Source organism: Antedon mediterranea, chromosome 7, assembly GCF_964355755.1.
Source record: "Antedon mediterranea chromosome 7, ecAntMedi1.1, whole genome shotgun sequence".
NCBI lineage: Eukaryota > Metazoa > Echinodermata > Crinoidea > Comatulida > Antedonidae > Antedon > Antedon mediterranea.
Window position 1 is genome coordinate 11,463,962 of NC_092676.1, and position 144,179 is coordinate 11,608,140.

The 144,179-nt window shown below is 34.8% G+C and overlaps 2 protein-coding genes and 2 long non-coding RNA genes across 7 annotated transcripts; 3 read left to right on the plus strand and 1 right to left on the minus strand.

The window, feature by feature from the left end:
• The first annotated feature begins 4,778 nt into the window (after positions 1–4,778).
• Positions 4,779–89,362, plus strand: LOC140054168 (uncharacterized). 3 transcript variants are annotated; one of them, XM_072099060.1, is made up of 7 exons: positions 4,779–4,964; positions 77,128–77,358; positions 78,770–78,889; positions 79,307–79,588; positions 80,014–80,075; positions 80,673–80,692; positions 88,432–88,577. In XM_072099060.1, the coding sequence occupies exons 1-7, from the start codon at positions 4,903–4,905 to the stop codon at positions 88,441–88,443; spliced, it is 789 nt and encodes a 262-aa protein (XP_071955161.1). In that variant the 5' UTR covers positions 4,779–4,902; the 3' UTR covers positions 88,444–88,577. The 3 variants fall into 3 exon arrangements, with proteins under 3 accessions (XP_071955161.1, XP_071955159.1, XP_071955160.1); XM_072099058.1 differs by having other exon boundaries at positions 4,782–4,964; positions 80,673–80,828; positions 88,432–89,362; XM_072099059.1 differs by lacking the exon at positions 77,128–77,358 and having other exon boundaries at positions 4,782–4,964; positions 80,673–80,828; positions 88,432–89,362.
• A 22,321-nt stretch (positions 89,363–111,683) lies between these two features.
• Positions 111,684–134,864, plus strand: LOC140054622 (uncharacterized). Of its 2 annotated transcripts, none has more exons than XR_011846539.1 (6): positions 111,684–111,766; positions 111,916–112,005; positions 112,344–112,437; positions 113,128–113,203; positions 134,272–134,360; positions 134,709–134,864. It is a non-coding gene; the product is annotated as an uncharacterized lncRNA (long non-coding RNA). The 2 variants fall into 2 exon arrangements; XR_011846538.1 differs by having other exon boundaries at positions 111,687–111,761; positions 134,709–134,863.
• Positions 125,691–127,289, minus strand: LOC140054815 (uncharacterized). Its single transcript, XM_072099911.1, has one exon. It carries the CDS (start codon positions 127,287–127,289, stop codon positions 125,691–125,693), a length of 1,599 nt encoding a protein of 532 aa, XP_071956012.1.
• A 3,612-nt stretch (positions 134,865–138,476) lies between the features above and the next one.
• Positions 138,477–139,339, plus strand: LOC140054843 (uncharacterized). Its single transcript, XR_011846580.1, has 2 exons — positions 138,477–138,583; positions 138,994–139,339. It is a non-coding gene; the product is annotated as an uncharacterized lncRNA (long non-coding RNA).
• The last annotated feature ends 4,840 nt before the right edge of the window (positions 139,340–144,179 follow it).

Here is a 144,179-nt window from a genome sequence, read left to right on the forward strand (position 1 = left end):
ATAGATAGAGCTAGCAAATAGCATTTGCCTTCGCCCAGTTTGCTTTTTTCGGGGCTGCTCCTAGATATATTCAAATATTTAGTGTCCGAACCCCCCCTTGACAGATCCTGGCTACGCCCCTATGATGGTACATACATTGGTTTGTGGCTGCCTATACAGTATTATATTATTAAAATTCTAGGCCTATTATTATTATTACAATGACGTTCAGTACTACTATTTTTACAGTGAGTATAGTATTAGCCTCTACAGGCCCGTATGCAGCATTTATAATGGGGGGGTGCGAGCGAAGCGAGCAACAATGGCTGGGGGCCAGGGGGCCGCCAAGGGCCCCCGGTCAGGGTCCAGGGGCCGAAGGCCCTGAAAAAATTTGCGTTATTTGACGTTCTAAAGACTGATGTAAGACTGTCTGTTGTGGCTTGGGCTAGTTGAACGATGGACACCAGAACTTAACGCTTTCATGATGAGGCCAACTCAGCAGGGGTGGCGCCAGGATCTTCCCGACGCGGGGGCTACATTCCCCGATGAGGGGGCTATGCGAGCGAAGCGAGCATCACTAGGCTGAGGGCCAGGGGCCGCCAAGAGCCCCCGGTGGGGTCCAGGGGGTCGAAGCCCCCGGAAGCAACGCGTTCTAGCGTCATTTGAGGTCTTTTTAATCAGATTTAGGGTAGCCATTTTTTCCATTTTTTATAATGCATAAATAAAATACTGCGTGCAAAAAAACGATGCGCGATGACTGTTTCAATCCATATTTTTCAATTTAAAAAATAAAAGTTCAAAGAAAATTTAGAAAAATAGAGTTGGAGGTCCCGGAAATTGGACTTATTATACTTCAAAACATGAAAAAAAATATATAAGTCCCTATCATGGGTTGTGACTGAGCTAAGAAATGTTTGAAAAATAGAGATGCTAGGTCTCGGAAAATGTACTTCTTGTTCTTCGAAATATGACCAGCTTTATTGTTGGGGCTGAGCTAAGAAAATGTTTAAAACTAGAGCTGCAGGTCTTCAAAAAATTGCATTTTATACTTTGGAAACATCAGGCCTAGAGGCTTAAAAAACGCAAGCGTAGACCTTTTTCAGTCGGGGAAAAAAGTTTATTCCTCCCAGGTGTATGCATGCGTACCATCTGGACTTCCGAGTGGTGAGAAATTCATGACATACAGGATATTGAAAATGTAATAAGTATAGCTATAATGTTGGCTAAGCGAAAATGGCATGTTTTTTTGTTTAGTAATAGATGAAAAATTTATTTTAGGTGCCCCACGGTACAGAAGGTTACTTGTAAATTAAAAAATTGGTGAACAAACGAACAATTAACATAATTCGTTTTTGCTGTAGTGTAGCGTACGTCGACGCAGTACACGACGTAACCGTCGGTAAACTTCGCCTGGAAAATAACACATTACACATTTTGGTCCCTGGATGAAACTTGATATCACGCGTCTCGACCCAACGTTGAACGATTCGTACAAAGGGATACCGCCAGACAAGTGCGTACCTAGCTATTGTTTAGTAGTAAGTTAGATCGCTGGCAATAATGAATGCATATAAAGTGCATATTATCACTCTGACGTACTCTCACGGTCAATGAAACGTCGCGGTTTTCTAGGCGCTGAAGCTAGCTACGAAGTGAACGCGAACGCTTTTTACTGTATATTATATTCCCCGACAAAAAGTACACGTGTTCCCTTCGGTAACCGTCGGTAAACTTCGCCTGGAAAATAACTACATTACACATTTTGGTCCCTGGATGAAACTTGATATCACGCGTCTCGACCCAACGTTGAACGATTCGTACAAAAGGATACCGCCAGACAAGTGCGTACCTAGCTAATGTTTATTAGTAAGTTAGATCGCTGGCAATAATGAATGCATAAAAGTGCATATTAGCCCTCTGACATACTCTCACGGTCAATGGAACATCGTGGTTTTCTAGGCGCTGAAGCTATATGAAGTGAACGCGAACGTTTTTACTGTATATTATACCGCGTACCGCGTACATGAAGCGCTAAGCTATTGCTTGTCGTCACATGATCGACTGCGCATGTTTTACATCGAGTTTGTAGTCAGTTCAGATTCCGTAATTTAATTACCGGTATTTTTTCATTTTATATTAGCATATTTTTGTTTGTATACCATTGATAATGTAAATTTTGTATATATATAATGATATTGTCTTTAGTTAAACAAGACAAGAAAAAATACCAACCGAGGAAATAGTGGACCTTTTGGGACTTGGGGGGGGGGGGGGGGTGCGTCTGCACCCAACGCACCCCCCCTGGATACGGGCCTGCTCTAGTATGTATAAATCTGTCACTCGTGCAAAAAACTGCTCACGTTTTGTCTTGTGGTTGCTGTCACGCATCAGTGAGCATCGGTGGCTTACCGAAGAGTCGATTGAGTCCGAAACGAACCGATGGAGGAACTCTCGTACGGAAAAAAAAATCGCGTCCAGGGGGCGAAGCCCCCTGGAAGCTTTGGCGGTCTAGGGCAATCTAGATCATTTGAATCGGTTTACGCACAAACAAATATGACAATGTTAACACTAATAAACTGAAACAAAGAAAACAAAAAACAACATTTTTTATATTCCAGGCTGCCACAGACAAACACTTTTTTTCTTGCTTGTTTGTTGATTTGTGTAGAGAGGCTGTAAACTCAGGAGGAATTATTTGAATTCCTCCCTTTTCACCAATACAAAAGTTGCATGAAATGAACGTAGAGATGCAAAAGTTTGAAAAAAGATATTAAAATGATAGCATGGAGTGATATTATTGAGAACCGTAAGGTTATAGAGTTCATACACTGTGCAAGTCCAAGAAGCTATCTTGGCTCCATGTGTATGTGAGACGCTTAATATCATACCCAGAACATATACAATATTTTGTTTAAAAATATACCTATTTTGTTCGAATGTATAGTATAGGTGATAGCTTATACATAATTGTAATAACTAACTTCTAAATTATTATCATACATTTTACGTTAGTTACTATAACGGCGCTCTAGACATCGCGTGATGCATCTTTAAACATAAGTTTGGAACATTCTTCTCTTGGCTTGGAGACAGAATTCGCGAATGACATTCTCTGTATTAATGTTCATGTTAAAGTGTATGTTCATGAGGCACAATCCCGAAAGCTGCTCATAAGACATGTGATTTTGTAAACAGGTTTTCGTTCTCCATAAAGTCGAAAAACTCCGCTCAGCTTCAGCAGACGTTACGGGCATAGGGCCTACGCGATTAGAAGAAGTGCACGCACATTCGGGAACACATCTGGATCCGCTAATTTTACACAGTCGCTTCCATCACTGAAGCTCGGAATGAAGATGTTCGTGTCTTGGCAGATCATCGTACCAAATTCAAGTTCCTTGAAGACTTCTTCAACATTACACTTCGATAGACTTGGGTGCTACGCCAAATATGTTAGAGCATGGCCTGTTATCGGCAGAAAAACGTGTTTTTAACTCGGTTTGTTGATTTGGTAATACTGCTCGGTAGTAATCGTCCACAGTATCTCCAGGATGATTTGATCTGTATTGTTGTCTCATGTTTTTATTTATTTTTTCTAAAAAAAAGGGGGGGGGGGGGGTCAGGACCCCCGTGACCCCCCCACTGGCTGCGCCCCTGGGTGGTCACTTATGAGAGGTGGTCTATTATGAGAAGCTGTCCCCTAAGAGAGACATAAAACATTGAAGGATAAACAGACAAACGTTTAATCTAGTTAAATGTAACACCATTATTTATCTAGTTAAAAAACACTTATATCCTTCAAATATTAACTTTGTCTAGAAACGATGCATGAGAAATATAGTTAGTTCTTAGCTGGGATGATGTTTTTGGCACATTTGCCTTATCTAGTTCAGTTTCGTCACTAAACGAAAACGTTTGGTAAAGACTTTCCTTAGGTGCCAAGCTTGTGATGACCATAGTACCATCTCGTTGTCGTTTTTAAACGATAACATAACGTTTTAATAAATGTTGAAGTATTCTGCATAAGTTCTTTTGATACGTTCTATTCATCACCTACATTATGTACACGTAATTCACGTAAAAAATATACATCGCACGCTTGTTCGATGTTCGAATAAACCATCCGCCGAATGGACAGATTCACAAAGTTGTATACTTCATATATTGGGGTCATGTTAACTGTAGCTTAATGAATGAAAGATTAATCTCATGTGGTGGTTATATCATCCCCTTTTGCACACGACTCCGTGCCGGGTTAGTTTCCATTAGGAAAAAATATTGTGCAACCAATCAAAACAGATGATTTTTCGATTCGGGCGAATATATTCTATACTTTGTCTTACACATTGTCTCGCGTTCGTTGTACCTGTATATTGTTTTGATTGGTTGAACAACTTTTCACCTATTGGTGGAAACAACAACCTGGCTCGAACTCGATGTGCTGCGCAAGTTTGAGCAAGTTCGACTAGGCTTCATGCAGCAGTCAAATGTTTTCATTTGACCCGATGTCAAGGGTCATATTTGTTGAGACGTGAAAAGGCCGAAAGGTAAAAGCACTGAACGATGACAGCACCGAACGTAATGGTAAAATGGCCAAATAGAAAAGCACCGAACGATTAGATGAAATGATGAAATAGCCGTATAAAATGATGAAAGTGCCGTATGAAATGGTAAATGTGCCGAACGTAATGGTAAAAGTGCCGTATAAAATGGTGAAAGTGCAGAATGGTAAAAGAGCCGAAGAAGGCAGTAACGGCGTTCCATACTATGATGTGTGTGTAAAATTGGGATAGGAGCTGTGTGTGTTAGGCGATCACACGAGGTACACGACGGTATATCGACGAGGTAGATGTCATCTGGGCATGCCATGCGATGCTGCTGCGTAGAAGCAAATAAAAGATAGTTTGGTAGAAGAAAAGAAGCATCATGATGGATAAAATGTCACGAACAAGATTTCTAGGTTGCTATTTACATTGTTACACTATAAGGTATAGAGAATAATACTTACTTGATAAGAATTATATATCATTATCTAGCCTATCTACTACTAGGCCTACTAGGCCTAGGAGGGCTAGGCTAGGCTATAGATAGTAGGTAGGCCTAGCTCAGGGCTGCAAATTAACTTTTTTACTTGGTAGCACTATCAAATTTGTATGATGGCTCATAATAATTTTAGGTAGCACCACCACTCAAACCCCATCCGCGCAGATCCGTTTTTAGTTTAGTGGGGGGGGGGGGGGGGGGAGGGAGGGTAGGGGTGTATAAAAATGAAATACAACTTTAGGCTGGTCAGGCCAGGGTGGGGGGGGGGGGGGGTCAATGACCCCGCTTGGGGGGGGGGGGGGGAGGATTTTTGAGTAATTATATAGGTTGTTTCAATCGATTTCTGAGCACATAAAAATTCCGCACTGAAGAATTCAATTAATTTGGGTTATGCACATTTAGGCACTGGTCCTGATGCGCCACTTATATTCACGCAAGATCTATTCTTTTTACGGTAGAGAAAGAAATTACTGCTTTGTATATACGCGTAACCTTTCATAGCCTACGCGTAAATAGATCAGGTCATTGTTCGCTAAACATATCCTGTAATTTCCAAAGTATTGTTCGTTGCCATGCCTACGATGTATTGTTTATGATAATATCTACGCGTCGATCGTAGGGTGGTTCGTAGGGTTAGTAATTTGTAAAAACACCAATGTCATCGCCTTTAGGAGCATGAACAATGGAAACAAACATGTATTGTTGGCTAATTAAAATCCTAGACGTTAATTTTTGTAGCCACCCTACACATCGGTTGTCCTAATTTGGCAGGACATCCGCCGACGAGACGACATCGGGCCCGAGGCCCTCAGCTCGCGCAGAGAGAGTTTCGGCGGCCTACATGATTCAATCCTACCTTGGTTTAGCGAATTATAAAAACAACAACACCTTGACTAGGACACCAACAAAATATATGCAAAATAAATATATTCCATGTTAAGATTTAACATAGGCCTTTGTAAATTATTATTACGACAAAAGACCCGACCAGAATTTGGAGGGGAAAACGTTCGAATCGTGGGAACAGTTTAGAGCTGTATTACGTTTCATGTGACGCAAAATTCAGGTACTGTACACTGCATGTTTTGTACCGAGTAAAAAAAAACATGCGAGAGGTTTGCGGTGGTAAAACAGAGTATCGCGTTTCATGACATGTGACCAAAAAACTAGCTAGGTCTGTATTAATTATGGTCTTCTGTCGGCAGTCTTTTTGAGCGACCGATTTTTCTGATACTATATTTAGAATGAATTGTTTACGATCTTTTTGTTTGCATGTTTCTGGATCGACTGGACGTTCGCTATATTATTTTTATTAGTTGGCATAGTTCATTGTGTTGGATCGTGTCTCTACGTTTTATTGTGGGAAATTTATATTCGCCGTTGAGAGTAAAAAAACACTACACGAATGAAACATTTACGAATAAAAACTATTATATTATATATTTCTTAGTAATGTACAAATTGGTCCTCCTCCGCCAGTCAAAAATAACACATTAAGTAATAATTTTCACACCTTGTTACTTACTAAGAACATCGTGGGGTTGTTTATTGAGGTTACTAACGAAGCCAAACAATGTAACCTACAAAGCCAACAACGTAGCCTGTTTTATCTACGAAGCTACTTCGTAGGAAAAGTTGCTGTATTTTGGATATATAATTTTCGATAATCAGAATCTGGAATAAAGTATTAAATCTACTGATAAACAATAGGCTACTGCTGTTTAATCTATATAATGAATAGATATTATTATATATATCATTAATTACATTATTTAGTAATCATGATATAACCATTATACTGCCTAAAAAATACTAATGACTGCACGGCGACAATCCTTTGTATCTACCGCGCCCGCCCTGGCTAACTTCTGTGTACGGCGGTACAATTGTTTTTATATTATTCCTTCTTTAAAACGGAGGTGATTTTCCACGAGGTTTGTGTCGTCCGCGCGTCACACTGTGCTGTGTGTTTGGTGTCCTTTTGTGTGATTGGGTAAGGCAGCATGCAATAAATGGACGAACTTCCAATCACAACGAGTGTAAAATGTTTAGGGGCTTTGTACGCTTGAATGAACCTGACTCCTTTGCGGCGACGGTGACTAGTGGAAACTCCTGAGCCTTCCGTAGTAGAGAGATTAAATTACAACACAGTGTTTGAAATAGGGAAAACACACCTGACTTCAATTTTAAACAACTCGCACAAGCAGACGATCTTGTCGCGCTATGCACGACCTATTCTGTTTCTTTAGTCGCAAACAGAAAAATTAGGTCGCAAATGCGACCAAATACCCCTTAATTTGCAGCCCTGTAGCTACTAGGCCTAGTACTAGCCTAGGCTAGGCCTACACTTCACTATAATACTGGTGTCAGATGAAATGGGTCGCGCTGTCGTGTTTTATTTTGGCCGCATTAATTTGTATATGATGGCGCATTAGATACATTTTTAATGAAAACGCTCATTATGTTTTAATTAATTTTGAATATTAGAATTTCTAATAGTAGGCCTACTATTTGACATTTTTTTTAACCTCGATCGTTATTTTTTAAGTGCAGTAATAGGGATAACGATGTAAAATTAAAAGTTAATATTTTTCAAACAAATTATACATTGTCTGTTAGTATTTTGTATCAATATTACAATAAAGAAAGAATTATGAAAATATGACTTGTAGTTTTCGAAATATAGGGTTTAAAACATCGCCGAAAATGATCGTTTTTTAGCCACGAACGATGTAAACAAATTGTAATTGTATGAACTCGTAATTTTTCGTTAAAATAATTATATAAAATCACGATTTTAAAGATGTATTGTCCCCCAAAATCATGAAAAATAAAGATTTTTAAAATCGGACTTTGAATAGGCAGTTTTGCAGTTTTAATGAAGTTGTTCACTTCCATAAGAAAAAAAACGTGGGAAAAAAATTATTTCACCTTTAAAAAGACAAAATAAACAGTTAAATTACCCAAAAACAAACAATTTGACCATTTTTTGCTTTAAATTACATTTTTCTCAGGTAAATAAAATTTTTTCAGACCCAATTTTTTGTGAGAGTGTTCAATAACTATAATGTGACATTAAAATAACATATTAAAAAAAAAAATTAAAAAAAATATTTTTTTAGGGGGACAATATATCTTCAAGTAACATATTTTATATATCAACATTGTAAAATTCAATAAAATATGATATTACTTATTTATTATATAAAAAAGAGTGATATTTAACCTCATTTGAAGAATTTCAATGCATTATTTTCCCGTGTAATTGGACAGGCCTGACACCATGTGACTTCACGGCACTCGCGAGAAAATTATTCCGCTGTGTGTTGAATCGCGTCAACCAATCAAAGGGCGAGAATCCAAAATCGTTCAACCGTGAGACTTGCGGAGCGGTCGAATGCGGAGGTTTGATTGGCTTGCGATGACATCATACCATAAAATGGCGTTTTTGTAGTTGAGCCCCTCGGAATTTTTCAAAAATTATTAAAAAAATGGACAAAACGGATATTTTTTATGGTATATGGGTTGTTACTATGAAATATTCGAATCATAAAGGCCTCATATCGGGATAAAATTGTTTTTTTAGCAGTTAAAATTAATATTTTTCTTAGTAACAAGCACATGGTATGTGGAATTATATTATCTTGGTGTAGGAATAAAAAACATTTTGAGGTCATAAGAGGCTCAACTACAAAAATAAGGTTGAAATGGTAGGTCATTGAGCCTTCCGAGGGTTTCGTAGTAAACAAAAGCTCTACGCGCTAGGCGATAACAATCTTTTAACCACCAACCATTTTTGGTTGAATGAAATGGAAATAAAAAATACTTGATCTTATAGAATAATAGGTAAATAAATATATACTCAAAATGATATATTTATAATTAATTTATTTTCAGAACAATTACTGTACCTAATAAAAAGTGTTTACCAAAGTAAAAAAATACCGCGTCAATGACATTGCGCGCATTGTAACGTGCGCGCTGTTTAATCGTGGTAATGAAAATGGAGTCAGCTCTCGGTATCCCTAGCAGTAAATATTTATCTCATTATTTATAAATAGTTTGTGTTTTCATCTTACAGGTTTTAAGCCTGTTTTCCTGTCGATCGTTGAGTTGCGTTGAGTTGACATATTCAATGATTTGACAGGAAAAGGGAGTAAAAAGCCAATGTTGGAAATCGTTAAAATCTGAAATTGTTAAAGTTGAAACCAGTTCAACTTTAACGTTACGATCGTTAAAACTGACCAATCAAATGGTCCACAAATTACATCATTGCAGTTTTAAAAAAAATAGGTACGCGCTGACAATTCTTGAATTTTTACAACACGACGATGTTTTTCACCTTTTTTGTACACTTTTAAGGTCTGATATTTCAAAAGTAATAGTCCATGGGCTGGAGGGGAGTTACCGTGCACCCCCCCCCCCACAGTTAAACTTCTTTGGTATCATTTTCTTCCCACGGACATATAGAGTGAAAAAATCGATGTTAACAAGAAAAATATAGGGATGCATTGTATGTACTTGCGTCATTTGTAATGATCATCAGTGTTTTATCTTCAAATATTTTTTGGGGTAGGGGGTAACATTTATCCTAATAACCCAATAATCCAACATCTAATTAGTATTATCTTGGTACCATTGTGTAGCATACATCTTTTAAAATCTTATAAAATTTAAATAAAATTAATCGGACTATTAGTAGGGTCAGTAGAGGTCAAAAGGTCATTGACCTTTTACAAAAATGCACATTTTTGCCAAAATATAGATAAATTTCAACATAGTATCTATAATTTTCAATATGTTTTATCTTAATTGTGTTTTACTTGTGCTTACTGACATATTGAATAAGAAAATATATGTTAACAAGATTAAAATTGCAGTTCATTATACACAAATTATCATTTTTTATTCTTAAAAATTGCAATAAAAATACATTTTTTGGGGTAGGGTGTAACATTAATAGCAATAACCCAAGAATCAAACATCTAATTAGTATGATCTTGGTGTTGTTGTGTAGCATTCGTGTTTTTTAACCATATAGAATTTTAATAAAATTAATTGAACCATGTTTAAGGTCAGTAGAGGTCAAAAAGGTCACTGACCTTTTGCAAAATTACAAATATTTGCCATAATGAGATACATTTCAATATCAAATCTCCAATTTTTTCAATACTTTTCATTTTAATTGTGTTTTACTTGTGTTTACTGACATTGAATAACAAAATGTGTGTTAACATGAAAAAAAATTGCACTGCATTTAATACCAATTGTCATGTAATTTTGTTATTCTTCAAAATTACAATAAAAAGACATTTTTGGGGTAGGGGGTAGCATTAATACCAATAACCCAAGAATCAAACATCCATTGACCTTAATAATCGTTCGATTAATTTCATTTAAATTCAACATGATTACAAAAACATATACTGTATGCTACACATCGATACCAAGATCGTACTAATTAGATGTTAATAAAAAATAACAATTTATTTATTTATTTATTTATTTCGTTTTCTTTCAGTAGGGTAGCCCTCTCAGTAATAAAATAAAACTGCTCTTCCGAGGGGCCCTACGGCACATTTAAACAAAATTTGAAAACAACTTAAACTAAACTTAAACTAAAACTTAAACTAAAACTAAACTTCAATGCATGTTCTCATTATTATTATAACTTTTATACCATATTTAAATATATTTCACTGGAACCATCCTAGACCACCGGCAACAATAAATGAATCTTAACAAGTGATTTAAAACGGTTATAATTGTTTTGTTTTCTTAATTCATAAGGTAGGCCATTCCAGAGTGAACTTCCATAATAAACAAAACTACGTTTGTATATTTCGAGGTTACATCTGGGCAAATACAACAGATTATTTTCATAGTTTCTGGTTTGAATATTGTGTACACTACTAATATATTGCAAAACATCACATAAGTATGAAGGTACAGATTCTTGTAAACATCTAAATATTGTACAAATTGTATGATATTCAATTCTTGTCTTAATTGTTAGCCAACCTAAATCATAATGCATTTGTCTAACAGGAGTTCGAATATTAGCACCTAGTATTAATCGTGCAGCTCTATTTTGTACCCTTTGCAATTTTAAAATATGGGCATTTGAACCAGTACCCCAGACTGTTGAACAATAGTCAATATGTGATAAAAATAGAGCATTGTATAATCTTTTAATAATTTTAGGAGATGTAAAACTTTTCAATCTATAAAATAGATGTAGAATTTTTGATAGTTTTGCACATATAGAATCAATATGTACTTTCCATGAGAGTTGTTCATCAAATGTAAGTCCCAAGTATTTAAACGTTTCAACTTTCTCAATCGGAATGTTATCAAAAATTACTGTTTCATCTGTTGTTTTATTAACACGTGCATGAGTACCAAAAAGCATGTATTTGGTTTTATCAATGTTTAGAGTTAATTTATGTTTATCTAACCATTGTTTTACATTTTCCAACTGTTCAGTTAAAACTGTTGTAAGCTCTTCATTTGATTTACATGCATAAAAATAGGTATCCCAATGAAAAAATTCAGATTAATTGTTTTACTTTTTCTTTCAGTTAACCATAAAGGACTTAATGTAATTAGCATTTTGCAATTTAAATGATTGAAATCCGATTACCCGTTCTAAAGTTATGGTTATTTAAAGTGGTAAAAAATGTACGATTTTTTGCTTAAAAATGGTGTTTTTTGCAGTTAAAATTGGAAGCATTTTTAAAAGGTTATAACTTTTACAATAATGAGTTAAAAGTTTTGAATTTTGTTAAACCTATAGATATCACAGAGTTGTAAAACTCTATTTTTTTTGGAGCCTCAACGAAACCTATTTTAAAAATTATTGGTCCGCAAAGTTGGTCGGAAAGCATTTTGCGCCCATTTTTGTTGAATTTCCCTAAAAAATGAAAAAAAATGCAATTTTTTCAATGATCTATAACTTTTGAACTATTGTACTAATTCATTTAATTTTTGTTTTACTTGTTAGAATGTAGTGTATATTTCATTAATAAATATATCAGAGATATGTGTAATATGAAACAATAATGTTTTTTTAATGGTGAAATTTAAAATTATCCCCAAAAAAATGAAAAATTATGTTAAAAACGGTGTGTACTGTTTCCTTTCTTTCACACTAATTTTTGGTAAGTATGATTATTATAATTATTATTTTAATGTACTTTATATTCATAATTTCAATCATAAATACTATTATATATAACTTTTGAATACGTAAAACAAGATTTTAGGCCCGTATGATTATGACACCAAATCTAAGCCGGGCTAAGATATGCTCTTTTAGGCAAACACACAATTGGTCAAAATAAACTCATTTAAAATAATCAATGTTAATTAAAACAATTAATTGTTTACCTGAATAGTATATATGCACAAATTTGATACTGCAACAAAAAATGTGACATGACAACAAAAAATTAGAATTGTTCGTAATTCAATAAAGTCAATCTTATTTTGAATTTACATATCCCAACAAACATAATACAAAACATAAAGATAGTCAAGTATCAACTTCCCGGGAAAATTGAGATCACAGGCTTACTATGTTGGATGTATTATGTTCGTAACATGGTGTCATTTAGAAAACTGCCTCTCCAAGGTGAGTACTTTTTTTTTCTTTATTTGATATCTGAATGATACTTATACTTAATAGAAAGACAAAAACACACATAAAAAAAATTACATGTTTTGCACACATTTATTATAATCCGTAAATTAGTTGACACCGTTACGCACATCATCAACAGTTCTTCAACAATTTGCCTGAAACTTTGCAAGAACATGAACAAAGAATGAGATGCCTACTTGCAATCAGCAAGTTTAAACCTCACTTTGAACATACCATATGGTTGTTTGTAAACCCAGCATTGTATAATAAATACAAAATTCAATAGTTGATTATGTTGGTAACAAAGACACCAACAATTTTGACTGTTGATTCACGTCATCGCAGCTTTAAATTTGACCTGTATCCAGACGTTTTATTGTGTATATTATTAGTTGTACTGCTGGGGCTTCCTTATCAATGACCAGCGATGACAGACTAGCGCTCTGCACATGTGGTGTGGGTCAATCTTCCAAATGACGTTCGTAACAGACTTGACACGACACACGTAAACATGTTTTACGAACATCAACAACATCTCTATAAACATAGGAAAATAACACTTATCAAAACGTAATACATTTATTGCAGAATACTTAATAAATGTATTGACTTATAATTGTATTTTATGTTGATCAACACACTTTAGGATACGTGTTATTAGCAAAGGACAGCATGTATGAATTTAATTTTATGTTCGTAACAGGCGACATGATTATTCAGTGAGGGTAATTGTGTCAAAGTTACGAACGTCAACAATGCATCAATTGAAAGTCGGAACTACGTAATAATATAATACAACTTCACACAAAATTATATTTATTTAAAATACAAAATCAACATGATGATTTTAAATTAAATTTGTTATTGTTAAAACAACGAAGATGTGTTTTATTTGGCAAAAAGCAGATGTTTATATTGATGTTCGTAACAGCTGACCCCAAAGTATCGGCTGAAAAATGTTTGTTTACACCCAGGGAACTGTAAAAAGCACTAAGTAAATTATGATTTTAACATAAATTTCTACCATTAAGTAAAAAATCAAAGGTTATTAGTGTCCATAGATACTTATATTACAATAATATTTGAAAACATACCTTGATTGTGTTCCAATGTGATAGGATATTTGATGATAATAAAGTAATATGATGTGCGTAACACAGCGCAAAAAAAGTTGACACGAAAGGTGTTATCATCTGTAGCAGTGACATTTGACCTGTATCCAGACGTTTTATTGTGTATATTAGTTGTACTGCTGGGGCTTCCTTATCAACAACCAGTGATGACAGACTAGCACTCTGCACATGTGGTGTGGGCCTGTCTAATCTTCCAAATGATGTTCGTAACAGACTTGACACGACACGTAAACATGTTTTGAATTGTTTTTTTTTAACTGATATAAATAGCCATACAAAATTATTAAAACTTTCCAATGTTTTAGTTTAATAGATAAGATATAAATTACTAATAATTCGTTGATTGATTAAACCTATGTTAACTCGCAAGCTAGCCCCATATGATGTTCGTAACATTTCTTGACACGACATGTTACGAACATAAGCCTGTGTTTACCATTCGAATCAAATTACATAATTTGCTATTTTTTCACATTCTCTAAAACGATCTCATAGAGCAACACATAATGCATAATGCACACACAAAAAACACATAAATATTTATTTATTTTTATGTCACAATTTGGTGTCTATTTTTGGTACATAAATTACATTTATTAAGGTTTCATTCTTAATATTATCTTACATATTACCTATATCAACAACTTATATGATTGTAAAATATATGTTCATTTAAATACATATAAGACTAATTAGCAACATGTTTTAAAGAAATATATAAAATCTCTGCAGTATCATATTTGTGCATATATATAACATTATAAAAATGGTTTTCTTTTCGTATTTCTAACCGTAAGTATGTTATTAAATTGAAATACGGAGCTAAAGTTTAGGCCAAGTAACGGCTTACTCGCGATCAGCAGTAGCTCCCGTCAAAGTATTTCGGTCGCAGTTAATGACTTTCGACCGCCGTATACAGAGTCAAATGTAACGTTGGTAAATTAGCTTAATAAATGTCTTCGGTACATTTAAACCTAACGCATTTGCATTGTATACTTGCATAATAAATCTTCCGCACATTACACCAATTTAAAGTTGTTAAATTAATGTCTAAAATCAGATATTCTACGATGGAAAAGGACATGTCAAGCTCCGACATCGCTGCTGTCACACATCTCGCGTCGAGCCAACCGAACTCGAGCGAGGAAAACTAAAACAACGTGTTGAAAATATGGAACGTACCATTCGCTGATAGGGTGCATTAATGTATTTAACGGAAAACACCACAACAAACGCGCGCGTATTTTACAGTACAATATTTTACTCACTACAATATTCACCGGATTATAATGGTTGAATCTTTAAAATTCCGAACGGGATTTACGCCTCATGCACCAGTTTAAAAATGTAGATCGCTTGACGACCATAGGAAATACATTAATAAACGATGTTTTATCGAATAAAATAATGATTTCGCTTCAATTTATTACCGAATTCGATATTTTTTGATCATGCGCAATGGGTCAAAATAATACTTTTCTCACGAAAATTGATATTTCAGACTGATAAACCTGTCCGTACCAGCCTTTTTACGTATCAAATTAAAGCTTATTCAAAATCTGATAACATACAAAAGAAATCACTCCGCTAGCTCTGACGGCCATCAAGCGATCGTGTTTTGAAAACAGGCTAGGGCTTTTCCGAATATTTTTTATCGCGCGAAAATTCGCTGGTTTGCGTTTTAGATTAATTTTGAAATGATGTTTTCGCTGGAAATACTTGATCAATTTTAATAAATAACACATGTAATTGTAAGTGAACAATAAAACACACTCTTTCAATATATTTAATTTGTATTAAAATACAATCAAAATTACTGTAGTAATTTTAACATCAAAGTCATATCACTTTATAGAATTTCGTGAATTTTTCAAAACTGTCACTACGTATCGCGCGTTCATTGGGATACCTAATAAAAAAGCGCAGTGTCGTCTGCATAGAGGACTGTTTTACAAATCCCATCTACACTATCATGTAAGTCATTTATGTATAAAATAAACAACAAAGGGCCAAGAATTGAGCCTTGTGGTACCCCATAGTTGACATTTAAAATTTCAGATTTTTTTCCATTACAATTAACAAATTGTTTGCGATTTTTTAAATAATTACTGAACCATGCAAGCTCAGTGTTTATCATTCCAAAGGTGCATAATTTACGTAATAAAATATCGTGGTCTACCGTATCAAACGCCTTTTTTAGGTCAAGAAAAATTGCTCCAGTTACCAAGCCATTATCAATATTTTTATATATATAATTGCATACATCTATCAGTGTAGTAGAAGTTTATTCATTTATATGATTCATAACTTGATTATGGATGCATCTTTCAAAAACTTTCATAACAATAGGTATAACAGATATTGGACGGTAGTTGTTAAGTTCATGTTTACATCCTCCTTTATAAAGCGGAGTAACCTTAGCACATTTCCATTCACTTGGAATAACACCAGATCTTAATGACCAGTTAAACAAAAAGGCAAGACTTTGAGAAATTTGTGAAGATGCAATTTTAAGTAACCTAGCGGAAATCCCATCAATTCCAGTAGCTTTTCCAATTTCTAACTTTTCCAACAAAGCTTCAATTTCATTTCCATTAATATCTTTAAAGTTGAAACGTTGTTGACATTGTGATAACGATTCAACGGTAATATCGTTTTGGTTGTCATTAAAATGGGATGCAAGTTCATTAGAAATTGAACAAAAATATTTATTAAAATGATTAGCAATATCAGTTGGATTGTTTATTTCATTACCGTTTACATTGAGAGTTGTTTTAGTTTGTTTCTTTTTATTGGGTAAAAAGTCTTTCATGGTTTTCCATAATGTTTTAGTGTCATTAACATAATCCTTTAATTTATTATTTATATAGTCGCGTTTTAGTGATTTAGACAAATTATTTAATTTATTTCTTGCCTTTTTGTAAGAATTCCAATCATCTATGTTCTTAGTTTTTTTTGTATATAATGAACTGCAATTTTTATCTTGTTAACATATATTTTCTTATTCAATATGTCAGTAAGCACAAGTAAAACACAATTAAGATAAAAACTAGAATTCAATTCGTCACTTTGACGAATTATAGGTGATCATTTTTATCATTTTAATGAAATTAACACTTTTTAAACATGCATGTACGTTAACATACGATCGTAAAAAGTTGATGTACGCCATCCTATGACATGATGCATACGCTTATAGTGCTGAGTTGTGCCTGTTATATGCCATATACAATATGTACAGTATATACTGTATATCTATATACAGTGTAGCATAGTAAAATTACGGGACACACATCATGTTCTAATTTTTTGGTATGATGGAATTATCAAAATAAACTCAAAGATGACAATTTCGAAAGATAATGAATTGAGCAAATAAACATAAGAATAGGAAGAGAATCAGGCACGTAGAAGCGCTGTGCGTGCTCTTTGAAATTTGTATAACTTTGACGAAAAAGATGAAAAAACTACTTTTTAACTTCAACTGGCCATATGTTAACTTCACAACATCCGATAGGCTTGATTTTTATATGAATTCATATCTACATTTCATCAGCTTTCATAATAAATTATAATCATCAAGGTAACCTTCAATTCCGAAGAGCTGTATGATATTCAAATTTACGGCGAAGGTGAAATTACACGACCTACGTTATTCAAGTTTTTACGCGTGATGATGTCATCAAAATAAAAATAGTGGCAAGTCATGAGAAAGTTAATTAATTGAGCAATCACATACTAACATTTTAGCGAAAATCGGGTACAAAATAACAGAGATGCGTTCTAATGAATGTGATAAAATATGACGAAAAAGAAAAAAAACTTAATTTTAAATTCAAGTGGCCATTTGATGACGTCACAACATTTTGTACGTACAATGTGTAAATGTATTCATATCTACAACTCAATGGCTTCCAGAATAAGTTCAAAAAATTGGGGGTCATCATTCTGAAGAATTATTTTCATTTTAAAAATGCCTTATTTTTCACTATTTGATGCAATTAATTTGCGCATTTTGTCATTTTGAACCTGCTCGTATAGCGTTATTTTATATCGGAACTGACTCAAATTTGGTGAATGTACTAAAGATGGTGAGTAGAATGCGATTTGTAAAAAAAAAATCGTATTTTTTACGCTTTTTAAGTATCGCGCGCGCAAAAAATTTTTTTTGCGCAGTAATTTTTTGAAACACGCAAATGGCCTAATTCATGCTCTAAATTGATCAAAACTTAATTTTGAGGTTTTTAAATTTTTAAAGCGCGATTTCACGCGCATGACCCTACGTGTGCGTGCGTTTTTATTTGCTAATATTTTTACCCTTGACCTGAAGTTTACATTTAGTGAATTACATTAATACGTGATAATTAATTATGGAGATATGATTGATAATGTGATTTCACAAAATGGCGTATAAATTACGTCACGGATGAGTGATCACGCTGAAAAGCTTATTAGAACTAAGTTAAAGTATTTGAAAGACATTGTGAAATTTTGGTAATCATTGACATTAAACTTTTTGAGATATCTGTTACACAAAATCTGTACAGAAAGTAATAAATAATAACAAAGATTTCATACAATAACAATAGGTGATCATTTTATTCTAAATATTGAAAATTGTAGATACGATATTGAAATTTATCTATATTTTGGGAAAAATTTGCATTTTGCAAAAGGTCAATGACCTTTTGACCTCTACTGACCTTAATAATCTTCCGATTAATTTTATTTAAATTTTAAAAGATTTTAAAAGATGTATGCTACACAATGTTACTAAGATAATACTAATTAGATGTTGGATTCTTGGGTTATTAGGATAAATGTTACCCCCTACCTCAAAAAATATTTGAAGATAAAACACTGATGATCATTACAAATGACGCAAGTACATACAATGCATCCCTATATTTTTCTTTTTAACATCGATTTTTTCACTCTATATGTATATATAAATAAAAATTCCGCCCAGAAGAATGCAATTATTTTGGGTTATGCACTTTTTAGGCACTGGTCCTGATGCGCCACTGGTTATATTCAAGCAAGATCTATTCTTTTTACAGTACAGAAAGAAAGTACTGCTTTGTAATAGTATCTCATTGTTCTCGGAAAGTATCCTACAATGTACAAAGTATTGTTTGTAGCAGCCAACGATGTATTGTTTATGATAATTATCTACGCGTCGATCGTAGAGGGTGGTTCGTAGGGTTAGTAATTTGTAAACACCAATGTCATTACCTTTAGAAGCATGAACAATGGAAACAAACAATGTATTGTTGGCTAATTAAAATCCTAGAAGACGTCAATTTTTGTAGCCGCCCTACACATCGGTCGTCCTAATTTGGCAGAACATCCGCCGACGAGACGACATCGGGCCCGAGGCCCTCAGCTCACGCAGAGAGTTTCGGCGGCCTACACTATATAAATGATTTAATCCTACCTTGGGTTAGCGAATTATAAAAACAACGACACTTAGGCTAGGACACCAACAAAATACTGTATAATATGCAAAATAAATATATATCCATGTTAAGATTTAACATTGGCCTTTGTAAATTATTATTACGAAAAAAGGCCCGACCAGAATTTGGAGGGGAAAAACATGCGAGTCGTGGGAACAGTTTAGAGCTGTATTACGTTTCATGTGACGCAAAATCCAGGTACACTGTTTGTAGCCACCCCTTGTCGCGTACCGAGTTAAAAAAACATGTGAGAGCGGCTGTGACGTGTCTAGGCTCGCACTGGCCGGTCGCCATGGGCGAAAACGTTTCCTGATTGGCGAAAAATAAAACGGCTACTTTAGCCATTTTGGCGATGACATATGATAAAATAGATAATTAAATAATCATTTTGGCGAAAGCATAAAGTCCAACTAAAAGTAGGTATCCCAATGAAGCGGATTTTCGTTACCGCGATTTTAACACGTTCGTGAAATTTCAAAAAGTGACGTGTCTTTGAAGTTAAAAATATACTATTTCTGATATACACATGTGAATAAAAATTATATGTCTGGAAAGATCTTGTTTAAGGGATTATTTTCATATATTTTTAATCTATGTTTATTAAATATTTTAATAGAAAACGCGAGTTAAAAATGAGGTACAAAAGCCGGCGAGCCGAAATCCGCGCGCTAAAAATAACTTTGGAAAACACCTACCCATTTTCAAAACACGATCGCACGAGGTCCATAATAGGTGGTGGAGTAATTTTTGTTGTATGTTATCAGGCTTTAAATACTCTTTATTTTGATATGTAAATCGGTTATTATTATTATGTACATCCGCCTCAAATGTCAATTTTAACGATAAAAATTGAATTTTTTAGTCTTTCTCATTATCAAAATCTGGCTAATTTAGTATTGAATTGAAGCTAATTTATATTTTTGTTTGATAAACCACATCGTTTTATTTGACTTTGCGTGGACCTCGTGCGAAGAGGCCAACAAGACCAACCACTGAAAAAAATAATCCCTACCATAAATATCAGTGTTTACCATTTTCCTTACGGGGGGGATTCAGTTCTCCGCTTATTACTAAATTATCGTCGCCCACACAATGTGCATGGAATGCATGTATTAGCGCGTTAATTAATGATTGGATAACCCCTGCAGTGGACTGTTCCATTTTCTGAACTAGTCTTCGCCGCACACGAGGCATGTCGAAAAATGTCGCCTCTCATGGAATATTTGCTTCGAAACGTCAATTTTACCGATTTATTAAATTATTTAATAAGTGGAATATTTATAAATCTACTATATAAAGCAAGTAGGTTAGGAAGAATTGTACCGAAGAAATTTAAGAAGCTTTGATTTTGCTATGCAGCGGCCGTAAGCCATTGTATGTAGGCGGCCGAAACGCGCTTTGGCCTGTGTTGCCGTTGTATGTCTACGCTGTTTCTAGGCCTAAATTTTATTCCGTATATTTCAATTCAAAGTGCAACTTTCGGTTAGAATAATCGAAAGGGAAATAAAATTAAACATGCTACAATTATACCATTGAGGTAATTACTTTGTTAAATAAAAAATTTCTTCCCGATATTTCTTAGGCAGAATTTAGCGTCAGGCTTTTATTTAGACCTTGCTAGCTAGGGGCCTATCTTAACTTGTAGTAGGCGCGGCCGAGTCTACGTTCGGCCCGGCGCTCCAAATGGAATCGAACACATAATAAGCACGGGCTTAATTCTTATTTTTGGCGGTTCGAAAATCAATTTAAATAATATATGATTATAAATATAACTTTAAATACTAGAATTATTAAAAAAAATGTATACTTACGAAAAATAATATTTAATGAAAAGAAACAATACCCACACAGTTTTTTAACGCAATATTTTTTTTTTTCACATTTTAACATTTTTTAACAATATTTTATGTTGTATTTCAGAATTACCTACCTGTCAATATAAATAACCTTACTAAAATACATATTACATTTTATGCAATGCAAAAAAAAAGAAGTTAATTCACACATTGGTTCAAAAGTTATGAATCATTTAAAGACAGGAACTTTTTGGGCATTTTTGAGACATTGGGAAAATCACGCGTAAAAAGCCCTCGGACGAATTTTGTAGGGCGATATCTAAAAAAAAAAATGAGGAGGACACCCAAAAAAATTTTTTTCTTGTACAACTCTGTTGTATCTATGGGTTTGGAAAAAATAAGAACTTTAAAATTATTAGTATAAAAGTTATAACCCTTCAAAAATGGGTTCAAATATAATTAGAAAAAGTGCCATTTTTCAAGCAAAAATCACTGTTTTTTGGGCACTTTAACGGACCATAACTTTTGAATGGATAATCCGATTTCAATCATTTAAATTGCAAAAGTTTATGTTCAGTAAGTTCCTTCTGATTAACTGAAAGAAAAAGTACCATCATTAATTTGAATTTTTACATTGGGATACCTACTAAAAGGTCCATTTGTCGATCTTCAAGCATTTATTTTGTTCGTTATCACGTTGTTTACTTCAAGCTCCATTTTTCGTCGACTTGTTTCGTTGTACCAGGCGTCTCTTTGTTATTTCAAAAGATGGAGATAGCAGAGGTAGACTGCACAGAGAGACAGACGTTACACGACACATGGATGATGAAGTCTACCCAAACTATCACGTGTTGTGCGCTGCACAAACGACCACGTAGCCGACGGTCGGCTAATTACCGGGATTGTCTATTTTTCGATAGGGGTGTACTTTTCAGATTAAAAAGAAACATTATAGTATCTTCGATGAATTTAATCTTATCAAAATCAAAAATGTATGCGTTATGCATTTTAGAGTCTTTCAATTTAATGTACAGTACCGGACAGAATTATTGCAGATTTTGAACGCATTCAACGCATTGTTAAAGTGTTGACAACGCGTTGAAACTGCGTTGTCCGTTGGCGTTGAAAGTGTTGAGTTCGTTGAACTGTTTATTCAACCAACACAATGTGTTGCGTTGAGTTTGCGTTGAAATAACGAACAATCGGATTCGTATGGTATTTACAGATTGCCAGTGTGTATTAGTAGTAGTAGTAATAGTATAAAATACCGTATTACAAATATTTAAGAAAACAAACATAATGTGTATTTTTCCGCGGAAACCTAGCTTAATATATTACACTAGGCTAGGCCTACTACTAACGAGTAGGCCCCGTGTGTATATGAGCCGCGTCTGCCATCGCAGTTAAAAGTAGTGGTCATGTCCTTAATTACTGTGTGCCTATATTAACTGGAGTATTAAATACCAAAGTTAAGGCGGCGGTGAATCTTGGAGGCTAGGTCACATCGTAATTAATTATTTCCAAACTAAAAACTTCGCAGTACTGTACTACATTTTTCTCGATTATTTATAAAAACAACGTAGCCTACACCCGCCGCCATGGAAGGCAACAATTCACCACCAACATAACGATCCAGCATGGTCGTCGTCTTTTTCACGCATGCTTTTCGTGACGTGAGGGACGAACTGATCGAAAGGTGAAGAGTTCATTCATTATGAAATAACGCGTAATTAAAAGGGAAAAAATCGTTTAGTTTTATTATTATCCATAAATATATCATTATCATGTATTATATTATAAATTAATTATTGTGATGCCTAACGTAACCCATGCAGAGAAAAGCGTTAAATATAATAACCAAGAAATAGGAATGACCAATTTGATGACAATAGGCAATTTTAGGCGTTTTCTTTAAAATCAAAACCTGTGCCATACCATATTATTCACGCCAAGGTGTAACCCACAAATATTTGAATAACCAAACAATTCAGAATAAAGAACCACTTTATTCTGATGCAAGACAATATATTATTACAGGCGAGGTTTAGGCGTTTTCTCTGTAACATACTATTGTTTTGTTTCTTAATATAATTATATTGGCCTCCTCCTGAAACTGTATGAATGGGATGGGAGTTGCGAGAATATGCGAGCGAACAGCCAACATTTAAATCAGTTTACAGTGTGATGCTTTTCAAAACGCGCAACGTTTTCAACGCGTTCAACGCTATGGGATTCAATTGTTTAACGTCGTCAATGAACGGTCAACGGGTTCAACACATTCAACACGCTCTATTGTTAACGTATTCAAAACGCTTTTTGTACTTAAAAATGTAATGTTGTTCGATTTATAAAGATTTAAATTGGTTCATGGGTGTCGGACACGTCAAATTTTTTAGTTCTTTCAAATTACATTACAACAAACAATGGGACAATTATAAAATAAAAACCAAAATAGAGAAACAATATTTTAACTTTATCTCTTGAATCTCGAACAGCTAAAAAATGTAGGCCTAAATAAAATTAATTACTTCGTCGTCATTAACGATCGTTAAATACGTCATAACACACGTGGTGTTTTTCTTGAGGAAACCAGGGTGGCGGCCTCGTGTGTTGATGTCAGTAATTTCCACGTTGTTTGATTTTACGACGTGAGATCGTGTTTTCCCCCGGAAGGCCTACAGTACAGTGTTAACTGTTAGACTTGGCATCAACCTTATTATTCGATGTTTTCCTTCACTAAACACTGGGAAATATCACTGTGTGTTTTACTTGGTAACTGTCCGTTCAATACTTAAAAATATATCTAAGCTTCATATATATTTTTTATTTATATTAAAATATCTGGTAGTGACTGCCGATAGGTATTTTGCCTGTTGTTGTTACTGATCGTTCAGGCGTGCAATCGGCCAGTCTAGCGCTGCAGCAGCTAGCGTTGAAATAACTAATTGTTTACTTGACATGCTGATAATGACTTTCGTTGAATAAACAACTAAACGTTGAAAGCCGTTCAACGCAACGCAAACACAACGCAACGACAACGTGTTGAATGCGTTGGGATTTTTGCAATAATTCTGTCCTGTACTGTAGTTTCATATTTTACCCGTAAATAAACTTCCCTCATGCGTCAGTGTAAACAAAATAACATGCGGGAAATGGTAGAGTCTAACTGGGATTTAGCAAAACACACACGTGCATCTGACGGCCGCCGGCTTCTGTGTTGTTGTGTAAATAAATAATAATCGGGATAAATTTCTCGCCCAGCCAGAAAACGCTTCGGCGCAGCCTTGAGGGATGGAAAGACGTGTACTCTGTGCTTTGGCCTATATTATCTTACGTTCAACAACGATACGAGTGGTCGTTTGCTAGAAATTTTCATCAATATTTTTAGCATAGCCTACGATATACCGTTGTTGTACATAATTTTGTAGGCCTAGGCCGGCGGTTCTGCACTTTCGCACCTCTTGAGCATACCCAATTTAAAAACATTAACCCGCTGCGCGGCGGTGATGCTGAGTGACCGTGAAGTCTAGGACACGATTTTCGCCTGGTACGCGATGGGAAGCCGTCACACACAAACATGACCAGCCAAGCGTAAAAAACAAAAGTAACATAGCGTTCAGGGGATTTCAGAAAAATGTAAAATGTTTCTTATTAAATTGATAACTGTATGAATGCTGTATGATTAAAAACAATTTGAACAATTGTTTTGATCATGTAAAAAAAATACAAAAAGAATATTATTTTTTTTAATCATACAGTGATTTTAGGCATGGTTCTTTATCTCAATGCCTTACAAAAATGTTCAGGGAACAGTGTATAGACCTGTTGACATAGATAAATTGACTAAAATGTTTTTACCATTATATTTCAACAATTTTAAATTTTGGCTAAAAACCGATTCATTTGGCTAAATAAGAAAATTTGACGTTAGCCATTTTGGCTATAGATAAACTGATTTGACTAAAAAAAATATTTTGACTTTCGCCAAATGGCTAAACAAAATGAAATGTTAGTGCTACCCCAGCGTGTGGAAACTCTCCTTGTTGGTGAGCCTTCTGATTAAATTGCAACAGTGTTTGAAATATAGGGAAAACACATAACTTCAATTTGAAACAACTCGCACAAGCAGACAATAGCGCGACCTATTTTAATCCTTTAGTCGCAACCAGAAAAATGACCAAATACCCCTTAATTTGCAGCCCTGAACTTAACGCAACTTAACGTCGACAGGAAAACAGGCTTTAATGAATTGTAATGTGTTCTTTTAGAAAATCGTTTTTAAAAATGTTTTTTTATTTTATTGAATATTGTGCAAGTTTTTGAAAAGATTGGCATGCCACTGTTTAAAGTTTTGAAAATAATAAATAATAATGTAATACTAGTTAAACAAGTAGACGTGCCTATTGCATATTTTTTAATCACAGTTAATTACGAAACTCGTTCTATACCTGCTTAGGAGGTTTATGCAATAAGGCGTCATGTCCAAATGTTTTCAAACTGACAAAGCGCGTTAATCGCGTTTCCTTTTGTTTTAGCGTTAGCGTGAAAATTCTAAAATTGTCAGACCATTTGGAAAATGGACAATATGCATAGCTTGTAATAGTTCCGCCCACTAACATGCTTGACTGATTTTTACGAATCGTTTAACGTCATTGCGAATCGCTTCGTGAACGTCGTTTAACGATGAGTCATCACAAACAGGCCCAAACACTTCGTTTCAGTTTGCCTTTTAATTAAGAGAGTTTGTAGCTGAATTGTATTCCAGGGGTGCCGATCTCAAACATCATTCTAAAATGTTTATAAGTTCGTAACCTCAATAAATAATTTAATATTAATAATAAACAGGGGCCTGGAATGTTTTTGAGTTGCTTTTTTTTACATAGCTGATTGAAAATATCATTAGGAAGTTCATACGATGAACTAAGCACCTGAGACAATAGCAACACGATGTGCCATGCCACCGGTGAACTATTCACATCTCACTTCTAAATGCATTAGCGAACGTCTACAGTAGCCGATCGATAAAAATAAGGTCTTCTAAAAATAGCAGCAGTGAATGCTCGGCCGACCGTCGGTGTTCGCGCGCTCATAGATTGCAGGCCGACAACATAAGGTAAACAAGTACCTAGATGTTGGTCACGCGATATCCTCTTTCTCCTCCTGTTCACAGCGCTCACATGTTTTTACTTCAAATTCTGCCGCTCGGTAATCATATTTAGATCGTTGAAAAGATGACTGATCATTAATTTAATTCATTTAATGTTTGATTCTATTTTTGTGCTTTATTTTATTTGGTTTATCTTTATAAATTTGATTGATTTATTTTAATTAAATTTTTATTGTTATATATGTCTCGTCATATTGTAACTTTGTGAGGGTCCCTATTGATCAGCTTCGGTGGATGGACCACCCTCGTAAAATATTCTTGAAAATAAATATATAAATCATTGGCTATTTTTCCGTTGCACAAGGGCCTAGTTGTATTAATAATAACAATTATTATACTTATTAAACAAGGAATTGATTTTGTATTTATTTTGTGAAGGCTTTTGAGCTTTGTCGTCGCTGTATTTTTTAATTTGTTAACTAAGTTAGAATTTACTAGCATAATTTAATACTGTAAAACCAGACACTTTTGTGACATAGAACTTTTGCAAATTTGAAAAGTACAAGTAAATAACTGTATACTGTAAAAAAAAGATCGCGTTAATCCATTGTGGATGCGATCTTCTTATATATCGAACATCCGTCGGTCCAGAAACGATGCCCACAAAAAAGATGGTAAAACATTCATTCTAAATATACGTTCAAGTCGCTCAAAAAGATTGCCGACAGAGAAAACCGTATTAATACAGACCTGAGTTTTTTGGCATGAAACGCGATACTACTCGATGTTTTACCTCAACCTCTAACATGATATTTTTTAACTCAGTACGGCCGGCCGTCCATTAGAGGGTGGTGGAGGCTGTGCTGACGACAATAAAACAGTAATTAAGATCGTGTACGTGGATTTCCTCTATTTATATCTAAACTGTTCCCAGACTCCGATCCACTCGCATGTTTTTCCCACTCCAAATTCTGGTCGGGCCTTTTTCTTTACACAATATATTAATCATTTAAAAGGCCTATGACTGGTAAATCTTAACATGGAATATGAATTTATTTTGCATATATTTTGTTGGTGTCCTAGCCTAGGTGTCGTTGTTTTTATAATTCGCTAACCCACGGTAGGATTAAATAATTTATAGTGTAGGCCGCCGAAACTAGGCTAGCCTGAACTCTCTCTGTGTGAGCTGAGGTCCACGGGCCCGATGGAGTGTTGCCAAAGTGCGAGTCAACGAGGCACGCAATGCACGCATAATACACGAAATCCACGCAATGCATGCAATCCACGACGTTAATTCAACGGAAAAAATATCAACAGCGAGCGAGCCTTCGAATAATAATAAGCCTTCGTTTTCGTTAATATTTGTGTACAATTCATACCGTATATTTCGGTGTATAAGTCGCACTTTTGACACGCAAATTTGACCTCTAAATTAAGGGTGCGGTGCGTCTTATACACCGAACATAAATGCCTCACCACACAGATTGTACATATAGGCCTAGGCTATCGTCACCTCGTTTGCTAGGCCTGAGTAGGCTAGGCCTAGCTACAGTAACTAACTAACGTAACGGCAACCTGCTTCTGCCTAGTTTTCAAGGCATTTTAGCATGATGTTATACTAAATATGATGAAAAGATTTGTTCATTATGGCGATAAAATTTCATTTGTAAACGTTTACGTACGATTGGAATAGTATTTATTTATACAGTAGTTATACGCACGATCGCAAGCCCTCTTGGCGGCCACATGGTGTACGGTATTCGACTAGTATATTCTCCAGGTGATTATAGCATGGACCTAGCGTGTACACTTCAATTCTCGGATACATACATAGATACTAATCGAATACGATTGTCCGTGAAAACGTGCGCCCTCTCGAAATGATCGAGCGAGGCTAGCCCACACGTACATGTTACACACACGGTCATGCACTCGATGTTGCGGCTGTTGAGGCTGGGCGCGGCCGAGCCTAGGTAAGAAAAAACCTAAATAAAGGACGCCGTTGCAGATATAACAAAATATATTATTACAATAATATTGATTACAATTTAAAAAAACATTGTTTTGATGAAATATAAGGTGCGTCTTATACACCGACGATATAAAAAATACCGATATTTTACTCTCAGTCTCAGTTAGGGGGTGCGTCTTATACACAGGTGCGACTTATACACCGAAATATACGGTAAACATTTATGAATCACTCAATTTCGAATATCCAAATGCGACTTCGATGTTTACAGTTAGTTTTAGGTGGTGCCTGGTCACCGTCTGAGAAGCCTGGCTAGCTAGCTTAGGCCCTATATAGTATACTGTAGCCCGCCCGCCGGGGAGTAGAGAGGCTATTCGCTGTATGCCTAGTACGCTCTAGGCCTAGCAGTAGCTTCTATATCAACGCTGTCAATGGACGAAATACAGTAGATTACAGATATTTTAAATCTAAGTCTTGTGAAACGTATTTTTTTCAACAAAATATCATCCAGTAGGAAGCCCTATATTGTATTAGGGGCTAGACTAGGCCTGGGCTGTGTGGTGGGCTACCCGTGTGGTGGGCCGGCGGGGGACATTTTGAAAAAAATGACTACAGTACAAGCGAGACCAACAAGAAGGGAGCAGCAGGCAGGCTTGACTTTATTTTAGTAGTAGTACTGGTAGGGTATGTTTAGAACAACATAACATAAAATAATGATTTGATTTTATAATTACTCCTCTCTAATGTTTCATATGAACATACTTATATTAAATTATTTTATATGTTTTATGGTGCCTCGCACTTTTGGTACAATAGTGCAGTTACACTTCGTACTGACTCGCTTGAATTGCAATTAACATGGTCACGTGGGCCGTTGACTCCACTGACTCCAATGAATCCATGGCTTGCAGTTTGTCAATACCCGGCCCGATGTCGTCTCGTCGGCTGATGTTTACGGCCAAATTAGGATAACTGATGCGTAGGGCGGCTACAAAAATTGACGTCTTCCAGCTTTAAATAGGATTTTAATTAGCGAACAATACATTGTTTGTGTGTATTGTCCATGCTTCTAAAGGCGATGACACATAGACATTTTAAAACAAACGACGTTTAACGGTAACACGCGTCTAACGGCAAAACAATTACAGTGGGCGGTGGGCGGTACAATACTAAATGCATAAGGGGCCGTGTCAAAATTATATTACTCCGTGTAACGCGGTGCACCGCGGTTAACGTTATCCTGTGTATTACAATTCGTTAATGAGGTGGGTGTAACCATGTTCATTGAAGCGTTAAGTACTTAACACTACTAACGTTTTGCCTCATTCATATTCATGAGGTAATTACGGATTCGTTTGCTCTGTTTACTGTAATAAAAAAACGGTTTGAACATTTTGTAATACATTATACGTTATGTGTGTTGTTTCCACTGTTTCCAAATTTAGGGGAATTCCAATTTTTTTAGGCTGAATTATTTTTTTTTCAGCAACAACACGCGGTATAATGTAGTACAGTAGAGTATGCTGTAGTAACATCTGTTCAGTGGACACGGGAATTCCCATTTGTGCTGCAAGGCTCTGGCTATACGTACATACTGTATACAATGTTATTCTTAGTATAGTAAAGTGCAGTAATGATTTTTTTAAACATTAAAATACAGTTACATATTTTATCTATATTTTCATTGTAAATACAATAAAAAATCACAATTTTCCCACGGTCTTTCACATTTTCCCACGGTGATCCCAGTAGGCCTACTGCACGCATGGTCCTAAAAGGGCTTTATACTTAAATGTAGGCTTTCTTTTTTTATTTAAAATAAACCTATGATCATGGTATACAATAGTGTGTACGTGTATTTAATGCGAACGATCTTTGTAAAAAACAATTCCATAAGTAAGAAACTACCATGTGTGTGTTCGTGAGCCGCACGATCAATCGTTGGAAAAACAATTCCGAGCGAGCCGAACGACTGTTGTAGAAATTCCATTTGATGTACACGCACCCATCTGGTAAGAAATTACCACGTGCGTTCACCATGCGAGTTTTTGTTATCCGAACGTACGCCGAACGACTGTTATGAAATTCCATTTGATGTACACGCACCCATCTGGTAAGAAATTACCACGTGCGTTCACCATGCAAGTTTTTGTTATCCGAACGTACGCCGAACGACTGTTATGAAATTCCATTCACTAACACTGTCAGCAGTAGGCTACAGTATTGCGCTAGCCCAGTGGCGATCACGTGTGTTTCGCGCTCTAGTCGAATTCTCTGGATAGAAGAAATAGAAAAAAAAATTACCATTTTCTACAAGATATTTGTGTAAAGTCAATCGCGATGCAATTATTTTATTTATGATTTTTAATGAAAAAAAAAAAAAAAAAAGTACACGAATATTTTTTTCAGAATTAGGCCTATATTTTTCACCTAATAATATTAGCACCGTCGTCTTGTTCATTTCGCTAGCCTAGTCAACAACGTCATGCGTGTATATACCACCAACGACATCGCGCTATATTTAGACGTTGACAGGGTTTGCCCACTGTCTGGTCATGAAAGCGTACGGCTTGTTTTTGAACGTCTAATGGTATAAATAATAGTAACAGTGTAATAAAATTAGGCAGGATATTTATTGTTTAAAAAAGGCTTGCATTAATTTCAAAAATCAACGGAGCGTATCTCCTGTTTCTGCTGTACTACTCATGAATATTCATTTGCTTACTAACGCAATCAACGAAATCCGCAAGTTTATGCATAATCGAACATCCGTTAGGAGCGTTAGTGCGTTAACCGCGGTAAAAAAAAGAAAAAGGCCAAACTTTTCACTCTCCCTTCTTACTTTTTCAACCAGACCTTCCATTTCCTGTGCATTATCTGTTAATAAAGTAGTATCATCAGCATACCTTATATTATTTATAGTTCTGCCACCAATAGATATTCCACTATTGCAGTTTTCTAGAGCCAATCTCATAATATATTCTGCATAGACATTAAACAAGTGCGGAGACAGTATGCAACCTTGTCTCACCCCTTGTTTTATTTTAAGCCAAATACTGTCGCCGCATGCAGTCCTCACAGCAGCTTCCTGGTTATCAATGACCTGAGGAGTTCTACTACATGCCTTGGAAAGCCCATTGCTATTAAAATATTCCAGAGTCTTTGATGCTGGACCGTATCAAAAGCTTTTGAATAGTCAATAAAGCACATATATAGCGGACGGTTAAATTCTATAGCTCTTTCCATTATATTTCTAATATTTGATATTTGGTCTCTTGTACCTCTTTCTTCCACAAAACCTGCTTGTTCTTGAGGAATTTCACGACGAATGTATTGTTTAGTCCTCTCAACAATTATGTACAGCATAATCTTACTCGCGTGTGATATCAGAGAGATAGTCCTATTGTTTTTGCATTCTCTTGTATCTCCTTTCTTGGGGAGCGGTATAAATATTGATCTAGCCCAATCAGTCAGCCAGCTCTTATCGGTCCATATTAAGTTACATAGATTATGCATTAAAGTGATACCTTCACCCCCTGTCTCCTTAAGAAGCTCAGCTGGAATATCATCATGTCCAGGTGTTTTCCCATCCTTAATTTTCTTTATTGCAAATTCCACTTCTGATCTTAGTATATTTGGTTCATGTTGATCTATCTCAATTGCTTTTGTAACTTGATCTGCATCTTTACTATCATACAACCTTTGACAATATTCTTTCCACCTATCCTTAATTTGGTGACTCTCGGTTAGAATCGCACCGTCCCCATCTTTAATAACATTTGATTTTACAACCCTCTTGCCAGTAATTTCTTTTACAGCTTTAAAGAAGTCTCTAGAATGATTGTTAACGAAATGAGTTTCAACCTCCCTGCATTTTCTTTCAAGGAAGGTCCGTTTATCTTGTCTAGTAACACGTTGGATACTTTTACTAATATGTTTATATTGACTGCGGTCTCTCTCATTGTGTAAACCATTTGCTTTTATTTGCCGCCTCTCATCTGCCAGTGCAACCACCTTGTCCGATATCCAAGGGGCTCTGCATTTCTTTAGTTTTGGTAAATTTTTCCGAGCTGCTAATGAGATTGCATTTTTTGTCAACTCCCACAATTCATTCGGTTTCTATTTTTTTTCCTTTTAAGTATTACCTTAAAAGAGTTTCTGACTTCTGCTCGATATTGGTCATTTATTTGTTTAACATCATATCTGTGTGGTGTGGTAGAGAGTCTCGTTTTACTATCTTTATTTTGCAACGGATTTCAGCAGTTAAAAGTTGGTGATCTGAGCCGCAGTCCGCTCCTGGGTACGTTTTTGCCACTTTGACACTTGATCTCCACCGATGTCTAATCAAAATGTAATCTATTTGATTTCGGTATTTTCCATCTGGTGATGCCCAAGTACAGTATATAGTCGTCGTGGATGCTGTTGAAATAATGTATTTGTTAAAACCAGGTCATTCTCAATGCAGAAATCCAGCAGTTTTTCACCTCTCTCGTTAGCATGGCCAAGCCCAAACCTTCCCAGTGCATGATTCTTCTCCAGGTTACTTCCAACTTTGGCATTAAAATCACCCATAATAATAACAATGTCTCTCTTTGGGGTTTTATTAATAGTTTCTTGGAGTTCTTGGTAAAAGTAATTAATTATCTCCTCATCTACTGAAGAGGTTGGCACATACACTTGAATAATTGAGATATTGACTGGTTTTGCTATAGATAATTTGCCTTTATAAATCAATCTACCAGCCCTACAGTAGGACTATGATGTACAATGATAGATGTGAGTATAATAATGTATGGATAATATTAATAAAGGTGGACACGATTCTCAAAGAGGTAATCTGCACTGATATTTAAACATCTATTTCGTGCCTAGCTTACCTGGATAAACCAACAATAGCCCCTTCTCCTCGAAGAGCGAGATATAACTCGAAAAGTAGAAGTTTTCATTGAATCCCCCTCTCCACAAATGGTATAGTCCATGAACTATGCCCTCAAGTGGGAGCCTGCCCACAAACCACCATCATCATTTCTTTTCGAGACATGAAAGAGTTAAGAGAGCCAGTCACTAAAAATCAAACATTAGGTGGCAAGGGTCAAAATTTCGAATTGGCTCATATTTTGCACATTGGTAGACCTTGATCTAAGTAAACCTGATGTGTAGATTGTTTGGTAAAATATCGCTTAGTTTTTGAGAAAATCGAAAAATAACGATTTTCGGCCAATTTTGTTAATTTTTGGTGTATAATTTACATTAAGTTTAACAGCCTCTGGAAGCCAAACGTAGCAACCTAGCGTTTTAATATTTTACACTTGCGTTAACTATCATCTTGACAATAATTTAGTAAAGTTTCAAAAAATTTGATGAAATTTTAAGATTTTGACTAATTAATTACTAATTAGCATATATAAAACTCTTAAAAAGTAGGGTAAAAACAAACGGTTTTTTTTTCATGTGCGACGAATTTTTGTAAAATAAAAAAGTCATCAATCTAAAGTTTAGATACTAATATTTATGAATCAAGTAAAAAAAATTTGGGGAAACTATTTTGCACTCCGCGCCAGAGCCACAAAGTTGTAAGAAATTCAAAGATTTTATCTGTCGGCAAGATCAATCAGATGTACCTATTGTTCTCTATTTAGCAATCTAAGTCGAATTAAGCCAAACTTTTATTACGAGAAACAAACTTGAAAGATAAATTTTGAATTAAGTTTCAATTTAAACACAAACTAAAAATACGTTTCTGGTAAAATTTCAATCACTAACCAATATACGAAATTAAGCAATTAACTAAAAATCACTCACTTATTCTTTGTCAAACCACATTATTATAAATTATTCCATCCTCTCATAGTTTATAGGATAAAACTGAAAAACAAATTTGTTTTAACTTGTTATCGTTTTCCTGTTTGTCGAACCTGGTCGAACTTACTCAACGAGAATGTTTCAAAACATTAACCACAGTAGACAAAACACTTTACTGCGTATATTCGATAGATAACGATATCTTCATTGACGTTGACAACGGAACAGATTTGTTATCCATTTTAGTTTATGTCTTACAATGTAAAGACGTGTTGAAAATAATTCTTATATATAATTATTGTCTGATGGCTTTAATGTTCTTTTAAATCGGTTGTCGGCGGAGCTTGTGGATTCGATAGAAAAGACCGCAAACAGAGCACTGAAGTCCTACCTTTACAAGCATGCCAGAAGGAAATCGCTGCACACAGATACATGTTTAGGTTTACAGGCATCGATAGTGAGTGGTACTATTTGTGCAGCAGGGAAATGGAAATAAAAGACGCGAGTCACATCAACAACATAGAGTATGGAAGCAGGTCCATGAAGGTGTGGATGGCGTATGGTGTTGGTGCAGGACAAAATCTACTTTTGAGTAAATTCTGTGTGCCTTCGAAGCTACCCAATTTAATTCATAACCAAGATACAACGTCTGATTAAAATAAATCAAGTATCATCTATTGCAGTAAAAGCAAGAATACAAGCCAAGACATCTCATGAAGAACAAGCTGATATAAAAGACTACCCGCTGAAAAAAAGTTCGACGTCGAACTTGCAGTTAGTTACCGACAGTAATTCGATAGTATTTAGACAATGCGTCGATACTAAATCGACAGTATTTTAAGGATCTTTAAACAATAGAAGCAAGCAAAAACTAATTGGATTTACTATAAATAAACAGTTGGCACGCGCTATCCTAATTAAGGCGGTTTATTCAAAAGCAGTGTTTTCTTTGAAGAATGACAATACGCCGCCACATCGGTGACTTCCCTTACCCGCCTGATAAGATGATCCGCCCACACCATGTGCCGCATGTTGACCGACTATTAGCGTCCGATGTTTACAATTACAATCTTTGTGCGAGAAAATAAAACTTGGACCGTTCGACGAGCCTGTACAGAGCTGACGTCTTTTTTGTATATATACAATACACGTAGGCCTAGCTTGCCGAGTACCTAGCCTACACTAGTATTAATAATATATTTATAATAATGTATATTAATAAAAAATATAAAAAAATATATCAAATACTGTACATCACAGGACACGGTACAGAATTCCATTACGTTCTGTATAACTCCCAACCCAACACGTTTTATTAGCAAGGGCATGCCACGTTTGCATTAGCCTGTCCAGGGAGTTACAACTCCCTGGCCTGTCTATTTGCATGTTTCCTCGATTTTCAACTTAACCACCGGCAATTACAGTATTGTGAAAAAATATATATACCCGATAACGTATACATAGTCTTACGGTTCTTTTGAAAATGTATTCATAAACACGCCCCATATCATTATCATAACAACCCATCCTCTTTATAGTTTCGTAAAATAGTATAGTCCATTTTATAGACCTAACATGTTCCTAGCGCAGCACATGGTTTAACAGCAACGCATAGACTTCTCCCTTTTTAGCGGCGGCGTGTTAAAGACATTTTTGGCATTCCAGGAAATAGCCTATCCACTACTGCAACGTCATACTTCGTCACTAAATTTCTGTGTTTTTTTTTTTATTTTGAGTTCGTTTGGCTCAATCTCACTCAGACCAGGGAGTTGTAAAATAAGACAATATTTTTATTGTTAACAACAAACAGTAACATAGGCCTATGTATGATTATGAAACTAATTTTAAATACATTTTGGTAATTAAACATTTATTAATTAAGTATATTTCTTCTATCCAGAGAATTCGAGCGCGAAACACATGTGATCGCCACTGAGCTAGCGCGAAACTAGGCCTATAGCCTACTGCTGACACTGTTGATGAAAAAATGTTAATGTTTTGCCAATTTTGTCAGCAGAAACGGACAGGTACTATACAGGCATGAACACACATGTTAATTTTTTAGGGTGCGTGTGTGTACGTCAAATGGAATGTCCACAATAATCGTTCGTTCGGCGGCGAAACTCGCATGATGAACACACATGGTAATTTCTTACCAGAGGGGCGCGTGTACATCAAGTGGAATTTTCACAGCACTCGTTGGTTCGGGCAACAAAATCGCATGGTGAACACACGTGGTAATTTCTTAAGCGTGGTTCCCACTGGAACGCAACGCAGCGACGTATCGACGCAAAATGCTGTATTGCGTAATCACAAGTGGGAACAAAATACAACAGTGCTGGAAACATCGCAGGTTTGATTTCATGCAGACGGGGCAAACACAATTATTAGAAGGGCATTTGCTTACGTTGCGCAAATTGCGTTACATTGCTTCGCCAGTGGGAACCAACCTATACCAGAGGGGTACGTTTACATCAAATGGAATTTCACAAGTCATTTGGCGTTCGGATAACAAACTTGTTACTTGCATGATGAATATACATGTGGTAAATTCTTAACAGAGGGGTACATGTACATCAAATGGAATTTCACAACAGTCGTTCGGCGTTCGGGCAACAAACTTGCATGATGAATATACACGTGGTAATTTCTTACCATATGAGTGCGTGTACATCAAATGGAATTTCTACAACAATCGTTCGGCTCGCTCGGATTTGTTTTTCTAACGATTGGTGCGGCTCACGAACAGTAACACACATGGTAGTTTCTTACTTATGGAATTGTTTTTCTACAAAGATTCGCATTAAATACACGTACACTATTCTATACCATGATGATAGGTTTATTTTAAATAAAAAAACAATAGCCTACATTTAAGTATAAAGCGTGAGAAAATTGTGATTTTTTATTGTAAATATTTAGATCAGACCAAAAAAAAAAATTTACAATGACAATATGATAAAATAACTATCATTACTGCACTTTACTATACTAAAAATAACATTGTATACAGTATGTACGTATGCATTTGTTTGTTTATTCATTTCCACTGAGCATTAGCGAATTTACACAAATGTCACAGATCGTTAAGCTCATACCATTTATAAAAATATTTCACTAAAAAGCTCACTCAATATTAAAATTGATTTTCAGTTTTCGATGCAGATAATGATTAAAAACGTAATTAAGTCACATTACTACCGACAAACAGCGATCGGAACAACATCCATTTCTTATTCGCCTTCCTACCGGTATACCAGCAACATTTGTGAATAGGCCTACGAATCATTATAAACATTGTGCAAATGGTACGCATCGTCAAGCTCATTCATTCATAAAACGAATGCAGTGTTTTATTTCACTCACTAAAAGCTAATTGAATATTAAAGTTGGTTTTCAATTTTCACTGCAGTAATTACTATTAATTATTGATTTTTATATCGGGTTTTTTTTTTTCGAAAAAGTATTTTGTAAATATTGGAATAAAATTATATATATATAAACAAATTCTTCTAAATTTTTGTAATTTACTGTTTAAAAAATATTAAGTGAGACCTATCGGTTAAATTGATTGTATTGGTTTTATTATTACTATTATTTAGGCCTAATTATTGATTTTTATGTCGTTTTTTTTTAAAGTATTTTATAAATATTTGAATAAAATTATATAGGCCTATATTTTAACAAAATTATTCTAAATTTGGATAAATAGTTTTAATTTTCTATTTAAAACAAATATTAAGTATGACTCAAATTTATTTTGACCCCCAAAAACCTGCTTGCGCTATACATTAAGTCACACAGTGTAACGTCACATTATACTAACGACAAACAGCGATCGGAAATCCATTCAAATTTCTTATTCGCCTTTCTACCAGAATGTATATACTGTACCAGCAACATTTGTAAATACAATTAATTGATTGAATCATATAAACATCGTGCAAATGTCACGCATCGTCAAGCTCATTCATTATGATTGAATATTAAAGTTGGTTTTCAATTTTTACTGCAGTAATGACTATTACCGTAGTTCCTCGGGTATAATCCCACCTCGGGTATAATCCCACCCCCGACATTACGATTACCTTCGCACGCAAGCATATCCCCGGGCAAAGTCTCAGTGTATAATTTAATATTAGGCCAGAGGTGGGCCTAGGCCTACTGTAGCTAGCTAGGCCGACGTCAATATTTTTAAAGAAATTCTCACCAAAAAATAGAGTAATTTCTCTGAATTTGGCTGACTTAAAACTCATCAAACATTGTTAAGTTGAATACAACCTAAGGCTAGTATGCTTCGATCGTCACGTTCTGTACATCCTTTCGCCGTGTACATTCTTTCTTGTTGTTTACACTACTGCATGCTTAATTACCGTAAAAAAAACACCGCCCTCTATACCGACCTGCTTGTGCAGTAGTTTGTGTCACATGCAACAACATGCGATTTACACAGAGAGCTCGAGCGTGGGTGAACCACCGGGATGGAGAACTCGTATGATGTCGATTTAGGAAGTTAGGCCTAGATCACATTTTAGGGTATTTTTTAAGTAGAAATCTGGGGGAAAAATACGGTAGGCATAGCACAGGTAAGACCAATTAGGCCGCCTAGGTCTAGATGGCCTGGCCTACATCGGAATATAGCTTTAGATCGTAGCTACAGTAGAAGAAATATCGTCATTTTCAATTCATGCAGTGGGAAATCCCCGGGTATAGTCCCACCTCCCAAATTCGGGCAAATTTCACGTACAAGGGGGTGGGATTATACCCGGGGAACTACGGTAATTATTGATTTTTATATCGGGTTTTTTTTTCCCAAAAAGTAGTTGGAATTAAATTATATATATAATATATATATAAATAAATAAAATAACAGCAGAAAACTTGGTTACTTCATTGTTTTAATCACTACAAATATATATATATATATATATGAACAAATTTTCTATTAAGTGAGACCTATCGGTTAAATTGATTGTTTTGGTTTTATTGTGTGTATTAGCAGCATGTTTTATAACATTTGTTTTTAATTTTTCACAATGACAACATGGTATTTTTTAAGTGGTCATGTTTTAACATGACAAAAAGTATTTGATAAGTTAGAAATAAAGAAACATTCAAAATGAATTAAAATAACAATTTTGAAACAACGTTCAAGTAATTTCCGTAGAAAGGAAGTTATACAATAGACCCATCTATCAGCAAAATGTGCAAAATACAATTAATCACATAAACATTTTGCTAATGCCACGCATCGTTAAGCTCATGGCTGTTACGATACCCCTTCATGATGACTTCTTTTCACTACTATACTCCAATTTTTTTTTTTTGTATCATGTCGTGAATAAATCGATTGGTCAAACTTGCTTGATCAATATAATAAAGCATCATGAGTGTTTTATTTCACTAAAATGTTAGATTTATAAACGAGAATGTCAATAATTCAAAGTGAAATTTTTTTTTAAAGCAAAATAAATTCTTTTCAAGCTCGGTAAAGGTTAACGTTTGCATGAGGTTGTGTTTAAAATGTATTTAAAACATGTTTTAACATGACCACAAAAAATGTAAAAAATAAAACAAAATTCAAAATGAATTCAAATGATAATTTGAAAACAACGTTAAAAAGAAAATTGAAAAAAAAAATGAAACAATTAAGGTTATTATCATATCGTACATGTGACCCTACCATGGAGTAATCACTCCGTGGTACAATGTCGATAACATTTCGACATCGAATTGCTATCGTCTGGCTTACGTAACAGAATCCACGACGCTCATTCAGGGTACAATATAAAAGTAAAAATGAATCGCTTGCTTTTAGTTTTACCAAACCCATCCCGAAATGCGTGTCCTGTATAAATAAAACAAGTATTAGGATTAATAATAATCTTTAGTTAACTCGTCGTAGAACTGTGATCCTGTTCTACTATGGAGTAATAGAACACAATGTCGATAACATTTCGACATCGAATTGCTATCGTCTGGCTTATGTAACAGAATCCACGACGCTCATTCAGGGTACAATATAAAGTAAAAATGAATCGCTTGCTTTTACCAAACCCATCCCGAAATGTGTGTCCTGTATAAATAAAACAAGTACCGTAGTTCCTCGGGTATAATCCCACCTCGAGTATAATCCCACCCCCGACTTTACGATTACCTTCGCACGCAAGCATATCCCCGGGCAAAGTCCCAGTGTATAATTTATCATTAGGAAAGAAGAGGTAGGCCTAGCTAGCTAGGCCGACGTCGATTTTTTTAAAAGAAATTCTCACCAAAAAATAGAGTAATATCTCTGAATTCGGCTGACTTAAAACTCATCAAACATTGGCCATCGTAAAATTGAATACAACCTTAATATCATCGCCCCGATCTTCGCGTTCTGCACATCATGCATTCGCCGCACACTCGCTCGCCGTGTACATTCTGCATGCCTTGTTTACACAACTGCATGCTTGATTACCATAAAAAAAAACACCGCCATCTATACCGACCGGACCAGTACTGTAGTTCGTGTCACGTACCATGGACCATACCTCCATGGTGTCACATGCAACAACATGCGATTTGCACAGAGCTCGAGCGTGGGGAATCGGGAGAGACGGAGAACTCGTATGAGTTATGTCGATATTATTTAGGAAGCCAGGCCCAGATCACATTTTAGGGTATTTTTTAAGTAGAAATCTGGGAGAAAATGTATACAGTAGGCATAGACCAATTAGGCCGCCTAGGCCTAGATGACCTGGCAGTCTAATGTCTAGGCCTACATTGGAATATAGCTTTAGATAGCCTAAATCGTAGCCAAAAGAAATATTGTCATTTTCAGTAGTTCATGCACCGGGAAATCCCCGGGTATAGTCCCACCTCCCAAATTCGGGCAAATTTCACGTACAAGGGGGGTGGGATTATACCCGGGGAACTACGGTATTAGGATTAATAATAATCTTTAGTTTAGTTTACTGCAGTAATGACTATTACCGTAGTTCCTCGGGTATAATCCCACCTCGGGTATAATCCCACCCCCGACATTACGATTACCTTCGCACGCAAGCATATCCCCGGGCAAAGTCTCAGTGTATAATTTAATATTAGGCCAGAGGTGGGCCTAGGCCTACTGTAGCTAGCTAGGCCGACGTCAATATTTTTAAAGAAATTCTCACCAAAAAATAGAGTAATTTCTCTGAATTTGGCTGACTTAAAACTCATCAAACATTGTTAAGTTGAATACAACCTAAGGCTAGTATGCTTCGATCGTCACGTTCTGTACATCCTTTCGCCGTGTACATTCTTTCTTGTTGTTTACACTACTGCATGCTTAATTACCGTAAAAAAAACACCGCCCTCTATACCGACCTGCTTGTGCAGTAGTTTGTGTCACATGCAACAACATGCGATTTACACAGAGAGCTCGAGCGTGGGTGAACCACCGGGATGGAGAACTCGTATGATGTCGATTTAGGAAGTTAGGCCTAGATCACATTTTAGGGTATTTTTTAAGTAGAAATCTGGGGGAAAAATACGGTAGGCATAGCACAGGTAAGACCAATTAGGCCGCCTAGGTCTAGATGGCCTGGCCTACATCGGAATATAGCTTTAGATCGTAGCTACAGTAGAAGAAATATCGTCATTTTCAATTCATGCAGTGGGAAATCCCCGGGTATAGTCCCACCTCCCAAATTCGGGCAAATTTCACGTACAAGGGGGGTGGGATTATACCCGGGGAACTACGGTAATTATTGATTTTTATATCGGGTTTTTTTTTCCCAAAAAGTAGTTGGAATTAAATTATTTATAATATATATATAAATAAATAAAATAACAGCAGAAAACTTGGTTACTTCATTGTTTTAATCACTACAAATATATATATATATATATATGAACAAATTTTCTATTAAGTGAGACCTATCGGTTAAATTGATTGTTTTGGTTTTATTGTGTGTATTAGCAGCATGTTTTATAACATTTGTTTTTAATTTTTCACAATGACAACATGGTATTTTTTAAGTGGTCATGTTTTAACATGACAAAAAGTATTTGATAAGTTAGAAATAAAGAAACATTCAAAATGAATTAAAATAACAATTTTGAAACAACGTTCAAGTAATTTCCGTAGAAAGGAAGTTATACAATAGACCCATCTATCAGCAAAATGTGCAAAATACAATTAATCACATAAACATTTTGCTAATGCCACGCATCGTTAAGCTCATGGCTGTTACGATACCCCTTCATGATGACTTCTTTTCACTACTATACTCCAATTTTTTTTTTTTGTATCATGTCGTGAATAAATCGATTGGTCAAACTTGCTTGATCAATATAATAAAGCATCATGAGTGTTTTATTTCACTAAAATGTTAGATTTATAAACGAGAATGTCAATAATTCAAAGTGAAATTTTTTTTTAAAGCAAAATAAATTCTTTTCAAGCTCGGTAAAGGTTAACGTTTGCATGAGGTTGTGTTTAAAATGTATTTAAAACATGTTTTAACATGACCACAAAAAATGTAAAAAATAAAACAAAATTCAAAATGAATTCAAATGATAATTTGAAAACAACGTTAAAAAGAAAATTGAAAAAAAAAATGAAACAATTAAGGTTATTATCATATCGTACATGTGACCCTACCATGGAGTAATCACTCCGTGGTACAATGTCGATAACATTTCGACATCGAATTGCTATCGTCTGGCTTACGTAACAGAATCCACGACGCTCATTCAGGGTACAATATAAAAGTAAAAATGAATCGCTTGCTTTTAGTTTTACCAAACCCATCCCGAAATGCGTGTCCTGTATAAATAAAACAAGTATTAGGATTAATAATAATCTTTAGTTAACTCGTCGTAGAACTGTGATCCTGTTCTACTATGGAGTAATAGAACACAATGTCGATAACATTTCGACATCGAATTGCTATCGTCTGGCTTATGTAACAGAATCCACGACGCTCATTCAGGGTACAATATAAAGTAAAAATGAATCGCTTGCTTTTACCAAACCCATCCCGAAATGTGTGTCCTGTATAAATAAAACAAGTACCGTAGTTCCTCGGGTATAATCCCACCTCGAGTATAATCCCACCCCCGACTTTACGATTACCTTCGCACGCAAGCATATCCCCGGGCAAAGTCCCAGTGTATAATTTATCATTAGGAAAGAAGAGGTAGGCCTAGCTAGCTAGGCCGACGTCGATTTTTTTAAAAGAAATTCTCACCAAAAAATAGAGTAATATCTCTGAATTCGGCTGACTTAAAACTCATCAAACATTGGCCATCGTAAAATTGAATACAACCTTAATATCATCGCCCCGATCTTCGCGTTCTGCACATCATGCATTCGCCGCACACTCGCTCGCCGTGTACATTCTGCATGCCTTGTTTACACAACTGCATGCTTGATTACCATAAAAAAAAACACCGCCATCTATACCGACCGGACCAGTACTGTAGTTCGTGTCACGTACCATGGACCATACCTCCATGGTGTCACATGCAACAACATGCGATTTGCACAGAGCTCGAGCGTGGGGAATCGGGAGAGACGGAGAACTCGTATGAGTTATGTCGATATTATTTAGGAAGCCAGGCCCAGATCACATTTTAGGGTATTTTTTAAGTAGAAATCTGGGAGAAAATGTATACAGTAGGCATAGACCAATTAGGCCGCCTAGGCCTAGATGACCTGGCAGTCTAATGTCTAGGCCTACATTGGAATATAGCTTTAGATAGCCTAAATCGTAGCCAAAAGAAATATTGTCATTTTCAGTAGTTCATGCACCGGGAAATCCCCGGGTATAGTCCCACCTCCCAAATTCGGGCAATTTTCACGTACAAGGGGGGTGGGATTATACCCGGGGAACTACGGTATTAGGATTAATAATAATCTTTAGTTAACTCCTCGTAGAACTGTGATCCTGTTCTACTATGGAGTAATAGAACACAATGTCGATAACATTTCGACATCGAATTGCTATCGTCTGGCTTACGTAACAGAATCCACGATGCTCATTCAATAGAAAAGTAAAAATGAGATCAGTTGCTTTTACCAAACCCATCCCGAAATGTGTGTCGTGTATAAATAAAACAATTATTAAGATTAATACTAATCTTTAGTTAACTCGTCGTAGAACTGTGATCCTGTTCTACCATGGAGTAATAACTCCATGGTAGAACACAATGTCGATAACATTTCGACATCGAATTGCTATTGTCTGGCTTACTTTTAACTATCTTTGAAATGCGTGCCGTGTATAAAAAAATTTAAAAGGAATAATTAAGAATAATAACCTTCAGTTAACTCGTCGTTAATTATCGAAAAAAAAGAAACAAAAAATTATTAAGATTAATAATCTTCAGTTAACTGTGACCCTGTTCTACCATAAGTATAATAACTCCATGGTAGAACACAATGTCGATAACTTTTCGATATCGAATTGCAATCTGAATCCTTAGCTCGGGTACAATACAAAAGTCAAAATTAATGAGATCGCTTGCTTTTATTATCTATCCTCGAAATACATCGGAACAAAATGAAACAATCATAATTAATAATATTCAGTTAACTTAGAACTGCGACCGTGTTCTTCAATAAAGTCATCACTCCATTATAGAACACATTATCGATAATTTTTCGACATCGAACTGCTATCGTCTAATCTAGCTAACGAAATCGTTTAGGCTACTACACGACGCTTCTGGTCAGGGTAGATACACGTCAATGAGAGCATGTTTTATCACCCATCCTAGAAATGGATATGGGGTAAACTATAAAAAAAACTATTACTGTACAATAAATTGTAGGTTAACTCATCATTAGTTGCTATTAATAGCTCAACAGTTCAACAACAATGTCGACATCGAATTGCTATCGTTTATTAAATGAATAACAATAATATGGAAGGAGCTAATTTCGTATGTGTTTGTTATCGAAATGTGTAGTATGGAATACACAAAATTAAATTTTATTCAGGCTGTTTCAGTGTGCGGTTACATTAAAAATTGTACTCATTTTCGGGGTACTGTAGGCGCGCCTATGTTACAGCAGCGGGTAGGTCATTAAACAACACCACCACGCGTCGATACGTTCGTATTCGTAGACTACACTACTGACTGCACTCTGGCCACCGCCGCCGTGGCGACATCGAACTGTCATCGTTTTGCTAACGAATCTGCTTACCAGTAAAATACTGCTTTTTTTCATTATTAAACTATTTTGAACTAAAAACATTTAAATAGCTAAAATCTAATCTTAAGCCATGGTCAGGTTTATAATACACACAGACCTGGCCTAGCCTTGATTAAGTGTTCTTCCAAGCCTAACGTCGTGGCCTGAGGAGGCCTAAAAGATAGCCTGATAATATTTGCGTAGCCTATAATTTTCGTTGTTAAACAAATATAGGGGGCACAATTGATGGAAAATAACTATGTTTAAGTCTTGTAAATGAAAATCTGTCAATCAAAACATATTTGTCAATCAAAACATAACACACCCAACAATTCGAAGGGAGATAAACAACTTATCAGCTCTTATCGGGTGTGAAGTGTGCCTGTATCGGAGCTTCCTGGCAACATATATTTGGTGATTTCCCTAATCTACAAATAGACGTCGACGCGGTAGCGCGTTTGTGTCGAAACTGTCGAACTTTTTTCCAGCGGGCATCACTATGTTCAAAATTACCAATAATTTAGCACCAACTTACTGGGTATTGCTAAACTGCGCAAACTGCGCAAACAACAAAAAAAGCTGCGCAAACCTCCTTCAAAACAATTATTATTGATTAGAACACAACTAGAACTATATAGGGAGACAATTTATGAGAAAAAAAAATTGAAATTCCTTTAAGTTTGCCTTTTTTGGGTGAAAAACTTCAATTTTTGGGAAAAATACAGATTTCACTGCGCAAACAACAAAAAAAACTGCGCAAACCTCCTTCAAAACAATTATTATTGATTAGAACACAACTAGAACTATATAGGGAGACAATTTATGAGAAAAAAAATTTGAAATTCCTTTAAGTTTGCCTTTTTTGGGTGAAAAACTTCAATTTTTGGGAAAAATACAGATTTCACTGCGCAAACAACAAAAAAAACTGCGCAAACCTCCTTCAAAACAATTATTATTGATTAGAACACAACTAGAACTATATAGGGAGACAATTTATGAGAAAAAAAATTTGAAATTCCTTTAAGTTTGCCTCTTTTGGGTGAAAAACTTCAATTTTTGGGAAAAATACAGATTTCACTGCGCAAACAACAAAAAAAGCTGCGCAAACCTCCTTCAAAACAATTATTATTGATTAGAACACAACTAGAACTATATAGGGAGACAATTTATGAGAAAAAAAATTTGAAATTCCTTTAAGTTTGCCTTTTTTTGGGTGAAAAACTTCAATTTTTGGGAAAATTACTGATTTCACAGCGCAAACAACAAAAAAAGCTGCGCAAACCTCCTTTAAATCAATTAATATTGATTAAAACACAACTAGACCTAGGGAGACAATTTATGGGGAAAAAAATTTGAAATTCCTTTAAGTTTGCCTTTTTTTGGTATAATCCCACCTCGAGTATAATCCCACCCCCGACTTTACGATTACCTTCGCACGCAAGCATACCCCGGGCAAAGTCCCAGTGTATAATTTATCATTAGGACAGAGGTAGGCCTAGCTAGCTAGGCCGACGTCGATTTTTTAAAAAGAAATTCTCACCCAAAAATAGAGTAATTTCTCTGAATTCGGCTGACTTAAAACTCATCAAACATTGGCCATCGTAAAGTTGAATACAACCTTAATATCATCGCCCCGATCTTCGCGTTCTGCACATCATGCATTCGCCGCACACTCGCTCGCCGTGTACATTCTGCATGCCTTGTTTACACTACTGCATGCTTGATTACCATAAAAAAAACACCGCCCTCTATATAAGCGGAGGTCCAATAGCTTGTTTAGAGAGCTCCCATTGCCATGTTTCTACACACTCAGCACACCAACTTTTTTTGATAGCTACTACCCTTAGACACAATAATCACGAGGTGTGCCGTTGCAAATTTACTGCGGCCATCTTGAAATCCAAGATGGCGGAAAAAATGGCCGCCATTTTATAGTGATGCACTTTATTGTTCATAACTTAATAAATATTTGATGTATTTTGTTGACATTAATGTTGATTAATAGCTAATTACATTATCTATTCAATAAAATATTTTTATTTCAACTTTATTGAAATTAAATTACTTTTTTTAAGCAAAAATGCAGAATTTTAGCCAAAAAATCAGCAAAATCTGTGATATACGATATTTATTATGTTAATTAAGGCAAGAAGCCATAATTATTTTTTTTTTCAGATATGCAAAAAAACTGACCCAATATATACTTTAAAAAAATGTGTAAACTACATGTGCTTGTGAAAAGGCAAACATAAGTTATTCGTTTGTGTACTTGTAGCAGGGATTTAATAATGTTGAGTAAAATTGTGAAGTTGAGGGCGCTATTTAAGTAAGATACAGGTACTCTATTTTCGGATGTAACTCATTAAATACTTAACCAATTATGATGAAAATAGATTTATTTTATAAATAATTAAACCTTCTTCCACGAGCCATTGTCTGTAAAAATCAAAGATTTGGTGGCAGATGTAAAAAAATGGATTTCTCTCAAATTTTTACCATGAATAGACATTTCAATAAAAAGCATATCTACAACATTCATTTTAATTTTTAGCCTCCGTTGCCATGACAACGGTCAATTATCCAAATTTTGATGTTTTTGCCATTTTTCACAGATTTTCTATAGTGAAAAAGTACAAACTTGTATACTTATTTTAACCAAAAATACTTACAGTATCAGGGCTCGATTTAGTGCTAGCCCGGCGTACAATGGCTAGTAAAAACAGCTCCGGGCTACCTAAAGTATCTTCCTTTAAGCCCGTATGGCTAGTAGGTTGTGGGAACTCGAAATTGGGACGAAATGACCTCATAAAAATAACTCCAGCATGAAAGACCTATGTCTTGGCAACATCAGCAAAAAAAAAACCACCCGCGCGCTGCTGTGGCCATAACAAGTGATGAAGTAGGCGGAGCCTCTCATAATCAAGCAAATTTCCCGAATTATGATTGGCCATTTATGTTTTTGTCACCCAGGTTATTGTGAAGTAGGCGGAGCTTCATTAGCAGGTCAAACATGTCACAAAAATATGACCATAAATAACGAACTGTGATTGGCCAAATGTAGTAGAATTTTGTCAATGTTAAAAATAACTTGTCTAGTCTTGTCAGGCCTGGTTGTCACGGATCAAATCTAGGGTCGTGTTCGTACGGTGGTTAAAATAAGCGCTTAATTTCACCCATGCCTCGGGTTATAAATTGAGCGTTGTTCGTACTTGAAATATTTAACCGCTTAAATGCTTAATCGACGAATCACAAACCGGAAATTACGTTTTAAGGTCAGTTGTCTTTACAACCTACGACCCCATTTTCGCACGCTAGTTTCGTGTTGTATATTTTTTACTCGCGATCTTTCTTTACAATAACAATTACTTGCTACCTTTTACACTGCTTATCCTTGCGACAAACCTTATGCCTCTTAACGCCGATAATCCTGCCGAAATATGCCTTCTCCTGACGACCATTATTTTACTCATTGACGAAGAATTTGAGCCCAATGTTACACGACGGAAACACCACCGACCAGCTAGGCCTACTACTAAACGGGGTGTATTCCTAAACGGTCTACACCAACAAGGACAGCACCAGCTGACGATCGCTCTCGAAGCGTGTATGGAAGAGCTTCGTAGGAGAAATGACGGGCCTAGGCAGCGAACGTTTGTCAAAATTTGACACATTGCCTCTATCGGAGATTTATTATCCTCGAAGGCCGAGTATAATTGGATTATCGCTGAAATAACCTGCAAATTTGGTGAACATTTTACCTCGAATTTTTTGTAGCCTGAGGCAAAAGTTAATTGGGCCACGCGAACGGAAATCGGGAATAAGCTGGTATTTTCAACCCCTACGAACAGGCCCTAGGGATATTTTGTAGGGCTGGGTGGCTGGCTCTATCCCTGTAGGTAGGCCATGGAGGCCATATTTTATAATATGCGTAGGCCTAGATAGTATTAAAAGCAATCATTTGGCATCGTGATGGCTGCTCAGCAGCTAGGCCTAGCTAGGTACTACCATTTTGGTAACAGTAGGCCAGGTGCTCCAATGCGGCCTAGGCCTAGACCTAGTAGTACTTGTCGTGTATCGTCGTAGACAAATTAATAAGTACGTTGAGATGAGTATAATAATGAACGTATTTAATGAAACCAACTAGCCTAGTAGTCATGAACAATAGTATAGAACGTTTTGTAGGCTAACCTCGTCAGACCATATGCGCAGTACGCATATATATATGTGCGCGTGCATATACTACACTCCTCCTTTCTTATTTTAACGTTAACATTATATCAATAAGCACAATAAACTTTCGTTAATTATTTTGTTAATCAAATAGGTTAATCATCGTGATTAAATTACTGCTTCTATAGTTCCAGATAGTTCTTATTTGGTTCCTCATAATAGCTAACAAATGTGAGTAATTCTCACCATTATAATTTTGTGTAAAAACATGAACAACATAACTTTAACGTTCATAATAATAACATTGTTCACAAGTTCTATATCTCTTCGATAAGTCGTGTTGGCTTCCTTCGAAGTCGCGTGGAGCGTCGTGGAATAACCTCAGGCGATGAAGACAATCTATGTTCCTCTTCAACCGGTTGGTTGGTGGATGTTTGCTCTTTGTTCGCAATCGTTTCGCTCGCAATCGTTATTGGTACTGTCTGTTTAATCTTGTGTTTCAACTCGCTATGTGAAGTAGGGGTTTTACTCGCGTAAGCGTCCGCGTCTGTCGCTTTCAACTGGTCAATGTGTCTTTTCCACACTTGGCCATCCTCAACACTAATTACGTATGATTTTGGAGCGGTACGTTCTATCACGGTACCTGGCCACCACTTTCCCTCTTGTCGGAAATCTTTCACTAATACCATTTCACCTGGGTAAAATTCTCGTAGATCTTTCGTTTTGTCGTGATGAAGCTTCTGATCACTCTGCTTGTTAAGTACCTTGTTTTCTGTACTGGGATGTAAAAGTGATACTCGCGTTCTCAACTCACGGCCCATGAATAACTTCGCTGGCGTTTGTCCCGTAGTTGCGTGTTTTGTTGTGCGATACGATAAAAGAAATCTGTCCAAACATTGTTGGAAATCCTTCCCATTAGCTCGGCTTGCCGCTAACGATCTTTTGAAAGATTGAACCATTCGTTCTGCTGCTCCGTTGCTTGCGGCGTGATAAGGTGCAACCTTTACATGTTTCACCCCGTTTTGCTTTAAGAAGAATTCAAATTCGTCGCTAACAAACTGAGGTCCATTATCGCTTACAAGTTGAACAGGCAATCCGTATCTACTGAACAACTCTCTCATCGCTTTGATGGTCGCTGCACTCGTCGTACTGTTCATCTGAACGACTTCTGGCCATTTCGAATATGAGTCAACCACTACTAGATAATCTCGTTTATCTTTCTGCGCATAGTCAATATGTATTCGTGTCCAAGGCTGATTTGGCCAGATCCAGGGCATCATTGGTGCTACGCTTGGTCGACTTTGTGTTTGGTGACATGCTTGACATTGCTTCACCAATCGTTCAATGTCGGAATCTATCTGGGGCCACCAGACATGACTTCGCGCAATCTCTTTCATACGCACGATTCCGGGGTGAGCACAATGAAGCTCCTCCAGAACTGCCCCTCTGAGTTTCGGTGGAATCACTACCCTGTATCCCCACAGCAAACAGTCCTGTTCTACACTCAATTCGTCTCTTCGGTGTAGGAATGGTTTTAGATCGTCGTCGTTTTCTGACTGCCATAAACCTGTCTGTACCATGTATAACACTTTGCTCAATAGCGGGTCTTTCCTGGTATGCTGTTGTACGTTCGTACTCGTGACTGGCAAATTGTCTAATGTATGCCCCGCTATGTTATATACTGCATCGTCTTCCCGTCCTTCGTATGGCATTGGGAGACGTGAGAGTGCGTCGGCAATTACGTTCTGTTTTCCAGGAATGAACTTTAAATCGTATTCGAACGCTGACAGTACGATTGCCCATCGCTGTAATCTCTGTGCGGCCAGTGTCGGAATAGCTGATTTAGGTCCTAGAATGCGTTCAAGTGGCTTATGATCAGTTCTTATCGTGAATTTCCGTCCGTATAAGTATGTTCTAAACCTTTGAAGTCCAAACATGATGCTTAGGGCTTCCTTGTCTAGTTGTGCATAACCCTTTTCGTGTTTATGCAGGCTTCGCGATGCGTACGCGATCGGTGTTTTGATATTGTTCTCGTTTACGTGGCAAATGACTGCGCCAACTCCGTATGGTGATGCGTCCGTGTATAGTTCCAGTGGTTTTAATGGGTCATAATGCGTCAACATCATGTCTTCGCTAATAATTCGCTTTACCGCGTTAAACGCTTTACTACAGTCGACAGTCCATGACCATGGTTTGCTTCCCAACAGCTCATTCAAAGGATGTATCATCGTCGATAATCGTGGAATAAATGACGCGTGATAGTTAACTAGTCCTAGCCAGGATCTTAGTTCTGTTGCATTCTGTGGTGCTCGTGCATCCTTGATGGCTTTCACTTTATCGTTTGTCGGTTGAATTCCTGCTGCTGATAGCTTACGTCCCATGTAGACTACTTCCTTTTGTACAAACGCGCATTTCTCAGCTTTCACTCTGAGACCATACTTGTTAAATCTCTCAAATAGTTTCTCAAGATTACTAATATGCTCTTTATCAGACGCACCTGTAACAAGAACATCGTCCATGATCGCACATGTTCCTTTAAGTCCTGCTATCACCTGTTCTATGAATCGCTGCCATATGGCTGGACTGGACGAAATACCAAACGGTAACCTCGTGTATCGATATAATCCGCGGTGCGTGTTGATCGTTACCAACTCTTGCGCCTCGTCTTCCAGTACTAACTGCTGGTACGCACATTTCAAATCAATCTTAGAGAATCGCTTTCCACCTCCCAACTTGGTGAAAACTTCCTCTGGGGTCGGAATTGGATATTCGTCGCAATTTAAACTCGGGTTGACTGTTACTTTATAATCTCCGCAGACACGTACCCTGCCATCGGCCTTTGGAATACATACCAATGGGGTTGCCCACTGACTAAAGTCTACCGGATAAATAACTCCTTCGTTTTGCATTCTGTCTAACTCTACCTCAACTGCGGAGCGTAGCGCAAATGGAACATTTCGAGCTTTGCAGAATTTTGGGATTGCGTTCACTTTTAGATGTAATGTCGCTTTGTGTCCCTGAACCGTACCTAATTCCGTTCGGAAAACTTCTGGGAACTTCCGTTTGAATGACTGACCGACATCGTTATCTATTTCTACCGAATTCTGAGCAAGCGATGGTGGAAATAATGACTTCCAGTCCAACTTAATCACTTCTAACCAGGTTCTTCCAAGCAAGGGTGGTGAGTTTCGTCGCTGTGTTCTCACTACTATCAGTGGGAGAACGTTACTCTGGCCCCTATAGTTCACGGTGACTTTAATTTCTCCTGCTATATCGAGCTTAGTACCTGTGTATGCGTGAAGTGTACGTTTTACTGACTTTAATGGTAGATGGCTAAGCTTGCTTTCGTAATCGTCAAAGCTAATTATCGATACTGCTGCGCCCGTATCTACTTCAAAATCAATATCTATCATCAACTCGCATCTGTACCGTTATTGGTGGTACCGAATTGTCCTGTTTAATGCCTACGCAAAACATTGTATCTACAAAATCGTCATTACCTTCGTCGTAATCCGGTGCTTCTACTTGCTTGATGGATTTAGGTTTATATTGTTTTGTTGATTTACTCGACTGCCTGCATTCTGATTTTAGGTGTCCTTGTTTGTTGCATTTAAAGCATGTAGCGTTTTTGTATTTACACGTATCTCTTGTATGATTGTTCATACCACAGCGGTCACATTTCTGCGTTCGTGTTAGGTTTGACGCTTGATAAGTTTTCGTAGACTTCCTGCTGTTAGACGTAACGTGGTTGATTGGCTTGTCCACATCGTGCGACATACTTTTCATATTCGCTGTTGCTGCCTCCGAGGCTATGGCTATGTCTGTTGCTTCCTTGAACGTATGGTTCTTTGTCAATAATTTCTTTTGGATGCTCTGACTTATTAGTCCACATACGAACTGATCACGCAGTGCGTTTTCCAATGCCTCTCCTTCAAAACCACAATGTATCGCCTTTTTCTTTAGATGGGATACAAATTGAGAAATAGTCTGTCCCGGTGTCTGTTTTACATTTCTGAATATAAATCGTTCAGAAATCGTTATTCGAGTAGGTTTGTAATGCTCTTTGAGCTTGGTTATGAGCGTATCGTACGATTTTGTACTTGGTTTATCAGGAAAACACAAATCTCGTATCGTTGTGTATCCAGTCTCTCCTAAACTACTCAATAATATCGCTCTTTTCTTACCTCCGTCATTGATATCTAATGCCACAAAATATTGTTCCAGCCTGTCCACATACGTATCTATGTCTCCATCCTGGACGTTGAATTCCTCGAATAGAATTCTGGTATTAGCCGCTGCCATTACCGCGCTTCGCTCTGTACGTTCAGGGCGCTCAGAATCGTTATTAGCCTGTGCGGTTCCTTGGTTACGGTTGCCGTTGTTGGAAAATCAAAAACTGCTAGCCTAGGCCTATTTTTATAATATTATTATACTTCCGTTTCTTTCTATGTAAATGTGCCTGTATCCTCGTCGCCAGTGTCGTGTATCGTCGTAGACAAATTGATAAGTACGTTGAGATGAGTATAATAATGAACGTATTTAATGAAACCAACTAGCCTAGTAGTCATGAACAATAGTATAGAACGTTTTGTAGGCTAACCTCGTCAGACCATATGCGCAGTACGCATATATATATGTGCGCGTGCATATACTACAGTACTAGTAGGCTAGGCCTAGGCCTAGGCCTAGTAGGTATGTCTATCCTAGCTACCCTACTACTACTAGGCCTAGTACTAGGCTAGGCCTAGTACTATAATAATAGGCTCTAGGCTAGGCCTAGAAGGTAGACAGAATCTGATATTATTAAGTGATAAGTTTTCATGGCTAGGTTGAAGCCCAACAACAAAAGGCGCTACTGCAGTTTCGCACCACACCGTTATATCTTTGATTTCTCACCAAAACTTTCCTTTTTCAAACTCACAACATAATATTATGCAACATGTTTATACGATTCGACCACTTACGAAGTAATTTTTTTTAAATAACAATACTTTTCAAACATTTTAAACCATACTGAACTCGCTGTCAACACACTGCGAAATGTTCGCCATCTTATTATATTTATCACTTAATTGCCAGAATGTATGCTTCATTTTCCCCCAAAAATGTAGAAACTATAGAAGGCAGTGTTATAAAATCCGATTACACAATATATATAGGCTTATTTAGTTTTGAAAGGCAAGAATGTTTTCAGCTGGCGAAATAGAGGTTAAATTAATATTTCATTATTAGTATTATTATTCATATTAAAAGGGTCCTTATGTACGGACTCATATCGTCGCCGTTTTGATATGTACAGCTGGTTCGTTATAAAAACCACTCTTTGCAGTTTAAAAATAAAAACAGAAAATAAAACATACATTGATTTCTGCTCTGGCAATTTTCTGATTCTAAAATGGCCACAGTTCGATCAAAGTATTCGCGGAAAAAGAGCGGTTTTGAAAGGCATTTTTTATTGTGATAAAGGTAATATAACGGTGGCTAAATCATGGGAACATGTTACAGAATGGCCCAAAACTGTATGATGTGGGTGTGAGAAAAAAAATTAAGCGAGAAGTCGAAGATATAACAGTGTGGTGCGAAACTGCAGTAGCGCCCAACAAAAAGACCTCAATAAATCGATTCTGTGAATATGGTAATGAAGCATGAAATAGACTAGGCCTAGGGCCTAGGTATGCGACGCAAAGTTAATTTTTATAATGTGAACAATAAAGAAATACAATTTTGTGTAATTTTTCATGCAATAATAGTTTAATACAGTATGGTATGTAAATGTGTAGCAATTCTCGAGCGTTTAGATTAGTGCGCCCTCTATTGTACAAAATGCCTGAATTCATTTATATGGCGGCCCTGCTATCACGGTGCGATATGAGTGGGCTAGTAAAATAATGTATGGGCTAGTGAAATCTAGAGTGAACTAGCCCAGTGGGCTAGCAACATGAAAAAGATAAATCGAGCCCTGCAGTATACAGTTTTTGTTTATAGCAGTGTAAACAACATGTATTGAGTTCCATTTAATGTAGAAAAAAAAAATTATAAAATGGAGTTTGGTTGATACCATTATTTTAAAAAGGGGTGTTTTTTAAAAATATTTTTTTTATAAAAGTATACCTCATAAACGTACCTTCCAAAGTGGTGTTTTTAAATCAATGAGATTTTTTAATTTGATAGTCAATAGGTTTGTCAATAATAATCACGAAAAAAACACTGGGGTAAATTTCGTACATAGGTTTTGTGTTGCCAGGAAAATATGAAAAATGCAAAAAATATAACAAAATATCAACAAACAAAACACATGAAACATAATTTAAATATGGCTAATCCAATAATAAAATGTATATATGGCTTGTCATAATGCTACTAGAGTCATACGAATAGTTTAGATAAAATAGGAGAATGTGTTGCCAGGTTTATTTCAATTAATTGCCAGAAAAACAGTATTTTGCATTGAAATATTTTGTTGATGGAAAATAATGTTAAACTTGGAAATAATTGAGTCAATGGTTTTTATAAATTTTTAAATCTATTTTGTGTAAAGAGATACAGAAAGACCTCCCAAAAAATCTGACCTTGTAAATAGGTCATTTGAGGTCAAAAGGGGTCAGAATGCAAAACAGGACAGGTCCCCACTTTACTACAACTATTAATGTTTGATCAAAATTTACAAGATAGTTCATAACAATTCTCAACAATTTTCATATTTTACCTATAGTGTTACCTTAGCAACCATTTCTATGTGTAACTAAGGAAAGTAAGTTAAAAAAAAAACGTAAAAAATGGCGTTTTTATAAATACAAAGAATTGATTGCATTTGTACATGTTTCTCAATTTTACTTCTACTGCATTCCATTAATGACAAACTTGACCTTGTAAATTCATTCATTTTGAGGTCAACATTTTACCATAGTAACTGTTTCTATGCGAAAATTTAAAATAAATAAGGGGTTTTTCATAAATAAAAAACATTTTTTCTACATAGTTTTACATTTTTACTTTTTGCCAAATTTACTGAATCCTAATAATCTCAGAAAGAAAGTCTTGACGAATCTGAATAAAGGTAAAAAAAAATGACCTTTAGTGTTATCTTAAACCTGTTTACGTAACAAATGATATTTAAAAAAAAATTAAATATGGAGTTTCATGAAAAAAAAAAATTTTACATATTGAGGTCAAATGACATCAACATTTTACCTATAGTGTATTGTAGCAACTGTTTCTATACGTAACTAAGTACAATATTTTTAATATGGGGTTTCATGACTACAAACAATTGATTACATAGCTTTACTACCTTTTCCTAAATTTACTTATCTACTGAATCCCAGAAAATGTCTGACCTTGTGAAAGGGTCATTTTTTGGGTCAAGTTATGTCAAAATGTATTATTTATGTTATCTTAGAACCTGTTTCTATGCGTAACTAAGGATAATCGTTTTGTTAAATACAGTTGAACCTCCCGTAAGTGGCCACCCTCGGGACCTGAAAAAGTGGCCGCTTACGGGCGGTGACCCCTTACGGGAGGTTCTGCCGATAAAGGGCCAAAATCACTTATTATGGCTATATACGATATTCTTAACGAAACGAGCCTCTCAATTTTCCAGCTAATTGTAGGCATATTATTATTTATAATCAGGTGGTTTAGTATTTTTTAGCATTTTCAGACAAATTTTAAAAACTTTTATCATATTAAAAATGGTCGGTCAAAATCTGTGTAGTTTTCTCATCTCTTCACAGTAATGTTTTTAAAACCTCTTCAAAATAAAGCTAATATATAAAGAAATACAATAAACATGCACCTCTAATTCATAGGTCCATGCAATAAGTATCACATTTTTCGATTGGCCGCTTACAAAAAATCTCATTTTTAGTATAAAAAGGTGTTCGCAGCTGCTTACGGTAAGCACCAAATGCACTAATTAGATAGGAAGAACAAACAGGCTTTTCAAAGTGCGTCCGTTAAGGGAGGTGGCCGCTGTAAATAAAATATGGGGTTTTCATGAATAAAAATAATCACAGAAGAAAGTGCTTACGAATATGACCTTGTGAAACGGTAATTTGAAAATGCAAATAAGGCATGCCTGCTAATAATCTACAAATTTAAATTTGTATGAGATAAATATGCAAAATCTAAAGAATATCTCATTTTTAGTTACCATAGTAACTGTTGCTATGCATAACTAAGGGAAATTAAATAATTATCAGATAATTATTAATTAATAATTATTACTGAATCCAACCATCACAGTAAAAAAAATATAGAATTTAAAACCAATATTTAATAATAAAGTGTGATATTTTACATGCTGACCTTAAATGAAATGAAATTTCAAATCAGGGCTTCAATATTTGTTATGTAGCATTAACATACCTGAGTATATAATTGACTTTTGATTGGTTCTATTTTGGGGAGGGGAAAGTGGTGGATCCAGGACTTTTAAATAGTTAGGTGGTTGAAGGCGAGGGTCTAAAAACTTAACTTTATGTCCTATCTTTTGCATTGCAATTTTTAACTTGGAGAAAAGGGGGAGGTGGTGGGATGGAGGAGTTTGAATCCGTCTATTCATTGGGGCGATAGTAGCGGCAGTGTGGGTGGTGCTTGAATGCATGCATTTGACACTCTATAGTGGATGATCGACCAAAGTGTTGCAGTTTATCTTTTTGTGGTTATAGTCGGGGTGGGGGTGGGGAGGGGTGGTAGTCGAAAGTGGTGGTGGATGGGCATGTGGGATCTGCTTAGGTTAGCAAATAAAAGAAGTAAACAAATGAAAGAGGAGCTTCAAAATAAGAGAGGAGTAATCTGTTGCAAAGATTAAAATTCACAACGATCTGATAATTTATTCAAATTTCCAGAGGATATAACCTATAAAATGACATTAAAACTGGGTATTACAGAATCTATAATTAAAAATTAATTTTTTTTCTCACAACAAAACTAGAACTATATAAACATTAAGAATTTTTCTGACCAATGAGTTTCAAATCAAATAATCAAAGAAAATAAACTGTTTTTACTAATATACCATGTTTTTTTTTTATAAAAATGCCTATGTTTCTTGCAACACTGCTTGTAGATTTTAAATTTACCCCAGTATTTTATTTTAGAAATCAATTATTATACATTAGAACTACCTATTTGTAATAAATCAGCTAAAAAAATACACCACTTTGGGCGTTATGGTGAAGTAAAGTTTAGTTGCATTGAACAATTTAAAAAAAGTGAAAAACACCCCTTTTTAAATAAATGGTATCTCCCAAAGTATGAAATAAAAAAAAATAAATAAATTTGAAACAGGTACACAATGCATTGTTATTATGCATACACTAATTATTTTTTATAATTAAATGAACAACACAAAAATATCGTTCATCAAAGTAGTGCCAATATCCATTTTAAAAAACCTTAAAAAAGGACAAAATTTGTCAAAAACACAAATTTGGCCGTTGCCATGGAAATATACGTGTGAAATAAAAAATACTTCATATTTGATTTCTCTCAACACATATATAGCCATGTGCAAAATTTGAAAGAAATCCATTTTTTGAGTCTGCCACTCTTTTTGATATTTCTTTGATTCTTACAGACAATGGCTCTTAATAGTTATTAAAAATTCATGTTAGATAATAAATACATATGAAAAATGTATTATTTGTGTAAATCTAATTAAATTTTGTATCATCTTGTAAGCTAAAAAGAAATAGTTTAACCTGCAGGATTTGATTTTTTATATACAGTATATATACAGTATCAGTGTATATACCGTGAAACGAATGAGGATCGTGATGAGTTTGATAGAAAATTGATTGAACAATAAATAAATTTAAAAAAATTTTTTTTTTTTTAAGTCATGCTTCTCTAATAGGACGTGACACCAGGGAGGTAAAAAATACCTCCATGGTGACACTAACATATCTTTTGTTGGCCTTAAATTAGCACAATAAACAACTAAATATAACAAGCATAGTGGAGTCTGTTAGGGATAATTTGGTTCAGTTTTTTCCAAAAACACCCAATTTGGTATACAGGTTGCCCATCATATACGAATTCATTTTGATGGGCATCAAGCAAAATGACCCCTTGGGTCACTTAATTTGCATAATTTAAAATGGCGAACATTTTCGCTTAAACACTCAATCTCTGAAAATACTGGGCATAGAGAATTGATTTTTAGCTCAAAATGTTCAGAACATAAACATTTCTAACTACTCTAATAAAGTATTTTTGAAAAAAATTACCGGAAGTACCATTTTTAACCTTTGACCTTTATGGTGCAATTTCAAACTGCATTCAGGTTAATATCTTTTGATATCCATAAAACTACTTGTCATAGAGAGTTGAATTAGGTGTCAAAATGTTCAGAACATAAACATTTCTATTTACTATAAAGAAGTTTTTTCTCAAATAATGACCAGAAATATCATATTTGACCTTTGACCTGTTTTTCAGGCAAATTACCACTCATTATTGGGTTGACGTGGATAGTTCATTTTGGTGTCAGATTGTTCACAATATATGTTACTATTCTGCTTAATATAGAAGATTTGTGTAAAAAATGTGAAGAAGTAGGGTACAGTTATTGACCTGTGACATATATAAAACTCTAAATTTGTTTTATTTTGCAACCCACTTTTGAGCTCTTGTCGAAGATGGCTACTTTCATGTGCAATTGAATGAAGTATACTGAATGAAGTTGAATAGATTTTCCTATTTGTAGTGAGTACTACTAGGCCTATTAGAGTAACGCAAATGAGAGAAATGTGTATAGACAAAAAAGACCCAATTTCATTTAATGGAGTACTTGTGTTTATTTGGTTGTTACATTCAGGGTATTTGTCCTATATTGCTGAGTATCATCTTTCTTTAAAGGGCCTTCAAACTGGGGTATATCAACCTACTAATTGAAAGTATGGACATTTTCGGAGGGTGCACAATATAATAACGAGACTAGTATCATACTTGCCATATCGCGAACCACAACTGAAGAATATATTTTTTATCCAGACCTTGGTCCACCAAACTTTGCGGTTCTCAAAGATTTTTTAATTTAAAATCGTCATCTGGACGCGATTAGATGAGTAGTAACACTAACAGTTTTGTTACTCATGACATGACACACCTTAATATCCTGTTTTCATTATTGCCCTTTTACTTGATTTTTGGTTGATTCATGAATTTTAAATTGTTGTTATATTGGAATTGGCAACAACTCTTGGCTTGTGCAACATAACGTTTTGATGAGCTGTTTTAACGTACTTAACAGATTTACTTTTATTACTTTCATTTCTTTTACGTACATTTCAAAACATTGAATGATGTGCCCTTTCTCATATCGAGCATTGGAAAATAATGGCTTATTCAACTTGAACAGTGGTTGGTTCAGTCAGCATAACCATATGTATGGTAATGGTAACATTTTCAGTGTTCTTTTAAATACGAAATGCCCCACTAGTTGGGGAGCCAGAAAGGGTTCATCTGCACCCTCTAGCAAACTATGTTAATGTTTTTTTGCTTCCTTATATCAATACAAATCAATTTTTGGAATATCTGAACAAAACAAACCTAAGTTCTTTAGAATTGTTAAATTATTAATGTTTAGTTTTAATTAAAATCACATAAACTGAGTAGTATGAAGTTTAAGGTTAACTGTACAATGTCATAACAAACATGGTAAGCTTTTTAATTAATATTAGTTATAAATTATTATAAGTTAGTGATTTCAACAAAAAGGAGGACGAGTAAATAAACAATTTTCTTTATAACATAATATATAGTCATACTACAGTTACTTTGATTTGTTTTTATTGTTCAACTATGGTTTAAAAATATGTAACAGTATTACTGTATGTATAGCATTTACCGGAGTTAGCCACTGTTAAACAGTGATTAGTTTAGATTGTAATTATAATACTAAATATTAATAATTATCTTGGTGATTTAACTGTGATGTTATTCATTAGAATGAAGTATGTATCTACTTATGACTTGCAATACAAAGTATCCATAGTATATATACTGTAAATCCTGTAATAGTAACCCACACTCTAATAATTTAAGATTAGTAACCCACTACTCTAGTAATAGTAACCATAATGGGGGTTACTATTAGAATCACAAAAACTTATGATGCAGTCGTATTTTGAAAATAAGGAGATAATGCATGTTGATCTCGGGAGTGGGGGCGAGGATTGAGTGTTTTTGAGTTTATAAAATAAGTTGGAGTTCAACCTAATTTGTTTATTCGTACTGTTTTATTATTTTGCTATTAGTTGCTGACCGGAAAAGTTGGGGGTGGGTTACTATTTTCAGGTGCCTAATTTAAGATTAGTAATAGTAACCCACTACTCTAATAGTTACCCCACTTCTAATAGTAACCCACCCTAAAAGCAATCAAAGAATAATAACCCAGGGTTACAATTAGAAGATTTACGGTACCATACTCAACAATCACTGATATGTTGATATTAAGACAATATTCGCTAGTTATTAAAAATATAAGTGTGCTCCACGCAAAAATGTTTGTACCAGCTATAGGTTAAATGTCAAAATAAGGTGTTTCTTAACATTTTGTGTATTTCTGTTGTATTAGAGCAAATATAAATATATATATTGCGAATAATTTGAGACGAAAATTATAACTTTCTGACTAGTGGTTGGTGAGATATTGATATGGCCATTTTCTTGACCAATGGTTAAAAATAAAGTTTTACGGCCATTTTTGGCAAAAGTTGTCCATTAAAGTAAGTAGAAATATGTATCTTCTGAGTATTGTGACATCAACTACGACCATATCCACCCAACAATTTCTGAGATATGAAAAGGGTGTCCTAATTCAAAATGTTTGTGCCGGCTATATGTCGAAGGTCAAAATTAGGGGTTTATTGACAGTTTTATAATTTTTATTATATTAGAACAAATATAAATATATACTTTGCAAGTAATTTAAGACCACAATTATCACTTTCTGACCAGTGGTTGCTGAGATGTTCATATGGCCAATTTCTTGACCAGTGGTCAGAAAAGGGGTTTCCGTCCACTTTTGGCAAAAGTTTCCCATTAGAGTGAATAGAAATATGAGTCTTCTATTAAAGTAGTTTTGCACAACAAATATTCCAATACACCCAGTAGTTACCAAGTTACGCACAGTCTTAACTTTGATCATATTATTGACATTTTGGCCCCTGTACTGACCAAGCATCCCAATTTTTTTTCGGCCAACAGCAAAAAATTGTTTTGATATAAGGAAGCAAAAAAACATTGTTGGCACAGTTTGCTAGAGGGTGCAGGTAACCCCTTTCTGGCTCCCCAACTACACCATGTTCTGAGTTGATATTGTTCTTTATAAGGCTCAAGGCTTTTGATTTTTGCACATTTTTTATAGGTATTTATTATCTAACATAACTTTTAAATAATTATATTTTATTAAATAGATAATGTAATTAGCTATTAATCAACATTAATGTCAACAAAATACATAAAATATTTATTAAGTTATTAACAATAAAGTGCATCACTATAAAATGGCAGCCATTTTTTCCGCCATCTTGAATTTCAAGATGGCCGCAGTAATTTTGCAACGGCACACCTCGTGATTATTGTGCCTAAGGGTATTAGCTAACAAAAAAAGTTGGTGTGCTGAGTGTGTAGAAACATGGCAATGGGATATATGGGAAGCATCATTTTGGCACTTGGACCTCCGCTTAATAGCATATTTGTATTTTTGCTCCATTTTAATTTATCATCTATGATTGTTCCTAAGTACTTGTATTCTTTGACAACTTTTATACATTCACCATCAATTACTACATCATCATGATTACTTTGTTTCTTTCTAAAATCGATAATCATTTCTTTGGTTTTCTTAGAATTTAAAATAAGATAGTTTTCTTTACACCACTCTGTAAATAACTTTATTTCGGTAAAATAGTTCGAAAGCGATTTAGCATCTTTAATGTTACCAGCTATGCAAGTGTCATCGGCATATTTTATCAAACGGCAGGAGTCAGTGGCATTTCTACAGTCGTTTGTATACAGAATGTATAACAGGGGAGACAGAACGCAGCCTTGTGGTGAGCCTGTATTGGTGAACGTGGTTGTTGATGTAGCATTTCCGAATTTAACTTGTGATCTATTTGTTAAAAAGTCTTTTATCCAGAGAATGATAGATGAGTTTATATTCATGTTAATAAGATTGGACAGGAGAATGTGAGGTTGTATTGTGTTGAAGGCGGAACTGAAGTCAATGAAAAGAAGGCGTGTGAATGTGTTGTTCTTGTCGAGATGTTGTTGAGTGTTTTGGATGAGAGTGGCTGTGGCATCGTCTGTCCCTCTGTGTGCTCTATATGCGAATTGCATAGGATCTAACAGGTGGTCACTTTGATCTTTAACACGCTTACTAATTATTCTTTCCATGCATTTGATAACCAGGGACGTTAGGGCAATTGGTCTATAATCATTAAGAGTTTTAACATTATTTAATTTGGCAATAGGTACAATCAAAGAGTGCTTCCAAATTGCAGGGATAGTGGTTGTACGGAGAGAACATTCAAAAAGTTTCTGAAAGACATGTCCTATCTGAGCAGCGCACTCTTTCAAAAGTTTTCCACATAACTTGTCTGGGCCACCAGCTTTGTTTGCATATGTTTTTTTCAGAAGGTTGACCACATCATTCTCTGTGAAGTAATCTGCATCATCAGTTACGTCAATATTCTTGCAGGTATCCGCTAACTGCGACTTAAAGTCATGAGCATCAAACCTACTGTAAAATAAGTTGAGTTCTTCAGCTAGTTGCAGATCATTGTATCCTGGTAAAAGTTTGGGAGGACATGTTTTGTTTGATCCTCCAATTATATATTTTATGTCTTTCCATGCTTTCCTCGTCTGCCTATTATTTATATTCCTTTCTAATCTGTTTCTGAACTTTTCTTTGCCTCTTTTTACAGCCATATCAAGCCTTTTCTGTGCTTCTTTTAACTTAATTTTGTTTTTACTTGCAAAAGCTAGCTTCTTTTCGACGATTGCTGTTTTTACCTCCTTGGTCAGCCAGGCTTTATTATTTGGATACTGCTTTACTTTCTTGGTTGGTATAGTGATATCTTGACAGAAGTTTAAATATGATGTTACTGATTCCGTCATTTCATCAATACCTGCAGAAGAGTCGGTAAAAATATCCCAATCGGTCGCTTCCAGGCATCTGCGCAACTTTTCAATATTGTCTGTCGACCATTGTCTAACATACTTTATTTGAAACTTTTCAGTTTTTAATCGTTGTCTGTATAGAGGTAGGAGATGTACGACATTGTGATCTGATGACCCGATGCTTGGCTTTACCATAGATTTGTAGGCGTCTTTGATGTTTCCATAGCAGAGATCTATAATATTGTCACCTCGGGTTACGCACGTGACATACTGCTGAAAATTTGGAAGGACATCATCGAGTCTGCACTTGTTGAAATCTCCTAAGACAAAAATTGGACACTCTGGTGACTTTCTTTGCGCGATGTGGATTTGCTCAGCGATTTCCTCGGCTGCTGTTGATGCATTTCCGTCTGGTGGTACATATACGATTGCTACCTTAACAGAACCAAATTCCCGTGGGAGGTAGAATGGTCTCATTGACAAGAAGAGGATTTCAAAATTGGGGGTACATTGACGGTTGATTATATTAACATTTGTGCACCACGAGTTATTAATGTAGGCACAGACTCCACCTCCTTTGGATTTGCCTGAGTCATCGGTTCTGTCTGCTCGCACAACAGAGAAACCATCCAGGTTAATAGCAGAGTCAGTAATATTTTCCGTCAACCAACTCTCAGTTAGGCAGATAAGACTTGCTTCCCTGTACACATGATCGTACTTGACTAATGCAGCCAATTCATCCATCTTATTGTTTAATGATCGTACATTTGACATAACAATGTTTGGCAAAGGGGGGCGATCGTGCCTTCGTTTTAATCTGTTTTTGACACCACCCCTTTTACCTCTCTTCCTTACCCTATTTCCTTGAATAGATTCACCGTTTCCTGCTGTAAATGATCGTCCAAATTCTGGATCGATTTTCGATATGATCGCGGTATTTTCAGTAGCAGTCAATGTATCACGAAGCCGTATCAACGTGTCTCTATTGTAAACAATAGCAATGCTGTCAACCAGGCCAGTGAACAACCGATCGTACGAGTTTTATACTACATACAATAGTCAGAAGTAGTTTGCAGGAATACATGATACCTTCTACGTAAACGAGTGTGCTTCACAAAACAACAAAATGAGTGCAACGATCATAAACGAGACAAATTTAACGACAGTTTGTAGTGTATCTGGCGTCGGCCATAAGAACAGCGCCACCAAAAAAAAAATGGAGCGCATCACGCTTATCTGTATTCCTTTTTCTCCTACATTATATATTGTCTAGGTCAATCAACTTTCTTTAGCATGTCGAGATAAAAATATTTAAATTTTTATGACGTCATCATTCCTATAAATTTTAATTACGTGGGTCATTAATTTCATCTTTACACGGTAAATTTTAATCTGTAATAGCTCGTAAGAATAAAATGTGATAATCACGATTAAAACGTTTTCTGGAAGCTATTGGATTGTAGATACGAAATCATGTGAACTTTTCGCCAATCGGATGTTGTGACGTCATCATATGACAAGTTTAATTAAAAAGGTCAAATTTTCATCGTCTGCATCAGAGTTCATCACATTTAAATGTGCGCGCACCTACATTTTACGTATTCAAATTTCTTCTACACGTTAATATGTTGTTGCTGAGATAATTTTCTTCAGAAATTGCTATCTTTGTGGTTTATTTTGATGATGTCATCATGTTAAATATTTGAATTAAAGGCAGGTCCCATAATTTAGTTAATATGTCATAATAAATATACAGTAGTACAATGTACACCAGCATAGGCTCTGATGTGAGCAAATTGTTGTTTGCCGCCCTCTGTATCATGTAGAATTAATGTCTCCTTGTATACACAGTATACTGTATAATTATAATACAAGTCGAAAATACAAGACCACCTCTTATTATAGTTTTTAACATAGCGATGACGTATGACGTGCACGTGGCGTCTGTCGTGCGGATAACTAACTCGTCAAAGTGACGAGTTTCATGTCTAGTTGTTATTATTATATCAAGATTTATTGAAGGCAAAGATGACATTAACATTTTTTTAAGTGTGTTCTAGAGGGAGAGGTCTCGTCTCTGCTTGCGATGAATTATAAAATCACTACACAATATTGTGTTCTAGTTGGTGGTCTCTGTTTTTATATAAATCTTGAATTGAAATGGGGACCTTTAACTAACAATTCTCAACATTGTGTTAACTAGGTGGAGCCTCATGTTTTCGAGATTTTTAAAAAACGAGTGTCCTCACTGAAACTTATCAATATTTAGTTATATACTGTAGGGTGGTTATGTTATCAAGGTTTCTTGAAAAGACTAAACTGACCCCACCAACATTTCTCAATATTTATTTTCTGTAGGGTGGTCTCAGTTTTCGATAAACCTAAAAAAATAGATACCTTTAGAATAACCCAAAAACTTTTTTGCATGTAAACATATCATGTTTGGTATCATTAGATAGATCAGTCGTAAGTTCTAAAAAGTGATTAATACCAAATTTTCTCTATTTGACCTCAAATGTTTATTGTTTCTATTTAAATGCCTGTAATTATAATATAATTATTGAAAAATGTTACTTTTTGATAAAAATGTCAACACATTTTTACCCAAAAACTATACCATGTGTGCATGTAAACATATTAAGTTTGCTATAATTAGATAGATAATTGAAATAGCTATTGTATGATACTTCATTTGATAAAATATGTTATACCATGAGTCATAATTATATCTAAAAAAATAATTAATACCAAATTTCACATATTTGACCTCCAATGACCCCTAAATTATATGTTCCACTAATCCGATTTTGGTAGATTTTGAAAAGAAAGTGTCCTACTAGGTACTGAATCAGATAAAAAGGTTTGAAAACTATTGCAATTTGTTTTGGGTTACCCCATTTTTTTCCTGGACTACTACCTTTTATTTGATTCAAATGACAGGAAACTATTTTGATGCTATATAAAACAAATAATGAATGTTTTAGATTTGTGTAATGGTACAAATAATGGCATTTGGTGAATGATGAAAGGTTAAATGTCAACTAGGCTTTGCCTCCTTGATATATAACCTTCCATCATTCACCTCATGCCATGATTTGTACCATTGCACTCATAAACATTCATTATTTGTATAATAACAAATATATAGTTAACCCTTAAATACCAGAGGCATTATATAAATATATAAATCTGTATTTCCAGTCTAGCTTGGTTAATTTGACTTCAGAGATAGATAGAAAGGAACATAAAATAAAAATACCTTGGTATAAAATAATAATAAATAATGACATGCAAATTAGGTAACCCCATTTTTAAATTGTTCTCAGTTTATGGTATTTCTAAATAGCATGGGCCTTTTTTTAATGCATAAATGAAAAGAGCACCCCAGAAATATATATATATTATTAGGTGGACTTTTACTTTACTACAATGCAGAGTTTTTTGACGGTCCGTCATTTTCGCCATTTTTGATGACTTTTTTTAAAACTTATCATCCTTATTATTATTTGAATGCCTTCATGTTAATAAATGCAGCAGAGTTAAATGAAAATGGAATGTTGGAACTCATTTTTGTACATATAGCATCATTTTAAATTCTCCGTCTTATTGAATTCGCAATTTTTTAACAGAATTGTGCTGAAAATGGCCATTCACTATTGAAATAACTTGAGAACACATTGGCCGATTTTTATGATTTAAATGGCTATGATCTTAATTTTGTAAGGTCTTTCAAAAAATGTGAAAAGAAAGGAGATAATATGTTTTAAAAAATGGTCTGACCCCCCTAATCATAGGTAAATAAATATTCATTCAAAAGGTTATTTTTATAATTGATTTATTTTCAGAATAATGGCCTAAAAAAAAGTGTTTACCAATGTAGAAAATACTGCGTCAATGATGTGCGCGCTGTTTAATCGTGGTAATAAAAATGGAGTCAGTTCTCGGTATCCCTAATATTACATTTAAAACCAGTTTTATTACATTTTTAGATACCAATAATAATGATCTATACTATAATGGCAAAAACTACTGACCTAAAAAGTATAATATATGTACAGACTCGTACAAAAAAAGCACAGCTTCCACCGTATTTGGATATACTAGCCAAGTTAATAATTGAGGGCGTTGTTTTACATTGAAGATGTCAGTGGCTGCTTAGTCCTGTGTGATGAAGACTTAAATTATTATTTATAAGGCCTGCCTACTGTATTGATTGCTGCATTCTATTTTTTTATGAATAAGTTATTAATCTATTATTGAAATTTAATTGCCTTAAAAAAACGTGAAAATGATCACTTCACTGAATTATTTAAATAAAAAAATAAATGGAAAACGATCATATATCATTGTTAATAATAATAATAATAATAATATCCTGGATTTATATAGCGCCTAATGTTGTGAAAACTCTAAGCGCTAAACATTACCCCAGTCATTTTTTCCTGATCAAACACGTATGGAAACATACTCCCATAATGCAGCTAGTAATCAGAGCAAAGTTGTGTCTTGATCTAACCGGGTTCCCATTTATACACCTGGGTGGAGAAAGGCAAACGTAAGTAAAGTATCTTGCCTAAGGATACAAGCAATGCCGCGGGAGTTGTAGACTGTGGGCTCAAACACGGGACCCTCTCCCCCCCCCCCCTGGGGATTTTTCGGGACCAGTATTTTTTTTAACCCTACCCATATACGAACTAAAATCAGGTTGTCTGCACATTGCGCAGTGGTGCGTATTCCCGTGAGGGCGCATTTTCAAAATGGCTGCCCATAGGCTCAGGTGCCTCTATCTTGGCAACCACTCATGGTAGAGACTTATAAATGGTCTCAAATTGTTTACAGTTAGCACATTTCTATTTGCTCTAATGAAAAGTTTTGTAAAAATTTGACCGGAAATGACATTTTTGTCACTCTGACCTTTGACCCGGTTTTGTCATATCTCTATAACTACTGGTAGTACACATTTGGAATTTGTCGCAAATTGTTTGGAACATGTGGTTTTATACTTGCTCTAATGGAGAGTTTTATGTAAAGGGGACTGGGAGGGAATGCCATTTCTGACCGTTTTGTCAAAATGGCTGCCAACAATTCTAATAAAAGTGCACTATTGGGTTTTTTTCTATATTATTTTAAAGACATAACATTGATTTTACATGATAGACACTTGTAAATGATCTCAAATTGTTTACAATATGCATATTTCTATTTGCTCTAATGAAACATTTTGTCAAAAAATTACTGGAAGTGACATTTATGACCTTTATGACTTTTGACCTGGTTTTGTCATATCTCTCTAACTACTGGTAGTATACATTTGGAAATTGCTGCAAATTTTTCAGAACATGTGGTTTTATAGTTGCTCTAGTAGAATGTTGTATGGAAAAGTAACTGGAAATGCCATTTCTTACTATTTACAATAACAGTTTCAATAACAAGATTATCTAGTCTTCTTCCGTGTCAACAAAAATGTCCATCAAGTTGTTAAATTCAGTTTGCTCATCATCATCCTCCTCCTCCTGTTCCTCTACCAATACGTCAACCAGCTCATGTGGCATCATATTGCCTTCCGTCCACTTCAAGTCCAACTTTTCATTTTGAATACACCAGCCATGCCCGTCTGGTTGGGGGATATTTGGTACGGCTTGGTGTGCTTGGTACCAAATAAACGCTTGATAATTAGATCTTTTAACATGCATTTTTAGAGCATCTCGGCAAGGTGGAAGGAGGCTCATATCCATGCCATCAGGTCGAAAGTATTGCACCTGGCTTGACACTATAAATCTTTCCAGAAATTTATCATGTCGCAAAGTGTTAATGTCAGTTACAGTAGATTTAGTGTTGTAAAGACGGCACACAAAATGCTCCAAGCTTTCATGAGTTTCATCTGCAATTTCCAATGATCGGCCAAGAGTCAGAAATGCACCAAGAAATTCCTGGTGCTGTTTGAGGATCTTCAAAGGTAGTAGTTTCCCCTTACGAACAAATGCACTGGTTGTGTCACAACCACTGAATGCATGTAATGCGGGAAGGGCATGACACACATCATTTCCCACATCACTTATGACTTTATGCACATCTACAAGACATCTTTTATTGCCAACACCTGTATCAAATAGTATTGTCAGTTCCTGGGTGTGATGAAGCAGAAGAATGAAGACATCTGTGTCTGGAGATCGAATGATTATGGTAGAATTGGGTGATGAATTTCTGGCAATTTGCAGACAGTGGAGAATCAACTTCGTATCAGCCTCTTCCTGTGTTGACGATAACTGTGTAAGTTCCTCAGACATAGTTTCTCGGCCATCATTGCTCTTCAGACTTATGCATTTATAGTCCAAGAGCATTAGTTCATAAGTATAGGCAGACCCGGAAATTTCTGGTAACAAGCTAATTTTTTCAGGAAAGGTCGAGAACTATGATTGGAACATCATACTAAAAGTCCCGAAAAATCCTCCTTGTGCTCTCCGAGAAATCCAAGATGGCGTCCAAAGTGGCTGCCATTTTAAATTGGTGTATAACTTTGTAACCGCTTGTCGTAGAGTATCAATTTTGGTGTCAAATAGTTCACAATATATACATTCCTATTTGCTCTAACAGAAAATTTTGTCAAAAAATGGCCGCTACTACAGTTTCTGGCAGTTTGACCTTTGACCTGGTCTTATCATATCTCGGTAATGGCTTGTCATAGAGAATTAAGATTAGGCCCAAATTGTTCAGAACACGCATATTTTTATTTGGTGTAATGAAATATTTTATCCCAAAATGACCTGAAGTGAGGTTATTGACCTCTTATTGACCTATTCATATCTCTTTACCGTATCTCAAGAAATATTTGTCGTAGAGCATTACTTTTGGTGTCATATTGTTTGGAACATATACATTTCTATTTAGTCTAATACAACAGTTTGCCCTCAACTGCTCGGAAGTAAGTTAATTTATTGAAAACTTAAAAAATCAAAGAACTGCATAGGCAGAGGATATTAATAATGTAGGTAAAATAAAAATCAAAGTTTTAACTCTGCCTTAAAACATGTTTTGGGCATCATCAGGTAAAGCGCATTGTTACAAAAAGAAAATATAAAGTCAATAAATTACAAAGAATAACTGTCAGTAAAATAATAATAAACAGTATTTATATAGCGCCTAATGGATCACTGACCCCTCTAGGTGCTTTACATAGGACCTTAACTAATGATAATAAACTATCCCCCGCCGGACACCATTCCGGTATTTCTTAGTCGAGGTTTCAGTGGCTAATCAAAGTTGGTTAATTAAGTAAACAAAAGACAATTGGCAAATACCTATGTACACAGCACATATCCGACCATTTATATGCAACTTTGAGTTGCGTGCAAACGCGACTCTATTGCTCACTATGTCGGTCGGTAAACACTAACTCATATTCATATTTTTTCGTTATTTTGACACTGGATATTAATACTTGTAGGCAAATATAAATGTTTTTAAACATTTTTCAACATTTTTTAACCTTTTCAGCAATTTCGGTCGGTTGGTCAGTCGGTAAACACTAACTCATATTCATATTTTTTCGTTATTTTGACACTGGATATTATTTAATACTTGGAGGAAAATATAAATGTTTTTAAAAATGTGAACATTTTTAAACATTCTCAGCAATTTCGGTCAGTTGGTCGGTCGGTCGGTCAGTAAACAATAACTCAAATTTACGCACGCGACTGCAGCCATGTATATGACATTGTTGACTTTGTAAAAATAATGCATTTTGAAACATTCCTTGCTTTAAATGTTCGTTGTATGGCTTATTTATGATAAAAAGAGAATATACCCTAGGTATTTCACGTCAAACGCTCTTTACTCGGCATGCATAGACTTTCTTTTCCAGATTCAGATTTTATTTGGTCCTTGCTGAAATCTATGAAAAATAGATTGGAATACCCGGGCAATGATCCCGGTACCTCTCACATGGTAAGTGAGAGCTCTACCATTTGAGCTAGTCCCCCAGTTACATATTTAACTGTTTAAAGATGAAAAAAGCATCGCCATATGCCCTATATATGATTTATTAAATATTAAAAATATGCAAAATAAAGGGTCACTTCAACATTGATCAGCAGCATTCTGTTACAGTCATTCATCATCTGATGTTGCATCTTCAACATCTTGGTGTTTGTTGCTTCTTTCACATCATTATCATCATGTTCATCTGTATGGGTGTTGTTGCATGTTTGCCCAAAAGTTATGACGTTATGAGGTTAGAGAACATCAAAGAGTGCATTCTCTTTTAAAACAAGGAATGATCTGGTTTCATGTTTCAAAATGCATTATTTTTACAAATAAAATGGTCTTTAACATTAGGTTTTTGACAATCCGGAGTATAATATATGCCATGTACATAGTGTTCCCTGCCAATTGAACATTTCCATGCGAAATGTATATGACCTGAACATTTCATTCTCACACTCACAGTATCATAAAGTCTATACATTTCCTAAATTACATAAAATTTCTACTTCTCTGAACAAAAATAATTATCATAATTATAATAAATAATAAAAATAATGACGTGATTTCAACAAAAGCACTAATTCGCGTATGTACTGTAATGCGAGTTACAGACGAATAACGCATTTAAAATGTATTCATCTACATATAGGTGACATATTGTAGCAATAACTTTTCAACCATAACTAGTATGAGAATTTCAATACGTGTCCCATGATATTCTTTGTTCTATCAAAGTTAAATAAATGATTATTTTGTTTTTTTTCTTGTATAGTTCATACCCTTACAGGAAAATTTACCCTCAAGGTTACCTGATGATGTGCTATGCCCAAAACATGTTTTAAGGCAGAGTTAAAATTTAGATTTTTTCTACAGTATTCATATCCTCTGCCTATGTAGCTCTTTGATTTTTAAAGTTTTCAATAAATTAACTTACTTCCGAGCATTTTAGGGCAAACTGTTGTATTAGACTAAATAGAAATATATATGTTCCAAACAATTTGACACCAAAAGTAATGCTCTACGACAAATATTTCTTGAGATACGGTAAAGAATTATGAATAGGTCAATAAGAGGTCAATAACCTCACTTCCGGTCATTTTGGGATAAAATATTTCATTACAGCAAATAAAAATATGCATGGTCTGAACAATTTGGGCCTAATCTTAATTCTCTATGACAAGCCATTACCGAGATATGATAAGACCAGGTCAAAGGTCAAACTGCCAGAAACTGTAGTAGCGGCCATTTTTTGACAAAATTTTCTGTTAGAGCAAATAGGAATGTATATATTGTGAACTATTTGACACCAAAATCGATACTCTACGACAAGCGGTTACAAAGTTATAGACCAATTTAAAATGGCAGCCATTTTGGACGCCATCTTGGATTTCTCGGTGAGCACAAGGAGGATTTTTCGGGACTTTTAGTATGATGTTCCAATCATAGTTCTCGACCTTTCCTGAAAAAATTAGCTTGTTACCAGAAATTTCCGGGTCAAACCCTAATGCTCTTGGACTATTATTCTTATAGCCAAATACAACTTCTCTTCCATGAAGATTTGGTGCATATTTATTCTTTTTCCATTCACTTAGTAGAAATTCTGTTAGTGTCATTTTATTGTCATCGCTTGACAGAAACGATTTCCAGTCTCGTGGCACTTTAGTCTTGACTCCTTTAATTATATGGGATTTAGAAGAACCTCTTCTAGCCCTTTCAATTCCTTTGATGGATAGTGGGAGGTAGGTATCAGTTACAAAGTCCACACGTTTTACCTTAGGCAGCTGTCCAAATATACTCTCTGCCAGCTCTCCAAATGTATCAGGCAAAGCCATCTGTGCTTGCAGCAGAGCCATTCCGTCAACCATATATGTGGTTTCTCCAGCCGGCCTTTCTATTGTGTTTGATTCGCCAATGCATGCATAAGCTTTGCCTTGTCTGTCTTCACTGGAACACCATCAGCCGTTGCAAGTGCCCATGGAACAGGGCCCAATGAGAAACTAAGCACCCTCTCCATACTAATGTCATGCTTCATTGCTAAAAGTACAAGCTGACCAAATACATTTCTTTCAGCTTTTACTTCTTTGGTCTTCTTTGACTGTCCCGAGATCGTACAGGATTTGGCAAGTTGTACAAATGTCTTTAGTTTACACTTCTTGATTGGATGATGAAAACTTACTGTGCCTTCAACAAGTCGTTGCGTAACAAATTTGTCGTAAGCCTGTTTTCCAATATTATCAGCCTGGAGGAGATCATGTTCGATCTCATCTGATACTGGTGCGCCTGATGACAGACAGTAGAGGACGTTCTTGTTTTCAACAACAAAAGGATTTACAAAGTTATGAAATGCTGCTAGAACCTTGCAAGTATCTTGTTCACTGTTGATGATGTGTGAGGACTTCAAGCCCTTGTGTGAAGTTGATTCCATGTTATCCATGTCTGCCATTTCCATTGTGGCTTGCTGGTAACCAGCCCTACTGTGTCTTGTCGTGCACCACCTATGATATGCCGAATAGATCCTGCTGAATTCTATGATTCCACCATGGCACTTTACGTGACGGTTGATAGTTTGTTCAATTGTGATGTCAACAGCATTTCTCGACATCGGAATTTGTGATCGTTTAACGCTGAAACCATTGTATCGCAAGAGCTCCTCTGCTCCGGGATGTCTCTCTGATATGTTTAGGAGAGACAGGAAATACACCATTGTTTTGGTGGTCGTAGCTAAAAAACAGACTACACATTCTTTGTAGGCTAGCTAAATGCAAATCAAAATTGTTTTCCTTAGTTGCTCTTTGAAATTGAAGGATAAGCCAAACTCGATCCATATAGTTAAGCCAGAACTGTGCAGTTTTACCAAGTTCTCCTAGGCCTAGGCTAGTCCACATTTTGCACCATGTACTGTACTAGGAGAGCAAATTGCTTGTAATACTTACTATGAATTAACTTTGTTGTTGAAAAAGCACAATTTTCTTCGATAATTTAGCTCAATGTTATATGACTAGACTGGTTTCATACAACTGATCAACTAGACTACTACACTGCTATCTGTGTTCTGATTGGTTTAAAGTTGAATGTCATGCATCAACTAATTTGTTGTTTTTGTATTATTTTAATAATAATAATATTATTTTATTAGTTTAATCAAATAATGTCAGTACCAGTTAAATTATTGAATGGTAAAATGACATTCTGACATTTTTCTGATTGTTTATATAATCATTTCTAGTAATTACTTCAATTTTGTTAAGTTTTATGATTTTCGACAGCCATTTTGAAATGCGCCCTCTATATTGACTTTTCGGAATACAAACATATACCATGACCTGACCACACATTATTTCAATACAGAACAATTAAAAAACAAGTTAATTTTAGCATATAAATTACTGTTTTATCAATATATATAATATTTTATTAAATTTGGCGGCCATTTTGGAAAAAGCGCCCTCATCGGTTTACGCACCACTGCGCAATGTGCAGACAACCTGATTTGAAAACCTATATGTGTGCGAGGTTTCCAAAAATGTATGGGTCATAAAATCCCCAGGGGGGGAGGGGGGTTACGGTAGCCCACAGTCTATTGGATTAGAACCTCGATCTCACGATCAGTAGTCGAACGTCCAACACACTGCGCCACACGCTCTTACACAAGTTGTCTATTTGTTGTTGCGTTGTCTATTTGACAACTAATACATTTTTTTTTATAAAAGAGAAATCCCGGTCAGCAAAAACACGTAGCTGTTATAGAGGAATTAATTAATTTTCTAAACAAACGAGTTTGCATGGTTACGGGTTAGCCAAAGTGGGTATGAGTTGACCAATTATTGGGTACGAGTTAGACAAGTTGGGTACGAGTTGGCATTGGTACGGGTTGGTTTGGGACCTAGCGTACACATGTCTCGGATACATAGATACTAATCAAATACGATTGTCTGTAAAGTCGTGCGCCTTCTTAAAATTTAAAAAAAAAAACATTGTTTTGATGAAATATATAAAGTGCGTCTTATACATCGGTGATATAAAAAATATGGATATTTTACTCTCAGTTAGGGGTGCGTCTTATACACTAAAATATACGATATGTTTAAATAATAAGCCGATCGAATGTGTAAATAAAACTAAATTATTAGGAGTCGTGATTTCTAATAACCTCTCATGGACCTGTCAATTGACCATATGTTTAAAAAGGCAAACAGATTATTTTTTCTTTGACAAATACATAAAGCAGACTTTGATTTTAATTATTTGCTCCATTATACTAGTATTGTTTGGCCAGTAGTCGACTACACGGCTCTTGGATCAAGATCAACGAACCTGGCTGAGCAAGCAACATTTCCATAAATTAAAGAATGAAAATCAGAGACTTAATTCAATTTATTAATATAATAAATTATGATAATAAAGTTCAAGTTCATCCTTTCTTACTTGTCTAGCCTTGTAGACCTAGTTTTCAAAATTGATTATATTTCCATTGACCACTATTTTGATGTTTACCTGTTTGATATTGTTTATAAGTTTTTAAAATATTTTAGGCCTATATTGTTTATTTACCTGTACAGTATTAATTATATTTTTAATCCATTCTATATAGTGGCGGGTCTCCTGCTGTTGAATGTGACTGAAAATAAATCAATATGGCCGGTTGCTACTGCTTCTGCTTTTTTTAAATTAAAGACCAGCTAGCCCTTTTGGTCACTTGAAATCGTTTAAAGTAATTCTTTTTTCTTTTTACTTCTCATATGCAGGAATAGGACAAAAAGCTTTTGCAGAGTTGTTAAAATTGTTAGATATTGTAGTGAAGCCAACAACAGAAATCATGATGGTGGTGGCAATCGAGAACCTAAAGAAAGTAAATTGATGGCAGCTTTGAAAGGAATAAAAGTTAATAAAGATTTTGGGAAAAAAATTTACAAAAAACAACATGTTAACAGATTTAAAAATGTAGATGTTCAGTCATCCAAGAGACCAGTAGTGCTGTAAGTTTTAAAATAAAACAAGTGTAGCCTACTTATTAGGGCAAAAAAAATGTTATTGTGTTGGCCACGTTTTGGGTATAAATCCCAAAAGTGGGTATGTCGGTAGGACATTTTTTTCCCCCAGACCAAAATTGTGTTGCCGGCAAAAAAATATATAATTTACACAAAGGATTCAATTTAATTTATTTTCCACATACTACACAACTACTACAACCTAGTACATGGAGGATGCATATATAAGATCTGTGCAGAGCATAATCTTTAGGCTTATAGGATACAAAAAGACCATATTTAAAAACACTTTTCATAGCATCCTAGGCTTTATGCCAGCTACAAATGTTGTTTCAATTTAAAAAAATAGTCTATTAAATAAAGTAGTCCTAGGTTTGTCAGGCATAAAGCCTAGGGCTGCTAGGTAGGCTAGGCCTAGCTAAACTTTAAATAAAGCCAAAAACAATCAAGATCGAAATAAACTATTTCTGTGTGTATGCTGTTACATTAAGCGAGTTAAGATATTATTTCAGATGAACAATATTGAGTTTTATATTGTTTTATTCATACGTAATTACACTAGCATTAACGATATAACATTGAAATGTAGGCCTAGGCCGTAATGAGCCATAGTTCGCCGGTGAAATTATCACCGGTCAGCGATCGATCAAGGTGTAGGTCTAGGCTAACAAGTTTTAACAAAAGAGCTTATGACAATCTTAGGTAAATTTTTATTAAACCTATAGGCCTACTTGCTTGGCGATTCTATGCCTTTTAAATCATTTAACAAGTTTGTAATTGGATCGTAGCACTATAAAGTAAAACCAAGAAACACCACCTCAACAACCTCGTGCGACTGCAATCTGTTCTTTGCAGATCATTAATCCATTAATTATGAGGGTGTTTAAAAATTTGATACAGTAACTATTCGAAACGTGTCTCAAACACTGTGTAATCAAAGCGTTTATTTAGTTAAAACTTAATTGGATCCCCCCAAAATTTATAATCGCGTAGTCCAGTATCACGTGATTAACAGTCAGTTGCATGTGGCCAACACAATCATTTTTTTTTTTTTGTTATTATTGTACTGTTGTCCCTTGATGTAACCATGAAACAGCGCAGGTGATATTGACGCGTATACCGCAGTGAGCTGTATAAACAATTTGTACAAAGGGACACCGCCAGACAAGTATACAGTATGCACCTATTGTTTAGATCACTGGCAGTCAGCATGCATAAAGTGTATAGCCCTCCGACGTACGTGACTATGAAGTACTGTATAGTGTGTCATAATAAACAAATGTTATCTTTTACAAAACTGCACCAATTTGGCAATAGCTGTAAATGTGTTTTTTTAGGGTTTATTAATGAAACAGATTTATACTTATTGAGTAAAATAAAAATTTTCACCTTGATTTAGGGATGCATTAAAGCAAACCGTAGCATCACTACCAGAGCGTGAAGAGGCAGAAGAGGATCTCATTAATGAATTGGAGAGACAGGATGCCCAGACATTGGCAGCCAAACGGATTTCCGAAAGGTTTGTTGTGCTTGGTAATGCCTAATGTAATGTTTGTATTGCCTAGTTTATAACCTAAATTTTGCATTGTCATTCGTTTAATTAAAGAACATAAAACATGATTAATAAAATCAGACTTTGAATAGGCCATTTTGTACATGAAGTTAATACTTCTGTAGAAAAAGATGTTTCCAATTAGAAAGACAAAATTAACTGTTATATTAAACCAAAACCGGTTTGCTGTCAGCCAATTTTACATTTTTTTGGGTTTAATACGATTTTTTCAGGTAAATTGAACAACAACATTTTAAGTGAAAATACTGTACAGATAGCTGTGATATCCGACATCCAAAAGGATAAAAGAAAAAGAAAAAACATGTTTGATAATGGATCTAATCTTCTACAATATTGAAATTATTAATTTCTATATTTTAACAGGCCGGATATATTGCAGCAGGGTGAAGAATACAGTATTGAATCTGACCTTCTTCACAGTTTACGTAGTTCGGAACAACCAGAAGATGCAAGTAATTTAACTTCCCTTATGTCAGGGTTGAAAGTTCAACAAAATAAGAACGAAGCTCAGAAAGAGGTTAACGTCCAAGAGAAAAATGATGGCCATTTTAAAAAAGTTTTTATCAGTCAGGTAGACACAGATGTGGCGGATATGAAAGACTATAAGACGACCTCACAGAACATGCCTTACAAAAGGCAACGCAAGTAGGTTTTTTTACTTCATAAAGCCTGTTTTCAACTAGGTGAATTTGTTCACACAAATTCTGGATGTCTTGAGTTTCTTACTTCATATTCTGTTTTGATAGTGCTATAGTTGGCAGCACAGACATGACGTGACCCTTTAGAGAGAAGCATGTAGTTGAAAACTACTGTCCACAGCGCATTGAGACAACAATATTGTTTGTGTGATCTATTTTGATGACATCAAAATAATGTTGAGCATAGTATTACTGTGAAGCTAGTTAAATTGAATATATGGAAAGTAAGGGACCATGTCAAAGTTATTCTGCTGCTGCAGTTATTCCAGAAATTTCTGGTTAACCAAACAAACTGTTTATTGCTGTCTCATTAAATAACAGAAGAATACTTTTGATGTGATCCCTAAAAGTATTTTCTTGTTTCATCCAAAGGCGTTCAATATTCGAGAGATACAGATTGAATATATTTGAACCATTAGAAAAGGATAAAAATGGTAGGTTTATTTCTTTTGTCTTTTACCAAAAAATGGAGTATTTACATTGTTGTGATTTGTATAAAGCAATAGAACATGATGACAGAGTTACCATGCAGCAATAATGTTGTTGTTATTTTGATTATTATAAAGTATTGTACTGTAGCATTCTAAATAGGCCAGCCATAATTGAATGATTTAAATTGGAATAATAATAATAAATATTATCAGTGCATGGCGTTTATTCGGGGGAGGAGTTATTTTTTTTTGGTTTAAATAAAAATTGTATCAAAATGGTTGGTAAATTGTAGATCATGGCAGTTGTGAATTCTATATAATATATAAATATAGAAATAAGTAATACAATATTGTGTATCACGTTGTGGGGCATTTATTTGAGGAATTAAAGGGGTGTGCCGTGTTTATTCCAAATGATGTTCTATTGGAGTGGGGCGGCGGGGGTGGATTTAAATTTTGGATTTTGGTGAAACAATGTAAAGTGCAGATACATTGGTCCCTATGTAAATATACTTTTTTCAATATGCAGAATAATAACAAGAGAGCTCCCAATTCAAGTCAGGATCTTATGCTTTTCCAACTCCCATTCATATTTTACAGTTCCAACAATAGACACAAAGGCAAGTATCTGGGAAATAGAGAAACAGAAGGAATTAAGGATGTTAACATTTTATAGTATAGGTAATGGATTTGATGAAATGACTATGCTAACTGAAGAAGGAAAACTGTGGCAGTACCCTGTCAATAATGAACAAGGTATCAAAAGCGTCAATTAACTTAGGTCACTTATTTTCACCTATTCGGCACTGTATGTAGTACGTATACAATAGTGTATACTGTATATACTTAGACTTGACACAAAATAGAGAGCACACTAACATTTTTTCAATGGCATAATCGTTTTTCTGTGCGCAATATTCTAACGTATGACATGCATGTGGCGTTTGCGCTGTGGATAACCTAACTCGGTGACGAGTTCAAATCTAGTTGGTTATAGCCCCTTGATTATAAATTGTGGTGTTCCTCAAGGGTCTATCCTTGGACCACTTCTGTTCTCACTTTACATGTTACCTATCGCTGCTATTTTGCATTCAAATAAGATTCAGTTTCATATGTATGCCGATGACATTCAAATATACATCTTGTTTAACCCTCTGTCCGACTATAATTCTTCACTCCTCAAGCTTGTAAAATGCATATCCGAATCCAAATCTGGATGACAAACAACATGCTCAAACTCAATGCCAATAAGACTGAATTTATTATCTTTGTCTCCAAGTTTCTTTTTCCCAAACCTGTTTTCCGCCCTCTGAATATTGGAACTACACAAATTAACGCAGCTGCATCCGTAAGAAATCTTGGTGTAGTTTTTGATCACCACCTAAATTTCGCTGAACATATAAGCTCGGTTTGCAAATCTGCTAATTTCCATGCTCGCAATATTGGTCGTATCCGAAAATTACCTTACCACCTCTCAAATTCTCACTCACGCCTTCATTTCATCTCGGCTCGACTACTGCAACTCCTTATTGTTCAATCTTCCGTCTTCCTCAATTAAACGCTCGTCTTCAAACAATCTCCTTTCCATTCCGACTTTTAACACTAACACTATTGTCAGGATCTTTTTTTTTTCTTTTTCTTTTTTTTCTATATTCTTCTTCCTTTCCACGAATTTTGTTGCACGCATATCTCTAATTCTGGCCAACATTGTATAACTTTGTCATAAGATTGACTTGTAGCTGTAGATGTGCAAGAAACTTCGTATTATGACTTTAGAGTTGCGCAACATGATTTACACGCGATTTTATGAATTTCAATGATTGATCATAGATTAAAAACCAAAAGTCATTTTTTATTGACACTTGGTGAAAATTTAAGTAATATCAAGGGCAAACTTTCTATGGATTAAAAATGGCATGTTTCACAGAAAGTTACGCGCGCACACACGTTTAAAAATTAAAAATTTGAAAAGTCAATTTCTAATCAAATTTCTACGCGTTTCATGTAATTTTAAGCATGTCAAAAATTCCCACGGTACACACGTAGCGCTAAAAACATATTTTTTTTCGTGATTTATGTTTTTCCAGCCTTTTCTAGTAATTTTACCAACTTTCAAACAATTTTGACTTAAAATCACGTCATAACGAGCACGTCGAATTGGACAATTTGCGCACGTTTTTTAATGAAAAAGTTTAAAAATTCGTCAAAATTATGCCTTTTTTTAAACAGTCATAGTTTCTAAACTACATGGTGAAGTTTATTATTATTACATATTATGAAAATAGATGAGTTGTAGATATCGGATCATACATCAATATGGCTAACTGGACATTGTGACGTCATCGTATGGTCACTCGAATATAAAATATAGGATTTTTGTCTTTTTTGTCATAGCTCACATTTAATAGAGCGCATCTCTACTTATCCGTATTCCATTTCTCCCCATTTTTTATTTTGTCTAGGTCAATCAATTACCTTTCGCATGATTTACCATTAAAATTGTGATGACATCGTCATGTTTAAAAGCGTCAATAACTTTGGTCACTTATTTTCACCTTTTCTGCACTGTATGTATGTACGTATAGAATATATAGTGTATACCAGAGCCATATATATAAAGAGTTACGACATAGAAAATTAGAAGCCATTTTTGTGTCAAAGAATTCGCACGCTGAGGGCGCGCGCGTCTATTTTGTATAGCGTTTTCCTGTAGTTCATGCGTTATTTTTAGACTTTTTTGTCTATGAAATAACGCTTATATTCCGTTTTTACTTTAGTAATTATTTTATTAATGGTATTAATTTGGTAACATATATATTGTGTCTATAATAACAAAAGAATAAATGCTAGGGCCTACATGCAAGTCAGGATACATCAAAGCATGAACCAATACAAAAAACACACAAATTCACCCCTCTTTTTATACAATATATGGCTCTCTGTGTGTTTTTGACACAAACTTTCAGAGACTCGTTCATCATTTTATTTGTAATAATTTGCCCTTATTATTTTAATATTGTTCATACCCTATTCAATATATTAACAAATATATCCACGACACTTTATTATTTTATTTAGTCATCAAAGCATGCATTATGGATTGAAAATATTACATAATTGTCATTAATAGGACGTAGTTATGGGATGTTTCGTTCCAAAATCAATCAATCAAACTTTATAATGTACTAGCGCACGCGCGCGCAATATTCTTTGCTGCAAGTACTTCTGTACGCTGTGCACATCGATATTTCACCGTAAAATGTGCAATTACATTTTTTTAAATATAAGAAAAAGTTTAAAGTATTTTGTTGCTCCTATACTTTACATGCATTAACGGAGACAAGTTTGACACAAATTGATCTGCATATCACGTGACTATAATCCAATGTCGTAACTCTTTATATATATGGCTCTGGTGTATACTATATATACTTTAGACGTGACATGTCGTGTTTCTCTAAAACGTGAAAACAGAACATATCGTAACTTTGTCAACATATCGACATTTACGTGAACTTGTGCACCTTCAATTTTTTTTATCAAATCTTGACCACTAAAAATGTGGTCAAAGGTCAAAAAGTCAAATTTTCTACATAAAATGGCATATGACTGGGCTCGCACTGGCCGATCGCCAAGTCGCCATGGGCGAAAACGTTTCCAGATTGGCGAAAAATAAAACGGCTACTTTAGCCATTTTGGCGATGACATATGATTAAATAGATAATCAAATAATCATTTTGGCTAAAGCATAAAGTCCAACTAAAAGGTTCATTTGTCGATCTCCAAGCATTTATTTTTTTCGTTATCATGTTGTTTACTTCAAGCTCCATTTTCGTCAACTTGTTTCGTTGTACCAGGCGTCGCTTTTATTTCAATATGATGGAGGTAGCAGGACTATACTGCACAGAGAGACAGACGTTACACGACACATGGATGATGAAGTCTACCCAAACTATCACGTGTTGCACGCTGCACAAACGATCGATGGCGGTCGGCTATTTACCGGGATTGTCTATTTTTCGATAGGGGTGTACTTTTCAGATTAAAAAGAAACATTATAGTATCTTCGATGAATGACGTCTTAATCTTATCGAAATCAAATATTTATGCATTATGCATTTTAGCCAATTTAATGTAGTTTCATATTTTACCCTTAATAAACTTCCCTCGTGCGTGGTCAGTAGAGTAAACAAAACAACATTCGGGAAATGGTAGATTCTAACTGGGATTTAGCTAACACACACATGCATTTTTACAGCTGAGCGGGGCCGGCCGCCGGCTTCTGTGTTGTTGTGTAACAAATAATCGGGATGATATAAATTTCTCCACCTGACAGAAACGCTTCGGCGCAGCCCTGAGGGATAGAAAGATACGAGTGTTCGTTTGCTAGAAATTTTCCTCAATATTTTTAGCATACGACGTACCGTTGTACATAATTTTGTAGGCCTGGGCTGGAGCTACTGCACTTTCGCACCTCTTGAGCATACCCAATACGTTCACCCGCTGCGCGGCGGTGACCGTGAAGTCTCAGGACACGATTTTCGCCTGGTACGCGACGGAAGCCATCAAACAAACATGACCAGCCAAGCGTAAAAAACAAAAATAACATAGCGTTCAGGGGATTTAAAAAAACTGTAAAATGTTTCTTATTAAATTGATAACTGTATGAATGCTGTATGATTAAAAACAATTATTTTTTTTTTTTTTTTAAATCATACAGTGATTTAGGCATAATTCTCTCGCTAAATGCCTTACAAAAACGTTAAGGGAACAGTGTATAGACCTGTTGACATAGATTAATAGACTAAAATGTTTTTACCATTATATTTCAACAATTTTTAATTTTGGTTAAAAACCGATTCATTTGGCTAAATAAAAAAATTGGACTTTAGCCATTTTGGCTATAGATAAACTGATTTGACTAAAAAAAATACTTTGACTTTCGCCAAATGGCTAAACAAAATGAGTGCTACCCCAGATTGATATTTCAGCAACATACAATTGATGTTAAAATATGCAGAATAAAAAGGAAGAAAACTTGGAACAAAACCAAACAACTTAAAAAATGAGGTCATGGTCAAAAGTATTTATTCTATCATGAACATGCTATTAGTGATTGTTTTTTTTAAATTAACAAAAATCCCAAAACATTAAATTTGACTTATTGAGGCGTACATGGTGTCAAAACGCACAGAATAAATGGGTCAAACTAAATTTGACAATGACCCTAAACCAAGTCTTGACCACCAAATACAAGGTCTAGATAATGCTGATAATACTTACAGTAACTGATCACCAAAATAATAATTATAGTGCTTCCTCTTCATCGCTGTCAATTAGTTCTTCTGCATCTGTGTTATCCTTTCCATTCTCGCAATGTCCACTGCACACACCACATGCAGATACATACGACATGCCAGCTTTCATGCAGCTGCATCTCATGGTTTGGCATTGCCTTTCGCCTTCCTTGCAATTGCAGCAGATTCCTTTGAGAAGGTTGTCTGGCGCAATACCACAAGAGAGCATCTTAGGTTTAAGTTTTCTGTTGGAGTCTAATTCCCATCCTCTTCCTTTGGGTTCAAGAACCGAGGTGTTCAGATGCCTCCATATCCCAACTTGCATTTTCCGTTGGTGGTAGACGGTCAGGATCGATCTTTCCTTTGGCTGCTTGCTTCTTGAACTTAAGATAGCGAGACTTTTCAAGAGGAGTATCCCCACAGCCATATGTGATCTGCATTGCCTTTGATCCGGCTGTTCGAATTTGGGAGACAGGTGAAGTGGTGACACTGGCAGGAAATTTGGATTTGTAAAGAGCACATTTGGTATGTCCATGAATGCATGAAACAGTGTCATTTCCAGACCAGCCATACTTGAAGAGGAACTCCTTGCGGTCACCGATGTCTATGGTAGAGATGTCGTAAAGACCATCAAAGTCTGCTTGAAGATACAAGTCCTGGGCGACAACAACAACTGGGGAATTAACACCTACGACCAAATCCATTGCAGATCTAACAATCAGTGTGTCACCATCATCCTTTGCTTGGCGTACAGTGATATGCTGTCTTGCCATCTCTGTAGATATCATCGTGATTAGCTCCTTTGTTCTTCTCATTTATCACATGACACAGTCAGGTCCAGTGTGACACTCAAGTCCGGAGAAACCTTCTTTCCAGCCATCTGGCGTATATGCTCATGGTCTTTCGTTGATGATTCTTCCCCGTAGCCAAACATACCTGACATAAGAATCAACTATAGCCTTGACAGTTGCTCCGCTGGCCCATTTTACCTGATGAAGAAGCCATCCTCCATCGACCACGTGCACCTTGTTGTTCACACCAATTTTACCTAGATACCATATTCTGGTGACGAAATACTAGTACGATTCATACAAGAATTATAGCTATTTGGCAACGGTCAATGACCTTTGACCTCCAATAAAAAATTTTCCCCAGCCCCTATCTTCCCTTCTTTTTTTTTGGCAGTTGTCCATACCCATCCATACCTACCAAAATCAGTTGAAATTAGCTTCTTTTAAATTTTTTCACAGATTTTAATTAAATGACGTCATACGAACTCGTTGATTTAGACCATTTGCGCGCGTTTTAGTCGAAAAAGTTACAAAATATTGTCAAAATTATGCCTATTTTGAATCTATTATACCCCCAATTTTTTTTATTTAATATGTAAGCAGATGTAGATATGAAATCATGCTGAATCTTTACTTCTCGGATGTTCTGACGTCATCGTATGGCCACACTGTTACTCAACCAGCGAGCAGCGTTTTTGTAATATTTCTTGTTTAAAAGAACCTCTATTTAAAACAAAAATCAATATTTTACTGTCGATTCTTGATACAAAAAAAGTAGCCAATTCACTGTCAGAATGCAAACGCTACATTTTTTAGATCTAATTTAAGGTCACAAACTACATTTAATGTAATTGAGATAACTTTTTTCGTCTTTAAATGGTTACAAATGTGAAAAATAAGGTGATTCTAATAATTTTAGCGGCCTGGCACTATAAATACCAACGTGCATTGGGCTCGGATTGATATTTTTGTTTTTCTTCTGTAATTCACCCACTTTTCGATCAATCGTGAGGCCAAAACAAATGGAAGAAGGTTTCCCCCAATTTGTATCAACGGAGTCTGGCAAAAACAGAAAGACAATAAAGGCCTACAAAACTAAGCCTCTGAGACTAGGCCTAAAGACGGCTAACAAGCGGAAATTTAATGCAAGCTACTTAGGTAGTGTATTGTTTCTCTCTTCTTATCATAATTTACCATAAAATGTACATTTAAGACAAGGAATGGCCTGGTTTAATGTTTTTAAAGTAATATATATGCATTATTTCTACAAAACGTCACAAATTGTAGGGAATGGGTCTTTAAACAAAGTTTTCGGAGGCGGCTGGCGTTTTCAATTCTTTCTCTCTCCCTCCTTTGATCATCGTGTATCAATCAAATATCAATTCATATAACTTAAAATTATCGTGTGGCGAAAATCGCCAGTAATAAAATCTGCCAGATGGGACAACAAACATTATGAAACTCAATTCCTTGCTTTGTTTAATATCTCAAATCGATAATCAGAGTACATTGTTCCCCACCACCCTTCCTTCCGTAGGCTAGGGGCTGCTCCCCCGGTCAGGGTCCAGAAGCTTTGACTGTATATGCATTTAAGGTGTAGCCATAGTATTTTCAAAATAGGAGTAATTGTTTTTCTTGTTTGTATAACTACAGAACCCACATCGTCTTGCCATCTTCACACCAACTCCCTGGTCACACGTTGTATTTTTGTTGTTGATTTGAATATGGTCGAGAGGAGATCATAGAGTCAAGAATCATACAATATGCATAATTCAAAACTAATTCAGGGTTAAATTAATCTGGAAGCCAGTTGGCTGCCAGCTAACCGACTTCAGGTTGACCATTTTTAGTCACGTGCAACGCGATTCTACAGCTCACTATGACGGTTGGTTGGTCAGTAAACACTAACTTGCGCACGCGACTGCAGCAGGCCTTGTTTACTTTAAATTAGGATTTTCTCGGGTAAATATTTATTTTTTTCATCCAATTTTTGGTCAAAGTGGATAACTTTCATGTGAAATTAAAATTAAATTCAATAAAAAAATGTAAAAAAAATTGTTTCAGGGGGACACAATACAACTTTAATAATTTATAAGTTTAATCCACAATGGACAACTATAGTAGAAGGAAAATTAACCTTAGACAATTTGAAATAGTTGAAACAAAAGGTATGAGAGGTTTAGTTTAAAGGAAATATAAACTGTGCATGACCCAAACTGCAACCCTCTATCTCTGTATAATTTTATGTTTTGTAAATCCATTTTTTTTTAGGTCTTGAAGTAGAAAAAGATGTTGGATTTCATGAGCACATTTTTCTTGGTACTCACATTGCCAGCTTTCCCAAGAAGGGTGCAATTCGACATTTCATGGAGCTGGTGATTCAAGGACTCAGTATGAATCCATACATTGCAGTACAACAGAAAAAAGACAATATTAATTGGTTTTGGAATTATTTTAAAAGTAAGGAAAGCATATTAAAAGAAACAGGAGCAATTGAGAAAGATTTCAGCTTTCAATAAAAATAATAAAAGCATCTAGATTGTAAGTAACAAATCATGGTGCATAATTTGCACCCATATTAGGCGTAAAAGGGGATCCCCGTTGTAATTTTACACTTTGTGCGATTATACTCGTACCACTGCAAAGATGGTTCAAAACCTATCTTTTACTTAGGCTGACTTTTGCTGTCCAATTTATTGTCTCTCTAAATAAAGCATACTGATCATTTCTTTTAATCTACTTGTATTATTTATGTATGCAAACAGGTTTGTACAAGCTTTTACCAAATATACTATAATACCATATATTATTAAATTTTATGTGCAAGTTGAATCAAGTATTTTTATTCATATTGCACAAGAAAATCATAATTTGTAAATCGCACACAATAGTGAAACAATAGACAGTATGCCCATGCTTATACTGTTTTGCTTATCTTTTTGTGGTGGATTTTAGGAGATCTAATTTAATTTTTTGTATATTCATAGTGATTTAGGCTAATCTTTTTTTAACAGGTGTTTTCTAGATCTGTTTTCTAGACACTGTAATATAATGTACCTCTTAGATAATTAGATAATGACGTCAATTACCCATAGGCATTCATTACCCGTAACTCTCTTTGAACATGGAGACTTATAATATTACCATGTGTGAAATGACACTGTAAGCAATATTTAAATAAAGACTGATAGATAAACGGTGATTGATCTTAGCATATGTTATTGTGTAAAGAACATTACATGGTGGCAGCTGAGGATTTTTTAGCCCATATAAGTGCAAGAAATTATCAATTTTGCAGGCCTTTCTATAAGCCTCCCTCCTGTAATATAGTGTTTTGTGGTGAGGTACTGACTTGTAATGAGGACTCTTACTCGCTTGACTGCAGTAACACATATATTGTTTATTCAATAATACTTGATACAATAATGATTCAGTACAATATACAACTATAAGTATAAGGAACAGGTGATGCTGTCGGTGAGGTGTGAGTGTAGATGTTCTTCTGGAGAAGTGACTGTGAGGTGTGTGCTCCGTGAAGTGGCTGTGAGGTGTGTCTGGGCTCTTCTGAAACTTGGGGGTATATTGGCTTCGGTTCATTAGCATTCATACGTCATTTACGAGGCTAATGATTGGTCATAAGTTGGTCCAGGGGTGTTTGGGTAGAAGTGATTGATCTTATCTGGGGAGGTTACAATGATGAATTGGCCCCGTCGAATCTTTGCTTGAAACTGTCAATAGAGAGGTTTCGCAATCTCACGAATACGATAACGAAAACGGATACGTCACGCACACGTATTCGTTTTCGTAAGCCATAAAAAATCTGTTTCGCATGGCAACGAAATATTGAGGGCGCCGTCCAAAATATGACTGGGGTAAATTTGAGCGAACCGCAGGTACGTGTTGCTTGGTGCTTGGCTGCCTAGGCCTAACGTAACATCAAAGCGAGTGAGGACTTTAAAAACTGCTATTTATCAAAATTGACTTGGCATTTTAGTAAATTACTTTAGTAAATTACTTTCAATAAATCTAGTATTATTATTATAATCATGAATCATTCCTGATTCAAATGCAAAATGTGCAAAATAGATCAAAAACTATACTCGTTTTGTAGTTACGAATATGACAGGTGATATTCGTCAACACGAATACGCTTTACGAATATGAAATGGGGATCAGCTCAAAAGTTTCACAAATGTATGACGTATCCGTTTTCGTTATCGTATTCGTAAGGTTGCGAAACCTCCCTAGTATCTAATTGTTTTACGATGGTACCGGGTTCGAGACCCCTCACGGGAAAACAATTAATTAAAAGGGTTTATTTGGTTATTACACTGGGCAGGGTAGTTTTAATTTTGAATAGCCTACTTTTTTTGGGAAAAGTCATAACTTAGAAGTACTTGAATACGCAAGATACGTTTTGTTGCTGGCGGATAACCAAACTCGTCCTCAAGTGACGAGTTTAGATCTAGTTATTCTTCTTTCTTTCTCGGATTTTATGCACGCGTTTTCTCTTTAACGTGTTAACATAACATGTTGTAACTTGGTCAACATTTAGACGCACTGTTTTTGTCCGATTACTGTTGTATAACCTTTCTTTAATAATATCATCATATTTTATTCACTTTTCAACGCGAAACAGAATATCAGTCAAAAGTGACAGGCTACGCACGTGTAAGTTAACAAAATGGTGAAAATATGCTAAATTTTAAAATTAATATATATCGTTAGAATGCTCGGGAACACCTATTTTTTATTTAATTTTCTTGAAGTGTATGTATCATATGTATGATTTATTATGAAATTAGAAGAACAAAAGTTGATTAATTCATCATTAATGGCATATTAAATTTAACAAAATTAATTTCGACAATCAAACAAATTATAACATTTACTTAGGCCAAAATAACAAACTTAACATTAACTTTCTTCCTTAAGAAGTTCATATATTAAAGTTAAAAGTATATAGTTTGACAGTGCATCATTTTTTTTAATTTTTAAAGATGTCATCATAGTAAAACATTATAATTCATTGCGGTATGTAATAATCTATCTGCACCAAAGTGGTTACTGCATACTAAATACACGGAGGATTCTTTCCATAACTTTTAGTCAGTTGTGTATGGCTCGGTGGTCTTTGCTCGTGTCTTTAGCATTCAAGGTACCGAGTTCGAGTCTCACCTTGGGAAACGAAACGAAATAAGATATTTTTTTATTATCCGTATTGTTTGTTCAATTGTATTTCTTAGTGTATAGATTATACAGATGATTTATAATGAAATTTAGATAAAAACACAAATGTGGTTTATGACATTATATACGCAGAAGGATCTTTGATCGGATTATGATACCGGCTATTGTATTTGCGTTAGCAAGATCCTATCATATTATAAATAACTAAAGATTCTGAGAAAATCAATCAATCAAAATATCTTAAATCAATCAATTATCTTTATTTAAATCAATGCATATAACCTATAATTCGTCATAGTGACGAATTAAATCTAGTTTTTAAAATGTGTTTTCAGAACAGTTTCAAGAAAATAAGATAAGGGGGAACAACCGAAATTCGATCAACAAGCAATCTATCTACATCAATTTAAGGGAGAAGGTATCAAGTTCAAGGTTTAAAAATGGGGGAGGTGTATGTAGTCAGCCTGTAGCAAGTCTTTATGTTATATGAGCATTTTAGATGATGTGTACATCACAGAACAATGGATTGAATAAATTAAATTAGTACTGGTAATAGAAAAAAAATAATGTAACGACATTGATTAAGTATTTAATGATTTATAACAATAGAGAATAATTTTTGATATAAATTAATACTGGCTGAAATACCAATTGTATTACTGAATTATTAATCGTTCAATGTTGAAAAAATAAATAATATTTAATAATATGGAAAAAAAAATATGAATATGTACATTATGCTTACTGTACATTCCAGATAGGCCTATTTATATGTCTATGTAATTTGATGTTTTTATTAAAAGTGTTAAAGTAGGTCAAACTGTGTTATTAGATTTATTTGATGTGGTTGTTTCATTTATAAATAACCTAACCCTTTCTGCACTATCAAACTAGTTTGACAAAAAAATTTTATGTGCCCAAATATGGAGAGATATTATGCCATTGTGTCCATATAAGCACATCAAATTAATGTTGGTCACATTAAGTTTGATTTTATTTATTTCAACAATATTTTACTAGGGTGGTCCTTCCAGTCGAAGGTGATCATTAGATAGAGAGAACCTCACAAAAATGCAATTTGATAAGACAATAACATACAACAATTAAAAATTAAACTAGATTTGAACTCGTCAATTAGGCTATCGCCCAACGCATCGTAACACGCACATGTTATTTATTATGCTTAGTCTACACTAGGCTGCACTACAACGATTGTAAAGAACAGCTGGAATACATCAAAATCGTTTAATAAGTGTCAACAGTTGACGGTATTAGCATTGTAAACGGTTTAGTTGACGGTTATTTTTTATTTTACACCACTCACGTTTATTCAATTGTTTGAAAATGATGACCTTTTCAAATTAAAAAAAGTCTAAAAAGGAATTATTTTAGTAATAAAATATTGAAAATTGGAAGAAAATTGATAACGTTTACGCGGTATGCGCTCTATTGAATGTGACGAACTGTGTCGAAAGAGACAAAATCCCTATATTTTACATTTGTGTAATATATCTGCTTACATATTAGGTTAAAAAAATTGGGGGTCACCAGACATCCTGGAGAGCTATAATCGATTCAAAATAGGCATATTTTTACACAAATTTGCATAAAATTACCAATTTTCAAGCGCACGATTTTTAAAGTTTGACGTGCACGTGTGTCATTATTTTGCATTCATTATTCATCAAATATGAAAGAAATATATCATAAAACTATGAAAAACAATAATCAAGCGCAAAAACGGGCATTCTAGGCTGCGTACGAGCGAAGTGCGCAATAGCGCGCGCGCAACGCAAATTTTTTTGAAAAATGTGAAATGCTTAAAATGTCCTGAAACGTGTAGAAAGTTGATTAGAAATTGATTTTGAGCATTTTTAACTTTCAAAGCGCGCGTACGCGCGATTTGACCAATGTTCAAAATTTTGCTGATGATACAGGAAGATGACCCTTGACATGAAGCATACGTGTGTCAAGTGGTATTTAAAAATAGCTATTGGTTTTCAAGTTATAGTCAATCTAAGAATTTCAGAAAATCGCGCGTAGTTACGCTACGCGACCATATTTTCATTAAACCAAAGTTTGTTGCACAACTACATATATACGTGCATCTGCTGGCCAAGTTACAACATAACTGCTACCGCCGTTTTTGAGATCTGCGTGACACAAAAATTGAGCAGAAAAAATGAAATTTGTGACAATAACAATAGGCTATCGCTCTACAGAGAGCGATAAGAGCGATAGCCTAATAAAAATAAATAGAATTTATGAAAACTAACAAACTAAAATAATGGAAAAATAAGGAAGCAAAAGGGAAATCAATGAAAACAATACATTAAATGGCCATCTCAGAGGAGATGGCCATGTAATAAATAAGGAAGAGATGGTTCTTGAGCCAAAATTTGATGGAAATGGAAGATGAAGCAAGTCGGATAGTGCAGGCAGGGCTTAAAGGAGACATGCATGTTTGTAATGTATATATAATAGTATTCACTTATCAAGGACCATACATAATTGTTATGATGTAAGATCATTGCTTTGGAAAGCTATGAATTACACAGTAGTGTCACTTCCAACGCACTAGAAATACGCCGTGAAATCGAATTTGCGGTTTCACGAAGTGACACTAACTGCGTTAGTGTCACTTCGTAAGCGTAAACTACGTAGGGAAATGAATTTTTCGGTTTTACGAAGTTACACTAAAGTTTAACTTTAATTTACTTGGTAATTAATTAATATGATTAAAATTAAATTAGAAGTAATGGGTAGCTGGATTGTCTAACTTTGTATATATGTAAATTAAAAATCTTAGTGACATTATTTTTAGGACGAAATCGTGTGTTTTGTGAAGCTCGTTTCTTCAATCGCGTTTTTCTCGAAACGCTGTTTTTATCAATTACGCGGTTAGTGTCACTTCGTGGTGTCGACGACGAATTATTTACGAGTGTTTCATTTACATCTTCACGGCGAAAAACATCAACGTAGACGCCCGGAAGAAGGCACAGCTATTGCTACTTGCAGGGAGTAAGGTATATGATATCTATGATACTTTAGCCGAAGATAATCATACGTATGATGACTTGATTAGGAAACTAAATGGGTATTTTCACCCACTACAAGATTCAGCTTTATCAGTATACACGTTTCGTGAATTAAAACAGGGAGTTTTATTTCGACCGTTGATCAATTTGTAGACTAGACTTGCCCCAAGTCTGTATTGTCTTTTTTATTTATTTGTTTTTTTATTGCGACCGCGATTTTTTTCTGAAAATACAGACTTGTGAAACGCGTATAGAAATCGATTTGTAGACCGCAAACATCCGATAAGAATGACGTAGGTGATCATACCGTATTTGGCTATATGGGGCGGGCGGTATATAAATATGGATTTCGAATCAACCAATGATCATTTCGTTTCAAAATGAAAAAGATCGAGTACGTACAGTCCTGAATGTACGGTCGAGACTGTTGAAATATAAAATCGTGTTGCCAAGTTGTTTTGTTTATTAATTGTTTAGTCCTTAGCCTAGGCCTCCTTCGTAGGTCCTACTCAACTCGCACGTATGACCTGCACACCACCACCGGCACACAACAAAGCTACACCACTACACAGAACAGGACAGGGTCTGGGTGGGAATTAAATCAAATTATCTCCGCGTAATAAATGATCCATTCAATGTTTGATTTGCGGAGAAGCTAGCCTATCTTATCAAGACGAGTTTTCATGTTGTTCTTGGGAAAAATCCCATCAAATGTTTACCAAACTACTAGGCATATAAAATCATTTCTAGCCTTCAGAAACTTTCATCAATGTACCCAAGTACACATTGTCTAAACGTAACATAGCGCATGCGCACCATCTTAGTTGTTGAGTCTTTGACATTCTGAAATATGAATATTAAAACAGTGTACGAGTGAGTAGCCAATCGCATGCAGCTGAAACTAGTCAACCGGATAATCGTATGCACCAAGAATACTTGGTGTCAAACCACGTGACTAGTGCGTGTTTCCCCAGACGGAGTATCCAAAATCAAGTAGTATACGTATGAAACGCCATATGTGCCAAAATATTTATCTTTTTTACTAATATTAAGACAAAACTCCGTCTGGAACCCAGACTATTTGTAGACTTGCCCCAAGTCTGTATTTATTGTCTTTTTTTTAATTTATTTGTTTTTATTTCGACCGCGATTTTTGTCTGAAAATACAGACTTGTGAAACACGTATAGAAATAAAAAGGTCCTACTCAACTCGCACGTATGATCTGCCAAATAAAACGCCAATAAGAGGTAGGCCTGTAACGCGAAAATTGGTCCGGGGCCAAAACTGATCCGGCCGGATCGATTTTGGCGTTGAAACAACCGCTAAAACAGGTCCGGCTAGGCCAAAACTGGTCCGGCCTTCAAAATCGCTTATTTATCCTTAAAATTTCATAAGAAGCCTGGAAAAAGTCCAAATGGTTGATGTAAACTATGCTTAGAGTAAATATACTAAATATTACCGTAAAATCGAAAAGAAATTATCGAAACGGAGTGATTTAAAATGTGCAAGGATAAATCGGCGTTTCGGTTCGGAATCTTCCATTATTCCATTGTAAAAATCGTAGGATAAAGTAATAGCGCCCTCTGATTTTTTTCTTTGGGGGGGGGGGGGGGGGGTGTTTAGCGTATTAAAAAAAGGAGTTTTCATTCATTGTTGTATTTATATATTTTATTAAATAAGGTTTGATTATATATTCTCACATATTTCCTCATTTTCCAATTTATCTTATTCGCAGATGACAGCAATATTTTCTTTTCTCACAAAAATTTAAACACTCTTGTTAATGTTAATTCTGAGCTTGATAGAGTTTCTTTAGGTTTACACATCTAAAACTAACTTCATCTACTTTACACAAAAGAACAACCATAACAATACTTTTCCTTTTGATATTATAACCGATGGAAACCCAATATAAAAAGGAAACAATTTAAAATTTCTTTGGGTTCAAATTCAAATTGATTCAAAATTGAACTGGCAAACACACATTGCGATTACTAATAAAACAGTGTCTAAAAATGTTGGTGTTTTAAGTAAATTAAAATATATTCTTCCATACAATATTTAATTTTTGCTTTACAACACTCTCATTTTACCATACTTAACCTAGTGTAATATTGCTTGGGCTTCAATTTCTAACAACATTTTGCAGACTGATCCTTGGAATATTCCATCAACATCCAAAATTCACTGTCTCTTTAAGCTTCAAAAGAAGGCTCTATAAGGATTTGCACTGGAGCACCCCCAAGATCCCATACAAGGCAATTATTCCATCAGCTAAACACTTTAAACATATTCGATATTAACAAACTGCAAACTCTTGTATTTATGTTTCGTGTTATTAATAACCAACTCCCTTCTCATTTTAACTCGTTGTTTACAATGTTTAGTCAGCTTCATCCTTATAAGACCAGGTCATCTACCCGGAAACATTTTATTTATGAAAAGTACACTATAGCCCTCAGGAAAAATTCTTTCACTTTTAACGGACCATTTTTATGGAATAATTTAACTTTAAACATTAAATTATCACAAACATTACTTTTGTTTAAAAAAAAATACAAACAGTTCTTAATCCATCAATATTAATAGATAGTTAATAAGTTTGTTACTATGGAATTTATTTCTTACTTTTCCTTCTATTTATATTCAATCAAATCTGTTTGGCTTTTTTGTTTTGTTTTTTTAGAAAGCAATTTACGTTACCATGTACAATGTGATGTATTCGGCTTATTTAAGTTTCCACACATAAACAAATAATTAACCAGGTTTTTTTAATTTTTTTCTTTGTCTTGTCTTGTGATATCTTTTATGTGGAACAATAAAATGAATGAATAAATGAATGTTGTTATCGTTCCAAATTAATACATTTTCAGTATATCACCGGTTTAGAATTTGTTTTTTAATAATATATAACTTTAACTTGCACTGAAGGGTTTAAAAAAGAGGGGTTCTCATATAATATTGTTTGTTGAATATTCCAGTTTAATCGATTTTGAATTTGTCATCTTCGTGTTTGATTTTGATAACGTCATCATACCAATGATGTGTGTTTCGTAATTTCACCTATACTACACTGTATATAGTAAACACTGTATATTGTATATGAAACATACACAACTCAGCACTATAATAAGCGTAGCCTCATCAGCTCATAGGATGACATACTTCAACGTTTTGCGATCGTATGTTAACGTAACTGCATCTGTTTTAAAATGAAATGTCAGTTAAATTATAAAATTATCACCTATTTATTCTTCAAAGTGAGGAATTAAATTTTAGTTATTCTTTGTCTGCATACATTATTACAAAATTTAGATTTCAGAAATACTCATGGTTTCAGCCGATACGATAGTAAATGAATTTGACACGAATTTAGACGAGCATGATATAAAAGAACACTTTTATTGTTTTTTTAATTGATGAGGACTACTGAGCCTTTCTTTCCGCCAAAAAAAAAAGAAAAAAAATGTTTTCACTTATATTATAAAAATAAAAAACAAACGGTTATATTAAACCAAAAACCCATTGGCTGTTGGTACAGTTTTTTCAGGAAAACAAAATTGTTTTGATCCATTTTTGGTCAAAGTGAATAACTATTATGGAACATTACCATTTTTCAGGGGACAATACATCATCAATGCATCAACAAATGTCCCTCCTAAAACTTTAGGTTTTTTCAAAATTATTTCGCATTTAAAAATAGCTAGATTGTGTCGTTAATATAGTTAAGTTTCGCCAAGACACTCTGCACCATCTATTTCGTGTATAAAAGTTCAGTAGGCCTATAATCTACATGATAATGCAAAATTACATTTTATATACAGTATACTTTGTGTAACTGCATAAAGTACTTATATATATATATATATATATAAAGTACGTATATTTTGTATATCATTTATACGATACAATAGTAATACGTCGCATTTATATACAAACATTAATAGAAAAAAATGAATTTACCATGTGTGCCGTTGTTTGGGTAGAGAGGCTATAAACCCAGGGGAGGCCGGAGCCTCCCTTTTCACCAAGACAGGAAAATATGAAGTGATCGTAGTAGAAGAATGAAATAGAAAGAAACAAGATATTAGAATAAGAGCATGGGATGATAATATAAATGAAAACCGTAAGGTTAGGGCCCATGCACGGTGCAAGTCCAAGCTCCTTATATCTTGGCTCTGTGTGCATGTGAGACGGATCATACCCAAAACTTACATATTATTTTTTATTTGACAATACAGATTTGTGTGTTATAGCACGTCCTTTTAATGAGGGAAGGTATGAGAGTTGTTTTCTCTAAAAATTTCTCCTGGAAATCTTCGACATCGCACAACAAGTTGAAGATATTTGGCTCAATTTCACAATAATTGTCCACAAGAGCAGCGTTTAAGGTTTCTTCGGTGATGTAGTCCCAATATTTGCGGGCGAGATACTTGCGTATTGAATGGTATGGTCTGCGGATGTACTTTCGTTCCGATGTGTCAAGTAACCCCTCCTCTTGTTTTTCAACGTCCAAAACTGGCTCAAAATGAGCACAAACAGTTGAAAGATACACATTTCTTTCCGAAATTTCAGCATCACTATTTGTTAATGGGCAATACTCCCAGCCATTGAAAATGTGGTTGATTCTTTCTTGTGCCATATTTGTAGACAATGGTTTTCGTCATTGTTGCAAATGTTTAAATTTCCAACTCGGAGCCCCGGCCCATGTTCCATCTTTAGACATAGCTGTATCACTTGTGTATTTTTCGAATGATCTGCTGTCGCAGTTTTCAAAGATACGTCTGTTTTGGACATAAACTCTAAAATATGGTCCCTCACAATCATGGTGACTTTAGACACCAACAAGAACGTAACTAAGCGCTCTAAAGCTGAGGCAGGTCCCGTCTCCGCGCATCCTGGCTGTTTTCGTGGGTTTTGCTGCCTTGTTCATTTCTCTTTGATTTGTATTCACGTCTTGTATGATATTTTAACGTCGATTCCAAACAAAAATGATTTTTCTGCTTGCCAATGTGCATCTACTGGGTTTGGTGAACTAGCCTCGTAAGAACCACAGAATATCACATCATCTAATTGTTGATCAAGATGCTTGTCCTGTCTAACGTTTTGAGAGGGTCCTTATATTTCTCAGCATTGTGGTGTTCCATTGATTCATTTGCAGCTTTTTCGGGCAGATTATTTAACAATTTAAAAGGCAGGTTGCTTCCATTGACGATTAGTGGCGAAACGGATGGTGAAGTACTGCCGGACGTTTGAGTGTTGGGGCAATCATGTTTTGATGAAGAGGTTGGTGGAAAGATATATGGCTTCAGAAGTATCCCGTTAACAAGTTTGATAACACTGTCGTCATCTAGCCCTATCAGAGAATATGATCCCTTTCCCAGTTTTGAAGTAATTTTGTATGGACCTAACCATTTATTTTCCAGTTTTCCTCCCTTCCTTTTTTTCCTTCGCAGATCTTTCATCAATACATATGTTCCGCAATCGAATTCAGTTGGTTGTGCATGCCTTCTGTCCAGTGGGACAGCCAGTCGACAAATCGTGTCAAATTTCGACTCGGAGAGGGCGCCCTACTTTTCTAATTTAGTTCAAAATTGCTAAATTTTAGGGTGTTGGAAAAACACAATATTTGTAAATTTAGCTGATTATCGGAAAAATATTGTTAGTGAAATAAATTCATAAATGGTTTTAATATATTGTCATGTAAAATTAAATGTATTTTAACAAAACGATAATCTGTAATTTAACGGCAAAATCAACCAATGTCTTTTTTTCGAAATTGTACCCTAGAAAATCATTAAAATAAAATATTTAGAAAAATTGAACAGTCCTGAATTTAAAATCCCTGTTAGAAAAATTAATAATCTACAGAATACGATATTAAGATACAAAATTCGGTGGTTGGGATGCAGCTCCGACTATTCAAACTAAAGGTACCACTATTTGTTCCATCGAAAACTAGCGAAACCGCCATTTTGTAAACACATCGTCATCGTGTTTATGAATTTATTTATATCGAACGATATACGCGATGTTTATAATTGTCCGCGTATAAGAATTCATATAAATAAATACATTCCAATACAACGTATATTATTACTTGTTTATTTATCACAGTATACATTTTAGTTGAGGAATATTTATCATAACTATTATAATAGCTTTTATACGAGTCCGAGGCCTAGCCATATTAGCGACCGATTGTTCCAGGGGCGGAAAGTCACTTAGTGACGTTGTGATCGGGCGCGTCGGGCCTAGCTAATATTAATAATATGACCTGAAATAAGCGGCTAACAAGAACTGTTATATACTTGCTTACAATTGTTTTGTTATTGATGAACAAACAAGCAATTAGATTGAATAACAAATTATTTATTCATTTTTTTTGGGTAAAAACATGTACAAACTAGTACTGTATAATATAAATTATAATAATAGTAATATTAAATTAATACAGTATTAATAAAATATAAAATAGGCCTAACATACAATAAATATTCAATTTTTAAGGTCTACCACATGACAATAACATAATTTACAGAGTATAGTGTAGTAGGTTTGCATTCAACATAAATATTTGTATTGTAATTCATCTAGATCCTCTGCAACATACATATATATTTGTAATTCAACATTTTGTTTTAAATAATTAAATTATAGTTTGGGTATGACAATGTCGGTAGGTACCGGTGTCATCTTTTTATCCACTTCACTCTCAGTTTGAAGTCACAAAAACTCTGCATCATCAACAACGATTCCTGAAAGTGTCAGAAAAAATAATAAATATTATTTTAAAAAAAATGTTAATGTCTGGTTGTATATATAATTATAATATTATATGATGACATAAAAGTAAGGCAAATGGAAGCTGTATTTTATTAATTAAATTACAGTATTTACTATTATTATTTATATAATCTAGGCCTACTAGTACTAGTAGCCTGCTAGGCATCTATTGAGCCTAATAAATCAAATAATAAATGAAAAACAAAATAATAATATTAATACTGATTGGAAAAAAGTATTTTTTTTGCGGGGATCAGATCACCAGGCTAGGCCGGCCAGGACCAATGATACTCGTAATCAGTACAACTTAACGACTATCGGATCAGCATCAACACAGTACAACACACGTCTCGCTATCGCCTATACTGACACACGTGTCTCGCGTTGCCGAAACCACGCTCACAGCTAGAAAATGTACCTACCTTTCGAGGCCTGAGAATACACCAACAAATTTTGAACAGGATAGAAATATATCATACTCGATTAAACTAATATTATTCTTGATAAAACAATTGATTATAATTTTTTTAATTTGTTGGGATGCACCTCCGACTATTCAGAAAATGGACAACAAAACAGTAGTCAAATCGTACCACATTTATAAATTTCACGAGTCCCGACTTCAGTCGCCGAATGTATTGTATTAGCTTCGGTTTCTTTGAAGGAAACCGATTGGTTATTCAATAATACTTATTAGGAAATGCTTTTACCATAATAGGTAATGTTGGGCGGTTCTTAAATATTCATGAGAGCTTAAAATAAAACAGCACTTATTTGCTAGGCGACGAAAAATCGTAGTTTCAGTTTTCAACGATAGGTGGCGCTTCAAAATCGTCAATGCGGAAGTAAGTCGATTTTACACGATTTAACGGTCAAAACGCGAAGTGGCTTTCCCACTGTGTCATAATTGATTTTCTGTCTTTTCTGGGCCGTTTCGATGTTTTTTTGCGCAGTATTTTTGAAACACGCAAATGTTCTAAAATTGATCAAAACGTAATTTTAAGCATTTTAAAATGTTAATGCGTGATTTCGCACGCAAGGCCTTGGTTAAGCGTACCATTTTTAATATGTTTACCTTAGTTGATGTATAGTGAATTTTATTGTTTTAAATTACAGTATTTACTGTATAAAAATATAAAACATAATACTGCAGGTAATATATTATTACATTGTAACAATCAAATACAGTAGGCCTATTTAGGACTCATACATTTTGAATTAAATATATGAATTGTGTTTTGCAAGATTGAAATAAACCTATGGCTAGTCAAATAATTCATTGTATTGTAGCCTACGTTCAGCTCTATGTTATAACATTTTGAGTTGAGCGACAATGGGTGTATAGACTTAGTCGCTCGCATCGATCCCATCCACGTTAGATGTGCCACAGCTTTTTTTCAGCTGCGGTCCTGGGTTGCGGTGTAAAGATTTTTTTATAAAATTACAAATATTACCAGTAGGCCTAAATAATGATATTAGAGCGTAATAATTGGATTCTAAAAAGTTCATATTTTGGATAATTTTGAGAAAATGACAAATTTAACCCTCTTATTTTTCGCTAAAACTTGATTACGGCACTATAAAATGATGACGCAACCCACGCCTACACCAACCAGTGATATTATTAGAGCGTAATAAGTAATTGAATTCTTAAAAGTCCATAATTTGGGGTGATAAAAAAAAATCTCTGTACTAAATAATTGTTTTACCTTCTTTTTTTTCGCTAAGACTATTACGAAACTCGTGTTCGTCGTACAGTTAAATTCGTGAATGTGGGAACCGGTCGTTCCACTGTGGTGTAGTTTGTCGATTTTTTATCTTTATTAATGTTAGTATTGCTACCCATATCGAGTGTTATTATCGTTGTTGTTTTATACTATTAATAGAGAGGCCCTTGGTGGCCATTTGCACCCCAAAATGTGGACTGGAAAAAAAATAAGGCGGGTATAATTTCTTACAAAGGCAAAAAAAAATACTGATAGCAGTAATGACAACAACCTAAAATAATAATACTAATAATAATTAACGTTCTATATGTTATTATTAATCATTATTGAATACGCCCAAGACGTATTCAGTTTGTACATAATGTCTAAGATCTTAGACATAATATAAAATTACTAGAGGGCGCTATTAGTTTTAAACGAACTGAACAATAGAATATCCCAAAATCCGATTAGAGTTTCTTTAATTAGTGTTTCGATAATTTCTTTTCGTTTGTACGGGAATATTTAGTATATTTACTTTAAGCTTAGTTTACTTTAACCATTTGAACTGTTTGCAGGCTTCTTAACACATTTTAAAGAATAAATAAGCGATTTTAAAGGCCGGACCAGGTTTGGCCTAGCCGGACCTGTTTTAGCGGCTTTTCAACGCCAAAATCGATCCGACCGGACCAGTTTTGGCGACCAAAATCGATCCGGCCGGACCGATTTTGGCCGGATCAATTTTGGCGTGACAGGCCTACATACCACCACCGGCACACAACAGGATTCACACACAACAGACAGGGCTACGACACCACTACACAGAACAGGAAAGGGTCTAGGTGGGATTTAAATCAAATTATCTCCGCGTAATATTAAATGATCCATTCAATGTTTGATTTCCGGAGAAGCAAGACTAGTTTTCATGTTCTTGGGGAAGATCCCATCAAATGTTTACCAGACTACTACTAGGCCTAGGCATATAAATCATTTCTAACCTTCAGAGATCAATGTACCCAAGTACATTGTCTAAACGTAACATAGCGCATGCGTACCATCTTAGTTGTTAGTCTTTGAAATTCTGAAATATGAATATTAAAATGGTGTACGAGTGAGTAGCCAATCGCATGCAGCTGAAACTAGTCAACCGGATAATCTATGCACCAAGAATTCTTGGTGTCAAACCACGTGACTTTTGCGTGTTTCTCCAGATGGAGTATCCAAACTCAAGTAATACACGTATGGAACGCCATATGTGCAAAAATGTTTATATTTTTACTAATATTAAGAAAAAACTCCGTCTGGAGCCCAGACTAATCAATTTGTAACACGGCTAAAAATCGAAGGCGAACACTACCAGTTTAATAATCTAGATAACGAAATACGTGCTCAAATACTACAGAAAACAAGCAACAAAAAGCTAAGGAGAGAAATATTTAAACACCCAGCATGGACATTGGCAGAGGTATTAAATGAAGCGAGATCTCTAGAAACAGCAAAATTACGAGCGGAGAGCATTGAAAATCCTAAACCCAATTTCGATGATGGCGGTACTGAACAATCAGGTGAGATAAATAAAGTAAAGAGAAGCTCTAACCCACCGAGCACTAAATGTAGAAATTGCAAGGGTTGGTTCCCTCACAGTGGACAGTGTCCAGCAAGCGATAAAAAATGCTATAATTGCAGAAAATTGGCCATTTTGCAAGTTGTTGTCGCAATACACAGCAGCACGCATCACATTATCAGCAGAGAGGAGGACGCGGTACACGAGGACGCGGAAGTAGTGCTTCACGTCGCGCGCGTGGTCACCGAGTCAACCAAACGTGTTGTTGTCTTTGGCCCGTATTCATGAAAGGGGACTAACTTTAGTCCTGGATTATCTCTGGATTTAGTCCTGGACTATTTTGAAATGGTATTCATGAAAGGGGACTAACTTTAGTCCTGGACTAAACCTGGACTAAAGGGTCTTTCACACCTGTTCCGGCACGGTTCCGGTCCGGCGAATCGAACATCAATGTTTCGTTTTCACGCGGCTATGCGCCAATCGATATGCGCGTAGCCGCGTGAAAACGAAACATTGACGTTCGATTGGATTTTCCGGCGCCGGACTGGAACCGTGCTGGAACAGGTGTGAAAGACCCTTGAAGCTGCTTTCACATCGCGCCCGGATTCGGTCCGGCGCCGTGAGAAAATATCGCGAGCGTTGAGCACGCTTTCACATCGAGCACGAATTCGGTTGTTCGTGTCACGTACGTTTATTTTGAATTCAACCAAGTGGAACCAACATTGCAATTTTTGCAATGGAAATCTTTGACAGCGATAGCGATGATCTTGCAATGCTTAGCCTCTGGCTAAACAAAAAACGCGAACGACAATGGGTCAACATTGTCAATAAAAAAAGAAAAACGCATGGTCAGTTCGAAACTTTAGTCAGAGAAGATCTTGAAGTGGATCCCGACAAATTTTTTAATTTCTTTAGGTAAGTCTCTAACTAGGCTAACTCATCTACTGTTTAGTGTGTGTGTCGATGTCATGAACTTAATTGTTAATTATAGTCTAGTCCGACGGTCAATATAATATGTCATGAGTTTTTTCCGTTATCTTTTTAACTGAATGTGAATAGTTTTTATAATGATAATGATTTGAGCTTAATCTTAACTAGGCCTATATATATATTGTCGCGTTAAGTTCTTTGTTAGTTAGGCCTTACATTTTTCAAACTTAGTGTTTATGATATAGGCCTATGTTAGGCCTATACATTGTGTGTCAATGGAAGGAAATAAATGAATGAACAGGGTAGACGATTAGGCCTACAATGTCATAAGCTTTAGTTTTTGTAACCTGTAACACCTATTATTGTAGGCCATATACAATCTACTAAAATATTGATTTCTGTTGATATTACAACTTGTCTGACTGACTTACTGCATTCATCATTTTTATGTTTTTATGTTTGTATTCTCTTCCAGAATGACTCAAGTTCAATTTGAGATATTATTTGATTTAATTAAGGATGACATCTCAAAAACAGATACAAATTTCAGAAAGAGCATCACACCCAGAGAGCGCCTAGCAATATGTCTGAGGTACGTAAGATTTGATTCTGCTAGTAGTGCAATTTTTATTGACCTAATATACTGCTCCAAGTGTGTACTAGCCTATAGTAAAACATGATACGATATAGAAAGCCATGTGGGTAACACCTCGCATCTTTATTAAGTGTAGACTTGCCCCAAGTCTGTATTATCTTTTTTTTAAATTTATTTGTTTTTATTTCGACCGCGATTTTTGTCGGAGTATCCAAAATCAAGTAGTATACGTATAAACCCCATATGTGCCAAAATATTTATCTTTTTACTAATATTAAGACAAAACTCCGTCTGGAACCCAGACTATATTAAGTGATGCGCACGATACTTAAACCTTTGTAATAAAAAAAAAACCAATGTCAATGTTTAGTGCTTATGAAGAGCCGCGCTAAGTAGGACATTTATGATAATTGTACACATAGAAAAAAGGCGTTTTTATGCAGACCTACATTGAGTTTATATATTTTTTGTATATCTTCCTCTAGATTCCTTGCCTCAGGAGACAGTTATACCTCTCTGCATTACAATTTCCGTGTAGGAATTAGCACAATAAGCGCGATAGTCTTGGAGGTGGCAGACGCTATCTGGAAAAAACTCCAACCAGTATATATGGCCCCGCCTACTAAAGATGAATGGGCCGACATATCAGCCGATTTTGAAAGACGGTGGAATTTCCCAAACTGCGTCGGAGCCATTGACGGGAAGCACGTAACAATCAAAGCCCCTGGCAATTCTGGTTCCCTATTTTACAACTACAAGGGAACCTACTCCATTGTGTTAATGGCCCTAGTAGATGCAAATTACAATTTCATCTGTGTAGACGTTGGCAACTATGGTTCTAGCAGTGATGGAGGTATTTTCTCTAGAATGCAATTAAAAATTGCTTTAGAAGAAAATACTTTAGGCATACCACCACCTAAAGTTTTACCAGATATGCCAGAGTTGGGTCCAGTGCCCCATGTGATTGTAGGAGATGAAGCATTCCCCCTCAAAACAAACGTCATGAGACCATACCCAGGTAATAAGACAGACTGATTTTTATTTTATTATTTATTGCGGTGGCAGGTCTAAAAAAATATAGCAATACTTTGTTGACACCAACACATCATAAAGAATTATTAAATAGAATTATTTATATTTCAGGTAAAAAACTTGACAGAGAAAAAAGGATATACAACTACCGCCACAGCCGTGCTAGGCGAATCTCTGAAAATGTCTTTGGCATCCTGGCCAACAAGTTTCGCATTTTTCATCGTAAGCTGGAGCTGAAGCCGGCCAACGTGGACAAAGTTGTACTGTGTGCAACAGTCCTGCATAATTTTATACGTAAAACAGGGCCAACACCAATGGGGTCAGATGATCCAGATATATCATCAATAGAATCAGTAGAAGGCCTACTCAGTTTGGAGCACAGTGGGTTCTACAGTAGCAAAGACGCTATTGACGTCCGAGAAAAACTGTGTAAATGGTTCAGTTCTGATGTTGGTATTGTCTCGTGGCAGGACCGTTTATGTTTTGGTCATGCGGCAGCAAACTGAATAAAATATGCCAACCTAAACGAAAGTACACAGTATACCAAACTGCAAGATGTGTGCTACTACTGTATTTAATAATCAAAATCAAATTATACTAGTACATATGTTAAAGCCCCCTTCCCTACGTTTTTTAGATCTAATTTAAGATCACAAACTATATTTAATGTAAAAATAATACTATATGGTCCTATTGCGATAACTTTTTTCGTCTTTAAACGGTTAAAAATGTGAAAAATAAGTCGATTCTAATAATTATAGCGGCCCGCTATAAATCCCAAAATGCATTGCGCGCGGATTGATATTTTTGTTTTTCACCTGTAATTCGCCCACTTTTCGATCGATCGTGAGGCCAAAACAAATGGAAGACTCCTAACTTTTCAACGAAAATACCGGGTAGTGCATTGTTTCTCACTTTTTATCATAATTTACTATAAAACGTACATTTAAGACAAGGAATGACATGGTTTAATGTTTTTAAAGTGATATATATGTATTATTTTCCAAAAAACGTCCAAAATTGCAGGGAAGGGGTCTTTAAGATCCGTCTACACTATCAAACTAGTGTAAACGAAGAAAGTGTGATGTGCCCAAATATGGTAGTGATATGACGTCAACATGTCCATATATGGGCATATCACATTTTCTTTGTCACGTAAAGTTTGATAGTGTAGACAGAGCTTTAGAAATGCTATTATTTTAATTTCTATTCTTCACATTTTGCAAGTTCAGTCTCAATCTCAAAAATCGCATCGCTAATTACCTTTTTAATTTGGATTTGTTTCACCTTTGGGAAGGTTTCAACAGTTTTGAATGCAGATTCAAAAAAATATGCTAATGCATTTTTCTCTCCTGCCTTTTTCCCTGAAAAATAATCAATTAATACAGCATTCACATCTTAATTTTTGGCTAATTTTCTTTTTGCGGGAGTATGTTTTGGTTTTGAGGTACTGGGAATAAATAATAATAATAATTTCCGATGATGTTCCTTCTTGATCGTCTTGAATAACCTCACGACCATCCAATATAGCAGTGAGAAGGTTTTCGCACTCATCCGGCAAATTGAAATTACTGGTGCTTCTGTAAAACATTAAAAGCAAATGATCAAGGTTATTTTCAAATTCTTGCCTCTCTGTGCATCCTCCATCTGTTCTCACTATATAATAAGTCAGATAGTTTTGGTGTAAAATTGATGTGAACACTTATATTAATTTATTTTAAATGTAGTCGACAACTAATATTTGGTCATAGTGGAGGGGAGTTTATTCAAGGATGTAAAGTAGAATGAGTTATAATACCTTCTTGTACTGACAAATCCATTTAAAAATTGCATTTGGTCAGCCCACTTATACTTTCTAAGCTTTCCAGTCAGTCCCTGCCCACTGCGACTCATTTGTCCAACTTTTCTTAAGTATGCAACATAGGCATCCTTGATATTTGTAAACTTCTTAGATAATATTTGACCTGAAAAAAGGGGATGTTTATAAAATAAAAATGTTGCAAACAATACTGTTGGGATAATTTGATACAGTACATAACTATTGATAAATGACATGGCAATCAGTTTCTGTTATATTTATAGATACAGCTTTAATAAAGTTGTTTTATTGAACACAATGTAAACAAATTTTGCCATATTTTTTTTTGTCCATGCTACTACAGCATTTTTAAAACAATTTATCCAATCCAAGTACATCATCAATCATTGACCAACAAAATATATATAATATTACTGTATGTGTAAAGAGTTACATCTATACAGTCAAACAATTTTGATAAGTCAAGCTTAATTTACTGTTTTATACATAATTTAATACATAACACATTAAGGTCAAATCTGAGAGGCTTACCAGATTCAACTTCAACTTTAATAGCGATTTCATCCCACACATCATTTTTATGTCGAACATCTTTGTATCGCTTGTCTGACAGATCATATAGGACGCTATTCTTTTCCACTTCTATGATTAGTTGTTCAGTCTGTTCTTCTGTAAGAGCCATTTCTAAATAATAACGGTAGTTTAAAAAATATATTAATTGAATAGAAAGGTGTATAGTACTAGGTAGGCCTACCTAACTATATAACTTACTAACAATACTTAATACTCAATTATTATTATTGCACTTGTCTTTTGTCAAACTCAGTTGGGATAAGCAGAAGGAATACTGAAAATTAATCCCCCATCACTTATGAAAAATACATAGGCCAAGGTTGTTTTTTGGGAGGGATTAAACCAAAAAAGAAAGAATAAAAAACATTTGTTTTAAAATCAAAGACACTAGGCCTAGGGTATAGCCTAGGCCTACTAGAAATAATTTAGATAAGCAGGATTATCATTTTATTTAACAAAGGTGGTCTATCCAGATGGCTGAAGCTGATCATTATAACCCTCTCACTAGCCTAGCCTACTTACAATCGTCAATATAATAATTCCTAGTCAATAAAAACAGTTGACATAAAAATAAATCAGGCCTCATAGGCCCTAAATAAATATCGGCCATATCAGATCACAAAATAATATTAAAAATTAATAAAAGACATCCATTATTAACAAGTAGCCAGGGGGGCCTATCTATAATCTAAGGCCTCTAGGCTAGGCCTAGCCTAATAATTATAATAATTCTATTCGCAGTAACTAGCCTAGGCCTAACTTAGCCTAGGCTAGGCCTAGCTAGTTTCCTTGTTAAATTTATAAAAAAACATTAGGCATATAGGGCTAAAACCGGCAAAAGATAGTCCATCCAAGGTAGGTTTAAGAAAGTTAGATTGCTATAAGGGGTCTATAACCGGTCTTAGCGCTTAGCCGGCTATAATTCGTGACGTAGAAAGTAGTCTAACATTATAGACCATTGCTATACCGCGGTCTAACCTGTAAACGGTCTTTAAAATTAAAGCCTACTCGAAGGAGTCTTAAAACAGTCATAAACCTCTCTTTTTGTTGCTTTTACGTATTATTTATCGTCAAAGACAACCAATAGAACGAGTTTTAAGTGTTAAATCAAATAATAACGGTGATTTTATTCTTATATAGCCCTAGAATAGATTTTCTTGCGTAGAAATGTACATACTGTTATGATTGTGAATTGAACAAGCGTGACGAACATTACCTTATTTGGTATTTTACGCGCAAAGTACGCCCTCAATTTGTTACTTTACGCGGTCTTATCTAAGACTGTTTTATAGCAATGGTCTAACAGGGGTGGCTTTAGTAAGACCGTCTATCAGATAAAGCCGGCTTTAATCGGGGAGTTAAGACCATTAGTTAAGACTGTTTTATAGCAATCCGCCCCTGGACTATCTCAAGAATAGCTCGAAAAAAATGGCGGCCTGAGGTAAGGTAGGTTACAAGTGTGACAACTTTAAAACGGTATTTAAGAAGCAAAATAATAATAATCATTTTAATAATAATAATTATTTGTATCAAATTAGTAATTACAACATATATTTAATATAATAAAGTACTTTAGAAAGTAAAAAAATTATATTTAGTAAGTTAATTTAGTGTGTTTAATCTAGGCCTAAAAGCTAGGCCCACAGCTTTAATTCTGACAGCGCTTGCCTAGGGCGATATTGCCTAGCAACCACCCTATACTGCTAGTGTTAAAATGATTTGTTCTTCATTAAGCGCACATTTAACATATTTAAAGATGTAAATCACATTATAGCCTATATAATCTTAATTTGTAATAGATTTTACATTATTAACATTTTTGTTTAAAATGATGTTAGAGGGATATAGCCTAGCTAGCTAGACCGCAGTCTAAAAGCCTATTTAAGCTAGGCCTACACTTAACTAGGCCTCTCTAGACTATGCCATTGGCTGAGTCGGTGGGCATTGCAAGGCCCTACTTCAGGTAGTCAGTAAACAGTAGTCTTATTCTATTGTAGGCATACATTGTATTACTTAGTTAGCCTTGTCTAGGCCTAGACTGGAATGAATGCAGTGTTAGGTATTTTCAAAATATTGGATCAATTTACATAGATAGGGCATCCTGTTGAATTAATTTTAATTTGGCATAGTTTAGTTTAGTTTAGTTATAATGGGAAAGTTTAGGCGATGCCTTTTTAACCCCACATATCAACTACATTGTGTCGAAATGCAATAGACCTAGGCTAATAAATAGTTAGTAGTAATAATAGATGTATATATTTTAATATCATTTATTTTTCTATTTGGTTTAGACAGCTGAAGAAAAATGTCTGGTTAATATTATATACCTCCACTACTGTCCTAGTTACATGGAATGCTGCTGGTCAGGTAAGGTAAGATAAAAATAAAACAATTTACATACAACCTGTTGAATTAATTTTAATTTGGCATAATTTAATGTAAATAGGCCTATAGGCTAGGAATAGTTTCAATATTTTTTAGATAATATAGTTTAATTTCATTTATTTTTCTATTGGTTTAGACTGCTGAACAGATATCTGGTCAATTATATGCCTCCTCCACTACCGTCCTCTTAGGCTATAACATGGAATGATGCTGTTGGTCATGTAAGGTAATAAGATAAAGACAAATATTTAAAATGTATTAATAAATTGTCTAAAAAAATTGCATCCTGCAAACTACACAAGGTGGGTGTGGGATTGAAACAAAAAATCCTGGATCCACCCACTGCATAGTTATCTAGGAAGGCCTGATTTCTGGATATTTTCATATTAAGTTAAGCGGTATTATTGAAAAATAAATGGAGTGGAGTATTGTGACAAATTATCTAGCTTGTAAGCCTACAGTTTTTGTTGGCCAGGGCTAAAGATTGTCTATCGTCTACCGCTATTATCTGTACTGTGTTAAAGTTTGGATGTAATATAATTTAACATTATATATTTTTTTTAGATACAATTGCTAACAAACCTGGATGGAGCGCAATAATCATGCAGAGAGAAACAGGACTACCAAAAACAATTGTATAGCAAGTTATACTTGTGTGGTAATAAATGAAAATAAGAATATCCATATAAAAACAACAAATGAAACTTTTTAAATTACTGTATTGTTTTATTCAAAAACAGTAAATAAATAAATTAAAATACCATATTATTACTGTAGTTTTGTCAGCATGTACATTCATGTTCAGATCACAGAATTCTGTGTAAATCACATTATAGCCTATATAATCTTAATTTGTAATAGATTTTACATTATTAACATTTTTGTTTAAAATGATGTTAGAGGGATATAGCCTAGCTAGCTAGACCGCAGTCTAACAGCCTATTTAAGCTAGGCCTACACTTAACTAGGCCTCTCTAGACTATGCCATTGGCTGAGTCGGTGGGCATTGCAAGGCCCTACTTCAGGTAGTCAGTAAACAGTAGTCTTATTCTATTGTAGGCATACATTGTATTACTTAGTTAGCCTTGTCTAGGCCTAGACTGGAATGAATGCAGTGTTAGGTATTTTCAAAATATTGGATCAATTTACATAGATAGGGCATCCTGTTGAATTAATTTTAATTTGGCATAGTTTAGTTTAGTTATAATGGGAAAGTTTAGGCGATGCCTTTTTAACCCCACATATCAACTACATTGTGTCGAAATGCAATAGACCTAGGCTAATAAATAGTTAGTAGTAATAATAGATGTATATATTTTAATATCATTTATTTTTGTATTTGGTTTAGACAGCTGAAGAAAAATGTCTGGTTAATATTATATGCCTCCACTACTGTCCTAGTTACATGGAATGCTGCTGGTCAGGTAAGGTAAGATAAAAATAAAACAATTTACATACAACCTGTTGAATTAATTTTAATTTGGCATAATTTAATGTAAATAGGCCTAGGCTAGGAATAGTTTCAATATTTTTTAGATAATATAGTTTAATTTCATTTATTTTTCTATTGGTTTAGACTGCTGAACAGATATCTGGTCAATTATATGCCTCCTCCACTACCGTCCTCTTAGGCTATAACATGGAATGATGCTGTTGGTCATGTAAGGTAATAAGATAAAGACAAATATTTAAAATGTATTAATAAATTGTCTAAAAAAATTGCATCCTGCAAACTACACAAGGTGGGTGTGGGATTGAAACAAAAAATCCTGGATCCACCCACTGCATAGTTATCTAGGAAGGCCTGATTTCTGGATATTTTTATATTAAGTTAAGCGGTATTATTGAAAAATAAATGGAGTGGAGTATTGTGACAAATTATTTAGCTTGTAAGCCTACAGTTTTTGTTGGCCAGGGCTAAAGATTGTCTATCGTCTACCGCTATTATCTGTACTGTGTTAAAGTTTGGATGTAATATAATTTAACATTATAATGGCTCGGGCTCAGTATATTAGCAACATTAGGAAATGAAAATTCTCAAAAACAAATGTTGACGAAACATTTTATAATTGTTACTAAACTAAAGTGCAACATCTATATTTACTTCTCTGTTATAATATTTATCAATGTAAAATTGTCAACAAAATGAATGATCGCAACTGGAATCGTGGTTGTAACCTACGTTACATGTTTTATTTTCGACTTTCAATGTAAACGATTATAAAGGCAACAACATTATATTTCTATGAATATGAAACTATACAATAGTGTATGTAATCAAACAAAAACATGTATAATAACTTACATATTGTTACATTCACTAGTACATATTGTATTTTATAGTTTATACTTTATTAACATCCATAATAAAATGAGTCGTCAATCAAAGGTTGTTGTTGATTTCTTGTATGTCCGCATACATTCCTGTCTTAAATTCACATAAAATAACACTCATTATTGTACTCTATTAAATAGTCATATGACAAAACTGGTTTTATCTTTCTTAGAAAATGTATACTGTGTTACAATTGAGTAACGTAAATTACGTATTCAGTAACGTAAATTACTGAATTGAAAGATGAATTCGTCATCAAAATAGTTAAATAAAAACAACATTTGTAACTTTTAACAATAAACCTCATTGGTATTTTAGATCATTGCCATCACTTTAGTAGGCAAACAAATTATATATTTCATTAAATCATCCTTTTTTTATTTTCTATTAATTCAATGCATATTTTATTAATCATAATTATAAAAACTCCCATATGAAAATGTAAATTAGTGAGTTTTATAATGCTAGTGTACATACTATTGTTTTGGTTAATATGATTATTATTATTAGGTGATCATTTAGAATAAAATGATCACCTATTGTTATTGTATGAAATCTTTATTCTTATTCTTATTATTTATTTCTCTCTGTACAGATTTTGTGTAACAAATATCTCAAAAAGTTTAATGTTAATGATTACCAACATTTCACAATGTCTTTCAAATACGTTAACTTAGTCCTAATAAGCTTTTCAGCGTGATCACTCATCCGTGACGTCACGTATACGCCATTTTGTGAAATCACATTATCAATCATATCTCCATAATTCATTATCACATATTAATGAAAATCACTACACATAAACTTGAGGTCAAGGTAAAAAATATTAGCAAATAAAAACTCGGGCGTTTCAAGGTCATGCGCGTGAAATCGCGCGTTGAAATTTTAAAAAGCTCAAAATTTAGTTTTTATCATTTTAGAGCATGAAATAGGCCATTTGCGTGTTTAAAAAAATTACTGAGCAAAAACACATTTTTGCGCACGCGATTTTTAAAAAGGGTAAAAAATAAAATTTGATGTATACATCATATTCTACTCACAATCCTTAGTACATTCTCCGACTTTGAGTCCATTCCGACTTAAAATAACGCTATACGAGCACGTTAAAAATGACAAAATGCGCACATTAATTGTACAAAAGTGCTAAAAATGGTAAAAAAATAAGGCCTTTTTAAAATGAATATTACTCTTCAGAATGGCAGGTGACCCCCAATTTTTTTAACTTATTATGGAAGCCAATAAGTTGTAGATATAAATATATATACATATTAGACGTACAAAATGGTATGACGTCATCAAATGGCCACTTGAATTTAAAAATTAGTAATTATTATCTTTTTTTGTGGGTTATCACATTCAATAGAGCGCATCTCCGTTATTTGAGCCCAATTTTTGCACACATTTTAGTATGTGCTTGCTCAATTAATTATCTTTCTCATAAGTTGTCAACATTTTTATTTTGATGACGTCATCACGCGTAAAAACTTGAATAACCTAGGTCGTGTAATTTCAGCTACACCATACATTTGAATATCTTATAGCTCCTCAGAATTAAAGGTGACCTTGAAGATTATAATTTATTATGAAAGCTGATGAAATGTAGATATGAATTCATATAAAAATTAAGCCTATCGGATGTTGTGATGTTATCATATGGCCAGTTGAAGTTAAAAAGTAGTTTTTAAATTTCTTTAGTCGAAGTTATACAAATTTCAAAGAGAGCGCATTGCGCTTCTACGTGTCAAATTCTCTTCCAATCCTTATATTTATTTGCTCAATTCATTATCTTTCGAAATTGTCATCTTCGAGTTTATTTTGATAATTCCATCATACCAAAAAATTTGAACTTGATGTGTGTCCCATAATTTCACCTATGCTACACTGTATATAGATATACAGTATATACTGTACATTGTATATGGCATATAATAGGCATAACTCAGCAATATAAGCGTATAATAGGATGGCATACATCAACATTTTCCTATCGTATGTTAACGTACGTACATGTTTAAAAAAAATTTATTTCATTAAAATGATAAAAATGATCACCTATAATTCGTCAAAGTGACGAATTAAATTCTAGTTAGGTGATCATTTAGAATAAAATGATCACCTATTGTTATTGTATGAAATCTTTATTCTTCTTATTCTTATTATTTATTTCTCTCTGTACAGATTTTGTGTAACAAATATCTCAAAAAGTTTAATGTTAATGATTACCAAAATTTCACAATGTCTTTCAAATACGTTAACTTAGTCCTAATAAGCTTTTCAGCGTGATCACTCATCCGTGACGTCACGTATACGCCATTTTGTGAAATCACATTATCAATCATATCTCCATAATTCATTATCACATATTAATGAAAATCACTACACGTAAACTTGAGGTCAAGGTAAAAAATATTAGCAAATAAAAACTCGGGCGTTTCAAGGTCATGCGCGTGAAATCGCGCGTTGAAATTTTAAAAAGCTCAAAATTTAGTTTTTATCAATTTAGAGCATGAAATAGGCCATTTGCGTGTTTAAAAAAATTACTGCGCAAAAACACATTTTTGCGCACGCGATTTTTAAAAAGGGTAAAAAATAAAATTTGATGTATACATCATATTCTACTCACAATCCTTAGTACATTCTCCGACTTTGAGTCCATTCCGACTTAAAATAACGCTATACGAGCACGTTAAAAATGACAAAATGCGCACATTAATTGTACAAAAGTGCTAAAAATGGTAAAAAAATAAGGCCTTTTTAAAATGAATATAACTCTTCAGAATGGCAGGTGACCCCCAATTTTTTTAACTTATTATGGAAGCCAATAAGTTGTAGATATAAATATATATACATATTAGATGTACAAAATGGTATGACGTCATCAAATGGCCACTTGAATTTAAAAATTAGTAATTATTATCTTTTTGTGTGGGTTATCACATTCAATAGAGCGCATCTCCGTTATTTGAGCCCAATTTTTGCACACATTTTAGTATGTGCTTGCTCAATTAATTATCTTTCTCATAAGTTGTCAACATTTTTATTTTGATGACGTCATCACGCGTAAAAACTTGAATAACCTAGGTCGTGTAATTTCAGCTACACCATACATTTGAATATCTTATAGCTCCTCAGAATTAAAGGTGACCTTGAAGATTATAATTTATTATGAAAGCTGATGAAATGTAGATATGAATTCATATAAAAATTAAGCCTATCGGATGTTGTGATGTTATCATATGGCCAGTTGAAGTTAAAAAGTAGTTTTTAAATTTCTTTAGTCGAAGTTATACAAATTTCAAAGAGCGCGCATTGCGCTTCTACGTGTCAAATTCTCTTCCAATCCTTATATTTATTTGCTCAATTCATTATCTTTCGAAATTGTCATCTTCGAGTTTATTATTGATAATTCCATCATACCAAAAAATTTGAACTTGATGTGTGTCCCATAATTTCACCTATGCTACACTGTATATAGATATACAGTATATACTGTACATTGTATATGGCATATAATAGGCATAACTCAGCAATATAAGCGTATAATAGGATGGCATACATCAACATTTTCCTATCGTATGTTAACGTACGTACATGTTTAAAAAAAATTAATTTCATTAAAATGATAAAAATGATCACCTATAATTCGTCAAAGTGACGAATTAAATTCTAGTGAGAAATTGTTTTTGTAAAAAAAAAATGTTTCTTCGCAATTTCTTTCTGTACAGATTTTGTGTAACAAATATCTCAAAAAGTTTAATGTCAATGATTACCAAAATTTCACAATGTCTTTCAAATACTTTAACTTAGTCCTAATAAGCTTTTCAGCGTGATAACTCATCCGTGACGTCATTTATACGCCATTTTGTGAAATCACATTATCAATCATATCTCCATAATTCATTATCACATATTAACGAAATTCACAACACGTAAACTTCATGTCAAGGGTAAATATATTAGCAAATAAAAACGCACGTGCACGTAGGGTCATGCGCGTGAAATCGCGCGTTAAAAATTTAAAATGCTCAAAATTAAGTTTTGATCAATTTAGAGCATGAATTAGGCCATTTGCTTGTTTCAAAAAATTACTGCGCAAAAAAAAATTTGCGCGCGCGATACTTAAAATGAGTAAAAAATATGAATTTTTTTTACAAATCTCATTCTACTCACCATCCTTAGTACATTCACCAAATTTGAGTCAGTTCCGACCTAAAATAACGCTATACGAGCAGGTTAAAAATGACAAAATGCGCAAATTAATTGCATCAAAGTGATGAAAATGGTGAAAAATAAGGCCTTTTTAAAATGAATATAACTCTTCAGAATGGCAGGTGACCCCCAATTTTGTATACTTATTCGGGAAGCCATTTAGTTGTAGATACATATTCATGTACACATTAGACGTACAAAATGGTATGACGTCATCAAATGGCCACTTCAATTTAAAAATTAGTAATTTTTATCTTTTTGTGTGGGTTTTCACATTCAATAGAGCGCATCGCCGTTATTTGAGCCCGATTTTCGCAGAAATTTTAGTATTTGATTGGCTCAAATAATTATCTTTCTCATGAGTTGTCAACATTTTTATTTTGATGACGTCATCACGCGGAAAACCATGAATAACCTAGGTCGTGTAATTTCAGCTACACCATACATTTGAATATCTTATAGCTCTTCAGAATTAAAGGTGAACTTGAAGATTATAACTTATTATGAAAGCTGATGAAATGTAGATTTGAATTCATATAAAAATTAAGCCTATCGGATGTTGTGATGTTATCATATGGCCAGTTGAAGTTAAAACGTTGTTTTTAAATTTCTTTAGTCGAAGTTATACAAATTTCAAAGAGCGCGCATTGCGCTTCTACGTGTCAAATTCTCTTCCAATCCTTATATTTATTTGTTCAATTCATTATCTTTCGAAATTGTCATCTTGGAGTTTATTTTGATAATTCTATCATACTAAAAAATTTGAACATATGATGTGGGTCCCGTAATTTCACGTATGCTACACTGTATATAGATATACAGTATATATTGTACATATTGTATATGACACATAGGTACAACTCAGCACTATAAGTGTATATGCATCATGTCATAGGATGGCATACATCAACATTTTTCGATTGTGCATGTTTAAAAAAATATTAATGTCAATAACATTATAAAAATGATCACCTATAATTCGTCAAAGTGACGAAATAAATTCTAGTTAGGTGATCATTTAGAATAAAATGATCACCTATTGTTATTGTATGAAATCTTTATTCTTATTCTTATTATTTATTTCTCTCTGTACAGATTTTGTGTAACAAATATCTCAAAAAGTTTAATGTTAATGATTACCAAAATTTCACAATGTCTTTCAAATACGTTAACTTAGTCCTAATAAGCTTTTCAGCGTGATCACTCATCCGTGACGTCACGTATACGCCATTTTGTGAAATCACATTATCAATCATATCTCCATAATTAATTATCACATATTAATGAAAATCACTACACGTAAACTTGAGGTCAAGGTAAAAAATATTAGCAAATAAAAACTCGGGCGTTTCAAGGTCATGCGCGTGAAATCGCGCGTTGAAATTTTAAAAAGCTCAAAATTTAGTTTTTATCAATTTAGAGCATGAAATAGGCCATTTGCGTGTTTAAAAAAATTACTGCGCAAAAACACATTTTTGCGCACGCGATTTTTAAAAAGGGTAAAAAATAAAATTTGATGTATACATCATATTCTACTCACAATCCTTAGTACATTCTCCGACTTTGAGTCCATTCCGACTTAAAATAACGCTATACGAGCACGTTAAAAATGACAAAATTCGCACATTAATTGTACAAAAGTGCTAAAATGGTAAAAAAAGAAGGCCTTTTTAAAATGAATATAACTCTTCAGAATGGCAGGTGACCCCCAAATTTTTTAACTTATTATGGAAGCCAATAAGTTGTAGATATAAATATATATACATATTAGACGTACAAAATGGTATGACGTCATGAAATGGCCACTTGAATTTAAAAATTAGTAATTATTATCTTTTTGTGTGGGTTATCACATTCAATAGAGCGCATCTCCGTTATTTGAGCTCAATTTTTGCACACATTTTAGTATGTGCTTGCTCAATTAATTATCTTTCTCATAAGTTGTCAACATTTTTATTTTGATGACGTCATCACGCGTAAAAACTTGAATAACCTAGGTCGTGTAATTTCAGCTACACCATACATTTGAATATCTTATAGCTCCTCAGAATTAAAGGTGACCTTGAAGATTATAATTTATTATGAAAGCTGATGAAATGTAGATATGAATTCATATTAAAATTAAGCCTATCGGATGTTGTGATGTTGTCATATGGCCAGTTGAAGTTAAAAAGTAGTTTTTAAATTTCTTTAGTCGAAGTTATACAAATTTCAAAGAGCGCGCATTGCGCTTCTACGTGTCAAATTCTCTTCCAATCCTTATATTTATTTGCTCAATTCATTATCTTTCGAAATTGTTATCTTCGAGTTTATTTTGATAATTCCATCATACCAAAAAATTTGAACTTGATGTGTGTCCCATAATTTCACCTATGCTACACTGTATATAGATATACAGTATATACTGTACATTGTATATGGCATATAATAGGCATAACTCAGCAATATAAGGGTATAATAGGATGGCATACATCAACATTTTCCTATCGTATGTTAACGTACGTACATGTTTAAAAAAAATTAATTTCATTAAAATGATAAAAATGATCACCTATAATTCGTCAAAGTGACGAATTAAATTCTAGTGAGAAATTGTTTTTGTAAAAAAAAAATGTTTCTTTGCAATTTCTTTCTGTACAGATTTTGTGTAACAAATATCTCAAAAAGTTTAATGTCAATGATTACCAAAATTTCACAATGTCTTTCAAATACTTTAACTTAGTCCTAATAAGCTTTTCAGCGTGATCACTCATCCGTGATGTCAATTATACGCCATTTTGTGAAATCACATTATCAATCATATCTCCATAATTAATTATCACATATTAATGAAATTCACTACACGTAAACTTCAGGTAAAAGGTAAAAATATTAGCAAATAAAAACGCACGCGCACGTAGGGTCATGCGCGTGAAATCGCGCGTTAAAAATTAAAATAGCTCAAAATTACGTTTTGATCAATTTAGAGCATGAATTAGGCCATTTGCGTGTTTTACAAAATTACTGGGCAAAAACACGTTTTTGCGCGTGCGTACATAGAAAGCGTAAAAAATAACAACTTTTTGTACAAATTGCATTCTACTCATCTTCCATAGTACATTCACCAAATTTGAGTCCATTTCGACTTAAAATAGTGCTATACGAGCCTGTTAAAAATGACAAAATGCGCATATTAATTGTACAAAAGTGCTATAAATGGTAAAAAGTAGGGCCTTTTTAAAATGAATATAACTCTTCAGAATGAAAGGTGACCCTCAATTTTTTTAACTTATCATGGAAGCCAATGAGTTGTATAAATAAATGTATATACACATTAGACGTACAAAATGGTATGACGTCATCATTTGGCCACATGAATTTTGAAAATAGGGGTTTTTCCCCTTTTGTCATAGACCACCTTATTCAACAGAGCGCAACTCGCTTATCTGTGATCGATTTTCTTTTAATTTTTAACATATTCTACCTCAACCAATTATGTTACTTATGAGTTGCCAATATTTTCGTTTGGATAACGTTATCACGTCTTAAAATTTAAATAACGGTGGTTACGTAATTTTACCTACAACGTATATTTGAATACCTTACAGCTCTTCTGAATTAAAGTTGACCTCGATGTTTATAATTTAGTATGATAGCTGGTGAAATGTAGATATGAATTCATACAAAAATTAAGCCTATCAGATGTTGTGACGTTATCATATGGCCAGTTGAATTTAAAAAGTAGTTTTTTCATCTCTTTCGTCAAAGTTATACAATTTTTAAAGAGCGCGCACGGCCCGTCTACGTGCCAAATTTTCTTCCAATTGTTATATTTTATTGCTAAATTAATTATCTTTCAATATTGTTATCCACAAGTTTTTTTTGATAATGTCATCAGTGCCAAACACTTAGAACATGATGTGTGTCCGTAATTTCACCTATGCTACACTGTATATAGATATACACAGTACAGTATATACTGTACATATTGTATATGGCATATAATAGGCACAACTCAGCACTATAAGCGTATAATAGGATGGCATACATCAACATTTTCCGATTGTATGTTAACATACGTGCATGTTTCAAAAATATGAATGTCAATAAAATGATAAAAATGATCACCTATAATTCGTCAAAGTGACGAATTAAATTCTAGTGAGAAATTGTTTTTGTCAAAAAAAAATGTTTCTTCGCAATTTCTTTCTGTACAGATTTTGTGTAACAAATATCTCAAAAAGTTTAATGTCAATGATTACCAAAATTTCACAATGTCTTTCAAATACTTTAACTTAGTCCTAATAAGCTTTTCAGCGTGACAACTCATCCTTGACGTCATTTATACGCCATTTTGCAAAATCACATTATCAATCACATCTCCATAATTCATTATCACATATTAATGAAATTCACTACACGTAAACTTCTGGTCAAGGGTAAATATATTAGCAAATAAAAACGCACGTGCACGTAGGGTCATGTGCGTGAAATCGCGCGTTAAAAATTTAAAATGCTCAAAATTAAGTTTTGATCAATTTAGAGCATGAATTAGGCCATTTGCGTGTTTCAAAAAATTACTGCGCAAACAAAAATTTTGCGCGCGCGATACTTAAAAAGCGTAAAAAATATGATTTTTTTTTACAAATCTCATTCTACTCACCATCCTTAGTACATTCACCAAATTTGAGTCAGTTCCGACTTTAAATAACGCTATACGAGCAGGTTAAAAATGACAAAATGCGCAAATTAATTGAATCAAAGTGATGAAAATGGTGAAAAATAAGGCCTTTTTAAAATGAATATAACTCTTCAGAATGGCAGGTGACCCCCAATTTTTTTAACTTATTCGGGAAGCCATTGGGTTGTAGATACATATTCATGTACACATTAGACATACAAAATGGTATGACGTCATCAAATGGCCACTTCAATTTAAAAATTAGTAATTTTTATCTTTTTGTGTGGGTTTTCACATTCAATAGAGCGCATCACCGTTATTTGAGCTCGATTTTTGCAGAAATTTTAGTATGTGCTTGGCTCAAATAATTATCTTTCTCATGAGTTGTCAACATTTTTATTTTGATGACGTCATCACACGGAAAACCATGAATAACCTAGGTCGTGTAATTTCAGCTACACCATACATTTGAATATCTTATAGCTCTTCGGAATTAAAGGTGAACTTGAAGATTATAACTTATTATGAAAGCTGATGAAATGTAGATTTGAATTCATATAAAAATTAAGCCTATCGGATGTTGTGATGTTATCATATGGCCAGTTGAAGTTAAAACGTTGTTTTTAAATTTCTTTAGTCGAAGTTATACAAATTTCAAAGAGCGCGCATTGCGCTTCTACGTGTCAAATTCTCTTCCAATCCTTATATTTATTTGCTCAATTCATTATCTTTCGAAATTGTCATCTTCGAGTTTATTTTGATAATTCTATCATACCAAAAAATTTGAACATATGATGTTGGTCCCGTAATTTCACGTATGCTACACTGTATATAGATATACAGTATATACTGTACATATTGTATATGACACATAGGTACAACTCAGCACTATAAGTGTATATGCATCATGTCATAGGATGGCATACATCAACATTTTTCGATTGTATGTTAACGTACGTGCATGTTTAAAAAAATATTAATGTCAATAACATTATAAAAATGATCACCTATAATTCGTCAAAGTGACGAATTAAATTCTAGTGAGAAATTGTTTTTGTAAAAAAAAAATGTTTCTTCACAAATTCTTTCTGTACAGATTTTGTTTAACAAATATCTCAAAAAGTTTAATGTCAATGATTACCAAAATTTCAGAATGTCTTTCAAATACTTTAACTTAGTCCTAATAAGCTTTTCAGCGTGATCACTCATCCGTGACGTCATTTATACGCCATTTTGTGAAATAACATTATCGATCATATCTTCATAATTAATTATCACATATTAATGAAATTTACTACACGTAAACTTCAGGTCAAAGGTAAAAATATTAGCAAATAAAAACGCACGCGCACGTAGGGTCATGCGCGTGAAATCGCGCGTTAAAAATTTAAAAAGCTCAAAATTATGTTTTGATCAATTTAGAGCATGAATTGGGCCATTTGCGTGTTTTAAAAAATTACTGCGCAAAAACACGTTTTTGCGCGTGCGTACACAGAAAGCGTAAAAAATACAATTTTTTTGTACAAACTGCATTCTACTCATCTTCCTTGGTACATCCACCAAATTTGAGTCCATTTCGACTTAAAATAGTGCTATACGAGCACGTTAAAAATGACAAAATGCGCACATTAATTGTACAAAAGTGCTAAAAATGATAAAAAATAAGGCATTTCTGAAATGAAAATAATTCTTCAGAATGCACGGTGACTCCCAATTTTTTTAACTTATTATGGAAGCCAATGAGTTGTAGATATAAATGTATATACACATTATATGTACAAAGTGGTATAACGTCATCATTTGGCCACATGAATTTTTAAAATAGGGGTTTTCCCCCTTTTGTCATAGACCACCATATTCAACAGAGCGCAACTCGCTTATCTGTGATCGATTTTCTTTTAATTTTTAATACATTCTACCTCAACCAATTATGTTACTTATGAGTTGCCAATATTTTCTTTTGGATGACGTCATCACGTCTTAAAATTTAAATAACGGTGGTTACGTAATTTTACCTACAACGTATATTTTAATACCTTACAGCTCTTCTGAATTAAAGTTGACCTCGATGTTTATAATTTAGTATGATAGCTGGTGAAATGTAGATATGAATTCATACAAAAATTAAGCCTATCAGATGTTGTGACGTTATCATATGGCCAGTTGAAGTTAAAAAGTAGTTTTTTAATCTCTTTCGTCAAAGTTATACAATCTTTAAAGAGCGCGCACGGCGTTTCTACGTGCTAGATTCTCTTCCAAATTCTTATATTTATTTGCTCAATTCATTATCTTTCAAAATTTTCATCTTTATGTTCATTTTGTTAATTCCATCATACCAGAAAATTAGAACATGATGTGCGTCCCGTAATTTCACCTATGCTACAGTGTATATAGATATACAGTATATACTGTACATATTGTATATGGCATATAATAGGCACAATTCAGCACTATAAGCGTATGCATCATGTCATAAGGATGGCGTACATCAACTTTTTACGATCGTATGTTAACGTACATGCATCTTTAAAAAGTGTTAATTTCATTAAAATGATAAAAATGATCACCTATAATTCGTCAAAGTGACGAATTAAATTCTAGTTTATTATAATTCTGTGAACTTTACAGTTGCTTGGCCTAATGCTTATCAGTCTCAACTTTCTTAGTAACGTAAGTTACATTTCCTTTAATGTTTCAACATTTTGATTTATCCGTTCCCTCTCCTGGTCTGAAATGTAGAACAATCTACCCGTACAACCCTTTGTTTCAATTTCAACACGGCAGAAAAATCCATATTTTCATCCTTACTATTTGGCCACTGAAATATGTTCTTGTTAATTCTGCTGCCAGATTTTAAAAAAGACACCAACGCATCTTCATCATCTATATCAACAACTTTGCCGATGTACCATTCTTCATCATATAATGCCGATACCCAATCATCAACATGGAATTGAATTTTGCTGCTTTGCTTGGTATTTTGCTTTTGACGTTTCGTTAAGCTATGGACTATCCATCCGGGGCACATGTTATCAGCAGAAGAGGTTTCTTGACACGCTCCACAGTAGCAAGATACATTGCGTACCATCACTTCTCCACTGATGCCTCTCACTGCATGGAGATTTGTAGTCCCGGGAACAGGTCTTATGTTTGGCCATTTCATTTGTATTTCCGATTCTGCAGCCACACATTCCTCATTAGTAACAAAAAAGTACTCTATGCGTGAGTTTTCTCTTTCTTGACAAGCCCAAGCAAAGAAGTCGTGGGCATCTTGGATCACTGCCGCACCACGTTTTACGGCTTCGTCCGCCAAGCGTTTTACTGTTCCGCCAATGCCGTCGCATGGCCCTTTTCCATGCCCAGCTTCGAAGTAGTCCCAGCTGGCATTAATATTATGGAAAAGTATGTTGTGATTAGATATGATGGAGAATATTGTTTTATTCCGGTATTGTGATGTTGGACTATCGGTCCAATAATGGATAGTCTTTAATTCTGGCAAGATCCCTCTCAATTTTGGCACCAGCTTCTTTAAAATTGCAAACACAGTAGAAGCGTTGTGTGCGCGGGTGTCTGAAACCGCTACCATGCTATGATGCTTAATTTCGCCATCATGAAAGTAAGCAACTATAGGGTGTAAAGTAACACCGGTCTGATTCCAGTAGGCGCTTTGCACTTCTTCCATCGGCACACATGTGTAATTCTGAGCGAAATCCATATGTATGACGCATTCTCCTTCTTGCAGGTTTTCTTTACACTCTCTTATAGCAGTGTATTGTGCTGTAACCCGTTGTGCATGTTTTCGGAAACCAATAGTTGTAGTTACAAATAAGTCTGCAAATGGGCTTTTGTCGACTCTTTGTTGAACAAGTTTAGTTTTCTTCTTACCGAAATTGTCCGGGACACGTTTCCATTCTTCATACTGGATCTCTTGATCTGGTATACGTTTGGCAAGATCAGATATCTGTGTGTCGGTGATTGATTTGATTGCTTCATCGGGGCTTGTGATTGTGATCACACCTAGAGATTTTAATACCTTTAACTGAAGGGCAAAGTTCTGATGTTTTTGGCAAAGACTTGTGTTTCTTGCTGTGAATTTGACAAGTTTAATATTAGCATTTCTTTGTCGGATTTTCTTAAACGAGGAAAAAGAAACCTTCCGTTGCTCGGGATTTTCACTTTTGTACTTGGCAAACAAGTTCATCATGTAATCATTGAGGTATCTTATCTGGCGTTTTTCTTTGGTAGAAGATGTTTTGCAGGCATCTCGTTTTCCTGGCATAATCCTGGAGTTGTCATCTCTTTCCATGAAGCCTAATACTTCATTATGAAGAACTCCCCACGCCTTTTTTACATACTTCGCAGCTGTGATTCCTTGCTCTTTCGTCTTGGATAGGTTACGTTGACCAAGGCCCGACTCCCTTGAAACACGCGCGATTAACCTGTATTTCTTGATTATCTTTCCAGATAGAACATTGCTAATCATTCTTCTGGCCTTCTGCCCTTGATTTATCTCTGTGCTCTCTCTTATTTCATCAAGCAGTGCATGTGAAAGCAGGAGTTGTTTTTTCAACCCTTTGGGTACTGATCTTGGTGACATACCTAGAAAATTGGAAATTACATCAATACTAAATTAAGTACAGTTTAGAATATTTAAATATTATCTCAATTGATATGTTCAGGAAGATAATGGGTTAAGCGGCATGTAATGGGCAGAAAAAGAAAATACGTATATTCACATCACCATACACGACATGGAACAAGTTATCATTTATAAGGCCTTGAGTACATTCTGTGGATATTTGCTCTATATTATAAATAGCCAATATTATCATTATTAATAATAATTATGTGTGAATAAAACAGTACATTCATTCGTGACGTACCTGCATTTCGTAAATCCTGATTTGCTTTCGATCTTGGAGAGTCAGTACTACTCATGGACGAGTCATGACTGGTAGATGGGATGCAATTCTTATTTACTTTCTTCAGAGCTCTTTCATAGCGCTTGTTTATGGTTTTTTTTTGTCTGGTCATTTTCTGTAACTCCAGATTTAATTTTTCGATGCGACGATGGGCTCGACTTAGTGCTCTGCCAACACGTTTTCGAGTAGAAATACGTCTCTTAAACGACATCTTGATGCAGCTGAAACAACGGTTGGTTTTTAAAATTTTCTAATACTGCTGCTCTAAAAACATCGAAAAATCTCAGTTCTTAACCAACGGATTTTTAATATAGATAGCACTGAAGACATACGAAAACTGCTGAACTTAAATAAACCTGCATCGGAGTTGAAATCTGTGTTGAAACTTGGTTTTTCAAATTGATCATCAGGTAGGCTCCAGTCAGTGTATTGTAACGCTAAGCCGTTACGTTGGTCCCCCACGAAAACCGATCGTATAGTAGGTTACTCAAATAAATTGAATCGACCATTCTATAATTTCCGTCTACTTTAATATTTGACATTAAACTTTTTTGTAAAGAATCAACTTATCAACGATCGTGAAGATCTCGACCTTAGTTACAAGAAATATCAAAGTTTAATATCTCTGTTAGCTGTTTTTACAAATTTAAACTGATTTTACTGAGAAGATTGACACGTATTTTTAGCGCTTTTTGTCAGATCAAAGGAATCGCCGCCCAGTGCAAGCTATTACGCAACACTGAAAGGACTGTCAAGATCTTTTGTTTTCTTTTGTTTTTGGTCTTCACGCTTGATCGACTCTCGGTTTACAATAGCTTTTTGATACGACTTGGCGATGGCTGATAAGAAACAGAAAAAGAAAAACGAAAAAAAGAAGATATACAAATGCCAAGCTAATACAAATGGTATACATATGGAAAAAGAAATGGAGAGGATCGACATATCTGATTCTCCCCCAACACTAACAAAAATGGATTCTAAGCCAAACTCACAAACTGCTTGTTCTCCGCCAACCTTATTGAGAATCTGTGATGAATTCCCTCCAATAAATGAGCAACATCCTGGATCCTTTGATAAAAGGTTTAACGATATTATTGTCAACTATATGGAAGAAAACTATGAGCTTAAGCTACAAATTGTAAGAACAGAAAATGAAAATCTCAGAACAGAAAACAAATCACTAAAATCTGAGGTTGAGTCTCTGAAACAAAGGCATCTAAAAATACACTGTCCCAAAAAAAAATGATGACATTTCTAAAATTAGAGCTGAGATCGACAAATCTAATGAAAGAATGAAAAAATTGGAGAAGGAAAACAAAAATCTGAAACTTGACTTTGAGTCTTGGAAGTTATGGGAAAAACGGACAATGAACAAAGAAGAACAAATAAAGACATTACGTCAACAAGTTACAGAAACGGAGCGTAGCTTATCCATAGCTAAAGACGAAATATATGAACTAAAAAGAACGCAAATTGCCATCGACACCTCAGATTTTGAACTACAACGTAGGACGAGAAAACAAATAATGGAAAGTCACACAAGTTCTACGACAACGCAAACAAGGAAAGTTTCTTCTAACACAAACGATTCTATTACACAAACTGAACAATTGATTGATAATCTGTTTGAGGAGCTTACCAACAGGCAGCCATCTTCTACTCCTTCAAAACTGACCAAATCAAAATCATCTGCGTCTGCTGCATACCAGGATCAACTAAGCCAATATAGAAACAAACACAAACAGATACACTCTGATACAGCTTTAGATAAAAAAATCTTGATTATTGGAGATTCGATGATAAAACAGTTTAAACCAAAACGACTTAGCAGGTCAACAAATCTGAACGTAATCTGTCAGACAATGAGAGGCGCGAAAATTGATGACATTGCACACAAGGCAGCAGTACTGTCAACAGAACATAATGTGGATAGAATTATTCTACACGCGGGAACTAATAACTCCTCAGATGACCCAGCCACTATTGCAGTAAAAATATCATCTCTCGGAGAATCTTTACAACCGAGAAGAGTAACAATCTCCTCGATAATTCATCGAAAACATGAATCTCTTACAGAATCTAAGCGTATAAACGATGCCAATGACAAGATACGAGCAGTTGCTAGACAGCGAAATTGGGGCTTTATTGACAATAGTTGTATCATGTCAAAACACCTGTCTTCGGATGGAACTCACCTAAACCAAATTGGAGTTGGGTCATTTGCCAAAAATGTTATAAACCACATAAATGGAAATTCGTGCGACGAATCTTTGTCTGTACCTGTGCCTGACATACACAAGCCACAGTCGTCGATTTTTCATCGTGCGAATATGTATCAACGACTAACGCAAGCAAATCGTCCATTGGAGAATCATCAATTTCTACAAATAAAACCCCACAGAGATCAAATACACCAAGAGTGGAGCCAGTACCTGGACACAGTCCGCCGACTGCAAAAGGACACAGCGCCATAAGTACTCATTTTTCTAAATTAAAATTATGTGTACTTAATGCTCGATCCACGCAACGCAAAGCCTCAAGAAAAGGAGTGGAGCAAGTATCTGGAAATGGTGAGACGAGTACTAAATCCACAGAAAAGCATAGGTCTAAAGAAAAAGCACATCTTAATTTTGGCGTTCTAAATGCACGTTCACTGCGTAACAAGTGTGATGAATTTGTGGACTTAGTTGTTAGCTATAATCTAGATGTAGTGGCGGTGTCTGAAACCTGGTTAAGACCAGACGATGATCTTGTGATTGGAGATTTAACTCCACTAGGATATCACTTTGTGCATGTCCCTAGGGTGGACAAAACTGGGGGTGGTGTTGGAATTCTGTCTAAGTCAAGCTTAGTTGTTAACTTGAAAACGGATGTACATACATATGCATCATTTGAGGCTATACATGTGCATATTACGTCTAACTCGAAATCTCTTCGTTTAGTTAACATATATCGACCACCAACCTTGTCTGTTACAGAGTTCCTAAATGATTTTGAAAAAATGTTGTTTGACTTTATTCTCTTTTCGTCTGAAATTGTTTTCTGCGGAGACTTTAATATCCATATGGATAATAAAAAAAATGTGGCAGCGGATAGATTTAAAACACTGCTTAGATCGTTTGGTCTCCAGCAGCATATAAATGAACCCACACACTGTAGTGGGCACTGCCTCGACCTTATCATCACTAGAGATGATCTACTGCTCTCGGATGTAAAGATACACCCTGGCCTGTCAGATCATTTTGCCATATTTTGCAAGTTTGATCTTAAACGGCCCACAACACACAAAACTGTAAGAAAAAGTCGCAACCTAAAACAAATTGATATTGAGAAATTCACAAATGACATTAAAGCCTGTGTGTCTAATATAACCGATGTAAGTGTAATTCTTGAAGACAGTGTAGAAAGCTATTTTGATCTCAGAGCTGTACTTGATTTACATGCGCCAGTTCAGAACAAAACAATTAGGCAAAAGGAAGCTAAACCGTGGTATACCGATGAAATTCGATCTGAAAGGAAAGTACGTCGTCAACTTGAACGTAAATGGATGAAATCAAAGCTTCTTAAGGATAGACAGGAATACTGTGTTCAAAGATGCGTTGTAAATGGACTGATTGAAAAGGCCAAGACGCGGTATTACTCTAGTCTGGTTAGTGACTGCACAGGTGATCAAAAGAAACTTTTCAATATAGTAAATAAACTTTTACATCACTCCAAGTCATCGGTCCTTCCTTCGTCTGTCTCCGATGAAGCTCTTGCTGAAAGATTTTCTGTGTTTTTTGTAAATAAAATTAAATCAATTCGTGATTCACTAGAAAATGAAAATACTGCCGAAGTTATAACTGCTTCTGATAAATGTAATATATCTTATGGTTTAACTAGGTCTATACGGTTTTCTCAGTTCGAACCTGCAAGTGATGAGGAAATTTTAAAAATTGTCAAAAATTCTCCCTCTAAATCGTGTGCACTTGACCCGGTACCAACTTCACTGATTAAGAAATGTACTTCTGCATTTATTCCATTAATCACACATATTGTTAATAAGTCTCTTGAAAGTGGTTCTTTCCCAGAGTCTCTAAAAGTCACCCATGTTCGACCCACATTGAAAAAAACAGGTCTAGATCCCGAGATTCTGAAAAACTACAGACCTATCTCGAATCTTAGTTTTTTAGGAAAAATAATTGAGAAGGTTGTTTCTAAACGGATTTTGTCGCATGTACAAAAACATGGCCTACTTGATCCGTATCAATCTGCCTACAAAGCGCATCACAGTACTGAAACGGCATTACTTCGTGTAAATAATGACATCCTACGTGGGATGGATGATGGAAAGCTAACTGCTCTAGTATTATTAGATTTAAGTGCAGCATTTGATACGGTTGATCATTCTGTGTTGCTAAATAGACTCAGTACTTATATTGGTATTGAAGGAAATGCACTTGATTGGTGTCGGTCATATTTGGAAAAACGACCTCAACACGTATGTATGGGTGATGCTATTTCAAAAGCTTCTTTTCTAAACTTTTCGGTACCACAAGGATCTGTTCTTGGGCCGCAATGGTTTACTATTTATTTACACCCAATACGGGATATCATAAGTAAATATGATCTGTGCTATCATGTTTATGCTGATGATACTCAGATTTATATTTCTTTTAAACCTACTATGAAACACAGTGACATTTCTTTGGAATTGCTCCAACATTGTATCTATGAATTGCGTGTCTGGATGAAAAACAACTTTCTTAAATTAAATGATGAAAAAACAGAATTTGTTCTCTTTGGATCAAAACAGCAGTTGGAAAAACTGCCACCAAGCTTTATTCACATTGGTGAAACCCAAATTGACCCGGCTAGGCAGGTTAGAAATCTTGGGGTTGAAATGGATGTGGGTATGACTATGATTTCTCATATCTCAAAAACTATTTCTGCGTCGTCTTTTCACTTGCGAAACATTCGAAGGATTCGCAAGTTTATAAATGAGACAGCAGCTAAACAACTTGTTCATGCTTTTGTCACTTCACGACTAGATATGGGAAACTCTTTGCTATACGGGCTACCACAAAAACAACTCCACAGGCTCCAACTGATTCAAAATACAGCGGCACGAGTTGTTAAAAAATTACCAAGATATGGACACATATCAAATACTTTGAAAATATTGCATTGGCTCCCTGTTAGGTACCGCATTGTTTTTAAAATATTACTCTTTGTTTTTAAGTCTATAAATGGCATGGCTCCTGAGTATATTTCTGACATGCTTAGGCTGTATGTTCCCGGACGTAATCTGCGTTCTAGTGACTCGCTGCTTCTACATCAGCCTAAGTCTCACCACTCATGGGGTGACAGAGCATTCTCCGTTACTGCTCCTCGTCTGTGGAATGCTCTACCGAGCTCTATAAGATTTTGCAAAACTGTTGATACTTTTAAAAAATTATTAAAAACACATTTATTCATTAAGGCATATGGAAATCATGAGGTTTCTTAAAGTTGTTTAGACTTAGAATTGTTTTGTATACCTTTTCCTGGCCAGCATTATCTTTGGGGTGCATCTGTCTTGGTTGTTGTCTCTGAGCACCCGGTCGTCTGTGGCAAGGCAAATGTGTATCCTGCTCCTTTGTTTGGTCACCTAGGTAGGGGTCCGGGACCGCGACAGAACGACAACGGATGGGGACCCTCCAAAGAAATTGCATTTTATTTGTCAGGAATTTGTATGATTTATTTCTTTTTTATTTTTAAATGCGCCTTGAGCACTCTGGAGTGGTATGTGCGCTTTAAAAATCTTATTATTATTATTATTATTATTATTATATTAGAGGAGAAGTTGGTGAAACCACATCGGAAGATATGGGTGAATCATCATTACTACTACTAGGTTCGTCAGCTTCTTCTGGGTGTTGTACTTGTAGTTGGGCTTGAACTTGCTTCACGTACCTTCGATGTTTCTGTACTCTTCTTTTCACCGTCGCTCTCCGTGCATTTCTATCTTTTGTTGTAAGTTCTGCTGACGGAACATAGTATTTCATTACACGTCTTGCTTCTGCTTGCAAGTACTCTGCTCCTCGCTTCTCTTTTTGTCGTTCCCGATACGCCGCCTGAATCTCGGCTCATGACTTTACCAGTGTCACCTAGGCCCGTATTCATGAAAGGGGACTAACTTTAGTCCTGGATTATCTCTGGATTTAGTCCTGGACTATTTTGAAATGGTATTCATGAAAGGGGACTAACTTTAGTCCTGGACTAAACCTGGACTAAACCTGGACTAAAACCAGCAAAAGATAGTCCACCCAAGGGGTAGGTTTAAGAATAGTTTCAATATTTTTTAGATAATATAGTTTAATTTCATTTATTTTTCTATTGGTTTAGACTGCTGAACACATATCTGGTCAATATTATATGCCTCCTCTACTACCGTCCTGTTTGGCTACATGGAATGATGCTGTTGGTCATGTAAGGTAATAAGATAAAGACAACTATTTAAAATGTATTAATAAATTGTCTAAACAAATTGCATCCTGTGAACTACACAAGGTGTGTGGGGGATTGAATAAAAAAATCCTGGATCCACCCACTGCATAGTTATCTAGGAAGGCCTGATTTCTGGATATTTTCATCATATTAAGTTAAGCAGTATTATTGAAAAAAAAAAATGGAGTGGAGTATTGTGACAAATTATCTAGGCTTGTAAGCCTACAGTTTTTGTTGGCCAGGGCTAAAGATTGTCTATCGTCTACCGCTATTATCTGTACTGTGTTAATTAAAGTTTGGATGTAATATAATTTAACATTATTTATTTTTTTTAGATACAATTGCTAACAAACCTGGATGGAGCGCAATAATCATGCAGAGAGAAACAGGACTACCAAAACAATTGTATAGCAAGTTGTACGGTACTTGTGTAGTAATAAATGAAAATAAGAATACCCATATAAAAACAACAAATGAAACTTTTTAAATTACTGTATTGTTTTATTCAAAAACAGTAAATAAATAAATTAAAATACCATATTACTGTAGTTTTGTCAGCATGTACATTCATGTTCAGATCACAGAATTCTGTTCAGTTTTTATTTAGATAAATAATTTGTGACTGAAATACATATATATACAATTGTCATCAAAATAAATAGTTTTGTTTATACTTAAAGATGGTCATCATGTCTTGAATTATTTTTATGTCCGATTCTCAATTCTGCAGTCGAGCCAGTTTATACTCTGTGATAATTTTGCAATCACAGCTCCAACAATGAAAATAGTAGTATAATAACAGTATTTAAACAATGTTGATGCCTTGCTAACTTGAAAATCTGTGTAGATAAAAAAAAAGAGGAAATTTACAATAAATATTGGAAATTAGTAACTGTATTATGTTTTTTTTTATATTTTCCTGTGAAATTACTTTTTAATCAATATTTCTGTTGAACATGTTTTTCTTATTTCTATGTTTTTTGTTTGCTTTGCTATATTTATTTGTTTGTTTTATGTATTTATATGAGGGCCCCTTGAATTATGGTCATCATGCATACTGTATGCTAGGTTCACCATTTAACAAAAAACAAAATAAAACATTTGAAATAATTATATATAAAAGGTAGTGCACTATTTAAATGTGATATCTCATTGTAAATCTTATTGAACACAGATCTTCAATTAAATAATGCATGTTATTGTTATGCCTACTACCCGGAGACTACCCTGGCCAGTAGCTAGTAGTAGTAGAAGGCAGGCTATTGCTCTACTCTAGTCTAGTAGTAGGAACTAGATAGGCAAGGTTGCAGTTAGCTAGGTTAGGCCTTTTTTTTATAAATTTAATCATCATATTATTATTATTATTATTATTATGAATCAACCTACTGTAACAGATCAATTAATAATAACAAATGATGAACCCATTTTTTTAAACAAAATATAAAAAAGGACAAAATTAGTAGTACTACTAGCTAGGCCTACCTAGGCTAGAACTAGTAGTAGTAGCAGTAGTAGGAGTCTGCCTATAATCCTCCTATATATAATAATAAATATAGGCCTTGTAGTTAGCTAGTTATTAGGCTAGTCTAGATCTAAAGAGTAGACAGTAGTTACTACTGGAACAAGGCCTAGGCTAGGTAGCAGGCCATAGTTTTAGTGAAACTAGTGTAGGCCTAGGACTATAATAGTGGGTGGGAATACTAGGCCTAGATAGTAGTTGCGCCTAGGCTAGTCTAGGTAGGCATAGAGAGGTAGACTAGGCCTAGGCCTAGTCCAACAAGGTAGGCCTAGCTGGCCTAACTAGGCTAGCTAGGCCTGAAGTTCGCCTTAAAATTCAAATAAAATTACACAAGAGTCTTCTTTAAATATTCAAGACTTACTTTGTTTTCCAATAATTTCATTTATGCTTCTGGTTTAATGGCAAAATTAGTTGTTTTATGTTACTATTTATTCATCAGGCATCTGTCACACGTGTACACGTACTGTGTGTGCAGAACCTATAATCTGACCTCTAGTTGAACTTGTGCAGGGTAAAATTATACCCTGGACGCGTAGTACGCGATTGCAATGCTAGCGTGTTTAGAACAATTTTAGAAGGAAACATCATGGACCACCTAGCTGCTGTAATTTTCCGTGGCTTAATCCAGGACTATTTAGTCCAGGTTTCATGAATACCATATCAAGGATAGTCCAGGATTATCCTTAGTCCTGGACTAGATAGTCCAGGACTAAGGATAGTCCAGGACTAAAGATAGTCCCCTTTCATGAATACCGGTCCTAGTGTTTAACAAAATGTATTAGTATTAAATCGAAATAAACAAATATTAAATTATATTTTTACATTTTAAATAACCATAATGTAAAAAAATACATTGACTTTGTATGTAGTAAATTATGTAACTTACGTTACCATGAACTTACTATTAATACTTGTGAGTATCGATATTACAAAGACACAAGATGTATCCAGGTACATGACATACGTTTGACAATGAATATTCATAAACATATATACACAGATATTATATTAATATCATTGCTATGTTCGGTAATGTTACAACAACATAGACATACAACATCAATGTGAAACTTACGTTACCATAGTATCAAGGGCAAAAAAACTTCCCATAAAATAACCCTAAATAAAATCAACTCCGGTTGGAGGTAATGTTCATTATTGCCTGTATAATATAACTTAAATTATTTGAATATACTGAGTAGAAAAAAAACAAGACGTCTTAGAAATGAGGTATATAAAATGGTAACCTACGTTACATGTAGTGTAATTTACGTTACGTTGTTGCCTATGCTAGCTTACTAGTGTAAATTGTACAATGTAATAACATACTTGCATATCTGTCTAATTTCCTAAATTATGAACATTAGGAAAGTTGTTCTAAATGATCTTTAGTGAATTAAGCATTTGAATACTTACTAAAATATACTCGAAAATCTGATATGACGAATAAACTATGAAATTGTGAAGAAGTATTTATAAAAACGTGGTCAAAATTGCCGCTGTCTGCCGAATCACGTGGTTAAAACTTTTTATTGTGTCAGAGGGCGTTTTCTTGATCATAAGAATATCTGTATTCCTTAGAAATGTCCATAATATTAAAACTCATCAGTAACAATATATATGGTAACGTAAGTTACCATAACGTAAATTTCAAATGAACTTCAAAGGCTCAAATAATTAAATCTTAAAACAACAACAAAATAATCAGTTTAAAATTAAACTTGACGTAACTAATCTTATAAATTATTATAACATGTGTGTACACAAACCGGATCCTAAGAAGAAATGGGGTAACGTAGGTTACATCGCTTAACCAATCGTTTTTCATTAACACTTTCCAGGCAATTTTATAACGTATTTACATTATATTTCTTCCGCGCAAGCAATATAATCGTTATCAAGAGTACAAATCACATATAATACGAAGAAAAACACTTTTATAGGTAATTATTAATTGATATTTAATGCATTTTTTAAAGTCTGTAACGTAAGTTACGTCATTTGTGCGACATATTTAATTGAAGAATTTTTTAAAATAAAACTCATTTTTTGTCAAAATTTCACTTACATGCGTTAAACGTATAGGTAAGGCTCCAAAATATACAGTATTTACAATGATAAATGGGATTATATTTAATTTTTACACTAGAGAATATGTGTACCGCCAAACCAAAACCAGGCGTTTGTCGGCAGCAAGGGATTTCTGTAAAATGCTTCTGAATGTGTAAAACCTATATCTTGACCATTTTTAGTTTTTTAAATAATCTTACAGAAAATTTACCGTAGATTCCAAAAATCTATGTATTTTAAAGAAATTATAAGTATAAATCAATGAAAATAACATTTTAATGAGACCCCCTTTTTCGTCTTTGGTGAAAAAATCAAGTTCTATTCTGTAATTTGTGTCTATTTCTAACCAACTTTTACCTCTTTGATTATGAGAAGACCCCTTAATGTGTGGTATTTTTAGAAAGCTCGTGAAAAAATCTTTCCAAAGATAAAGGTTGTAGGTCATGTAAAATAATAGTATAGCCAATCAAACACATTCTTTAATAACCTTTTGGTATAAGCAAAGCAGTCTTGTTGCTACGGAATCCTGAAACAGGCAATTTGATTGGCTAACAGAGTGGCTCAAGTCATTGAAGCGTTAAATTTGCCTTTAACAGCTATTCAAAGTACACTGAGGAAGCGGTAAGGTTTTAACAAAACTTTCTTACTGTAAAAAACATTCAATATTAATTCATACTTGCTATTTATGCATCCTAGATAATATAAAACAACATAGAATAGTTTAATGATTTATATAATATGAAAAGTAGAAATATTGGCTTCACTAGCGAATCATAAACAACAAGAGGTTAGAAAGTACGAAATGACTTTCTAGCGCGACACACTCAGTTTGGTGAACACAGAAACACTTTTGGTCAAAATATTAGGCCTAGCCTAGGCATAAGATAAGAGATGAACTGTATGCCAGCTTAGTACTTCAAGTTAGCCTAGTAAAACCACCTAGCATACCTTGGTCTAGGCCTACCCCAAAAAAAAAATGATTTTTAAATGTGTTTAAAAAAGTTTAATTTAATTTTTCATTCTGTTTTCAGATCTTGATTGGTAATACTGTAATGTAATACCAATAGTTTTGACAGTGGTGGTGATGCTGTTGCTACTTTCTCTTCTCAAAGAACTCCAATAATGGTGGTGATACGCTGCTTAATATAACTTTACAAAAATGACTTTGATTCTGATGATACATGACACATGTATTCTATTATGCAACGTAACCCTGAATAAAACCGTGAAATAATTGTATCGAAAAATATGTATGTATTTAAATGACCCGGCACAAAAGATGATAATACTGTTGTTGTAACACGCAGCCTGAAATGACCAAAATGTTATAATTTAAAGTGTACCAATTGTAAATAAATTTAAACACATCAAACACAATCAACTGTCTGTGTATCATTAATTTTGGTTCATTTCTATGTGTTGTATTTTTATTGTCACTTTATTAATAGTACTTATTTATAGTTATTACAAGCCTCACACATAACATAAGTTTAGTAAAAAAAAGTTTACTAACGTATGTTGTTATTTGAAGTCTCATTTGACAATGTTAATGTTAATGGATTTCTTTGAAAATTTCAATGATTATAGAAAAATGTATTAGTTACATTTGTGCTAAATTTCAAAGCCATAGGTATACCAGAAGTTAGCGTTGTCAAGGTGAACATGAGTCGCTGTCTGCCAGCACATTTAAACTTCCTTTTTGAACTATTGTTTATCTTTGAATGCATTTTTCACTGCTAAATAAAAATGAATTCTTACTTGTATTTCTTTACTTATTGTATCATAACTCTAAAAATACTTGACCAAATTGAATAATTTTTTCAGTATTTTAAAGCAAATTATGTGCTCTGTACAAATATCTTGAAAACTCAAAATGTCACATTTACGACAAATGCCTGGTTTTGATTTGGCTGTACACATATTATGAAATTGGCCGGCGACAGGCGGTTTTGTGTCATATCATGAAGTTTAAAGTGACATTATTTTTTAAGGGCAAGGATTTTCAAAATAAAACTTGGCCAATACAAAGAATAACGTTTCCTGTACCGTCATAACGCTTTAAAACACACTTTTAGTGCATAGTTTTATATATATAACACAGTAATTATAGGCGACATTGGTTTTTCATATTCGTGTTGGTATAGTGAGCCTGTTTTATCCTTGATATGGTATTCATGAAACCTGGACTAAATAGTCCTGGATTAAGCCATGGAAAATTACAGCAGCTAGGTGGTCCATGACGTTTCCTTCTAAACTTGTTCTAAACACGCTAGCATTGCAATCGCGTACTACGCGTCCAGGGTATAATTTACCCTGCACAAGTTCAACTAGAGGTCAGATTATAGGTTCTGCACACACAGTACGTGTACACGTGTGACAGATGCCTGATGAATAAAAATAGTAACATAAAACAACTAATTTTGCCATTAAACCAGAAGCATAAATGAAATTATTGGAAAACAAAGTAAGTCTTGAATATTTAAAGAAGACTCTTGTGTAATTTTATTTGAATTTCATTTAAAGAAATTGGATTTTAAGGCGAACTTCAGGCCTAGCTAGCCTAGCTAGGCCTACCCTACCTCTCTCTAGACTCTAGGCCTACCTAGACTAGCCTAGGCGCAACTACTATCTAGGCCTAGTAGTATTCCCACCCACTATTCTAGTCTTAGGCCTACACTAGTTTCACTAAAACTATGGCCTATTACCTAGCCTTGGCCTAGTTCCAGTAGTAACTACTGTCTACTCTTTAGATCCAGACTAGCCTACTAACTAGCTAACTACAAGGCCTAGGCCTATATTTATTATTATATATATATAGGAGGATTATAGGCAGACTCCTACTACTACTGCTACTACTACTAGTTCTAGCCTAGGCCTAGCTAGTAGTACTACTACTAATTTTGTCCTTTTTTTATATTTTGTTTAAAAAAATGGGTTCATCATTTGTTATTATTAATTGATCTGTTACAGTAGGTTGATTCATAATAATAATAATAATAATAATATGATGATTAAATAAAAAAAATAGGCCTAACCTAGCTAACTGCAACCTTGCCTATCTAGTTCCTACTACTAGACTAGAGTAGAGCCTGCCTTCTACTAGCTATTCAATTCAATTCAATTCAATTCAATTCAAAATTCTTTAATCATCCCACACGGGGCAATTCAAATAAAAAGTTCTGGATTAAAATGATCTTACAAAAATTAATATACAAAATATCACAATACACAGAACAAAAAAAAAAAAAAAAAGTCAAGTCAAGGTTCAAGAATTTAAGAGTCGAATAGCCACTGGCAAAAACGAATTCCTTTTCCGGTTTGTTCTACATGCCGGGCATCGAAAGCGACGCCCATGAGGCATGAGCTCGAAATCACTGAACAAGGCATGGTTAATATTTTTTAGAATAGCTCTACTTTTTTCTAGAGTTTGCATGTCACAGAAAGAAGATAAGCTACGAAGTTGACAACCTATTAATTTAGAACTTAAGTTAACAATTCTTTGTAGTGAGTTTTTCTCTTTGACCCTAAGACTAAAAAACCAGCATATAAAGGAAAAAGTTAAAACGTTCTCAATAAAGGAATTATAAAAAACCCTAAGAATTACTTTATCGACATTAAAATGGTTCAGCTTCCTTAACAGATAAAGTCTCTGGTGTCCTTTCTTTACTATTGCCTCTGTGTTTAATTCCCAGCCGAGATTGTCCTCAAATATAGTACCTAGGTATTTAAAGGAATGGACAATATCGACTGGTTCGTCATTTATAATGGATACCCAAGGGTTGCGTCCTTTCTCCTTCCTAAAATCTACAATCATCTCCTTGGTTTTGGTCACATTGAGTTCCAAGTAGGAGTTTCCACAAAATTGGATAAAATCATCTAAAGCGGAACCATGGCCGTCCTGTGAATTTTGAAGGAGAGACAGCAAGACAGTGTCGTCAGCAAATTTAACAAGATGACTATTGTCCTGTTTGCTGCGACAGTCATCCGTGTATATAATATACAGGAGAGGAGAGAGGACGCAACCCTGGGGGGATCCAATACTTGTCATACGTACATTCGATTGTCTTTGGTTAACTAAGACCCTCTGACATCTGTTCGTAAGAAAACTTATAATCCATAATACAAAATCACGTTGAAAACCAAAATTCGAAATTAATTTGTTTGCTAAAATATAAGGGTGCATGGTATTGAAGGCAGAAGAGAAGTCGGCGAATAACATTCTGGCGTGAGATCGAGGCAGTTCAAGGTGCTTGTACAATGTGTTTAATAAAAAAAGCTTGGCATCCTCAACACCTCTTCCAGACCTATATGCAAACTGCAGTGGATCGAGTTTAGACTCTACAACAGACGTGATGTAGGTTTTAACTATCTTTTCAAAGATTTTCATAACAAGAGATGTCAGCGCAATAGGGCGCAGATCATTCAGTTGTTTTATGACAGTCTGTTTAGGAATAGGTTTTATAATCGATTCTTTCCAAAGATTAGGAACTACACACTGGTTTATAGAGGTCTGGAAGAGGTACCGAAGGACACCACTGAGCTGATCCGCACACGACTTCAATGTTCTGCCCTCAATACCATCGGGACCAGAACTCTTATATACATTTATATTCCTGAGTAATGTTCTAACATGATCCTCAGAAATAATAATTTCATCTACATGCGGATCATTATTGCCAACAGTGTCGTCTTTTAAATCGTGTTTTTCAAACCTAGCAAAGAAGTCGTTTAATCTATCTGGCAATGCCTGGTCATCAATACCCTCTACATTTATTTTATTTCTTTGTGTTTTATCAGCTGTGTTTATAGACGCCATATGTTTAATTCCTTGCCAAGCACTACGAATACATTCACTACTAAACTTATTTTAAATTTTTCTCTTATACATGTCTTTAGCCTTACGGACAGCTACTTTAACTTCTTTATTTATTTGCTTATTATCATGAGTGGTGCCTTGGTAAAAAATCCGTTTTTTCTTATTTAATATGTCTTTCAACTCTTTCGTAACCCACGGCTTATTATTTGCAAAAACGACAACCTCTTTTTTCGGTATTACTGAATCAACACAATAATTTACATATGATGTTATAACATCCGCCATTTCGTTTAGATTTGGTGACGACTCATAAAATACTTGCCAATCAGTGCATTCAAAACACCCTCTTAAACGTTCGATACTGTCCAAAGTCCACAATTTAACAGTCTTGACTATTTTGTCCTTCCTCTGGATAACTGGGACATATTTTGGAATCAGATTCACACAATTGTGGTCCGACGCACCAAGCGGTGGTAATGCCACGGACCTATATGCGCTTGGAACTGTACCGTAGCATAAATCTATTGTTTTATCTTTACGAGTAGGGCAGGTTACATATTGGTGGTATATTCTGAGCACTTTACCAAGCTTGTGTTGGTTGAAATCGCCTAGTATGAGCCTGGGTGCGTCAGGTGACAATGTCTCCAACTTGTGCGTATTTTCAGACAAGATTTCAGCTGCTCGTGTAGAATTAGCCTTTGGGTGTATATACACAACTGTAACAAATAACTGTGGAAATTCCCGCGGACAATAGAATGGTCTCAGTGAAATTGTCAACAATTCAATATCAGGTGTACATTGCTTATCGCGAACAATAGTTATGTTGCACCATCGTTTGTTTACAAATAAGCATACACCACCGCCAATGTCTTTTCCGGATTGTTTTGTCCTATCTCCTCGAATTAGGGTGAATCCATCAATGTCGACACTTTCATTAGGGACATTTTCGCTCAACCATGTTTCTGTAAAACATAATAGATTGGCTTCTCTAAAAACCCTATCATATCGAATATTTGTCCAAACCTCATCCATTTTATTTTTTAATGACCGAACGTTTGCCAAAACAATTGTTGGCAAGTGTAAGCGATATTTATTTTTCCTTATCCTCTGTCTTTCTCCTCCTTTCTTACCCCTCTTCCTTCTTTTATGTCTGCTATTATTGTCGTAGTTGTTTCCTTTGCTAATTATATCTAGGCTTAGGCGTGTTACATCTTGTATTGTGTCGCTCTTCGATCTAAGGCTTAGCAGCGCTTCCCTGCTGTAGACCAGTCTACCGTGACCGATACCATCGACGCTAACACAAAAAACACAACATCGTATGAATAGTAAAAGTGACAAAACTCCACAAACCACGTAATTAGATCCACAATACATTCTTACAAGTGTCAATCAACAAGATTA

Coding starts and splice junctions, on each gene's coding strand:
- LOC140054168 (XM_072099058.1), top strand. CDS start 4,903: ATGATGGATAAAATGTCACGAACAAGATTTCTAGGTTGCTATTTACAT. Junction 78,890..79,306: donor GCCAAACGGATTTCCGAAAG/GTTTGTTGTGCT, acceptor ATATTTTAACAG/GCCGGATATATTGCAGCAGG. Junction 79,589..80,013: donor CCTTACAAAAGGCAACGCAA/GTAGGTTTTTTT, acceptor TTTCATCCAAAG/GCGTTCAATATTCGAGAGAT.
- LOC140054815 (XM_072099911.1), bottom strand. CDS start 127,289: ATGGAAAGAGATGACAACTCCAGGATTATGCCAGGAAAACGAGATGCC.